The sequence below is a fragment of the Sarcophilus harrisii genome, chromosome 1 (assembly GCF_902635505.1).
Source record: "Sarcophilus harrisii chromosome 1, mSarHar1.11, whole genome shotgun sequence".
Classification (NCBI taxonomy): Eukaryota; Metazoa; Chordata; class Mammalia; order Dasyuromorphia; family Dasyuridae; genus Sarcophilus; species Sarcophilus harrisii.
Window position 1 is genome coordinate 145,095,393 of NC_045426.1, and position 121,659 is coordinate 145,217,051.

The window sequence follows — 121,659 nt, forward strand, 5'->3', positions numbered from 1 at the left end:
TAAATTACCTTTAAAAGATGTGTCTATTTCCTTATTCTTTTGAATGATGGAAATGTGTCTCTGATTGGGTCAAGAGGGGTAATGGCAGGTTTAGCTGAATTAATGAATTGGCCAATACTCTAGTGACTGTACATAGCTAAGTCTTGAATGAATTTCAAGAAATCTGCCTATAAAGGGGCCTTCTTATGATTGGAAAAGAGAACATTTCTCTCTCTTCATCCTTCACTCTGTTGTTTTAAAAAGAATTGATGGACTCCGATTTGATTGGGGGAAAAAGAGACATGAATTCATGTCTATCAAGAGACAGGTACAAACAATTATAGGGATATAGTCAATTGAAGCTCAAAAAATGTATCGCCTGATAATTGAAGATTGAACTGTATAAAGGATTAGACCTTGGAAAATGATTGCAATGATTCCATAAAGAAATATAAAAGTTCTAGATCCTGAAGAACTAGTAGTTGTGAGTTGCTTTTGCTTCACACATATCCAACATATGTGCCTCATTGCCATTGCACTTTTAACTTTGAATTCATTCTTTCTGAAGTCACTATGTGTGTTTGTGGAGGAATGAACCCCATGTTTATGAATGAAATGGTTTTTACCTAATATACTTACTATAATATCTATGTATATAATAATTACTATAATATTTACTAAGGTAAAATGCCTTTGCTAAGTAGTGATTGTATCTACTGGCTTATTGTTATTAGGAAATATACCAGTCGGGGCTCAAGAGTTACAGTATTAAAAATAAAGGCTTACATACTTACCTTAGAATCTTAGATGGCAGCTACCAAGTGCAAATTGGAAGAATATCCTGGAGAGGGTATTACATATAATTTGACCCTTTATTAAACCAAGGGCATAAAGCAGCAATCCTATGAACCTCCTAAGATGGAAGACTGAATACCAGCATAATGAATAGAAATTGAGTCTTCTGGAGAAAACAGATGAATAAAGACAAAATTGCATAAAAGACAAAATTTGTACTTCTTGCTCTCCCAGTTTTTGCCCTTCAGTTTGGTATGTCTTGGATCCCACTTTACATTTAACTTCTATCAGAGTAATTATTTTAAGTCACCAATGTCAAATTGCTGTGTACAAGTTTGTTTCTTTTCTTTTTTCTTTTTTTAAATGTAGCAGCTCATTCAATTCTAATAATCCTGGAACTGTAGTTTGTTGAAGGATGTATGGGACAAAGAGACTTGAGTATAATATTGTGGAAAATTTGAAGCTAAAATTTTAAATTGTTGTACTGTCATTTCTAATTCATTGTGACCCCCATTTGGGGTTTTCCTGGCAGAGATAGTGGAGTAGTTTACCATTTCCTTTTCCAGCTCATTTTACAGATGAGGAAACTGAAGCAAACAAAGTTAAGTGACTTGGCCAGAGTCACACAACTAGTGTCTGGGTACAAATTTGAACTCAGGCTTAACATGCTATGCACTATAGCACTACCTAGTTACTCTGCTGACATTTTAGTTATTGACTCATTTTCTGTTGCTGAATGTACACAATGGCAAGAGTTCTGGATTTGACAATAGAGGACCCAGATGTAAGTTTTACTTCTGCTACTTGCTACCTGTGTGATTTTAGCTAAATCTCTGTACTTCGATGTCCTCAGAAATAAAACAAATGGGGGCAGCTAGGTGGCTCAGTGGATAGAATGCCAGCCCTGAAGTCAGGAGGACTTGAGTTCAAATTTAGCTTCAGATACTTAACACTTCCTAGCTATGTGACCCTGAGCAAGTTACTAAACCCTAATTGCCTCAGAAAAAATAAAATAGAACAGAATAAATAAAACAAAGGAGTTGGACTAAATGATGCTTCTAACTCCAAATCTTTTTTTTTCTTTTTGGCTGAGAAAGTATTAAGTATGTGAGCCTGGATTTGAACTCAGATACTCTTGATCTCAGGGTTGGTGCTCTATCCACTGTCATCTAGTTGCCCCCTATCTCCAAATCTATGATAATATGATGCAGAATCATAAGATCCTAATTATTAGGGACTGAAAAGGACTACAGAAACCAATTCAGTTATCCCATAGTATTTTGTAGGAACAATCTCTTGTCTTGAGGTCAATGTTTAACCTAAATCCTTCAAGAAGATTGAATTTTATTTCCTAGTCCAGATCACACCTTTTTTTTTTTTTTTTTTTTTTTTTTTTTGGCCTTAATAGGCAATCATTCTGAGTTCCAGGGGCTATTAAAAAAAATCCATCCTCCAATGCTCAGCCTTCTGGTGCTCTGACTTTCTGATGTCTTTGGATGACAGACATAGTCTGTAACTTGGACTGATCCCATTTCCTAGTCACAGTGGCCAGAACTTGTCCTCCACTGTGGTAGTCTTTGAGAACTCAAGGCCAGCTCTGTTCACTGGAATTGGACTTCAACTTGTTTCTATTTTCTCTAGTTTTCCTTTCTAGTTTCCTCAGTGGAGCAGGCTTACAACTGTCCTTTCACCTTTGTCTTTTTTTTCCTGCTTGAATACTCTGAATTCCTTCAAGTTTCTTATCCCTTTAATTACCATCATCTTTCTGGCTCTAAATTCTCTTTATGCCTCTCTCATTTGGCAGATCCCCAAACAACAATAGATAATGAGAACAAATGACCACAGCAAACAACTCGCTGGTGGGGAGGAGATTTGAAGTCAGCATTGGCTCCGGAGTTTGTTGGGATCTTGAGCTGGGTCTCTTATTTTGAAATGAAAGAGTGAATTGAGCAAGATAGTCACTATCTGAGGAATGTGTGGGAAATGCTCATTCTTGCCTGTTTAACTAGGATATCAACTTTTCCAATTCATATTCTCTACTCAGTAGTGGGAAAAGTGTTCCTATCTGAAAATGACAATAGGTGGAAATACTGTTATAGCAAAATAAAGACACAAAGGTTGTTGAGGAAATTCAACAGTCATTAACTTGGCTTTATCCAGGAACTGACAGCCTTATGAGGTATTTTTCAGAAGTAAGTATGCAAAAGTCTTAAGCTATTTCTGATTAAAAGGAGTTTATTGACTTCCTTTTAAATAACCGGAAAGAGTGGGCAGAACCTCAAGGTAGGAGACCTGGACTGTAGCCCTGGCTCTAGCCTCCCTTATCAGTTACATGACTTTGAGAAAGTCACTCAACTATTTTCTCTTTTGCAAATTGGAATAATTATGCTTGTAGGCTGTGCTTCATAGGATTGCAGATGATTGTATATACATTATACTGTAATCAGAAGCATGAAATAACTGCAAATAATTATTAATTTTAATTAAGGCAAAACTCTTCAAGATGAAATTTTTTTTCCCAATCTAGCCTAGAATGTTTTTACAATATGAAAGCTAGCAGAACATATTAACCTTTTATGTTACTTGAGAGAAAAAATTTAACAAAATCAAGAAACTTTCTACAAAGCAAACTCAATCACACAAACTAAGAGAATATATATATATATATATATATATATATATATATATATATATATATTTCCACTATCATCTTGTACATGGAAATCACAGGAACTCACAAACTTACAATGTACAAAATATATTAATATGCTATGAAATTCCAATATTTCTTTGCTAAAATGTATTATGTTTAGAGTTTGAAATGTGAAGTTGCAAAAAAATGTAATGGCTCTTTAATAAACAACTTAAAATGCATCTTACTTATGAAATATGATAGTCATTATTAAAATATTTATGCTATGTTCATTCTGACTCTCTTTAATGCACATTTTTGCAACCACTGGCTCATGGCTATTTCTCATCAGATGTTATTCTAGAATGTTCTTTACTTTCTTCTCTTGGGATGGTGGGTCCTTTCTGGCTTGGAATGGCAGGAAGCACCCGAATGGTCCTTAAAGTCTCTCCAGACAGAACTAGCAAGAAAGAATAAAAGAGGTGGTTTTGAATAAATCCCTGAATTTGGTGAGAACTAATAGAGAACTCAATTAAATTAAAATATTTATTAAGGATCTTCTTTGGTAAAGGGTCATATAAAGAGAAGTTACAAATTGTACTTGCTCTCTAATATGTTTTATAGAGCTTATATTCTGTTTTTTTGGAGTATAATACAGAAGCTTAGAAATTACAGAGCATGGCTAGTTAGTATCTGGACCACAGAAGGAAAAAAAGGGGGAGAAATTCCTTTTTTTTTTTTGAAGCAGGAAAATATCTTCAGAGTGAATTGTCTTCAGGGTTTAGTTCATAAAAGTTAGAAATGTTAAAAACATTTAAAAAAATAAAAAAAAAATTAAAACAGGACCCAGCCAAAAGATTACTAAAACATGATTAGACTGATTGCAGACTCCTTATAGTATACAGTTTCTTTGAGGACAGGGTCTGGTCTTTTTTTTTTTTTTTTTTTTGCTTGTATTTGCATTTCCAGTATTTAGCACAGTGCCTGGAACATAAATGCTTAATAAATGCTTGTTTTTGATATTGTTTTGGGAGAAATCATAGGTTTGGAGTGGAAAACAAAAAGGATATGATGAATCTTTTAAAAATACATTCATTGGGGCAGCTAGGTGGCATAGTGGATAGAGCAACAGCCCTGAAATCAGGAGGACTGAGTTCAAATCTGCCCTCAGACAACTCTGTGACCCTGGGCAAGTCACCTAACCCCAATTGCTTCAGCAGTAAAATAAAACAAAACACATTCACTCTCTTTGAACAAGAGACCCCATTATGGGGTTTAAGTTTCAACAATGTCATAGATAAAAAGAAAGTCCCCATATACACCAAAATATTTATAACACCGCTTTTTGGGACAGCAAAGAGTTGGAAACAAAAAATAGATCCCTACAGATTAGGTAATGGCTCAACAAATTATAGTACATGAATGTAATGAAATATTACTGTTTTGTAAGAAATGATGTATGTGAGGAAGACAGAAAAGCATGAAAAGATCTATATATACATTGATGCAGAGTGAAGAGTCAAGAAAATAATATTCACAATAGCCACAACAATGTAACAACCACACACAAACACACATGAAGTGAATGTAACAAAATCAGAATGATCAAACGTGACTCAAATGAAGGGCTATAAAAGGATACCCCTAAAAATCCAACCCTTTGTGGAATAAGAGGTCTCCATATGTTTTATATAATACACATAATTTTCAGACTATTTAATACATTGATCAATTATGATGATTTTTCCCTCTTTTTCTTTTTTGTGTTTAAAAATTATTTTTATATGATATGATTTAGTAAGAGAGGGAAAACAGTACTGGGAAAAAAGTATGATTTTATAAAAAACAGAACACAATGATAAAAACTTTAAAAAAATAAATCAGCTACTGACAGTTAAAAAAATACCACAAAATCCCTAAACCTCAATGCCATTTCTAACTAACTTTCTACATTGTATTAACTATTTGAGTATAATTCCTTGGTTAAAACAATTACATCTTTCTGCTTAGTTTTAGATCTTTCATAGAGGATAGACAAGTACTTTTCATTTAAAAAAAACAATAGCTTGTGGGATTGAATTGGCTTGGCAACAGTGAGGAAGTCCTCCTACATTTAGTTATCTCCTTAAATTCTGATGGAATATTTTGTCAAATAGGAAAAGGAGACTCCATGATGTCCCAGAAGTATCAGGAAAAAATGTCAGTTTATTTTCTCCTTCCTAGTTCAAAGAAAAATTTCAGAGGATGACTTGAAGTTTTTAAGACTTTGAAGGGTTCTAAGAATACTCTTTGGATATAGAATGTCAAAGCCTTGACATTTTTATTCATGAAACAAGCTCACCATCTGACTGAATACTTTAATAACATTTTTCTGCTCTTCAGGAATTTGTTAATTCTCATCCTCATAAAACTCACCAATCAGGCTTATCTGAAATTTTCTGATGGTCATCAAATTTAATTTTCTCCTCTTCTGTAAGGGATTGGATATCCTTCAATCATGAAATACCACATCTTTACCAATAGAGAACAGAGACTTGCATAAAGAGGCTAGTTCTCTGAAATATATAAAAACCCTATATAATATATGATATAAAAATCCAAACCAAAACAAAACTCCTTAGGAAGAGTCATTAAGAAAACAAATCCTATCCCTAAAGATTATTTTCATATGTTATTATGGTGAGATCTCAGAAATTTTCCATGAGAACGAAATTCTTTTAGACTAGGAGTTCTTAACCTTTTTGTGTGTCATGAAGTAGTGAAGCCTGTGGACCCTTCTCAGAAGCATTAAAAAAATCATAATTGAAGGAAATGTTGAATTTAATAAGTATGGTAAAAATAAAGATGTAATTTTTTTCTTATCCAAATTGCTGGATTCTGTGAAGTCTATCAATGGACCGCAGATTAAGAAATGCTTTCTTAGAATTTTCCCTTCCCCTCCACTATTTGGGATGAAGACAAATCAGCTATGTGGTCCCAGAAAAAAAGTAAGAGAACCAAAACCTTCTTAGTTGACTAGCAGATTGGGGGTGGGATGTAGGAAGTACGATGGTTTTTTTTTATTTTCCTTTAAATTAGAAGTCTGACATCCAACATTCCCTGGAAAAATGAAAGTAAACAGGAAGAACCCTAGATATCTAATAGAAAATAAAGGAAGTCAATGAGAATGATACTTACATTTCCCAACACAGTGAGATGGTATTGGAGCCAGACTGTTGCGCACGAAAGGAATATCTTTTACTTTGGTTCTGTCTAGGGGGAAATGCTGAAAACTTTGCCCTATGGACAGATATAATCACATAATTTAATCGAGAATAAAATGCTCACAATCATATCAAATGAGGAGTGAAATCAGAAAAGTTGCTTGGGGTTAGAAACTTTGAAATGTCCAAAAAAAAAAAAAGAAGAAGAAGAAGAAGAAAAATTACTTGGAATGATTTCTTGAATGAATTGTATCTTAGGTAAAATTTACCTAAAAATATATTAAAATCACAGAATCCTTTGAGCTGAAATTGTCCCAATCCACCTGAATGGAAGCCTCTCCAGAACGTCAGTGACAGAAGTCATCTAGCCTCTTCTTGAACATTTTTCGTGAAGGGGAATTTAGACTCAAATAAGCCATTTGGGGATGGCAAAAGTCTAACTGTTAGGATGTTCTTTTTTATACTGAATTAACATCTGCCTTTCTGATAATATTTTTGTTATAGTTTGGTTATAGATCTATTTTGGGGGGCCAAGCAAAATAGGTAGGACTAGTTCATCTTTCACATGATTATCCTTTTAATATTTGAAGTCATGTCCCTGTCCCCCATGTTGTCTCCACTCCAGGATAAAAGTTCCCACATTCTTTCAACTGGGCCTCATAAGACATGCTTTTATTACTATATAGTTTCAGAACCTAGCATTTAGCATAGTTCTTGCATATTAATAGATGCCTAATAAAGATTTATTGATTGGGTCAGAAGGTGCCTACAAAGTTGCCTAGCACAACCTATGCAAGTTGTACCCTCTGCAATATCCCTTGAATGTGGCCATCTTACACATTCTTGAAAAACCTCCAATGGAGAAGAACTTGCTACTTACCCTCTGAAGTCTTTCAAGGCAGTTCACTTAACTTTTAGATGAATAAGTCAGTGTTGGATGGTGGATAGAAAGTCAGTCTCAAAGCCAGCAAGTCCTGGGTACAAGTCCTTCCTCTTGGCTAGGGGTTTCTGAGATAGTACCTTAATATCTCAGTGCTCTAAATAACTCTCTAAGACTGTTAGTTGCTGAGGAGGTACTAACCTATATTGATAAAGGAAATTTTCTCACCTGAGAGTTCCCTACATTAATGAAATCATAGGTGGAAGCCCTATCCTCTATGGTTATTAGCAAGTTTCTATCCATTTCTACCATTCTGTCATTCCTAGAATTGTCCTCTGGATCTGAAAATATATCTACTCTTACTTCTTCATATCATCTCTTCAGATATCTGAAGGTATCTATCATTTTTCCAATCCCTAAATTTTCTTTTTTCCAGGTGAAACACTTCCAGTTTCTTCAGCTTATCTTGACATGGAATGTCCTTTGGTCACCTCACCATTCTGATTGCTCCTGAACACCTTTTTTAAAAGAGACAGAGCACTAAAGAAGTATTTCAAATGTGTCCTGACCTGGGCAGAACTTAGATAACCTTTAGAACCTCTTTTATGCTGGACACTATTAATTCAGTCCTTTATTAATTCAAGTTAAGGTCGCTTTTGCCATATCACAAGTACTACTGAGTTATACTGAGCATGTAGCCACAACTTCCCCACTCCAGGATCCTTCTCACATGAGCTTCTTTCTAGTTATGCTTCCCTCATTTTTCACATAGTTTTTTAGGCTACATTTATGACTGTTCAATTTTATCTTATCAGATATGGGTTATGATTATAATCTGCTGAGGAATTTTTAAATACTAAGTTTGTCTTGTAATGCATTAATTACATATTCCAACTTTGTATCCTATATGCATTTGAGCAGCATGTAAACTGTGCCTGCTTCTAAACAATCAAAAATATTGAACATCTCAAGACCAAGTACAAATCTATCAGGTGCAACACTGGAGACTTCCTTTCAAGTTGACATGGACCTGTTAATCATTCTTTGGGTCATAACCTGAATTCACTTTGTTACTATTATTTGGCTTATATGCTCCATTTTATCCAGAGCTTTTTAAATAGCTTTGCTGAAATCCACGATGGAAGCTAGGATAATAGAGTTAAGGTTGGCAGGGACCATAAGAAATGCTCTAGTCCAGTCTTTACAGATGCTTTACTATGTTATATACTGATTTGTCTACTAGTCTAATAATTCTGTCAAAAAAAGAAATAGATTAATTTGGCATGATCTTTTCTTAATGAAGTCAAGTTGATTCTTAATGAACACTACTTCTATTTCTAAATATTCATACCCACTCCTTTAATACACATTCTAGAGTTTTTTCAGGAAAAAACTCAAATCTATTTATTTAGTGTTATTCTTTCCTTTAAAAAACATTGGGACACCAATTTTATCTCTCTATTTATTTTGCTCCTCCATGATTTTTTACAGGTCACTGATAGTGGCTTTAATTTTTTCAGTATACTGAGCTTGGGCCTGATAACTTGATATTCACTCTTATTCTCTCTTTAGTTCATTAGTTTTGGTTTTTTTTCCCCTCTCATCATTCCATATGCTGAGCATTCTTACACAGGGATGTGCTGGGAAATATTTAACAACCTGCTATCTGGGGGAAATGTGTTAGAATCCTAGTAATAACTCAATGGAGTTTTTAGAAACAATGCTTATTGGTTCACACATTAGAACGAATCCTCACAAGGTGTTCAGTCACTAGAATTGATAGAAACAATGCTTGTGTGCTTGGATTTACACCTTTGGGAGAATTCACACATTAGAGGTCACACATTTGAGAGTTCACAATTAGCTCACACATTGGAGTTCACAAATTTGGGAGATTCACAAGTCAGAAACCCACAATCCCACTCTCTCAGAGGAGTCAACTTTTGGTTTCACACCTTTAGGAGATCATATATAAGAAGCTCCTAGAGCTTCAGTCAGTCAGTCAGTTCAGAAGATTGCCAGGAGTTGGAGTTGAGCTAGAGGCAGAAGCTGGCAGAAGCAAAAGACTAGCAACGAGAGCTCTCGGAACCAAAGAAAATTAAACAGGCTATTTTGGAAAAGACAATAAAAGACTGTACTTAAATCCCTGGCTGTATTTGAGATGATTATTATTTGGAACTGAAATGAAGGCTGCCTCCAGAAACCTCCCCAAGAAACCTGCTCCCAGAGAGAACTATCATATTATACAAAAGAAGAGAACATCACATATTGGCTCCTGAACAGGGACTGACAGGACCCTGATCTCAGATCCTGATTCCAGTGGAAAAGTCTCCTCAACCCAGAAATTAGGGTGAGTACAACAAAGAAATTTTGTTAAAAGAGTTAAAGTAGAATTTCAGTTAAGATGGGACACGTTTGGAAAACAGCCTTCTGTTTCTGTTCAAGGAAAATGTTTAGAGAGTATTGTCAAGGTTATGGAAAGCCACGATTTGATTATAATTTTGGAGCAGATCACTGAACTTTTAGAAATTGTAAAGCACATATGTCCTTGGTTCTCTATGGAAAAAGAATTGGATCCAAATGAGTGGAAATTAGTAGGAGAGCAACTAGGTGAATACTACAATTCTAATCCAAACTCAGTGGAGTGGAAATTAGTAGAAGAGGATCTTTGTCAATTCTGCAATAAAAATGGACCTGACTCAATTTCCAAAGACATACTTAATACATATAATTTAATACAACTGGCTTTAGGAAATTATATAAGTGTTAGAATAAGGAAAAAGACTAAAGAGCAGGAAGGGGAGGTGCCAACTAAACTAGGTGAAAAGGAGGAAGAATCAGATAAGAATGGAGTTAAGTACAATTTTGAGTGTGATACTTCACAGCAGGAGAAATTAGATCATTCCACATCTCATGACCCTCCCCTCTCAATTAACCCTTCATAGGTGGAGGAAGAAGGAGGAGGGGGAGAGGCAGAAACATAATCAGCATCTCCTGTGAAACAGAATATGACAAGATTAGAAAAGGCATTGATTAAGGCAAAAAATGAAGGAAAAGATATATATGATTTTATAAATGCATATCCTGTGATTGAAGAGCTTGACTCTTCAGGTCAAAAAAGGAGAAGATACACTCCTTTTAATTTGGAAAACATTAAGGATTTGAAAAAGGGTTGCACTTTTTATGGGGCTACATCCTTTTATGTTAAAATGTTACCAGATAATTTGTCTTATGAAATCTTAACCCCAAATGATTGGAAATCCATAGTTAGAACATGTTTAGAACCTGGACAAAATTTGTTGTGGCTTTCAGAGTTTCATGAATCATGTAGGATTCAAGCCCAATGCAACAGGCAAACAGGAGCTAATGTACAAATAGCTTTTGACCAACTAGCTGGTGAAGGTCAGTATGGAGAGAATTCAGGACAAATTTATTATCCCATACCAGTGTATGAGCAAATTTCTAAGGCTGCAATAAAATCTTGGGGTTCCCTCCCAGGACAAAAAGATTGAGGGGGAGCCTTCACAAAAATAGAACAAGGTTCCAATGAACCTTTTGCAGATTTTGTGGGACGTTTGCAAACAGCTGTAATAAGAACCATTGGAGATAATGCAGCTACAGAAATAATGATGAGACATCTGGCTAAGGAAAATGACAATGAGGTTTGCAAAAGAATTATATGGGGACTAGACAAAGATGCTCCTTTAGAGGAGATCATAAGATGCTGTGCCACAGTGGGCACAAAAGCTTATTATACCCAGACTATGATGAACATGGAAAGACAGGATCCCTCTTGGTAAGGGACTTCTAGAGAAACTCATCGATGTTTTCAGTGTGGAAAAGTTGGACATTTGAGAGCCCAATGTAGATATGGAGACAGAGTGAGATGACAGGGTGAGAGAAGACCTAAAACCCATGTCCAAAACGTAACCGAGGCTTTCACTGGGCCTCAGCATTTAGACTGACCCAGTGAAATAAGAGACAGGGCCCAGCCCCAAGATATACAAAAGACAGATGAAGCATGATGGCAGCTGAGGTTACACCCAGAGAGTCTTTAGAAGGTCAGGACTCTGATGTGATCAATCAGCCTAAAAGTAATCACATGACAGAAAGTGATTATAATTGTGGAGAATACAGGCTTTTTAAACCAACAGAGCAGTGTCCAGTACAAACAGCTCCAATGTAATTGCCAGATGATGAGGAGAAATCCCAAAAGTCGTAAATAGAAGGGAATTAGATAGGTTAACTGCCTAGGAGAGAGGGTTTGCTTGTGTTCCTACAGATAGAGAAGGAAACAGATGGATGGCAATGAGCACCGGGAGAGAGACAGAAAGAGAGAAAAACCTTGAAACAAGGGAGAAGATTTAAGAAAGATCTGACATTGAAAGAGCATGGCTAACAATGAGACTGTTTAAAGAACTTTAAAATCTTCAGGAATCATTGGATTCCCTAATACAAAATGAGACTGTTTCAAGGACTTGAAAACCAGCAGGAATCATTGGATTCCTTGAGATGAAAAAACTGTTGATGAGATTATTGCAGTACTTTCAAAGCTTGCAGGAATTATTGGATTCCTGGCACATGAACTAATGGACAATGGATTCCTTTGGGACTATTTCTAGGACTTATGGACATGTATAAATTCTCATGTCAATTCATGTTATTTGTTACATTACTACTAGCCTGTGTTATATTGCTATGTGCTTATGTAATTATGTGTAATACCTCACATATTGATGGATTTATGTATACTTGTTTCAAATAAGCCCCTTTAGAAACCGGCTAATCTGATTTGATTTCCCATTTCCTTTGGTGTTTTCATCTCCCTTCCTGAGAAGTCAGAGAGGGTGTGACCACCTTCTTTTTATGGTGTTTTCACTTTTTTTTTGAGCAGTCAGGGAAGGCATGATCATCTTTTTTGGGCGTTCTCACCTTCTTGAGAATTCAGGGAGGTCATAACCACCTGTGTTCTAAATCAAAAGAAAGTGGGAGATGTTAGAATCCTAGTGATAACTCAATGGAGTTGATAGAAACAATACTTATTGGTTCACACATGTTAAGTTACTAGAATTGATAGAAACAATGCTTGTGTGCTTGGATTTACACCTTTGGGAGAATTCACACATTAGAGCTCACACCTTTGAGAGTTCACAATTAGCTCACACAATGGAGTTCACAAGTTTGGGGAGATTCACAAGTCAGAAACCCACAATCCCACTCTCTCAGAGGAGGAGTCAACCTTTAGGTTCACACTTTTAGGAGATCATATATAAGAAGCTCTTAGAGCTTCAGTTAGTCAGTCAGTTTGGAAGATTGCCAGGAGATGGAGTTGAGTTAGAGGCAGAAGCTGGCAGAGGCAAAAGACTAGCAACGAGAGCTCTCAGAATCAAAGAAAATTAACCAGGCTATTTTGGAAGAGACAATAAAAGATTATACTTAAATCCCTGGCTGTGTTTGAGGTGATTATTTCTTGGAACTGAAATGAAGGCTGCCTCCAGAAACCTCCCCAAGAAACCTGCTCCCAGAGAGAACTATCATATTATACAAAAGAAGAGAACACCACAAAAATGTACACATAACACACATTTAAGTTGAATCTGAACTATTAATATTTGCCCCATCACTTTCTTATGTTCAAATAATACCAAAACAGCAAACCAATCCTTGATTTGTAGTATTTGCTGATATCTGGGGCATGAATGCTTACAATGAAAATTTAACAATTTGCTTTTGTGAGTCAGCACACCTCTGATCTTTTTATGTTTTTCATCTTCCTCTTGACTCCAAAAAAGATTAATAAATTACTTTTATAATCCCTAGCATTTCATTTTGAGTTCCAGCACACTCTTATTATAGGATGTTGTCTCAATTTATTCCTCGTTCCCTTCCTTTGCTTATATCTTCTCTACATACTTTTTTGAAATCTAAGAAGTTGGTCAACAACTTCTCTATACTTCCACATTAGACTCTTTAAATAGTTACTTTGTGTGATCCTCATAAGCATTGTTTATACTTGTGTCATCACATTTCTTTATTAAGAGCTTCTTCTCCTGATTAGACTAATATCTGTGGAATTTTTGTTCTTTATTGGAATTCTTTGAAATCTTATGTCAAAGGAACCATCAGGTAATGCCCTACTTTACTTTCCTTCTCTATCATGAGCTCTAAGATTGAAATGATCACTTCTTCCCAATGTTCTTCCTATCATTTCTACTCTAGCAACCACTTTCTCCTTATTGTTCTGAATCAGGTGCAGAATAATGGTTTCATTATTGTTTCACTATAACAACTTAAATGAACATTAAATCAAGTCAATAATTTATTAGTTGCTTTGTTTTTGGCAGAGATCAGACATCAGAAGATGTCTAGACAATTTCAGCACAAATTTCAATTATATCATGCTTTTGTCCCAAATTTGTGATCAGTTTCTTAAACTCATTTATTTTTTCCTTCTGGCTTGATAGTTTGTAGTAGACTTGTATTATAATATTGCTTGTGTTTCTTCATTCTTCTTTATTGTTATTCATTGTTAGATTTCTTGACTCTTTGTGTCATGAATTTACTTTAATCAGTTTTTATTTTAAATATTCAGTGTCACTGCTGTATTTTCTTCTGTTTATGTAACACATTGTAGTCATATAAGTCATATTGTGGACATGTAACCATATTGTATGTAAGAATACCAACCTATCAAATCTTAGAGATATCTAAGAAATCAAATTTGATAAGATTTCTAGTTCAATTTATTTATTACCTTTACCTTTTATGTTTGTGTACAGGCATCCAAGGCCATGAACTTTATTCTCTCAAAAATATCATACATACATAAATCACACACATACATACACAGATATAATACATATATGTATATATGCATTTCCCTTGAAAATCCTGTTCCTCCTCCCCTACAAGTACTTTACCTTTTCAATATAACTCCTAAAATATACTGTGTGGAAGTAAACACAATTATCTACATGTGTTCTGAAGAAATTACATCTAGGAGTTTCCTGGTACAAATAGTGTATGTTTATTAATGAAATTTAAGATTTAACCAAGAACCAGTTTATTCAGTGGCATCCAACTTTTTGTGACCCCACTTGGAGTTTTCTTGGCAAAGATACTGGAGTGGGTTGCTTCTGAAGATCATTTTACAGATGAGGAAACTAGGGCAAACAGCCCAGGATTATACAATTACTAAGTGTCTGAGGCTGAATTTGAACTCACAAAATATGTCTTCTTGAGTCCAAGTATAGTGTACTATTACTCTGCCATTTAACTGCTCAGCCAAGAGTTAGCTTTACAGTTATTATTATTATTGTGGATTGGAGAAGACAGAGTGATTTCATATTGTTAACTCATATTAAATCAACAATCTACAAAATCCCAGGTTTTTTTTACCACACCTGTAATCTTGCTATACTTTTGAAGTTGCTTTTTTTTTAGCCCAAGTACAGAACTTTACATTTACACTCATTAAATTTCATCTTATTAGATTTAAATCATTTTTCCAGCCTGTTGAAATTTATTTTGGATTCCTTTTTGGATATTCCTCTGACTTGTGACCATGCATTTAAAACAAGAAAGAAGGAAAAGTGGTATATATGAAAAGTAGGGCATAATTAGTTATATAATAAATGCTCAATGGACTTTTAAAAATAAATGAATAGTCCCCTGAAATAGAAGGGGGGGGGGATGTAGTTACAAAATTATTCAAGAAATCTATGAACTCATCTTAATACAACAGATTTGAGTTTCAAACATCTGAAAACTGAAGTGAACCAAAGAAATATTTGAATATTGCCACCATCAACACTGTTAACTGCAGTCTCTCAGATAGATGGAGATTCTGGGGGGGGATATGTTGTCCATTCATTTGGTTAGTGGTCTGGTGGGGAAGAAGGAATTCAAACCACAACTACCACAATGTATGGATTTTCAGGGTTTGCCACTAGACCTTACTGTGCAAAACATGGTTTCTTGTGTATTATAAAAATAGAGAAGACAATTTCCTGGAATTTAATTTCCTAAGAATTCAGTGTGTCAGTGAATGAATAAAGCCTAAGTAGTATTTGTATCACAAGACCAAATAAAGCACATTTTCTCTATTAATTTCTTTTTGGCTGAAGAAATGCAAAGCCATATAATATAAAGGCTTGAAGGGATTCCAGAGACTATTTGATTTTTCTCCTGTGGACAATAAAAGCCAGGGAGGGAAATGACTTTACCAAAGTGACACAGAAAAATAATTTCAGTCAGGACTATTATATAGTAGTATGATATAGTACTATAACTATAGTACTATATTTATAGTATACCATATTCTATTGCTTTTCCCACTTTACACTGGCAAATTGATTTACTGATCAAAGCACTGGATTGCCTATCTATGTCAGAATACTATGGCAAAGGGAAATGGCTTGAAATTGAAATGTGACATATGTATATATGTAAAAGAATGCTATGGAAGGTTGTATACTGCCAGTGTGGCTTCCTATATGATATGATGTGAAGGCATCTAAGCATCTTACTTTATATATTACTTATCATCTAACCATTATTGTATATTTTTTTGATTCTTAAACCATTTTGGTCTTAAATTAAAAACAAAACAACATAAAAGATGAAGCTCTTTGAAGAAGATGATAGCCCTTTCAAGCTAATGTTTAATTTGTGACATTTTTAGCAAGTATTAGACCTTAGCTAGGTATCTTGGAATGTATTTAAGATATGTAAAGGGGCAAAGGACAGGAGGAGGAGAAAATGGGCAACAAAGGAAGAAAGTGTTAGATTTGGCCCTGTAATACCGTTGCATGAAATCACAAGAGTGCAGAAAGTAGAAAGAAAGGTCTTTCACAGCTTGATGAAAGTGCTTAATTTAGGGTGGATGAAAGATCGGTTAAAAAATTTTAGAAAAAAATTTCACAATAGTTTCCTTATCATGTGCTGGGTGGTGGCTATTTTGGGGAAAGAGAAAATAAAGTGAGCATTTTCTTGCATTTGGAGTGTTAGCTTAGGAAAGGGATTATTTTCTGGCTATTAGAATAGGCATGTTTCTCTCATTCATCTTCTTTAAAAGCATTAGTCAAAGAATATTATGCTGATGTGATTTTATATTCCAACTCATTAAGATAAGTGCCCCAGCTCCCTCCCCCTCTTCCTCAGCCTCTAGTCCTCTATGCCAGTTCTGGGTAACAGTTAAACGATAGTCATTAAGGCTAACAGTTCTGGGTTGCTGATGTAAGCAAAGTGCAGCAATTGCCAGTAATTCAAGCAATAACCCAGCCCATTCCCATTATTACTTATTAAACCCAAGGCAGGAGTGGAGAAAATTCAAAAGAAAATGGTGATCAAAGTTTGTGCCAATGGTATAGGGATATTATTTAAATTATCTAATTGCTTTACCACAGCAAGCTTTTGCCTATAATACAGAAATATTGCTTAGAAATGTGCTGAGATTTTACTGCTAGGATTATAGCTAAAAAGCTGGAAAAGCCTCTGTTGGATTTCCTTTCACATTTTTCAGTAGCCTCAACACCAAGATGTCTGATTAGGGTATAATTACCCATCAGATATAGATCTGTGTAAGGAGGGGAAGAGAAGGAGGTCTGTGTTAGTGAAGATAATGCAGTTTAGCATAAAACTGTATCATGGTCGTCAGTCAAGGAGTATTATGGCTTTAAGTAAATCAAAATGACAAGATATCTTGGGGAAAAAGATATCTTGGTGCATAATATCAACTTGTAGCAGATCACCAGTAAGAATTTGTTTGAGATAAGAGATGTAAAAAAGATTAGAAAGGAAGATGATTTGGTTGTCATAGAATGAGAATGGAAAACAATGGAGTGCCACATGGTTGATAATAAGAGAAGGTGGCCTCTAGCATGTTTGTAAAATAACCCATTGTAGTCAAACATTTCCAGAATGTTTGGGATAAAAACTATATGGGATGGAAATAGATGACATTTCTCTTATGTTTTAGATTTGGACAAGATTTTATATACATTTTCTAATTTGAGCATTTTAATAATGTTATGAGTCAAGATACTTTGGGTATTTTTATTTTTATTTTCGAGACAAGAAAACTGAAGCTCATAAAGATTATATAATTTGTCCACAGTCACACAGCTAGTGTTAGAGATTGGATTTAAACCTGGATCCAAGTCTAGCATGTTGCCAACAGCATCACATATGGAAAGATAGATTTTTTATCTTTATCAGTGAAGGTAGAGTGATTATATTACATAATAATTAAAGTATCTAAATTTATAATATCATTTGCAATCAAGTCAAATGCTTACTGATGGATGATCATTCCCACAAAAATGACTTGAGGATTTGGTACTGGGAAAATAGTACTGTCACTTTGCTTATTATAGTCTGTTAGTCAAAGTAACCTAATTAAGTAGGAAACTATTGACCTGGGGAGTCAGGAGAACTGGTTGTGCTATTAACTAGTTGCATTGTTTTGGGTAAATCACTTCTCTAAGCCTCAGTTTCCTTATCTGTAATAATGAGGCGATTGGACTAGATGAAGACAATGATCTCTTCCAACTCTGAACTCCTATGATTTTGGTGATTGAATAGTAAGTACAGACTTATCTAAAATGTTACCAAATACATCTCCTTTAAAATTCCCATTTATAGCCTAAAGCCTCTTGAAACATTTACCTTATCCTGATCTAGGACTTGACTGACATGCCTTTGATGTAGTTACAAGTTCCTGAATAAGATTTCATGATATTACCCTTATGTGGACTACTCTGTCTATTGCAGATTTCTAATCTGGTTTTGTGCTATTAAATCTTTGTTGATGCTTGAAATGCATGCTTTAATTGTCCATCAGGAAACAGGAATATCAGAAACAATAGACCTTACTGTGCAAAATATGGTTTCTTTTATATTATAAGAACAGAGAGCACAAGATGCTTTAATTTCCTAAGAATGCAATGTATCAGTGAATGAATAAAGCCTAAACAAACTATACTTCTCTTCCTCCTTTAAGAAGCTTTATGAAAAAGAGAAAACAAAAGTTTGACATAGCTTTGGGACATGAAAGTAGCAGGCTTAGATGAGTAGATAAGTAGAAATAGAGAAGTTATGAATTTAGATTAGAATTACCTCCTAATGTAAGCAGGGCTAATTCCCAGGATGACTGGGCACTTATTTATTAGGATTTTTAGGGGTTGAAACCTTTTGTTATTCACTTTCCCCTATTCTCTTGGAAAATTGCATGTTGTTTCATTGCACCATCAGATGCCTTCTGAAAGCAGCCCAATCAGTGACTCTCAGCCACCAGAAAATAGCTAAAATACATTTTTGTGAACTACCTATGAAGTACCTATTAATGGTACCATATTACTCTTGTTCTTGTTCTTCTTATAGTTTAATTGAGAAGGGGATTATTTTGGCCTCTGATATCACTCCCACATCTTTCCATAGCGTAAGAAGGCATTTGTTTATTGGTTTCTCTTTGTGGTAGAAGAGAAGGAGGGCTTTCTCATACTCTGAAGCTTTTTTTTTTTTCCTGAGGGAGTTTGGGATTTCACTTGGAAGAAAGGGAGGCTCTGGAGATGCTCAGAAGGGGTCATATTTTTCCACTTCTCTAACCTGAGCTAACCTGAACTCTAATTTTAGTTCTACTATTCTCTTTCCAACCTATTTATGGGATATGAGCAATACAGTTAATTTACAAGCATAGCAAGTGAAGAAAGATGGTATAAAACTATTACCTGATGTACGATTATATCGGGATAGAGGCTGGACAGGTCCCAAGAACTCCACATGGCTTGGTCTTCCAGTCAATAATCCATCTGGAAGCTTACCTGAAGGAGCTAGAGTCCAATCTTTGCAGGAGAAAATATGATTAGAATCAGATCGCCAAGGATTATCTATCAATGCCTGGCAGCCAGTCCTGTGATCTAATAGGTCATGCTCACTTCTACTTTTTTGAGATTTGCATGAAAAACGATGAGCATTGGAACCTAAGCCATCATGGGAAGTACCCATCTGGGAGGCTGTTAGAAAGGAGATACCTGGAGTGATGGGTGGCAAACTTTGTGTTCTGATTGGTGGTAGTCCTTTACGCTCCTGCTGCTTCTTTTCTGATGAGAGATACTTCGATGTCTCTGTGGCCCTTTTTTTGAAGTCTACCATCACCATTCTCTGATCAGGTACCTCTTGGCAATTGGCATCCACAATGCAGTCAAAGGTAGTGATGATGTCATCAACTTCTGAAGCATCTTCTTCCTGGTACTTGTCCTGGCTGTGGTCTTTCTCATTGATTTTCTGCTCTTCTTTCTTCTTCTTACAGAAGATTTGATTAAGCATGCTGAATGGCTTCTCTTTCTTTAGAAGTCTACTGTTCAGGGAAGAAAGGGGATGAATAGATTCAAGTCTATGGGAGTATAAAAAAAGGAAGCATTGTGAGTGAGGATAGAAAGATGAAGCAAAACTGAACATTTACAATATTGCAATGTATTGTTATTTAGGTTGACATATTAAGATCTGGGAGACTTTAAGGATCATTTAGATAGACTCTAAGAGAGAGTAAAATTACCAGAAGCCTTCCTGTTGTTTCTTTTTATAGAGTTTATTGGTCAAGGAACACCTCCCCTCTCCTGAATATTTTACCCTGCCTCCAGCTTTCTCCTTCTCTTTTAAAATGTTATTTTTTCTCAATTACATGTAAAGCTTTTTAAAAACATTCTTTCCCTCTTGAAGTTTTGAATTGCTAATTCTCTTTCTCTTTATACATCAAGGTGGCAAGGAATTTGAAATATGTGTAGTCATACAAAATATATTTCCACATAAACCATTATGTAAAGAAAACATAGATCAAAACAACAACAACAACAAAAATAAAGTAAAGAACAAATATCTTTCATCTGCATTCAGGCTCTATCAGTTCTTTCTCTAGAGATGGACAGCATCTTTCATCATAAGTCCTACAGAATTGTGTTGGATCATTGAATTGCTTTGATTAACTAACTTATTCATAGGTCAACACACAATATTGCTTTACTGTGTACAATGTTTTCTTGGTTCTGCTCATTACACATTTTTTTTATTAAAGCTTTTTATTTACAAGATATATGCATGGGTACTTTTTCAGCATTGACAATTGCAAAACCTTTTGTTCCAATTTTTCCCCTTCTTTCCTCCACTCCCTCCCCGAGATGGCAGGTAGACCAATACATGTTAAGTATGTTAAAGGATATGTTAAATACAATATATGTATACATATCCATACAGTTATGTTGCTGCACAAGAAGAATTGGACTTTAAAATAATGTACAATTAACCTGTGAAAGAAATAAAAATACGCAGGCGGACAAAAAAGAGGGATTGGGAAATGCTATGTAGTGGTTCACACTCAATTCCCAGAGTTCTTTCTCTGGTGTAGCTGGTTCTATTCATTATTGAATAAATGGAACTGGTTTCATTTATCTCATTATTGAAGAGAGCCACGTCCATCAGAATGGATCATCATATAGTATTGTTGTTGAAGTATATAATGATCTCTTGGTCCTGCTCATTTCACTCAGCATCAGTTCATGTAAGTCTCTCCAGGTCTTTCTGAAATCATCCTGCTAGTCATTTCTTACAGAACAATAATATTCCATAACATTCATATACCACAATTTATTCAGTCATTCTCCAGTTGATGGGCATCCACTCAGTTTCTAGTTTCTAGCCACTACAAAAGAGGGCTGCCACAAACATTTTGCTCATTACACTTTTGAGTCAGTTCATATAAGTCTTTCCATACTTTACTGAGAGCATTCTGTAATGCTCTCATTAAGAGCACATTAGTATTCTAATACTAATGATTAAATTTAAAAATTTTCAATTTTTCTATTTAGCTTTGATCTTTTCATCCTTTATTTTATTGAATATCCATTTCCCCTGAAGGATTATACTCAATTTTGCTGGGTAGATGATTCTTAGTTGTAATCCTAACTCCTTTGATTGCTAGAATATCATATTCTAAGCCCTCCAGTCCTTTAGGAGGCTGCTAAATCTTGCGTTATACTTACTATGGCTGCACAATATTTGAATTGTTTCTTTTTGGTTGCATTGTGGTGTTTTCTCCTTGATACTGGAGGTTTGGAACTTGGCTATAATATTCCTGAGAATTTTCATTTTGGGATCTTTCAGGTGATTAATGAATTCTTTCAATTTCTATTTTATACTATCCTTCTAGAATATCAGAACAGTTTTCCTTGATAATTTTTAGAAAAGATGATGTATAGACTCCTTTTCATCATGACTAATGATAAGTCATCCAATAAATCTTAAATTATATCTCCTGGATCTATTTTCCATATTTTTTTCTCTTTTATATTTGTTTACTTGTTGCTTAAATTTTACTGACAGGACTTTTTTTTAATATAAAGATAAAATTTTATTGTATTCTTAATTAGTGTCTTTGCTATAAAAATCATGGATGGGAATTGGATGGGAGGGCAGTCCACTGTCTGTAAAATCATTGTCTAACCTGGAAATTAAGTTCTTAAAGACTCAGAGATTTTAATGAATTATCCTAATAATCTGTATTTTTAAGCTTTCTAATTTTACAAAGAAAAGAAGCCAAGTGGAAATGAGATCTTTGTTGAAGACTGAAGTTCTCATTAGTTAACACATATATGATATATATACATACATATACATATATGTATACATACATATACATGCCAGTTTTCAACTACATCCAAATGACTGTCTTAAAGTTCTGTGATGCCCCAAATGACCACTCTGTAGACTACTTGGTAATGAATTCCTTTCTCATCTGTTAAATGAAAGGTGTAGCTGAGTTTCCATCTTATCAAGAGAGGAAAAGTCAAACCAGTATATAAGAAACACATTACACACCTATTATATGAAGAGTGGCCTAGGTAGGAAGAGGTACCAAAGGAGAAAATTCTAGCTTTTTGTAGGAGTTAAGAAAATACCTGTTGTATGTAGTCACTTGCCTTTTTTTTTCCTGAGGCAATTGGGGTTAAGTAACTTGTCCAGGGTCACACAGCTAGAAGTGTTGAGTATCCAAGGTCAGATTTGAACTCAGGTCCTCTTGACTTCAGGGCTAGTGCTCTATCCACTGGACCACCTAGTTGCCCTACTTACCTGCTATCTTGAGAGAGCAGATTGATGCATGCTGTGTGTCCACAACGCATCGCATAAGTCAGAGGAGTGTTCTCATTGATGTCTCGAGGACTGCTGTCCATGCCAAGCTGCAACAGCAACTGGACACAGTCAGCCTTTCCTGCTGCTGCTGCCCAATGGAGAGGTGTCCTTGAAGAAAAAAATAGTAGATGGAAGTTTTTGACAAAGGCTATTATACAAGGAATTATGTGGGATGATCATTTTTTCAAACTTTTGCCACGTATTGACAGTATAAATTTTCTCTCTCTTTCTCTCTCCCTTCTTTCCCTCCCTCCCCCCTTCTCTCTCTCTCTGTCACAAAAAATAATTTACAGTGGTATAGACAGTAACTAGGACAGAATAAAATAATTAAATTTATTGACATATAACAAAAGTTACTACTCTTTATATTAAAAAAAATCTTTTGTGGTCAATATGTCATCCTTTTTTTGTGCTCACTTATTTTTACAAATTTGTCAATGAATTCATAAGATTCTGACACAGATTAAATTTTTTTTGTCATGAAGCTATACATTGCATTGGATATTATTACTTAATTAGAAGCATACCTTTGACAAGTAATCCATTTTTCCAAATCTAGCCTTGAGTATAGACCAAAAGTTTTCAAAGAAATTTCAATCAAGTAAGTTTCTTGGCTGCATCTATCTCCATTGCTTGGTTGTCTTAGCCTTTTATGGCACCTAGTATGGTGCCAGGCTAGTTTCATCTCTATTTGGGAATTTTAATAATTTCAGAACAATTTTTCTCAGAATATAAATATATTTATTGTATTTCATCATTTCCTCAATGTGGATAAGACTTTCAGGCCCTTTGGAAGTTAAAAAAAAAAAAAAAAAAAACTAAACTAAACCGAAAAACACATGCCATATTTTATAATCTGATGAAGATATCTAGATCTTATGAGCTCATCTGGACTTCTTTTGACCACATTTTGGTTACAGCCTTTGTTGTAAGCATAGCTCTAAAGCTACCACTCTCTTGGTTCAGGTACAATGTTGGGACAAAATGAGGTACTACTAAATCACGAAAAAGTAGCAAAGAAAGGGACTTGATCTAACACAGCAAAGATATAGCGACTCTTAGCTCTCTAGATGAGGTCTCCTTTCATTTCCATTTGGAAATGGGTCTGGTCAGCCAGTCAGTCATCAAAAAATGTTTGTAACTCATGTGGTCTTGGACATACACCAAGTCTGAGAGATTGGGATCTTTTAAGCCCCCAGACCAGGAAGCTGAAGCAAGGAAGCTTAGCTCAATTACTTTGTGTGGGGAAGGAAGCTCTGTTGGAGTAAGAGAAGCTGCCTCAAGAAACTGCCATTCTATCTTGAATGAAAAAGCAAGTTTCCTTGGCAAAATCTGCCTTTTTTCGATCTTCAGTTTTATAGTCTTTGTATTGTCTTGCTCAGGACGAGTATTTTTTTTTCTTCACTGCAGTAGTTAACAGCTGTCTTTTTTTTTTTTTAAAGTGGTCTTATTTTTGCTTTTCTAATTTCAAGGTTACATCACATTGTAGAGGAGTGAAAAACAATCCTTTTACCTGCCATGTACCTCTGAAGCTTTGGCTTGTTCTCTGAGGATGATGTTAGATCCTTTTTTTTTTTTTCCTGAGGTAATTGGAGTTAAGTGACTTGCCCAGGGTCACACAGCTAGGAAGTGTTAAGTGTCAGACCAAATTTGAACTCAAGTCCTCCTGACTTCAGGGCTGGTGCTCTATCCACTGCACCACCTAGCTACCCCAAATTAGATCCTTTTGAAGTAATAGTTCATCCTTTCTTGGATTTTGTTTTCTATTTTTTTTAAACCACATTCTGCTTTGATGTGACTGATCCTTTTTCATTGTGAGTTTGAATGACCTCTGAAATGTGATCTCCCCATACCAAAAGTGATTGTAGTATTTATAACAATTGCCCTCATAACTAAATTAGCATATTTCCTTGGAAGTAATAGTTGTTCTTAATAACAAGAAAACAGCATCAAAAGGAATGAAACAGGTGAATGGCATGAAATACACAAGTGCCAACAAACTAAGAACACTAACAAAAGACGGAGGAAAATGGCTCAATACATTTTCATCTGGTTAAGATCAGATTTCTGAGTCGTCCTAAAGTCAGTAGAAGTTCAATCTGATATGGCCATGCTGGCACATGACTGTTGCTGTTTCAAAAGAAAACAATATCAAAATTTTTGCTTTTCCCAAATAATTTATACGTCATCATAAAAACTTATTTAAAAAGCCAAGAACTCAAAATTCTTTTTGTTTTTATTTTTATTTATACAGCACAGTTTTAAATCAATTTCAGCAAAGTATACATGTCAAGAATAAGCAACTTTACATTTGTAGAGGAAAGATGAGCTCAGTTACTTTAACTTGGTTGATTAAAATAAAATTGTGATGTGCAAAAATGTTTGTGGCAGCCCTTTTTGTAGTGGCTAGAAACTGGAAATTGAATGGATGCCCATCAATTGGAGAATGGCTGAGTAAATTGTGGTATATGAATGTTATGGAATATTATTGTTTTGTAAAAAATGACCAGCAGGATGATTTCAGAGAGACCTGGAGAGATTTACATAAACCGATGTTAAATGAAATGAGCAGAACCAGGAGATCATCATACACGGCAACAAGAAAATTATATAATGATCAGTTCTGATGGATGTGGTTCTCTTCAACAATGAGATGATTCAAATCAGTTCTAATTGTTCAGTGATGAAGAAAGCCATCTACACCCAGAGAGAGGACTGTGGGAACTGAATGTGGTTCACAACATAGCATTTTCACTGTTTTTGTTGCTTGCTTACAGCTGCTTCTTCTTCTTCTTCTTCTTCTTCTTCTTCTTCTTCTTCTTCTTCTTCTTCTTCTTCTTCTTCTTCTTCTTCTTCTTCTTCTTCTTCTTCTTCTTCTTCTTCTTCTTCTTCTTCTTCTTCTTCTTCTTCTTCTTCCTTCTTCTTTCTTTTTCTTTCTTCTTCTTTTCTTCTGGTTTGATTTGATTTTTCTTGTGTAGCACAATAATTTTTTAAATATTTATGCATATAGTGGATTTAACATATATTTCTATTATGTTTAACATATTGGACTACTTGCCATATAGGGAAAGGTGTGGGGGTAAAGAGGGAAAATTGGAACACAAAATTTTGCAAGGGCTAATGTTAAAGTATTGTCCATGCATATATTTTAAAAAATAAAAAGCTTTAATAAAAAATAAAATTTTGAATAAAACTAAAACCACAAGTCAATCCTTCTGTGGATCAATTACCTCTACTCAGAGACATTCTTGCTGTGTAGCAGTGTGGAGTAGTGGAAAGGACTCTGAGATAGGAAGTCAGAAGATCTGAGTTTGAATTCAGATCCTTTACTTGCTAATTCTGTGACCTGGCCTCTCTGAATCTTCGTTTACCTATTTGTAAAGTCCCTTATTTAGGTCTTTAAATCTATGATCCTATGAGATGTCAAATGGGGATCTTGGTAATAATACTTCTCTCAATACTTAGCAGTTGTAAAGATGAAAGATGTGGATTGAATCTATAATGTCAGAGGTCTGCAGAACTCTTAGGTTAGAAAGCACCTCTTTTTCCAAAGCAGTCAGCTCCTCCATTATCTCTAAGACTTAGAATCTTAGAACTACCTAGAACAGAGGTGTCAATCTTGTGGATCACTCCTAGTTGCTCTCTGAACCAGATTAAAATGTAATTAGAAAATTTTTAATGAAATAAAAATACAACATAAATAATGTTCACTTTTTGCTTTTCTAAGTCAATGTACAGCCAGTCTGATTCCACTGGATAGAGCAAGGAAAGGTTAAGTGGCTTGCCCCAAATCCCATATCTATCACATGTCAGATGTGGGGTTAAGTTCCAGGTTTTCCTATCTGAAGGCCAGCTCTCTCTCTACTGATTCTCTGGACACTGGCTCAAATGACATGAAATGTGTAGAGTCCTTTGTAAGTCATAAAGCATTATATCAACATAGGATACTTTGATGGTTATTATTTCATGGCCACAAATTACACTCTGGACCTCAGCCAACCATCTTGCAAAGGAATCCTTTGGTAATAAGAGGAAACAATGTAGACATCTTAGTACATTCAGTGCCCTGATGGAAAAACAAGTTGGCAATAACTTATTTACCTGGACTTTGTAACACACTGTTATCATTTGACCTTCATAATGACCCTGTATGGCGAAGTTTGTACTTTTTAAAAATCTGAATTTGAGATTATATTGGTTTTGGGATCTCCCATTGTGGAAGTCCCTTCCACCAATGTAGATCAACAGCTTGCCTGTAACCAGAGTGGACTGGAGCTAGCTTAAACTGGCTTGTTAAATTTTCAGCATGAACAGATATATCTCAGAAATCAGCAAATGCTAGGAATAAATTTGATTGATTGTTTTGTGAATTATCTAGACTTAAAGTGAAAAAATGCTAATAATACAGATTAATCTTAAAAGCATGGTTTGCATTTTCAGAGATTTGATTGTTAAGTATTTACTAGTAGGCTCCTGCCTGTGACCTAGGCTTAGAAAGTTGCTTGAGACAATGAAAAAGTTAACAGTTTGCTCATAGTCATATAACTAGTCTATGCCAGAGTTAAGACTTCAACTCAACAGTAATTCCATAACTATAATCACCATATCATGATAATGGCTAATGACAACAATATACCAGGAATAATATAATAATTGCTAACATTTATATGGCACTTACTATAAGCCAGGCACTGAGTTAAGCACTTTACAATTATTACGTCATTTTATTTTTACAATAACTCTGGGAATTAGGAGAGGAAACTGAGACAGAGGGCAAGTGACTTGCCCAGAGTCACAGAGAGAGTAAAGGTCTGAGGCTTCACCTGAACTCAGATATTATTGATTCAAGCACTCTATCCACTTGCACATAGCAAAAAACCAAAACCCAAAAAAAAAAAAAAAAAAAAAAACAAAAAGCAGTAGATATTAGCTTTACACCTTAACTCCAAAATCTGGTCCATTTTCATGTCAATGCTGCCTCTATGTTTGTTTTTTGACAGTCATGATTAGAGTTATCTTTGTGAAAGCAAATTAAAGTATAGTACAAGGAGCATGAATTCAGTTAATGGCTGATGTTCAGGAAATAGCCTGAGACCACTGATGTTGTTTGGTTAAAAGATGAAAACTTAGCAATTTCTCTCCAGGTTATGCCTTTCTCAGAAATAGAACAATTATTCCCATCACCAGTCTGCATGTGAATTTTATTGGCACCTAGGATCTAATAAAACATGATCAGTCAATAAAAATGCTCATCTCTAGGTTGACATCCTAAGATGTGAAGCATACTTTACAGCCCTTTAGTAAGTTGCCATGGATACCTGTCATCCACATCCAGTGCCTGTAGGTTGCAGTCTGGGACTTTTGCCAGCTCACTGATAATGTCGCTATAACCTGCTGCAGCAGCAATGTGCACACATGTCTTCCCATTTTCATCATCATAGTTGATAATAGACTGACCCTCTTGATGTCTCAGAATGATGGAACATAGAATTTTGTTTCCACTCTGGAAAGAGAAGCCAATAAAACCTATTATTTCAATGATCAAAGTATCCTTTCCTTTCTTAAATATTGCATTGCTAAAGGCAAAAATTGTGACTTCCCCATTCAAACATCGTATCAATTCATTTTTTCAAGCCCTTACCAACTTAGCTGTTCTTTTCTTAGAACTACAATCTACAATCTAGCTTTAGCTGCTTAATAAGAGTCTTATTTTATACTGGTTAGCATCCTTCTCATGAAGAAGAATGATAATACCTAACATTTATATAGCACTGAAATGTAAGAATCACTTAAAACCAGTCATTGTTTCACCCCTTAATTTTCTCTACACTAAATAATTCTAGTTTGCTTAATTTAGATCATAAGTTATAAGATTTATATCTAGAAAAGACCTTAGAGATACCACAATCCCTGCATTTTACAGAGGGGGAAATTGCTTGTCCAAGGCCATATAAATAGTAAGAAGTTGAGTCAAGTTCTCTGAGATCAAATCCAGTACTCTTTTTGCTCCATCATTTTTGTTCCATCCTTTCTCAAGGGTCCTAGTTTTTAAATAATCATTTTAATTATTCTTATCTGAATCACCCTCAATTTCTCTCTTTCAAAATATGGAACTAAAAAATAATAACAAATGTATTATCTCATTGAAACTGCCTCCAGGCTCAAAAAGTTATCAAACTGTGCATACCCTTTAATCCAGCAGTATTACTACTGGGCTTATATCCCAAAGAGGGGATATAAAGAAGGGAAAGGGACCTGTATGTGCAAGAATGTTTGTGGCAGCCCTCTTTGTAGTGGCTAGAAACTGGAAACTGAGTGGATGCCCATCAGTTGGAGAATGGCTGAATAAATTGTGGTATATGAATATTATGGAATATTATTGTTCTGTAAGAAATGACCAACAGGATGATTTCAGAAAGGCCTGCAGAGACTTACATGAACTGATGCTGAGTGAAATGAGCAGGACCAGGAGATCATTATATACTTCAACAACAATACTATATGATGACCAGTTCTGATGGACCTGGCCATCCTCAGCAACGAGATCAACCAAATCATTTCCAATGGAGCAGTAATGAACTGAACCAGCTACGCCCAGAGAAAGAACTCTGGGAGATGACTAAAAACCATTACATTGAATTCCCAACCCCTATATTTATGCCCACCTGCATTTTTTATTTCCTTCACAAGCTAATTGTACAATATTTCAGAGTCTGATTCTTTTTGTACAGCAAAATAACAGTTTGGTCATGTATACTTATTGTGTATCTAATTTATATTTTAATATATTTAACATCTACTGGGCATCCTGCCATCTGGGGGAGGGGGTGGGGGGTAAGAGGTGAAAAATTGGAACAAGAGGTTTGGCAATTGTTAATGCTGTAAAGTTACTCATATATATAACCTGTAAATAAAAGGCTATTAAATAAAAAAAAATTAAAAGAAAAAAAAAAGAAACTGCCTCCAGACTCTTACATATTTTATACCCATTTATACAGCTGAATAGCTTTTTGTGGATATAATTGTAGTGCTAGAGAGTAATCCCTGAGCTGCCTAAGCTGGAATCCCCTCACCTGCTGTTAGCACAGTTAGTCTTTTTTTCCTCAGTGTATCATTCAACACTGTATTCTGATAGACCTTCATCCTGTCGCTGATGAAAAATTTCTCTAATCTTTTATGATCACTTAAAGTTTTGTGGTATAATAGAGTTCTAGACTTGAAGAGAGAAGGGATCTGGGTTCAGTTTTCTCTTTTGTTGCTTACTATGTTCATGAACAAATAGATCACCTCACTGTTCTGAGTCTCAATTTTTTCATCTGTAAAATGGATTTGGTCATGCCTCAACTATACCTTGCTAGGCTGCTGTGATGATCAAAGATTATAAAGACAATTAGCAAACCTAAAAGGCTACGTAAGTATCAACTCTGTCCAGTTCCAGCTTGAAGGTCATTTTGTGAATTATTTATCTCATGTTTATTTTATAGTTGGAGGCAGCTAGATTTCTCAATGGATAGAGCATTGGGACTGGAGTCAAGAAGATTCATCATTCTGAATACAGACACTTATTTGCTGTGTGACTGGGCAAATAACTTAACCATGTTTGCCTTAATCCACTGGAAGAACAAATGGCAAATCACTTTGTCAAGAAAACCCCATGGACAACATTGATTTTCAATGGTCCATGGGGTCATGAAGAGTAAAAGAACAAGTTAACTTGAACTACTAACAACAGCTGATAGTTACATTTTCTTTTTTTCTCTGTTCTCTCTCTCTTTTTTTTCCTGAGGTGATTGGGGTCAAGTGACTTACCCAGGGTCACACAGCTAGGAAGTATTTGAGGCTGTCTTTGAACTCAGGTCCTCCTAACTTCAGGGCTGGTGCTTTATCCCCTGCACTATCTAGCTGCCCCTGATAGTTACATTTTCAGTATGAGAGTTTAAACCAGGGAAATAAGTAAGTGCTACAAATTAAGGCTTGATTTGTTGTTTTATTTTTTTCATTCTCTACACTTTCAGGAAGTGATCAAGAAAATACTAATAATGATGATTAAAATTAAAAGCATACTTCTCTCCCTTCCTCACTCCAACTAGTTGCTAGACATTTACCAACACATAATGATGATTAAAATTAAAAGCATACTTCCCCTCCTTCCTCACTCCAACTAGTTGCTAAACATTTACACACACCCCTGTCTTGGGATCCTTTCACTGTTCTTTGATACTTCCCTAAGAAGGAAGGGTGGAAATGGTGAAAAAGCTACAACTCAGGATGCCAGCTGTCTTCCTGACTTATAGAATCTTATTTTTTGTGCATTGGGTTTTCAGATCATTTTCTGAATGGGATTTTTTTTCCTGAAGCAATTGGGGTTAAGTGACTTGCCCAGGGTCACACAGTTAGAAAGTGTTAAGTGTCTGAGGTCAGATTTGAATTCAGATCCTCCTGACTTCAGGGCTGGTGATGAGTGAAAATTTTAATAAAAGAATTGATGTAAAGAGTACAGAGAAACAGAGAGGGTAAACAGCAAAGATGGGAAGAAACACTAGGTTGGTAAGGAGTTACCAAGAAATATTAAAGGAGAACTTCAGCTATTTCAGAATTTTTCTCCAGTCTAACTTTCTGGTGAAGCAGCTAGCTGGCACAGTGGATGAGTATCAGGCTTGAAGTCAGAAAAATTCATCTTCCTGAGTTCAAATCCTGCCTCAGACAGCTACTAGTTATGTAACCCTGGTTAAGTAAGTTATTTAACCCTGTTTGCCTCAGTTTCCTTATCTGTAAAATGAGCTGGTGAAAGAAAAGGCAAACTCTCCAGTATTTCTGTGAAGAAAATCCCAAATGGCATCAAGAAATATAAAGTTTTGTTGTTCAATCTTCATGACCCCATGGACCACAGCAAGCCAATGTTGTCACTGGAGTTTTCTTGGAAATGCTTTGCCATTTCCTCTTCCAATGGATTAAGGCAAACAAAGATTAAATTTTAAAATTGCCCAGATTCACATAGCTAGTAAGTATCTGAGGCAGGATTTAAAGTTAGAAAGATGAGTTTTCCTGATTTCAAGCTTTGTACTCTATCCACTGTCAACTAACTGCCTTGCTAGAAAGTTAGACTAGAGAAAATCTAAGTACTTAAAGTTCTTCTTCAATACTTCTAGTCTCCCTTTTGGGCAATCCCTTCCCAAATTTGTGTTTCTTCTCATCTTTGCTGTTTACCCTCTCTATTCCTCTGAACTTTCTACACCAATTCTTTATTAAAATTTTCACTCAGAAAATGATCTGAAAACCCAATTCACAAAAAAATAAGCTTTTATATATTAGGAGCATGGGTGGCATCCTGAGTTGTAACTTTCTCATCAGTTCCATGCTTTTCTTGTTAGGGAGGTATAAGAGAATAATGAGAGGATCTCAAGGCAGGGGTTTGTTGGTAAATTTTGAGCAACTAGTTGGGGTGAGGAAGGAAAAAAATGTATGCATGATATGATCTTAATCTTAATCATCATTATTAGCATTTTCTCCATCTTTTTCTGAAATCTGGAGAATGGGAAAAAAAACAAAACAATAAATCAAGCCCTCATTTGTAGCATTTGCCCATTTGCCTGGTTTAAATGTTCATATTGAACTATTATGAGTAGTTCAAATTGACTCTACTATATATGGGTCCAAAAGGCATTGGGATGAAAAGGGGTTAGAAGAGAAACAAAGAACCTAAATAAACTACTACCTGATTAATTTGCTTCTGAACCTACCAGGCTTGGTACCAGTCAGGGCCAAGATTTGTCCTTATATTGGCAGAGTAGGAAGTTACTACACCAAAAATTTTATTTTGCACATATTTCCATGTACCTTTGCGATATTTTCTTTCAATAGCAAATAAGCTACTTGAGGGTAGGAACTGTCTAATTTTTGTCTTTGTAGTCCTGGTGCCTGATGCATTATGGCCACATGCAAATAAATACCTTTTGAATTGAGTTGAATTGAACAGTAAAACTTGAAGGCTCCTGAAAGATCTCTGCTTTAGCTAATATCTTTCCCACCTTGAAAAAGTTCATGCATTATGTTGAGCTTTTCTGGGTATTCCAAGATCAGTGGATAATTTGTTCCAATACCATATTCAAGAAGACTTCCTTCCTGCATTGAATTCTTAAAATCAATGGCTAATGGTTTTTCAATAACATCAGCTAATGTCCTGAGCTCTCTAGAAGACTTGTGTGCTAAGTTGAACTCTTTAACATTTTAAAAGTCATGCTGGTCAATTCTTCAATTTTTAATTTCACTTTCTTATGTATTTTACTTTCTGGATATTTGATTACAGTGCTTTGGGGAAACCTAAGTTTATTTTTTTAAGTTATTTTTTAAAAATAATATCAGGGCTCAGTTTTGTGTAGGTGTTTTTTTTAAACAATTAATAATCAAATGGGAGGGAATGGGGAACCACAACAAAAATAATCAGGAGAAAAGAATTTGGAGTTAATATGAACTTGCTTCTTGCTTCTATTTCTAAGAAGAAAGAAGGAGAGAAGTTAGTGGTTCAATTTGGATGACTGTGCCCTATTCCCGTTTTCATATGAAAATCAATTCAGCCTGGTTTTTATGTTAAAGAGGCAACTCCCTTCTTTGAGGGACAAAGAAATGAAATCTGAGAATGAAAATCTTCCTTCTTTTTTTCCCTCCCCTTCTCAGCTATTCCATAACTACAGTTAACATTCAATAAGTAAACTTTGTGCCCATGTGGGGGAGGAAAATAAGTTTTAAAAAAATCAGATAAGACAAAATACCTGCTCTTATGTAATCTCTAGTAAGATATAGGTGAAACTAAATAATGAAGATATTGTAATATAATCTATTAGTCCTATCTATCCCTTTTACAAGTTAGAGGGTTTATGATTTTCATCCAAGAAACCTGATCATCAACTCAAATGTTGAAACAACTGGGACTGTTTTTTCTAGTTCACATTTATGCTGCCTTCTCCATGAAATCTTTCCTGATGCTCCTAGTAAAATATGATCTGCCCACTATTTAGCCTAATATTTCATTTTCTTTGCATCTCCCTAGTGAAATTATTATGTTATTATGTATTATGTTCATTTATGCATATTATTCTCCCTTTAGATTATATGCTTGATTTGGGCAAGGACTGTCTCCTATTTAAACTTTTTGTCTCCCGCAGTGCTCAACACAGTATTCTGCACACAATAGGTGTTTTTGAAAAATGTTTCTTAAAGAGAACTTCTCTTACTCTATCATATGTCTAAGTGACTGGAATGATCATGAACCAGTCAGTCTAAATTAGTATTTTAAAAATTCTATCCAGTTGAATAATCTGTATTATTCTTCATAAAAATCTTATTTTATCTCTTATCATGGCATGGAGGTGATCTGCAGCTCTTGATGGTAGAGAACATGGCCATGATGAGACATCAGGTTTTGTCCCAGGCATAGGCATCCATTTTCCCACCATTGATGTTCACTCCATTGATGTACAGCTCAAGCTCATGCTCTCATCTACTCTCATCTACAGGATTTATTTGCTGCACATAGTAACTAACATGACCCTACTCTCATCCTTGGGGTCCTGATACTATAGTGCCCTTCTTCTGGGGGCCCACTTTCCCTCACTCTCAACCTCACTAGGAATGCAAGTTGTTCTCTTTGGGGTATAATCTGCTTTTTTTCCTAAAACAACTCTCCATGATTGGTCTGTCTCCTGCACTGTCCCCACATTCAATATTCTTTGCATCACTTCCAGTTTCTAGACCTCCTTATTCCCTTCCTCTTTTCACATTGCTGGTGAAAAGAATTTCTGATTAGAAATAAGTCCAGGCTCTGTCAGGAACTATCTAATTTTGTTTGTAAGTTCAGTAATTGTCTGTCTATTATTCAAGAACCAACTTAGCTAAATTCTGCAAAAGTTTTACTACTTAATTATAATAATGATAATAATAATAGCTAACGTTTATACAGTGCCATACTATGTGCCTTAATAATTATTATCTTATTTAACCTAAAAAAGCCCTGAGGTAGGTATTTGTGAAGATCTTGTAAAGATCGCGTATTTTTAAATCAGCAGGAGTCAGGAATTCAGGTTAGGGGAAAATCGTCATTCTTTATTCTCAGTGAAGAAGGATCGGAGGTGGAAGAGAATCGGCGATAGCAATGTGTGCAGCTGAGTCAAGAAGCTAGCTAGACCAGCAGCCACACGACCAGCAGCTGGAGTATCGAACCCAGGCCCAATCTCCCCCAGCTTCTCTTCCTGTCTCTCTCTCTGACTCCACCCACCCAAATCGTCATTTCCTATACAACACATCAGGACTTGCATGGAGAGTAGGCAGGGACCATTCTTTATCCAATCATGTATATTAATAGAATATAGCCCAATTACTATTTAGCCTCACGTACTTGGGACCTCAGTGCATCAACTCAAAAACCCATTATAGGTATTATTATTATTATCCCCATTTTACAAATGAGAAAGCAGAGGCCGATAGAGATTGGAATGATTTTTCCAAGGTCACACAGCTAATAAGAGCCTGAGGTTAGATTTGAATTCAGGTCTTCTTGACTTCTGAGCTCTATCCACTGAGCTACCTGGTTACCCATGGTTTTTTGTTTTTGTTTTAGTTTTTTTCTTGCAGCAGTAACCTAAAAGGCCTGAAGGGTTTTGAGAAAAAGATACAATCACAAATCACATGAAATTCTGAAGTGTTGATTCATGGCATGAATCTTCTGGGCACTCTCTGACTCTCTGCCTTTTTAGGCCCAGCCCCATCAGTCAGGTGGAGATAGATTCTGGGAAAATAGATGAAATGTGCATTTTACTGGAATTATACAACATGGGTCTAAATTCTGCCTAAATAAATAAAGAATTAATTCTTTACTGCCTTGGTCTATGCTCTTAGGAGAAAACTCTTCTGGGGAATGTTGGATTGGATCTTGCAATTCACGTATTGCAGAAGGAAGGGGAAAATCTGGTGCTTTGTTGTATTGGCTTAATCCTAGTGAAGCTCTAGTTAAAAGATTTTTTTTTTAAGAATTAGACACAGCAACTCTGCCAAAGTATCTCAAAGAATATGTTCTATGGTGACCTCTCAAAAACATTGGGGTGAGATCTGAAATTATAATAATAGCTAATATAGATGTAGCATTTTAAGATTTATAATCTTTAATGTGCAGGCTTGCTGAGCCAAGCCCCTTTTAGGGCCACTCATTCACTTTTGGTTTTCACCTAGCACTCCGCTCTCCCCTGTGGCTTTAAAAAGTTGTAGCATTTGTAGTAGCCATTCTTGGTAAAACTATCTCGACAGACAGGCTAAGTCAGGTTTAGAGTAACTGATAGGCCTCAGCCCCATCAGTTAGTTAAAGAGTGTTTATCCCAAGCATGTGAAGACTTCTCTTCTACAGAATGAGAAAACGAGAACAATTTGTTCCAACAGCTATGATGGCTATGTGTATATATTAAGACCAACATATATATGCATATATAAATTTATATATATAAATGTGTGCATGTATGTGGGTATGTGTATGTATATCATTTGACCACGTGAAGTAGGTACTATCATTGTCCCCACTTTACAAATGAGAAAGCTGAGGCTGAGAGAGGGTAAGAGATTTGTCTGGGTTCATTCAACTAGTAATTTAGGAAGGATTTAAGACCAGGCTTTCCTGTTTTTAAAGTCACTCCTCTATTTCCTAAACCATACTTCTCACTGTGGCGGAGATCTATGGCTATTCACAAGCTATAGACCAGTGAACTTGAAATGTCCATAGAAACATTTTATACACTTCCTCATTATCTTTTCTGGAGTTCAGGGTAAAACTAGGAATCAGAGCTTCAAGCCCTGGGAATATGGTTTAAAACTACCAAATTTAGAGATATAGACATGGGCAGGACCAAAAACTGTTAAATTTAAGTTTCTAGTATGATATTATTGTTGTTGCTACTGTTATTGTTTTTATCCTTCATTTTTGAAGAGGATTAAAAATCTAGTGCCAAGACAGAAGTCAAGATAACCAATTGACCTGGAATGTAGTGGATGATCTTGTGTTTTTGATGTCTCATCAAGCTCTAAACACTCCACAGTACCTGCTTAAGCTGCCATCATAGCTGTTGGAACAAATTGTTCTCGTTTTCTCATTCTGTAGAAGAGAAGTCTTCACATGCTTGGGATAAACTAACTAACTGATGGGGCTGAGGCCTATCAGTTACTCTAAACCTGATTTAGCCTGTCTGTCAAGACAGTTTTACCAAGAATGGCCACTATAGATGCTACAACTTTTTAGAGCCACGGGGAGAGCTGAATGCTAGGTGAAAGCCAAAAGTGAATGAGTGGCCCTAAAAGGGGCTTGGCTCAGCAAGCCTTCACATTAAAGATGCTATTCCTTCTTGAACACATTATAAATAGAGTAGTATTGGATAGGCAACTTCTTCCGAGTCAGGGATTCCTTGTTTAAGGCTGTATGACATTGGCTAAATCTGTCTGTGTTCCCATCAGTTCTCTAATATGGTAAGTTGTAGAAGTGGTGTTTGATCCCTCTCAGATTGGCTAAGGTGACAGGAAAAGATAACGATAAATGTTGGAGGCAATGTGGGAAAACTGGGACACTAATATGTTGTTGGTAGAGTTGTGAATTGATCTAGCCATTAAGCAATTTGGAACTATGTCCAAAGGGCTATCAAACTGTGCATACCCTTTGATCTAGCAGTTTCTTTACTGGGTCTATATCACAAAGAGAGCATAAAAAAGGAAAAGTACTCACTTGTACATAAATATTTGTAGCAGATCTTTTTGTAGTGAAAACTGAGTGGATAGTTATTAGCTTGGGAATGGCTGAATAAGTTAGGGTTATATCAATGTAATAGAATATTATTGTTCTATAAGAAACAATCAGAGAGATGATTTCAGAAAGGCCTGGAGAAACTTACATGAACTGATGCTAAGTGGAATGAGTAGAACCAAGAGAACATTGTATATAGCAACAAGAAGAATATGTGGTGATCAACTGTGATGGACTTGGCTCTTTTCAACAATGAGATGATTCAGGCCAATTCCAATAGACTTGTGATAGAAAATGCCATCTGCATCCAGAGAGAGGACTAAAAGGACTGAATGTGGATCATAATATAGTATTTTCACCTTTCTTGTTGCTATTTGTTTGCTTGGTTTTTTCTCATTTTTTTCCCTTTTTGAACTAATTTTTCTTGTGCAACATGATAAATGTGGAAATATGCTTAGAAGAATTGCATATGTTTAACCTATATTGAATTACTTGTTGTCTAGGATAGGAGGGGGAAAATGGAACACAAGATTTTGCAAGAGGAAATGTTGAAAACTATCTTTGCATGTATTTTGAAAAAAATTATTATTAAAAAAAGAAAAAAAGAAGTTGTGTTGATCTACATTGGTAAAAGGAGCTCTTTCTCACAAGAAAATTCCCTATATCAGTGCTATGCTATTCCCTATTTACATCCCCACTCCAAATTAATAGAACAAAGTTCTGAGTCTTATAGTATGACAGGGGTAGAACTGAAGAGACTGAAGCAAGATCACTGAAAATAGGATCATCTTGAAGATTACTCCAAATGGGTTGCTCATAGAAACAGAGGCCTATTCCTGGGTATTATACACTGATCAGTGAGCTCTGCCCCAGAGTTGTCCAATACTTACATGGAAACCAGTATCCAAACTGTTTACTAGATCAATTACAGCTCCACTCATCTTCCCCTCTTCTTTATTTCTAATTTTCTAACACTATGTTCCATTAAATTTCGGGACCAAAGTAATAATCCTTTCTTGAGAAATATTAAGATCAATATCACCAAAGAAAAATGAGCTCTGAACCTTTGTAAACACAAAATCAAGATTAGCTTGAGATTAGGTGGGTGACTATTATTTGAGGGAGGAAGAAAATCTGTTCACTTTGTAAAACCTATTAACACAAAAGTTGAAAATGGACCATGAGAATTCAGATGTTATGAAAAGGAGAAATGTGCAATATAGGATCACAATGGTCCTTGATGTGAAACATCAGGAAGATTAGCAAATTGAGATTCTAGATCCCCAAGTTCTTTCATTTTCTCAACCATTAAATAGGATGAATAAACATGAAACAGAAGCAGAATCATAAAATCATAGATCCCCAAAGTTGGAAGGGCCTTCAGACATTACTTAATTGAACAACCATTCAGCAAAACTCTCCTTAAAGAAAATTAATGATTAGGAACATCTTCCCACCTTCCCAAAGCAATCTGTTCCATTGGGGGTCAGTTCTGATCAATAAGAAAATTTTCCCCTTAGTTAGTTATCTGCCTTCTGCAAATGGGTTTTAATTACTCATTTTTGATTCAGCTTTCTCCCTCATCTTTCACATCTAATTAGTCTTCAACTTTTGCCAATCCCACCTCCATATCTCTCACAACCATCTCATTTGCTAAACTCTATGTATTTCAGTACTTCATTATTTTTTTACAGACTATTGCAGTAAGCTTTCTGATTGATCTCTCTCTCACTATACAGTCTCTTTCCTCTCTAATCCATCCTTTGCACAACTGCCAAAATGACTTTCCTTAAGCCTAGGTCCTATTGTACAATTTTGTTGCTTAAGAAGCTCAAGTGGCTATCTTTTGTCTTTCCTCTGTTTGGAATTTAAATACTTTCACAATCACAAACAACTTCCAAGTTGATTTCATATAAATCTCTTTCTTGACAATCCTCACTCCATCAAGTTGTTCCTTTCCTTCCTCAGATTATTAGTATTCCCCAATCTCTTGTGTCTCTGATTTTCTACACAAACTTTATCTCCACCTTTTCTGTACTAGTAAGCTGGGCTCTGCACAACTCTTTTTTGTCTGATCTAGTCTGGCCCAGATCTCCACACCATTTCCCAGCCTGATTCACTTCACATACTGCCTCTCCATGTTCCTCTTCTTCCCCAACCTTTTCCACTTTTTCTTTATTAGTTGTCTTCCCCCATTAGCATATAAACTCTGATTTTAATTGTGTCCCTAAAGCTTAGCACCATGTCTGATACTTGCTCTATATATTTCTTGACCATTTTTTTTTTTTGGCAAAGATGCTGGAGTGGTTTATCATTTCCTTCTCTAGCTTTTTCAGAGGAAGAATCTGAAGCAAATAGGGTTGAGTGATTTGCCCAAGGTCACATGGTTAGCAAGTATCTGAAGCTGGATTTGAAATCATGAAGATTAATCTTCCTAACTCCAAATTCAGTGTACCATTCATTATGCACCCTAGCTGCCTTCTACAGTCATGACATTTTCCCAATTATTAGTGTTTCTCCTCTAAATTGTGTTGCATTTATTTTGGCTATGTTTACTTTGTATAGACATATATATCCATATCATTCATGTTGTCTCCCCCTGAATGATAGAAGCTACGGGGGGTGGGGGGGGAAGGCACGGTTTCATTTTAGCCTATTTTTTTTCCTCACCTGGGCAGCCCAGTGGAGGGCTGTTCTGAAGTCTTTGTCCACAAGTGTTGGATCTGCCCCCTTCTGCAGCAGGATTTGTGTATGTTGTGGTTGGTTATGAAAAGCAGCCCAGTGAAGAGGAGTCATCCCCTATAATGCAATTGTTCAAGAAAGAGAGATTAGAAAATAGGAAGAGGATGTTTTCTTTATTTCAGAAAGTACCAGAGAGGTATGAAGTTAGGATGAGAGAAAAACATGGATACCAAAAATCATGGTTGGAATTATTTTCAGGGACCAGAAAAGTAGAGATTATCCTTTCCTCCCTCCCTTGCCCAACTTCTTCCAGTTATTTGCAAAATATGCAATATGCCTCAGACCTGGGATACTTGGGAGTTCAAAATATGGTCAAGGTAAATATATCATTGAACCTAATGTGAGGGAGACCTGATTTCAAATCCCATCTCAGCTCTGACTGAGCTGAGAGACTATGAACAAGTTATTGAACTTCTTAGTGCCTTACTTTCCTTATTTCTAAAATGAGACTCTATGACAATGGCCTCTAAGTTTTCTTCCAACTCTAAATCTATAATTCTAGCAAATCAGTGAAAAGATTTAATGGTGACTGGTTGAATTAAATTACAATAGAGGACATTGCTCTTCTTTCTCCCCATCCCAAATTAATTAATTGAATTTACATTAATAATGTGAACACAGGAATTAGGCAGAGAGATAGAACTATCAGTCTCAAGTTCATACTATATGACATCAATATGGGATGTTTTCATAATAGTCATATGAGTTTAGTAATACGTGTTATTATCACAGAATCATAGATGTCAGTTATAAAGGACCTTCGTGTCTAAATAATATTGGCAGATGCCTTAGGAAAAGTCTATACCTTCATCTGTGAGATGGTGAAACTGAAGTTCACAGGGGTCAAGTGAATACGAGTAAATTAAAGCCAGAATTCTGTTGCAAATCTCTTCTCATTCAAATACCTATTCTGCTATATAGTATCTACATCTATTTGCTCAAAACAAGGTCCTCTGAAAGGAAAAAGTCCTATGAAATAACTCCTCCCCCAGCATACTCAACGTTACCATTCCAGCTTTTCTTCCAAGTATTTTTGGATCATGTTTCTGGTCACGTGCGACACATTACTGTGAGATGTTGAAAAGTTTCTCCTATTGGCTGCAGAGCCAATGGGGCCGATGACTCAGTGGGTGCAGAAAACAGAATGGCCCAACCCCTTACCATTCTCTCTTCCTTTCTGGGCTATGATTCATGTAGGACCATTTCTTGCTGCTTCCCCAGAGTTGATTGGAGAGATATGGCTGGCCCCATTCACCTATTCCAATTTCCATGTAGCAAAGAATATGCTATCTAAAACAGATGTCCTGCATTGTCAAGCCTTTTCCCTCTCTCTTATTTTGGGTGAACAAGTATTCTGAGATAGATATGTCTAGGAATAGAAGCCATTATAGATTTAAGATTTCTAGAGGTCTTGGGGCCATTTGGCTAGCTTTAGCAGCTATGAAAGTGAGCTATTGATAAGAGGAATTTTAGCATCAGAGAGAGTAGTCACAAAAAAGAGGGCTGGTCCAAGCCTGATCATTTTACAAAAAGGCATGTATTGGGAGTTGCTTGAATTGTCCCAAGTCAAGGTGCTTTTTAAAAATTGTGTAGTTAGCAGTTTTGCAAACTGCTTTATGTTCTGATGCCTTTCAGCAGATTGTGACATTAGCGATACATTATTATTGAATCCTGTTCTGTTAATATATACTTGTGAGTCTTTTATATTTATCATTTCTTATGTCTGTAGGAATAAATTGCTTCTCTTATACATGATCCATATTATATTCTAAGTACCTTTCTCCCCCTCCTCCTATTCTTACTTTTTTTGAGGGGATGTCCTTTTATGTTAAAACATAAAAGGAGTTTTAACAAGGTAAAGAAGTGTGAGAACAGGGACCCTACATCTGCTAATTATAAGCAAGCTCCTCTGAGGTAGAACCTTGGTGCAAACCTTGGTTTCCAGGTATCAAGCAGGGAACTAGCTAGTACAGTACTTCTTGCTCCTGTGGTGATCCAGCAGCAATCTATTAAGGTTAAACATAGACAAAAAACAAACAAACAAAAAAAAAAAACTCTGATTTTTCCTCTTTAGTTCCTCCTTTTGAGAAGAACTTGCAAGGTTCATCTGAGGCATCTCTATGATCTTGTCTAACTCTAAATCTTATGATTCTATAACTATTTCAATGACATTAGCATTCTGACTTCTATTTGAGTGTTGGGACTGAATGAAGGAGAAAGCATAGGTTGGGGACTTCTGGATATTTCAGGTTCACATAGCATTTGTATTTGACTAAGTAACTCAGTGAGTTAATAAGAATTTATTAAATGCTTATTGTGTTCCAGGCACCGTGTTATGTGCTTAGATTACAAGGAACATTAAAAAATAATCCTTGTCCTCAAGGGACATGTTCTAATGAGGGAGATAATACTCAAACAACTTTGTACAGACAACAGGCATACAAAATAAATTAAAGGCAATCTCAGAGGGAAAGTACCACCACTCTGAGGGATTGGGGAAAGCTTCTGGCAGAAGATGGGATTTTAGCTGAGACTTGAAGGAAGACAAGAAATCTAGGAGGCAGAGAGAGAGAGAGAGAGAGAGAGAGAGAGAGAGAGAGAGAGAGAGAGAGAGAATTCTGGGCATGAGGGACAACCGGGGAAAATGTAATGTCTTGCAGAAGACACCACAAGAAAGCCAGTGTCATTGTAATATGTGCAGAAGGGAGTAAGGTGTAAGAAACCAGACCAGAATTGAATTTGTGATTCCTGATGTCCCGTTCCTTTTTTTATTTTTATTTTTGAAGCATGGGACTCCATGCTTGTAGGATTCAACTCCAATATTAGATTTCACTAAATCTTTTGAGAGAAATTCTTGAGAGCAGTTTGGGAAATCAACCACAGATAAGATGGCCTTATTCTATCTCAACTTTTGGTTGATTAGCTTTTCAGTCTTGTCATACCCTTTGTGACCCCTTTTGGAGTTTTCTTGGCAAAGATACTGGAATGGTTTGCCATTTTTCTTTAGTTCATTTGATGAGGAAACTGAGGCAAACAGAGATTGAGTGACTTGCCCAAGATCACACAGCTAGTAAGTAAGTTCAGATCTGAGGCCAGATTTGAACTCAGGAAGAGGAGTGTTTCTGACTTTAGGTGTAGCATTCTGAGACTTCATATACAGTCTTTCATAAACTTCAATAGGACTTTGGAATTTTGTGCCTGTGTGTGTGTGTGTGTGTATGTTTAAAGTAAAGTAAATTAGTTTTTCATCCTCTTATGCTGTCCACCAGAATTTTGTGATTTCACACCCATGGATCTCTAGGAGGTAACAATCTAAAAATGTTGAACTTTCTTACCATTTTTGGGAACCATTTTGTTTCCTCTAGGCTAGATGAGCAAAAGAATATAAATATAAATATAAACAATATAAGAACAGAAAAGCTCTTTGAGTCAACTGAAATACCAATATTATATGTAATATACAATTCATTCAAGATCTTTGCCCTACAAATGCCTTTATTTTTTTCCTCTCTCCCCAGTTGCTGTTTATTATCTAGGCAGCAAGGTATAGGGGATAGAATACTTTATCAGCTTTCAGAAGACTTGGATTTTAATCACAGCTTTGTCATAAAGAAGCTACGTGATCTTGGCCTTTATCAGATTATCTCTCTGGGCTTTGACTTCCTTCTATGTAAAAATGAGGAAATTGAACCTTTTGAGCTTGTAATCTATGGTCATTTTGTCTCTTCTGATCTCTTCAACCTCAAATATGTTTTAATTCTGGGAGTGGTCAAGGGGATAATCTTTGAGTGAAACAAATAGTTTCTTGCTGTAAGTAAAAGTCAAATGGGGAATAGCTGAACAAGTTGTGATATATGATTGCAATGGGAATAATACTGTACTATAAGAAATAATGAGCTCAATGGTCTTAGAAAAACATGGCTAGACTTGCGTGAAATAATGAAGAATGAAATTAACAGAACCAAGAGAACATTGTATATAGTAACAGCAACATTGTTCAAGTGTGACTGAACAACTAAGTTATTTTGATTATAAATACCCAAATTAACTACAAAAGACTATGAAGAAAGATAATATCGACATCCAGAGAAAGGTATAGAAAGATTTTACATATATATGTACATATACATACATACATACATACATACATAAATACATTTTTATGTCTAATGGTAGTTATCTCTAGGCTTGGAGGGGAGAAGGAAAAATAAAAAAAAATTTACATGATAACTTTGTTTTATATATATATATATATATATATATATACACATATGCATATATACATATATATATATATATATTTGGCAAGGTAATTAGGGTTTAGTGACTTACCCAAGGTCACACAGCTAGTATGTGTTAAGTGACTGAGGCCGGATTTGAATTCAAGTCTTCCTGACTCCAGGGCTAGTGCTCTATCCACTATGCCATCTAGCTGCCCCAGTTTGTTATAAATTTAAAAGGAATAGCAAATTGTACATGATAGATTTGTAGTTTCATGTGCAATCTTTTTTTATTATTGTACTATGTTATTGAGATGCTTGTTTTATTTTGTAAATTAAAAATAAAATAAAATAAAAAGTGAGGAATGGCTAGGAGTAGTTGAAAAGGATCTAGTTGTAGAATCAGAGGACCGAGGTTTAAAACCTACCTCTGACCCTACTCTTGTGGGGCCTTGGTTTCCTTATTTATACAATGAAGCGATTTGAGTAGATGACCACTAGTGCCCTTTCCAGCTCCAAATCTAAGATCAAATTCATCAGATTAGTGAGCTCATTGAGGGCAGAGATTGTTTTTTGTCACTTTTTGTATCCCTAGCACTTGCTTGGTATATAGTAGATGTTCAATAAAATTTCCTGGCACATAGTATGTCCTTAACTTGTAATAGCAAGATATTACTGAAAAGCTGATAAAAATACTGATTATTCCTGCATATAATTGACCAAAAGGGGTCACTGGATACTAGGAGCAGAGCTACTAGTGATTTGGAGATTACCCATCAAAAATTTTTTTTCCTTTGGAGGTGGTGATTATTTTTTAAACAAAATGCTTAAACTCAGGGTACAAGAGAAAGAGAAATTACTTTGGAACCACAAGATCTGAGTTGGTATACCAGCTTTGCCATTTACTAGCTATCTGATAGTTGCGTGTGCTTTTCCTACCTGTATTTCAGTTTCCTCCTCTGAAGAGAGACCTAGATGACCTTTGGGGTATCTTCCAACTCCCAATTTCTCTGATCTAAGTAGGTGTTTCTGACTAAAATCAATGGCTGTTGAGGTTTTGGTGACTTTTTCTCTGGGACTCTCCCATGCACTGGGAGTCAGAAGCTTTTAGAATCAAATGCTGGCACTCACAGAGGTTTATATTATCAGAATAGCATTGGCCCAAAGAGTCATGGGTAAAAGATGTATATAATCAGGAAGATAATTCCACAGGAGCAGGAAGTTCTTGAGGGGAGTTAATGGATCATAAATTGAAAACTGAGAAGGATCTTCGAGGTATTCCAGTTCAACTCCCTCTTCTGCTGCTATTGTTCAGTTTCATCTATCATGATCCCATTGGGATTTTCTTACTAAGGATACTAGCTTGGTGTGTCATTTCTTTCTCCAGCTCATTTTACAGATGACAAAACTGAGGCAAACAGGGTTAAGGGACTTGTCCAGGGTCACACAGCTAGTAAGTGTCTGAGGCCGGATTTGAGTTTTCTTAACTACAGGCTCAGAACCCTATCCATTGTGCTACATAGCTGCCCATCTGGTTTATACATAGTTGTTTTCATGTTGTCTCTCCCATTAGACTGTGAAGGTCTCTGAGGCCAGGAAATGTCACCTGCCTCTCTTTATAAATGGAGTGATTAGCACAGTGCCTAGCACATAGTAGGTGTTGGATAAATGCTTATTAATTAACTGATAAAGGGATTTGGCAAAGTAATAAGTAGAACCTAAATTGGACCTTAGACCTGCTGACTCCAAACCAACCATCTCCTCTTTCCCCACAGAACCAAACTCCCTCATCTAATCTCAAACCGTTTTCTGATTTATGCATTCCAAATTATGACCTACACCCATAATCATGCTGCATTAATGGAATTTATTTGTTTGTTTGTTTTTGCAGAGGAAGAAAGGGTCAAGTGGTCTTTTTAAAATTGAGTAATTTAATTCTCTAAGCCAGTGTTTTTAGCTGAAATTTCAAGCTCTTAAAGAGGCCCATTTCCTTCAATATATTCTCAGAAGTTTTTTTTTTTGAAATTCAAATCAACAATAAGTTCATGTTTGAACCTGAAACCTGATAAGGTGCTTATGTGTTTTAAGTTTCAGCCAGCACTTTCCTGTAGCTATGCTGAGATGCACCAGGAAGAATGTGTGTTGTGGCAGGTCGCTGAGTGCATCATGCCTCGACAAACAGTTGAGGTGTGGTTAAGAGAGGAACAAAACAAACTGAGAATAGTGGGTTAGCTTGCCTCCTCTTCCTGTCAGATTTGTTTTCATAGTAAAATAATCCTGAGGAAGTACCCTGGGAATAAAGGGTGGATCAAATATAGTTGTCTCTCTAAATTTTCCAACATTTGATACAACAGACATCAGAAAAAATTGGTTTTCAACCTGCCAAATGGCTACAATGTATCAGGAAAATTGTTGAATTCATTTGTTCTCTTTGTGATGGAGATTCTTCACTATATTCAAGGGTAGAAAATGATAATCAAGAACTAGAAATGGACTTTGAATTAGTAAAACTATGGGGAATGTCCATTAATAGCCATCATATAAAAATGAAACAGAAAAAATCTCAAATTTTACTAATTCCTTGATAAAACAGGAATAAATTACACACACACACACACACACACACACACACACACACACACACACAGACACGTATTCCAATGGGGGTAGAAAGTAGGCTGTTTGATTCTTTCCTATTAAATAGTCAAAGGATTCTCTAATCTCACTAGTCTGAGGGATAACAACCTATTTCTCTCTGTCTATCCACTGAGACTTTAGTTCATATTTTTTTTACTACACTGAGTCCACCTCACATTCTATAACCCTTTCTCACTTTTTCTTATTTGGCTGTTCACCTGTCATCTATCATTCTTTCCAAGTGACCAGCTCATAGAATTCCTTGATGATGTCCTTAAGTACCATTTTGGGGGTCCCTCTTCTATATATATATAGATAGATAGATAGATAGATAGATAGCAGGCTGGTCAAACCCAACATAAGCCTTTCTGTTGCCCTCTATGTTGCCTTTCTCTTTCAACTAATTCTTAATGAATAGGTGCTAATTTTAGTTGTTTCTATGTTTTGGGGTGGGTAAATCACTTAATCTTGTGATTTCACAATCTGTAAAATGAGTTATCACATCTGTGAAATGAGTTGGAGAATGAAATGGCAACCTACTTTGCCAAGAAACCCTCAACTGATGTCCCAAAGAGTTATAGACATGACTGAAACAGATTAACAACAATATGATTTTGAGGGAGAATAAAATAAATAAATGCTCACCATACCTGTAAGTTTTTGGTAATCTCAGGCAATATCTCAATAGACCTGCCTTTGTTTACTACATTAAAGATTACTTTATTAGAGAGTGAGAGATATGTTAAGGCATATTTTTCTCTTTTCTTCCCCTCTCCTAATTTTTGTTCAATGTAATTTTAATCAAGTTATGTATGTGCCTCTTTGCTTTTTGGAGGCAGGGTGATGTCAAAAAAAAGAATATTGGATTTGGGAATCTGGATTGAAATCTTGGTTATATGATTTTGGCCAGGTCACTTCACTCTGGGCCTCCATTTCCTTATTTATAATATGAATGTCTTCATAGGATTATAGATTTAAATTAAGAAGATATCCTAGAGGTCAACTAAATCTAACCTTCTCATTTTACAACTGGAGAAACCAAGACAATTACGTTTAAAAGAGGTTAAATGACTTGTCCATGGTCACATAGATAGGAAATATCAAGTCTGGGATTCTAACCAAAGTTCTTTGATTCCAAATCTAGGGTTTTTTCCTAGGCTGCCTGGGACTGAATGGTCTTTAGATCCTTCTCCATCTCTATGTCCTGATTTGACTGATGCTCCCATATTTATCTGCTATCACATGATAGGGGGAAGAACATATGTAAGGAAATCAGAGGACCTTGGCTCTAGATCTGGTTCTTCAATTAATTAACTGTACATCTTTGAACAATTATGATAATAACAACAATAATACTCTTGGTTCCCTTCTAATTCTCCTATTTTATGATACATTGTAGGTCAGTACTCCTTGTTAAATTATTCTCTGAAAATAATTTGGCCCATACATCTTGATTTAGGTGTGTGCTTTCCTTTTCCTGCTACTTATAATAACACACACATTAGTGTCATCCTTTTCCTTCCTTTCTCTAATTTCTTTGGTTTAGCTCCATTTATTCCTTGTTATTTTGAAAGTAAGAAACAGATGTAATCTTTATCTGCAAACAGTGTGCACCTTTCTTGTGCAAAGGAGACCATTCTTGCTTAGAACAGACAGGGGAAATGAGATGAATGGAGATGAAGATAGGGAAAGTTAGAACTGATGAGGGTGGAAGAATTGTTTTTTTTTCCTTCAAAACACTGAGAAGCCAAGAAGGAAATGTGTAATGTGGGAAATGAAATTCTGGGTGTGTCCTTTTTGAGACTGAATTGTCTTTATTTCCAAATGGCAAGAGGACTTCCATGAATTCCTAAACCTAGCAATTTTCTCCTAATTATCTCACATTGAAAATGACAAGATTGAAAAGGACAGACCAAGGGAAGGGAAGAGCAGAACTATGATCAAATGGACAAGGTCCTCAACTATTCTTAGGAATTGCTACAGAACCTAATGAAGAGGGAGTAACAGGAATATTAGATTTCTCTAAGCCTAGAGAAATAAACTGCATGTTTTAGAGGTTCTCTGAAGTGCTGAGTATGCTCATAGAGTAGTTAGAATGCTTCAATCAGCACATACATATCCGTCTTTGTAGAAAAGTTCTGTGTCTGACAAAGGGAGAGAACTTGAGGGCCTTTCCCTGTTGGCTTTAGAGTGTGATGCAATGGAAAAAATACTGGGCTTGGAGGCAGGAGATGTGGACTCAGATCTGAGAGAGAGAGAGAGAGAGAAAGAGAGAGAGAGATGAGGACCAATAACATCACAGGGTGATATCTTGACTTTCATGTGAATTGGATTTAAATGAGACAGAGTTGCATAAAGTTGTCAGCCTTACTTTCTCTACCAAAGTCATCAAAGTCCTTTAGCAAGTGGAGATAGCCTGGGATGCAGTGGATGACCTTGGCATCTTCAATGGCTGACCAAAATTTAAATGCTTCACAATGCCTGCTTTAGCTGCCTTCATAGCCATTGGAACAAAATGTTCTCATCTGCCCATTTCTCCAGAGGAAGATTTCATGAGTTTGATGTAGATACCCCTCTAATTAATCAACAAATTTGAAGCATGTCAATTACTTTCAACATAATTTAGGCCATTTTCTAAGATTATTTTACTAGGGTTTTGCCTCTGTGAATGCTATGGCTTCTTGGAGTCACAGGTGAGAGTTGGGTGAAAGTGGATCTCAGGAATGGAGAAGCATCCCTGAAAAGGGCTCAGCAAAACCTAACACCAGAGTTGCTAGTCCTCCCTGAATACCCCATAACTCCCACTGAGCCAATATGTGACAATTGCAGGAAAGTACCTGCTAATTCTAATTAGCATTCATACAGACACATCAACACTGACACCCTAGTTTGTTAGCAAAGTTGCTGAATCATGAGAATCAGAAGATTTGGACTTCTGTTTACTTTTGGACTACCTACCTCCCCTAGCTACTGTCAAATACCAAGTCTTTCTCACAAACACTCTATAAGATACTGAATGCCAGCATCATTATTCTCATCCTATATGTGAAGAACTGTGACATAGAGCTAATGGGAATTATTCCAGGTTATAGAGCCGACTCAGATTTGAACTTGCCTCTGAGTGTAGTGTTCTTTCCCCTTCACCACATGGTCTGTGTCATGTGAGAGCAGGAAAGACAAAATTTTACGAGCAGAATCACAAGAGAAATGAAATTATTGAGTATGTCTTTATAACACAGTGAACGAACAACTCGTGCTGAAGAAGATTGACTTACCTCATTATCCTGGTGATTTATTTCACTGAGATTGGACTGCTGAAGGAGCACTGTTAATAGTCTATAAGGAAAAAAAAAATAAAACAGATAATGATAAGTCAATATACTGAAGAACAAACTGGGTATTGTGCTTTCAGAATCTGTTCTGACATGGCACTGAGAGCCTAATTGAGTTAAAAGCAAAACTAGGGAGTATTTCTCTGCTTTAGGGGCCCTATTCGTATACTTAAAATAAGGGTGTGGGCAGTGGAGACCAAGATGAGGACAGTGTTGGGCGGTAAATTGTATGACACAAAAACCAATTGCCTGGAATTTGTGAGTGATCTAGTCATAATGACCAATCCCTCAGATTCTTGTTTTTATAGCAAATTGTGCACAAAGGGATTTGCAGTTTCACATGCAATAATCTTTTTTTTTTTTAGTATATTAAGGAAGTGCTTGTTTTATGTCATACATTAAAAATGAAATTAATAAAATTATTTTAAAAGACTGGAAAAAAGATATTGAGGTTACCACATGGATAGGGCTACATTTTAAGTGAATACAATGTGCACTGTTGTGTTCAAAACTAAGAGATTTCTCTGATATCAGAGGCAGTCATATATTTCTAGTTCAGAATTTCTATGGGGCTCCACACCACAAATTCAGCCAATGATGAGAAACATAATATATCACATTTGATTTGGACCTAATAGGCTGAAGAGTTTGAACACTGGCAAAAATATGTAGTGAGTACTTTTATCTGGTGTCTCTTTTCATTTTTAAGAGTCGTATAGTCCCTAAGAATACACTCAGCCTCCTGGGTAGAATAGTTAAAAAAGGATGGCAAGAAATGAGTGTACTTTCCTCAAACAGTCATCACTGAACCTTTGAACCTGGAGTGAATTTACTGCTAGTTGTGGTAGTTGATAACAGAGAGCTGGTTTATGTAGTCAGCTCACTGGCCTCAATGGACTTAGGTCAGTGTTCTCACTATGTCTTTAGTGATATAGCAAAGAATAGAATTAATTATGACTTGTGGCCACAGGACTTGGTCCCTTATTTCAGTAGTTCTATGGAGAGGGAGTTTGACAATTGCAGTTCAGTTACACAGTTGATTGCTGGAAAAGATTCAAAAATGGTGGAAAGCATCCCATGGTGTTTAAGTCTGTGGCTTGATGATAGCCCCTGGACTTCAGATGGATTAGAGAGGATTTTAAAACAAGAACTTGGACAATTTCATAAACTTGGCAAACTGAATAAGAGTAAAATGTGTTCTGTCACCTGTAACATAACCCAGCCTCTAACTTTTTCTGAGGATTGATTCCTTTAAGCAGTCTTAAGGCTGGCATTTTGTTTTTGGAACCACATTAGACTATGTCCCATTGAATGGGACTGGGAGATTTGGTTTTGGAGACAAATACTGTCATTGGTGAAAGGCATAGATGAAACACTTCTTCGTGTCCTCTTCAACTCCAATTGTCATTTGTCACTTAACAGCATGGTGCTATCTTAACACAGACTAGTGAAAACCATAAAGTCCCAGAAACTACTAGAGTGGTTGACCAAACAATTTGATAATTCCATTGAAGATAGTGATTGAAATGAGTAGTTTTCCATCTCTATAATGTGTGGAGACCAAAGTGGCCAAATCTAATTTCAAATTCAAATACTACACACAAATTAGACTTGAGAGATATCATTGATATTTGGTCGGATGAAACCCATGACTGGGTCATGGCTCTAGATGGGTATAGTTTATTTGAAAAGCACATGATAGGAAAGAGGCGGGGATAGTAATAATATATATTAAATAGATAGATTTATAGAGAAATCCAGGAAGCAAAAGGGAAAAGTTTGATGGAGAATATTTGGGTGGAATTCAAGAAAGTGATAATGTTATTAGAGTGTACTATAGACCATGCAATCTAGAATTAGGGAAGGTAAATTTCAAAGGGTGCAGATGAAATATAGGTAAGATACCTATGGATGAATATGTTACATTCCTATGTTATAACCTAAGATGGATGAAGAATAATTTAGAATAAATTTGCGAAGAGAGAAAAAGAAACTATTCTAATAAAGTGAAAAAATGAGATAGTCTGAATAGAACTATACAGGAAATTCATCAACCACCTTAGATTTTACAAAGAAATGTACAGAAGATGAAAACAATGCAAGGAAATATGGAATGAATATAACATTGTGCTATAGTACAGTAAAAATGGTGTCAAGAATGATAAACCTCATAATAATAAAATGTTTTTTAAAAGGTATTCATTTGTTTGTCCATTCATTCTTTATAACTATAATGGAAGAAAAGGAAGGAGTAGATAATGGATCTTTCTTTGTGGTGAAGAATTAATAGACAGCAGAGGAGCAGCTAAGTTGTTCATTCTTTTATTTCTGTTTTCTGTGCCAAGAAGAAAGACAGCAAAAAAAATAACTAACAAGGAATTGATACTCAAAATAAATAAGGAGATGATATGACTTTCTTTGATGAATTCAAATCACCTGACCCAGAGAAATCATATTCCTTGCCTTCTAAAAACTGGCTGATGTACTTGGTAAGGTACTGTCATTGACATTTGAAAGATCATGGAAAATGGGAGAGATACTATAAGATACTATAATGGGAGAAAGAAATAATGTCTTTATTTTCAAAAAAGAAGATTATAAATTTTCCAAATTATAGATTAGTTAGCTTAACTCCCATAGCTAGGAAAATTACAGAATAGATGGGTAACAAAATGGCTCACTAGCATCTAGACAGAGAATGGTGGTTACAAAGGGCTATCTTCACTTCATCAAGGTCACACCAAACTAACTTTATTTTCTTTTTTGACAAGTTTAATAGACAGCAAAGAGAACACTATGTATATAGTGTATCAAGCAATTTTTATTTGTATAATTTCTGTAGCATATTTTTAGCTAACTTTTTGATAAACTTTTGTGGAAAAGATGAAGAGATATTGATTAGACAATAATAAAATTGGGTGGATTCAGACTTGATTTGCTGACTTAGCACAAGAGTAATTAGTAATGGTTCAATAATCTCTATTGGAGTACACCAAAGATTTATTCTTGACCTTGTGCTATGTAACATTTTTGGTTTTTTTATTTGAATAAAGGAGCAGAATGCTATAGTAAATTAAATTTATTAATGAGAGAGGAAGGAAGGATAGGTAACAGAGTGGATTATAAAATCAGAATCCAAAAGGATATTGGCAGACTAAGCCAGAGGTGTTAAACACATTATGGGCCACAAGTCTGATTTTGTGGCCCAACATTGTGGGTCCACAATATTTCTAAGTGCTGATGAACCAGATTAAAATGTAATTGGGAAATATTTACCAATATAAATAAAAATACAGTAAAATATCTAGTTATTACATTTTAAAATCAAGTCAATATGCTTCCCACCATGATCTTTAGGTATGGCTTAGTTTCTACTTGAGTTTGATACCACTGGACTAGAGTATGGGACTGAATTGAATAAGATAAAATCTAATTAAGATAAATAAAAAATATTGCATTTGAAGACAATAAAAATTAAATTTATGAGTATAGGATAGGGAAAGCATATTTAGAAAGTTGTTCTGAAAAAGAACTATGGGTTTTAGTGAACTCCAAGCATAACGTGAGGTAGCTAAAAAAAAACAAATGCCATCTTGAGCTGTACTGAAGAAAGTCAGTTTGAGGCAGCTTATGAAATATACTATTAAGCAAACTATTAAGTTTGTCCAGAGGAAGGTAACTAGTATGATAAAAGGTCTTCAATTATGTTTTATGAAGATTGTTTAAAGGAAGTGGGATGTTTAACTTGGGGAAGAGAGGACTCAGGGAGAAGAGCATAACTCTTTTAAAACAATTGGATACTTGCTATGTGGGAGAGGAATTAGTTTCCTATGGCAGAACTAATGCAAAGAGGAAAAAAATTAGTTTTCATGTCCTAAGTGACCCAGTGGATAGAGCACTAGATTTGAATCAGGAAGACTTATCGTCATAATAATGAATATCTTCATAATAAACTGAATGAAGTGACTTGCCTAGGATCAGACAATTATTAATTGTGTGATCCTGGGTAAGTCACTTCATTCAGTTTATTTATCCATAAAAATTAGTTGGAAAAGGGAAAGACAAACTAGTCTAGTTTCTTTGCCAAGAAAACCCCAAATGGGGTCATGAAGAGTTGGATGTATCTGCAAAATGATTAAACAACAAAAATAGAATTAAAAAACTCAGAGATAGAGTGGGTTCCTTCTCTTTGGAGGTCTTCAAGAAGAGTTCATAAAACACTTGTGAAATACTTTATACTGAGGACTTCTTATATGTATGTGTGGACAAGGTTGTTGTGAAGGTCCCATTCCAAACCTCAAATTGTGTGATTCTGTGAAATGGACAACACCAGCAAGCTCAGAGCTCAAAGCATTCCAAGTAGTATTCACTTTGCTACTTGCCAACCTTGTGATTTTGGGCCCATTCTTTGACCTTCTTTGGATCTCACCTCATTTAGAAATTGAGAAGTTAAACTAGATTATTGGTATGCTGGCAAATGTTCTCTAGAAAAATGAATGTACTTAGCAACACTTTTAAGTTTAACCTTCATTTTAAAGATTTTCTTCATTACTTCCTTAAGGTTAGATAATCAACAAAATAATAAATTAAGCCCTGCATTTTAGTATTTGCTGATTTCTGAGGTATAAATACTCATGTTGAAAATTTAACAGTCAATGAAGGTTAAAAATTACCTTTACATATAATTAGAAAAATAAAATATTATTAAGTGAGAAAAAAAGAAAATTCAATAGTTAGCTATTATTAGCTAAATAATCTCTAAGGTTTTGTCCCTTTTTAATATCCCATGGCACAAATTGTAAGAGAGAGACTGCAAAATTGTATGCTATACTTTGGTAGCAAATGTCACTCTCTCAAACTGTGTGAAAAGGAAAAGACATTCATTCATTCATTCATTCATGCAGACCTTAATGAATGCAGACCTTAAAGTCCTTCTTGATTCTTCTCTCTGACATTTAATCAATTTTTTTTTATTAAATCTTGTGATTCTACTCCCAAATTTTTCATATTTACATCTATCTCTTCACTCAAAAGGCTATTATCCAAAATGTACAGGGTCATGGGTTCATTTGCCCTCTCAAGGATTGAGTTAAAATAAATGCCTGTGTCTGAAAATTTCTAGAAAATTTTATACTCAGGGAAATGATATGATTATGAGTTAATTGTTGAGCTTTATCACAAGTAGGCAAAGCGTGCACACACACACAATACACATACACACACATTATATGGCAATATAATTTATTCACATGTGCAAGGAACTCATCTGAGTCTGAAGAAAAGAAATATGTGTTGGGGAGAGAACATACTCAGAGTTAGGGTTCAGGTGACAAGATTATGTTCCCCAAACCTGGGCTTGATTGAGAATAGATGATAGATTCCAAATGTAGGTGGGAACAGTGACTATCAGATCCAAATGTGATGGAAAAGTTCTTGGGGTCCCTTTTTAACATACCAGACTTGAGTAAAAACTCAGGTAGGGGGAATTTCTTTTTTGGGATCACAGACTCCATCCATTTCTAATAACTGAGTAATCAAATCCCCAAAAATGATTTTCTTTCTCTTTAGGTCTAATAATATAGATGAGAAAGAAGTAGAACTTTTGACACACTGGAAAGAAAGACTAGCTTAGAAACCAGAGAATCCCTACAAATCACTTCATAGAGTCCCTTGGGATCTAAAAGTGTCCTTTTTTAAAGCCTCACATTCATTACCTTTATTATATTTTCCTCAATATTATTTTATTTTTCCTATTACATGTAAAGATAATTTTCAACATTCATTTTTGTAAGATTTTGAGTTCCAATTTTTTTTCTCCCTCCATCCTTACCTCCTCCCTTCCCAAGATAGCAAGCAATCTGATATAGGCTATATATGTACAATCATTTTAAGCATATTTACATATTAGTCATGTTGTGAAAGGAAAATCAGAACAAAGTGAGAAAACCACTAGAAATAAAAAATAAGCAAAAAAAAAGAGGTGAAAATAATATGCTTCTGATATTTCTGGAAATATGTAGAGGAATTCCACATGTTCTCAACATATTGGGTCATTTGCTGACTTGTGGAAGGGGTGGGGGAAAGGAAGGAAAAGAATTAGAATACAGGTTTTAGCAGGAGTGAATATCAAAAATTATCCAAGCACATATTTTGAAAATAAAAAGCTTTAGTTTTTCATTTCTTTTTTTCTTTTCGATGAAGCAATTGGGGTTAAGTGACTTTTCCAGGGTCATACAGCTAGGAGGTATTAAGTGTCTGAGGCTTGGATTTGAACTCAGGTCCTCCTGACTTCAGGACTGGTGCTCTATCCACTAAGCCATCTAGCTGCCCCAAAAGCTTTAATAAAAAAAAAAAAGATTTAAATCTTAAAAAAGAAAAGAAAAATAGTATGCTTCGATTCACATTTAGTCTATATCTCTGGATGCAGATAGTATTTTCCATTCCTTGGGCTGCTATTAAAGAGAATCACTGGTCAGTTCCTTGCATGTTCAGTGTCATACAACACATACCTAGTCTCTCTGCAGTTTTTACTTTACATGACATTGCAGCCTCTCTTCTACTGTTGCCTTTTGAGTATACCACCTAATGAACAAGAGAAGGGAGAGTGAGACTGATCTATGGAAGAGCTGCAAGAAGGCAATGAACTTAAAGTATACATAGAAGCCTCAAAGAGTAGAATTTTGCTCCTTTGATTAGCAAACCCTTTTGTACATTTTAATAAATCATTTTTCCCTGCATCACTTACATCATACATCGATTTACAGTTTAGTCAAATGTTTATACTAGAATTGAAAAGCTCTGATAAGCAGCAGCAACTGAATCTAGTGAATAAAAATTATGTCTGAAGCAAAGAACTCTTTTGGGGCATGTCCCTGGGTTCTGATTTACAAGTTCCTTTGCTTCATGCCTCTTTGTAATTCTTTCCCAAGTCCCTGCTCTGGCTGTTTAAAGGATAACTGATCTTAAAATGAGTCTGAAATTCCTAGCCTGAGAAAGCAAGAGAATTTGAATTTTAGCACAGTCTGCTTATCAGTATTGATTTAGTGAGAATTGTGTTTTCAGTGAACTATTGTGGTAAAGTGGTTTTTAGAGTAAATATGAATCTGGATTTGTATTTGTAGTATGCTCCAAAGGAAGCCTGAGAGCTGGTGTGGTGTCAATGATTTTCCACTATGAGAAACTGAGGTTTCAGATTCAATCTTTTGCATATAGTTACTTATGTGACTCACCTCTGACCAGGGACCAGTGGTATTGTAATAATCATACTAAAACTATCTATGGGGTGTAGCTTAGTGCAGAGATTCTTTAACTGGAGTATATTCTGGAAGTCGGTGAACTTATATGGGGAAAAACATCACGTTTTTATTTCAATATCATTGATTTCTTTTGTAATTCTATGGGTTTCATATTATTTGTTGAAAACCTTATTCTGAGGAGTCCTTTAGATTAGCAAAGGGTTCCAAGACACACAAAAAAGATGAAGAATCCCTGGGCTAAATAAAAAAGTAGAATTGGAGATAATTCTTCTGTGGAAAGAGAAGACATTATGGCCTGATGTGTGTTAATTAGCTAATTCAAGTCCCGATTATATCTGTACTAGGTCAACCTTCTATAATAATCTTTTAAATTTAGAAGGAATTCTATTGTTGACTACTTGGGCGTTGTATTTTCTTATCTATATGTACAGAGCTATTTCCCCAAGTAGAATGTAAACTCCTTGAGAGCAAGGACTTTTTTAGTTTCTAGAACAGTGCTTAAAATAAAGTAGGCATTTGTTAAATGTTTGTTGAATAAATGAATGAATAAAAGCAGCTAAGGAGTCATCTAGTAAGTTTACTAAGTCACTGTAGTAGAGCCCTAAATAATCCATTTGAAATGTGTCTGCTTAAGATCATTGCTGGGAAAGAATTTGTTTTTGCACTTATGTTTTTATGTATTGTTGGGAAAAGCTGCTTTGTTTTTAACTTACTCATCAAAAAGGAGTTAGAGCCTAATCACATTTTCTCATACAGAACTGTTTGTAGTTTTAACCTATTTTCTAAACTTCCTCATTTGATGAGTTTTGGTGAAATCCTTTCTGTTATTTCTGTGTGTGATCCAATGATAATAACTGGCAAACTCTGGGAATAATCCTAGAATTCCCCTAGACCTTTCATTTCTTTATAAGAGAAACTGAAGGGAAAAAGAAGAGAAATCTTTTGATTTTTACTTCAGGAAACCCAGATGAGTGGCAATCTTGTCTTTTCCCACACCCTGATTCTGTCCTGTATTAGGGTCTGAACTGAAATGGGCATTGTATATTTTCATCATTGTATTATCTCATAGTTCGAGATCAGAGAAGAGAGGGAATGGACGGGAGTATGTTTTGGGGGAGAACATAGGTTTTAGAGGAGGAAGAGATCATAAAGGTTATCTAATCCCATATCTTTATTTTATAGGAGAGGACATTCTCAGAAACTAAGTTGCTTAAAGGCACACAAGTAGTAAGGGAATAAAACCAGAGCTTGAGTTCAGTGCTAACAATTTCAAATCTATGTTTTTTCTAGGTGGATCAGTTGATTCTTTCAATGTCGTTCTTCTATAGTAGGAATTGGGGGATACCTTTATGGAATGACTGATGCAATGAGTTATTCTCATGCTGGGTTTTGAGGGACTTCTCTAAGCAGGGTTGGATAAGGATAGAGGGGTTTTGGAGCTAGGGTGTGGGATGAGGATGGTCAGGTACTAATGGAGATGTATTTGACTTGATAGCAACAAAAGTTTTTTGCCCGAACTAGTCAGCAAGTAGGTTCTTCCATGCTTTCTAAAACAAAGCCCTGTCTTTTTTTTTTTTTTTTAAACACTGGCATTCTCCAAGTGATGCTATATAACTGAAAATTGGAATATAGCAACTGTCAAAGCAGAAAGAAATAGAGACTCAATGAGGTGAAGTAGGTGGAAGTATATTAGCTCTTATGCCTTTTGCAAAAGAAGTAGCAAGATAGATATCATTAAGGAAACATAGTATCAGAAAAGAATAAAGTTGAGTAATTAGAGGTAGGCAACCTGAGTGAGTATGCACAGAATTTGAAAAAGACCAAGAGTGAAGCCCCCAGCATGACAAATCCTCAAGGATTTGCTGGAGAACATGGATAGAATGAGAGGAAATCTGGCATAGTCAATAAAAGGCTCATGTTGGAATCAGGGAGACCTGGGTTTGAGTATTGCTGTTGATAAACTGACTGTGTGATCCTGGATAAATCACTTAATTTCTTAGTGGCTCAGGCAGCTCCCTAATATTACAAATACAGATGAGTTGTTGATCATCAATGGAGGGAGTTCCTACATATGGAGATACCTGCACTGATGAAACAAAATTCTGTACCTCTTCCCACACCAGGCAAGAATGACATTGGTTGAGATGGTAGAGAAAGGTAATGGTCTTCATGATTAGAAGGAATAAATACCTAAATCAGTGATTAATTTGAGAACGTGTATTTCACAAAAGATATCACTTTTGATTGCCCTACATTTGTGGGAAGGAGTGGGTTCAGATCTCTTTGTATTAAGGGCAGGACAAAGGGGAAAGAGATTGATTTGTAGCAGGAAGTACTTAGATATTTGGCAGAACTTATTGAGGATAAGGAAAGGTCTTAGAGTATATAGAGTCTATTCTCTGGGTAGGCATCTTGAGAGGAATGGAATAATCCTAGTGATATAAGAATGAAGTAGGTAGAATCAACAGTTTCATCTAAAAATTTATACATACTTCACATCTGACTCAGCAGTCGCAGCATGCAGTGGTAGGCGTCCATTTTTATCTGGAATATTCTGTTTGGCACCATTTCTGAGCAGACTCACACAGCCTTCTAGCCATCCCTGAAAGACAGAGAACAAGGCTAAAGAACAAACTAATAACCACATAATACCATAATAAGCTTTCTATAATTCTCTCTATGTGTCTCTCTCTCTGTGTCTCTCTGTGTGTCTCTGTGTCTCTTTCTCTGTCTCTCTCTGTGTGTTTCTCTGTCTCTCTGTGTTTCTGTCTGTCTCTATCTCTGTCTCTCTCTCTTTCTCTGTCTCTGTCTCTCTCTGGCTTGCTATCTCTCTCTCTCTGTCTTTCTGTCTCCCTCTCCCTCTTCTTGTCTCTGTTTCTCTTATTCTTTGCACATGATTCTGTCTAGTTGCAAAGTACCTCGTTCAAAGGCAAACAATCAGTCAGGAATAAACAGCTATTTTATGCCAGACACTATACTAAGTGATGGGATACCAAAAGGGGCAAAAGATAATCCCAGCTTTTAAGAGGCTCACAATCTAATGGGGCACTAGAAAATTTCTTTTAAAAATTATCTCTGCTCTAAGCCTGAATATCTCAGATGAAGTAGCAAAGCCCTGGGGTGCGTTTACTTCTTAGGTTATAAGTCTTTTTAACCTTCAAAACAATGCCAGCCATCTCTAGCACTTCCTGCTACTTTTGATTCAAAGGATGTGGGTTACTAATCAAATTACCAACAGGTGGAAAGGAACAGAAATGAGTTAAAATTTAACTTTTAGTAAGAAAAATACCTCAAGGCCTCTCTACTCTGTTCCAAATCAGGTTTCCTGTCTTCTTCCAGTCTAGTGTAGAGAAGGTAAAAAAAGTCAAAGGTTTCATAGTTGCTTCAGAAAAATGAGTGAACAGATATGTTTTCTGGATGTCAAAAATAACAGCACTAAAATACAAAGTTCCTGTAAGGCAGGCCAACCTGTGGGCAAAGCAATTTGGAATTATGATAATAGAGTATCTAAAATGTCCCTCTTCTTTGGATCAGAGATCCCTTTGCTAGGAATATTATATAAATGAGGTAAATGACAGTAAACAAGATCCCATAGTCACAAAAATATTAATAACATAACTTTTTGTATTAGCAAAAGACTGCCAAAAAAGTAGATGTCCATTGATTAGGGCAATAAACAAGTGGTGAAATAAAAATGTAGTGGAATATATTAAGGAATAACATAAGGAATAAGAAATATAAAGAATTCATGTTAAGAATGTTAAGAAACCTGGGAAGACGTATGACCTAAAATTGAGGGAAGTAAACAAAATGGGAAAATTTATATATATATACATAGACATATATAATGATTACAACAGTGTAATCACTGGATTACACTGTTGTAATGGAAATGGAAAGAGCAATAAGAATAATGAAACTAAATACTATGTAATTATAATGACAAAGCTCAGATATCCAAAAGACAAAAAAAGTCCTCATCTTTTTAGATATGAGGCATTTGTAGTGCAAAACATTGCCTATATTTCTAGTAATTTTTGATGAATTGCTTTTGTATTCTTTATTATTGAATAGGATATATTTGGAAATTAAGGTAATATAAAAACAAGAAATATACATGCATTTAAAAAAATGAAGAATTTACCAAAGTGGGCGTGATTGATAGAGAAGCAGACAGAAAGAAAAAAAGGAAGAGAGAGATAGTAAGAGAGAAAAAACAAATGAAGAAATTAGAATCACATTAAAATTTGTAGATAAAATTATAATTTTGATGTAGTTTTGTGGAAAAGAAAAAAATATTGTTAATGGTAACTGGTGTCAAGGTTTTTTCTGGCCCTCTTAATAATATATGACACACCTTTTTGTAGTGGCTAGAAACTAGAAACTGAGTGGATGCCCATCAATTGGAGAATGGATGAATACATTATGGTATATGAATGTTATGGAATCTGTAAGAAACAACCAGCAGGATGATTTCAGAGAGGCCTGGAGAGACCTACATGAACTGATGCTGAGTGAAATGAGCAGAACCAGGAGATCATTATACATAGCAACAAGAAGACTATATGATAATTAATTCTGATGGACGTGACTCTCTTCAACAATGAGATGATTCAAACCAGTTCCACTTGTTCAGTGATGAAGAAAGCCATATACACCCAGAGAGAGGACTATGGGAACTGAGTGTGGACCAAAACATAGCATTCTCACTCTCTCTGTTGTTGTTTGCTTGCATTTTGTTTTCTTTTGCAGTTTTTTCTTCCTTCTTGATCTGATTTCTCTTGTGCAGCAAGATAACTGTATAAATATGTATACATATATTGGATATAACATGTATTTCAACATATTTAACAGGTATTGGACTACCTGCCAGCTAGGGGAAGGGGGTGGGAGGAAAGAGGGGAAAATATGGAACAGAAGGTTTTGCAAGGGCCAATGTTGAAAAATTACCCATCCATATATTTTGTAAATAAAAAGCTTTAATTAAAAAAAAAAGAGAGAGAGAGGAAAAAAATAATATATGGCACAGTACACTGCTTTGGATTGCTATTCACCAAGTAATCAAATTATTGTCAAACAAATTATCCCATAAAACTAAGTAAGAGAAAAAATATATATAATTAGGAGAACAAAAGTAAAAGCCTTTTTGTTTTGTTTTGGATAAGCTTTAAATGTCAAAGGTATTTGAGCAGACATAGATCTGGCATATATATTTTATAGTTTGGAATATTTTTGCAAATTTTGTAAAAATTACTGAAAATTTTCCCTAAATTATTTCCTCAAATATTTTTCCTAAAAATCAGAAGCTCAGTGGATTTATTTATCTGTATAATATACAACAATCCAATTCAAATTTGTCATATACAAATTATTTGGATTGTTACCACCTCGGATGATCTAAAAAACACTTATTAACTTTTCTCAGGCTAATTAGTATGCTTAGCTTTCTCCCTCTTTCACTTCTGCCCTTTCTCTCCACTCTCTCCTAGTCAATAAAATACGATTTCATGCGTTGAATCAGTTTAAATCAACAGTGACTAAGGAAATAAATGTAGGTATAAAGGGAAGGGGAAATCAATTAAGTGAAGGACTGAACTTTTAAGCAAGTGAGGATATAACCTTTCTACCTTTCTGCTGGATTACATAGACTACATGCAATATTTTCTGTCTGCTGCCAATATAATATGTAGAACTTTGACGATTTAATTTCTACCATTCATGGCTAAGGGTCAAGAGTGATAATGTGATGATAAAAAGTCTTCTGGCTTGCCAAGAAGACAGAAACATAATGACACAGTGGAAATGGAGCCAGAACTGAGTATGTTTACAAAAGCTTTTCACTCTTTTCCTTGATAGCTTTTGAGTGAGTGGAATTGGTAGATGAGGGAAATTAGTACCTATCATCTATCTGGTTGCCATGTGTCCATGAATACATGGCAACTTGAGGGTTTTGTTTGTTGGTATTTGTTTTATTTTTTGTGTTTATTCTGCACTGATCATAGGTGATTGAGCATGAATTGCATTAAGTTATGGTCCTATGAACTTTGAAAGTTCAGAAAAGCCATCAGAGATTCAGTAACTGGAGTCAGCAAGAGAGGTCACTTGAGCCAGTGTTACCAACATTTGAGTCTGGTGAGGAGCCATCCTCCCAAGGACCAATCTGCTTGACTCAGGCCAGTAGTAAATCAACCCGGTACCCAAGATACTATGTCCTGAAAACAAGAGAACAACTTGTCCATGAATGATGTCACATTTAGAAGTGAACTTGGTGGTGACTCTGAAAAGATAACAGGAATTTCAAAGCTGGAGGATACCTCTGGATTATGTATCTTCTCTATATGACTGCTCCAAGACTTTGGTAATTCAAGTCTGAACCCCCTCAAACTCCCAATGGACTTTATGTGTGTATCTGTGTAACAGGGGAGAATGTGCCTGTTTGTTTGAATGGGTATTTCATTTGAACTGTCTTTGATATACTTGCTTAGTAGATAACCCATTATAAAAGATGATTGAGCAATTGGTATTAACTGGCTAATCAATTATGGGAGGAGCACACAAGTAGGGGATAATGAGCAGTAGTACTAAAATCCAGCTAACCACCCTCTGGAGTCCTAGACTGACTGTGTATGTTAAGATTTGGGTGAATGAACGCAGAGGGGTATTACATATGGCAAGGGCCATGTTAAACCAAAAAAAAAAAAGTCATCTGTGTGGGAGTAACTGAGAGGTTGGTTTTTTTTTTTTTTTTTTTTTTTTTTTTTTTGGTCTCTATCTTTAACATGTTCTATTATTCTGCTATTTTGAATCTGAGTTCTCACTAGATTCAGAGAATGTTTGAACTAGCAGTAGCCTTAGAAATCATCTGGTCCAATTAGTTCATTTTAGGGATAGAGACCCTGAAACACAGTTATAGGAACCTAGTTCTCGTCTCTCAGTCAAAACTATAAACTCCAAAGAAAACACTGTTCTCAGTTTATACTAGCTCTGTGTGACCTCTGCTAAACACAATGGTTCTTGTCAACTGGAAAACCCTTCTCTACTGCATTTCCCTCACAGTGCCCTCAACAAGATGTTCTTTTCAGTCTCCTGGTTAGGTATCTCATTTTAAAAAACCCAGTTATTTTGAAACTTTGGAAGAAATACAGTTGGTTATTATTATTAGTATGACTGTTGGTCACCATGAAACATTTGGCTGATACCTGTCCCTTGATATTGCCTGCTCTAACATCCCAAATTCATTCAGCCTCCTCCTTAGGCTCCAACGAAAAAGCCACCAGCAGGCATTTATTAAGCACCTATAGTGTACCATGTATGCTGCTGAGTGATGGGGATAAAAGCAAAAAGTGAAACAATTCCTGCCCTCATGGATAAATTTACTTTCTATCTGGGAAGACATGTATGCATCTATATTATTAAAGCCATTACGGTTGAACCAATGGTATGGAGATCTAGATTTGCTAACACAGCCTGTTGCTCATATAGCTTAGATGACCTTGAGTCACAGCATGACTCATTTTGAAAACTTGATGAATTTGAAATAATACCAGTATGGACATTATTGATATTAGTGCAGCTTGTAGACTTTACCAACTCTCTCATCTTGTATGATTCTTATCTGTGTCTTTCTCTATACCATCTAAGGAAATCTTCTTGAAGAGTGGAACATCTTCGTTTGATTATTTTTGGGGGGGGAAGAGGAAGGGATAGAATCAGTACCATCCAGGAACCACTCATTTGTTGGCCTTTCATTCACATACATGATAAGCTTATTTCCTTTTCTGGTCATGCATGTCCTTGAAAATGTTATTTAATCTACTATAATACTTATGTACAATCATTGTTGGTAATATACTGCAGTCTCCTCATACTGGCTATATGTCCCTCCCTTGCCTTTTAGTTATTTGCAATTATGGCACTTAAAGACTGGGTTGTAAGTTGAGTGGAAGACCTGTACTTTCACTGGGAAAGTATTGATACTAAAAACAAAAGGCAAAACAAAACAAAAAACTTTTACTTCAGGGAGAAAGTTAGTATCAGTAGAAATATTATGCATTTTACTTAATATGATCTAATCTGGTCTCTCTATCTTACTCAATTCTGAGTCCAACTTGTTCCTCTATAGTAGCAGTTCAAAATCTAGATACTAATGGAATAATTCAAAAAACCACTCATCCAACTAAAGGACAGTACTAGGTAATGTGTGTGTGTGTGTGTGAATCCATTTTGTTTTTCCAATATGAATGGTTAAACCAATACTTTTTGAGTGAGTATGAATTTCATTCAGATTTTGTTTTTTTGGGGGATCAACAAGGGCAGTGAGGTGGTATAGTGGATAGAAGTTAGGAAGACTCATCTCTTTGAATTCAAATATGGCCTCAGATACTTAATAGTTATGTGATTCTGAGCAAGTCACTTAATCCCATTTGCCTCAATATCTTCATCTATGAAATGAACTGGAGAAGGAAATGAGGAACCATTCCAGTATCTTGTCAAGAAAACCCTACATGGGGTCATGAAGTATCATACATGAGTGAAATGACTAAACAACAAAAAGGGTCAATGAAATTAGTACAGTATTATCTATGCAAAGGGATATTTTGAGGATCTTTGTATGTGTATAGAATCCTTCTTCAATTTGAACTCTGTGCAAGGGATTGGGTTGCTTTATATCTTGCTTAGTAGTCAATAAAATATCTGTGTTCACATCTCATATGATTTAAAAAAATAATCTTAATATAGAGATACTACTTTTTTTGAAGAAAGACATTATGTATATTATTCTCCTAAATGTTTTTTTGGGGGAGGGGGGATCATTAAATAGACAAAGAAAGATCTTATATTGTCTGTTACCTAAGTTAGTTATATGATTATGAAAATTTTTGCTTTACTCTAGAAAATCATTCACAGAAGTCTGCCTGATCTGTTTATATATCTTCATGCAGGACAATTTTCATTTATGTATAAATCAGAAGTGTAGAACTCATGGCCTTCAAAATTTCTGATATTGGCTAAAGCCATATTGAAATGTAAGTGGGAAATATTTAATAAATACATGAAAATATATACAATATATATAATGTTAATTCATGATTAAATGAATATGCAATTCATAGGGATCTGTTTCTGATTGAGTTTGACATCATTGTTACAGACCTTTCCCATAATGATTTTATAGTCAAGAAAGTAGGCATATTATTAGAGTTTCTGATTATTGTTAAAATATATTCAATCATCTTCTTCATTTTTTTAGAAGAAAGGAGACATTTCCTTCTTTAATATATCATGAAAATGCCATGAGTTTAAAAGTATGTAATTTTTAATAGGTCCTTCCACCCCTCCCTGTTAAATATTTGATCAGATCCAGAAATGCTTTTCAACATCATCTTTGGTGTCATTTCCATTTCCTCATGTGGGCAAATATTGAGGATATTGAATATAAATGTGATGACTCCACTCTTGTCACTGATGAGAAATTACACTAGAGAAACTCTAGAAGATTTGTTTCATTTCCTAACTCTCTATTGTCCCAAATGTTTCAGGATAAGCTAGTTTCCTCAGATCTCACACTCAGACTTCTTTTCTCCTGCCATTACATCTTTTATGAACAAATATTGCCCATCACCTGAAACCATTCTCCTTCCACATGTATCTCATCTACATATTTCTACACGTGACTTTGTACTCTGTCATGGTCTTTCTGTTTGACAAGCTATTTCCTATTTGTACAGGATGGGTGGTTTCTTGCCAGGTATATTGTAGAAGGCAGTCTTATTCTAGTGCATGATAGACTGAATGGGATAGTCCTTCAAGTTCTGAGATATGGTTTTGGTCAGATTTGAGTATTTGTTGGATTCTATTCATAGTGAGATACTCAGGCTTATCTGCTTTCTACTTTTCTTCACACACATAGTTCAGGCTTTGAATTTAATAAAGAAAATGATGAAAAGTTATTGTGTTTATTAATTTCTATACAGTATATCATAATGTACATTTTGTCATCTACTTTATAATTGATTTTTTACCTAATGTTTACTTCTTTTCTTTTTTTCTTTCTTTTTCTTATTAGAGCTTTTTATTTTTCAAAACATATGCATGGACATTAGCCCTTGCAAAATCCTGTGTTCCAATTCCCCCCACACCTTCTCCCATGCCCTCCCCTAGATGGCAAGTTATCCAATATATGTTAAATATGGTAGAAATATATGTTAAATCCAATATACATATATATATATACATATTTATACAATTATCATGCCACACAAGAAAAAAAGAGAAATAAAATAAAATGCAAGTAAACAACTACAAAAAGAGTGAAAATGCTATGTTGTGAACCACACTCAGTTCCCTCAGTTCTCTCTCTGGGTAGAGATGTTTCTCTTTATCACTGAACAATTGGAACTGGTTTGAATCATCTCATTTGTGAAGAGAGCCACTTCCATCAGAATTGATCATCATAAAGTCTTGTTGTTGCCATGTATCTCCTGGTTCTGCTCATTTCATTTAGCATAATTTCATGTAAGTCTCTCCAGGCTTCTCTGAAATCATCATGTTTACTTCTTTTCAATGAACTACTCATCCAACTTAAGGACAGTAGCTGGGAAATGTGTGTGTGTGTGTGTGTGTGTGTGCGTGTTTGCGTGTGTTTTAATGTTTTATATATTGTGCTTTCAATATTATAAGGTATTTTATTATTTATCCATGTAAAATGAAATATTCAATAAAAACTACCTATTCACTTAAATGTTAACTGATAGCTTGTGTTCAGGGCTGAGCTGGACAAAATTGTTGCATGGGGATTAGATTTATTCAAAAAACATTTACTGAGCACTTACTAAATGCAAGGCATGGTATTAGTGAAAAATAATTTACAAAGCTTAAAGTCTTATAAAATCATTCTCTTTGAAATGTACAACACAGCACTATGATGGCTAAATTTTTACTTTGGGGATGCAGATGATGATAATAATAGTAAAATAATAACAATTAGTTATTGTGGAAATAGTTTTGGGTCTGGAATCAGGAAGACCTAAATTCAAATATGGCCTTAGACACTTACTAGCTGTGTGTGTCTGGATAAGTCACTTAACATTGGGTACCTCAGTTTTTTCATCTGTAAAATGATCTGGAGAAGGAAATAGCAAACCATTCCAGTATCTCTGCCAAGAAAATCCCAAATGGGGCCACAAAAAGTTGGATATGACTGAGAAACAACAGTCATCTTTTATATACTGCTTTATCTTATACACTGCATTAAGGCTAGCAAAACACTTTACAATTATTATCTTATCCTCACAACAACTCTGGGAGGTAGATATTATTATAATCCCACCACCACTTTATAGATAAGAAAATAGAGGTAGATAAGGGTTAAGTGACTTGTCCAGAATCACAGAGCTCATAAATATCTGAGACAGGCTTTGAATCCAGATCTTCTTAAATCCAGAAATAGCAGCTATGCCTCTTTAATCTGCAATAACCTGCTCCTTTTTTCTCATTGGACCCCCCCCCCATATGCCAACTGACTTTTCATATTTAAATGTTTCCCTTAATTTCTGTAGATGTCCAGTACTCTATCTACCTAGTCACTCCTCAACATTAGAAAAAAACTTAAAATCTCCTCCTCCATTTGCTGCTTATAAAAATCAAAATAACTTTCTTACTGCTACTCAACCATTGTATTTTTAATTCTTTCCCCTTGTCCTGCCCTTGATTTTTCTTCTTCTGTGACAGACATAAAGTTATACCTCATAAGTTGCTAGTGATAAGCTAGTGCGCCCACAGGAATCTTGAGTATTAATATTGGCTCCCATTTTCAGCAATAGCTTCACCGTGTCAACCTGACGACCAGAGACAGCATGTATCAAAGGGGTACAACCTGGAAAAAAATATTTAAATACCCCTTAAAATGTTGCATTTGTTAGATTGATAAGCAATAATTTATTTTAGAACATCAAGTCCCCTGGAGACAAATGAATAATAATAATAATAGAAACCCTGCTGTTCAACCTTACAATGATTTTTGGCAAAAGAAAATTGCTGCTATATCTTGTATAAATTAACTCCCTATCTAATCTTATTTCAGCATATTTTTGGAAAAAACTCATTAATTAATGAGATCTAAATGTTTGACTAAAAATTTCTCACATAAAGATCTATGCAAGCATTAATTATGCAATAATGAAAATAGGAAAATATATTAAGCAACATTTTGTAGGCAATATTCTACAATAGACCACATAATCATGGTCACATGGCTTCACTGGAAGATGAGTATCTAAGATCCTTCTGTGTGTTTAAATTGATGCAGCAAAATGCAGAATTGGAACTCTCCTTGACTTTGTCCCTCCCATGCATAGGATGATATCATCCAGTTTTCTATGAAAGATGTGAATGCACAGATTATTCACTGAGCACACACAAGGGAGGTATAAACCAGGAATACATCTTTTAATGAATCAACAAACATTTATTAATTGCTTACTATGTGATGTGTTGGAGATAATAAATATAAACATGAGATAATAATTACCCTCAAAGAGTTTATGTTATATGTACTTATTTAAGTAAGATACAAAATAAATACAATAAGATTTTAGCAAGGAAACTACAAGGTAAGGAGATAAACTTCATGTTGAAGGTGGTCTATGAACTGAGCTTTGAAAGAAACAAGAGTTTCTAAAGGGTAGAGGGGAAGGGATTAGGCCTCTGGGATGGATTGGGGAAAGGGGTTTATCAGTGAAAGGGTGTAGCCAATTTGTCTGGCTCACAGAATCTCTCTGTGTGTGAATAATGTATAATAAAATGAGAAAGGTAGGTTAGGAATAGATCTGAAGGGCTTTGAGTGCCAAATGAAGGGATTTCTATTTGATCCTTATGAAAATAAAGAGACGTTTGAGTGTATTAGTGAAATGATCACACTTATGCTTTAAGAAAATCACATTAGAAGCTAAGTTATATGGAAGATCTAATGGAGAGATAAGAGCCTTGAAGTAGGGAGGACTAACTAGGAAACTATTGCAATAGTATAGTCAAGTGGTGATAAAGACCTGAAACAGAAGTTAGGAAGAGTGGCTATGTGATTGGAACAAAGGAAATGGATATGAGAGATACAGAGGAAGAATATCAAGATTTGTTAACTGAATGAATCTGTGAAGTGAGTGTTTGAGGAGTTGAGGATATCAAGATTGTGAACCAATGAAACTTAAGGAATGGTGTTGACTTTGAAAGAAATATGTAAGTATGGACAAAAGTTACATTTTTGGAAAAAGGTGAATTCTTTTGGGAGCATGTTGAATTTTGAGAGGCCAATTTCTAAAATATATAGAGAATTGACTCAAATTCAAGCCATTCTCCAATTGATAAATGATCAAAGGATATGAACAGGCAATTTTCAGATGAAGAAATTGAAATTATTTGTAGCCACATGAAAAGGTGCTCCAAATCAATATTGATCAGAGAAATGCAAATTAAGACAACTCTGAGATACCACTACACACCTCTCAAATTGGCTAAGATGACAGGAAAAGAGAATGACTAATGTTGGAGTGGATATGGGAAAACTAGGACACATACATTGTTGGTGGAACTGTGAACGGATCCAACCATTCTGGAGAGCAGTTAGGGACTATGTTCAAAAAGTTATCAAACTGTGCATACCCTTTGATCCAGCAGTGTTTCTACTGAGCCTGTATCCCAAAGAGATCTTAAAGGAGGGAAAGGGACCCACATGTGCAAAAATGTTTGTGGAAGCCCTTTTTGTAGTGGCAAGAAATTGGAAACTGAATGGATGCCCATCAATTGGATGAATAAGTATAGTATATGAATGTTATGTAATATTATTTTTCTGTAAGAAATGACCAGCAGGATGATTTCAGAGAGGCCTAGAGAGACTTACGTGAACTGATGCTAAGTGAAATGAGCAGAACCAGGAGATCATTGTACACGGCAACAACAAGATTATACAATAATCAGTTCTGATGGATGTAGCTCTCTTCAACATTGAGATGATTCAAACTAGTTCCACTTGTTCAGTGATGAAGAGAGCCTTCTACACTAAAGAGAGAACTGTGAGAACAGTGTGGAACACAATTTTTAGCATTCTCACTCTCTCTGTTGTTATTTGCTTGCATTTTTTTCTTTCTCAGTTTTTCTTTTTCTTCCTTCTTGATCTGATTTCTCTTGTGCAGCAAGATAACTGTATAAATATGTATACATATATTGGATTTAACATATACTTTAACATATTTAACATGTATTGGTCTACCTGCCCCCTAGGGGAGAGGATGGGGGGAAGGAGGGGGAAAATTTGGAACAGAAGGTTCTGCAAGGACCAATGTTGGAAAAATTAACCATGCATATGCTTTGTAAATAAAAAGCTTTAATTTACAAAAAAAGAATTTTGAGAGACTTGCAGGACATATAGTTTGAAACATACAATAGGCAACTAAAGATGCAAAAATGGAGCTTAAGAGAGTGACTGGTAATGGAGAGATAGATCGGAATCATCAGCAATAGAATTGATAATTGAACTCCTGGGAGCTGATAAGTTCACTAAATAAAATAGCATAGAGAAGAAGAGGACCACAAAAAAGAGCCTTGGGGTATACCTATAGTTAGGGAGCATAATGTGTAGAATAGTCTAGCAAAGGAGACCCAAAGGAGCCTCAGGTAGATAGAAGAACCAAGAGGAAAGAAAAACCCAGAAAAGAGAGTTTTCTAGAACAAAGTGGTCAATAATGTCAAATATTGGAGAGGAAGAGGAAAAAAAAAAAGATGAGTTCTGAGAAAAGGCTCCAGACCCGAAATGAGCAGGTTCAGTTGAGTTATGCGGTCAGAAGTCAAGTTGCAAAGGATTGAGAATAGAGTGAAGGAGAGGAATGGGAGGAAATGAATATAGACAGCTTCTTTTTTTTTCTTTTAAGAATTTTACAAACAAAGCAAAAGCAACAGAATAATATCTTTGGAGCATAGTAGGATCTAGCAAGGGTTAATTTAAAGATGGGAGAGACTTCAAAGGATTTAATAAGATGCAAAGAAAAAAATATAAGAAACTGAGTATTAGAGAGTAAGAGAGTGAGGATAATTTAGGGACTAATTGCTAAAGAAGGCAATAATTTAAATGTTATTTGTGTTAATAGATAATAGGTTTATTATTGTTAGTTTAAAGTGAATCAATAAATGTTTTTAAATTTATGTGTTTTAATTTCTAATGCAATAAATATTGTTAGATATAACTCATATAGAGAATGTTCTTTGGGGATCCTCAATAATCTTTTAAATATGAAAAATAATCATACTTTCCAAAGCAAAAATAATTAGTAGAAAGGTGGTAGTGTTTTGTATATTTTTGCAAATATTTTTAATGTCTGGCCTAATAGAAGTCCTCATTTCCACATTAATACTGTTGTGGTGTGTTATTTTGGTTGAAGTTCATGAAGAAAATCTAGCCTTATGCAGACATGTAGTTGGAAAAGAAAGTAGTTTAATAAACCAAGCTCCAGGTAGATGGAGGGATAGCTTGCAGTTTTCCTTGGACAGGCAAACTAGGAAATTGGTAGTTGCAAGAAATCTCACATCATGGGGATCCTTGGCCATCTAGGCTTGAGGTGCTTACAGTGAGAACAAACATGGATCTGCCATAGGGCTAGTTGGGAGGGATTCTTCCTTGACAACAATTTGTCAGATAACATTCATTGCATTAATATTGCTTATCTTGGAAAATTGACCCAAAGGGGTAAAAGTTAGTTTCTCAGGACTATGATGAATAGGCATCTTACCTTCACTGTCACAGCACTCTAGAATTGAAGGGTCTTCCCGAATCACTGCTGTCAATGTGTCGACATCTCCATTTTCTGCTGCCTGGTAAACCACGGTCAGGTCAGTTTCCTCAGCTGATTCACCTTAATAAATTAGAGATAGTGGCTAGAGTATATGAAGTTTCTTCATTATGATAAATTTCACACACAAATAATAATAAAAATCCTCTTTTTGAAGTATTGAAGAATCAGAAAATTCTATAATGATCCAGAGAAGTATACTGAATCATTGGGAATCTATTTACCCTTGCCACTTCTAAAGCATCATGTATACACTGTGTGGTTGAGAGAACAAGACACGAATATTGGAAAATAAGGATATATTCTGAGGTCTGTTAGTGTGTCCTGGAATATTACTTTGCTTTTCACTGCCTTAGTTTCCCCTCCTATAAAAGAGACATCCTAATCCTTACCACCTAAATCAGTACATGAATGGATGAAATTCATTCAGTTGGCAAAGAACTATTTGTTCAGCGTACATTGCATGCAAAGCACTGTGCTAAGTTTTTTTTGGGGGGGGAAATATATGAATAAATCAGATTCCTGCTTAGAATAAATCAGATAAAACAGCTTATGGAGCTGTTCCTGGCAGAATACTGCCATATCATCTGCATTAACAGCAAAAATGCTTAATAGATTAAGAACTGGTTTTAAAGCCAGGAAGATCCATGTTCAAGTTGTGCTCATGACATAAGTGACTGGCTATATCATGCTAAGTGAAACACTTATCTTCTCAGTGTTTTAGACAATTTTTTAAGATTATAACTTGCAGGAAAAGTGATGACCTAGGTTGTAGAAGAAGTTTCCCCACCTGGGAATTCCCTATATTACTAAATTCACTCCCTAAAATCTGCATTAGGGATATGTACATCAATGAACTGAGAAATAATACTATCAAACATGACTTCAGAATTGTGTCTAGTCTAGTTATTCTGAGGAAGCAGAGGATGCATTGGGAGTTCAGTTCTGTTGACCTAAAGATTCTGGAGATTTGTGCAATTGCATGGTGGTGTCTGGGAAGTGCTTTAAAGGTCTGAATCTGGCCAATAGAAAGCCAAAACTGGCCTATCAAAGCTCAGAGTAGTTTCAGTTATGGAGCTCAGTTTTCTAGGAATGGGGAAGATGAGGTGGAGATGATAGCTTAAGTAGGCAGCAGTGAAGTCTGTTTAATTCTTACTTATCCATTAAAATGTAGCTTAGATGCCTACATAGAGTTTTCCATGCTCCCTTCAGATCAGAATTGAATTTATTTTTCAGACCTCAAAATAACTAATAACTTTCTAATGCCCTTATTATTTAATGTAAGTAAACTATAATTTATTTTCCCCCATCTAAAAGTATTTTATTTTTTCCAATTACATGTAAAAATAGTTTTCAACATTCACTTTTATAGATTTTGAGTCCCACATTATTTCCTCCTTCTGTCTTTCTTCTTCCCATCTCCAAGATGGCAATCTAATATAAATTATTATAAAAACCATAGTTTATTATACATTAATAGTTATATTATGGTTATTTGTGATTTTGTCTCTGAATGGTATATCCTCTGTGATGTACCCTTTGTGATCTGATTTAAATTTTCTGTCTCTTCTAGCATATAGCCAGTGCTCTCTACCCACAGTATGGGTTTAGTGAATGTTTGCTGAATAAATTGCTAACTACTTTCCAATAAAAGATACCTTGGAAATGCCCTAAGATGTCATCCTTAGCAGAGGTACCTGCATTTTAAAATGGGATTCTTGATGAAGAAAAATTTTCAAGACTAAAAAGAATGAAAACTTTGATTGTGGAATTGAGATGTGTGTGTAATTTTTCTTTGGAAGGATATAATCTTTCTGTAGATCCTCAATGATACTACATAGTTACCTGTTATATCTTCTGATAAAACAAGTCTTGTTCTCTAATAACTAGGATTTTACATAATGCCAGAATCAAAAAATATTTCAGAGATCCTGTCCTTCAATATTCTCACTTATATCCCACAGCCCCTCATTTTTTTTTATTATACCTTTTTATTTACAAGTTATATGCATGGGTAATTTTACAGCATTGACAACAAAGGAACAAACCTTTTGTTCCAATTTTTCCCCTCCTTCCCCCTACTCCCTCCCCCAGATGGCAGGTTGACCAATACATGTTAAATATGTTAAAGTATAAATTAAATACAAAATAAGTATACATGTCCAAACAGCTATTTTGCTGTACAAAAAGAATCAGACTCTGAAATATTGTACAATTAGCCTTGTAGGAAATTTTTTAAAAATGCAGAAAGGCAAAAATATAGGGATTGGGAATTCTATATAATGGTTCTTAGTCATCTCCCAGAGTTCTTTTGCTGGGTGTAGCTGGTTCAGTTCATTTCTGCTCCGTTGGAACTGATTTGGTTCATCTCATTGCTGAAGATGAATTCCATCAGAATTGATCATCATTGAATTGTTGAATGATCTCCTGCACAGCCCCTTATTTTAAAGATGAAAAAACAAACTTAAAGAGGAGATTAGATTGGCTTGAAATCACATATTCAAGACTTGAAGTGAATCTTGAATCCTTTGCTTTACCTCATATTGCCTGTCCTGGGAAGATATTTTATAGAAGTACCAGCTTCCTAGAACATTCAACTTTAGGGACTGCTAAGTCAGTTTGTACTTTTTTGGCAAATGTTTGGTGATTGTCATATTGACATAGATATCACATATGGAAATCAGCTCAAGATCAAATTTGGGGTCATGGAATCTAACCTCAAGTGGAGCCAGTGATAGACTATTTGTAATAAGCATCGCATTTGGAAACATACAAGATTTCAATACCAAAAGGTTGACCACCAGGTGATGATATTTTTTAAAAAAAATATTGCAGCAATTCCTAAAACTGTCTGTTAAGGTATGAAAGGAACACTAAACTACTGAAATAACCTTCCACTTTTTAGGTATTACTAAACACTACTCCCTTCCAATCACCACTAAGAAATCTCTGGTTTCTGATGGTGAATTCAGAGCAGCCACTCAGCTGAATGCTCCAAACATTCCCCTCCGAAATAAAGTTGTTTTAATAATTTAATTATACCTCAAATGAAATTCTGAAGTGGCAGGACTTCAGGGGAAGTCAGGGAAAGACATTTTTCTGGCCTATAAAAACTTAGGAGGATGGCAGAAGTCAGTGATACTGAGGTGGAGATCTGTCTAGCTCCCATATAATATGGCCTCAGAACCAGCAGCCTCAGAACTTCTCAGTCTAGAAATGATAAGAGGGTAGGACCACTAGTCAGAAAAAGATTACAGGGAGCTGTTTTTTGGCACTGGGCCCTAGGGTTAATTGTCAACTCTATTGCTAATACACAGATTTAGGTTACAGGTCCACAGTGAAGAGAAGTGTTTATGATGGGTCACAAGGTAGCAAGGGTCCTGATCACATTTCCAAAGCAGAGAAGACTTAGCATTTGCAGCTGCAACAGTTCAGGGTTCCTTTCTGGGTAAAAATTAGAGCACAGAGCAGAAAAACATTAACCACAGCTCTCCCTTATCACCTCACCTTAGAAGTACTGAAAATTTTCAGATCCCCCACAACAAAGTCTAAAAACAGCAGTGAGATATATGAAAGTAATGAAATATTATTGTTCTATAAAAATATTGTGAACAAGCTGATTTTAGAAAGGCCTGGAAAGATTTACATGAAATGACACTGAGCAAAACAACAGAACCAAGAATACATTGTACACAATAACAGCAAGGATGTACTATGATCAACTATGAAAGCTTAGGTTTTTCCCAGTGGTTCAGTGATTCAAAGCATCCTAATAGATTTTGGACAAAAATGCCATCTGTACCTAGAAAAAGAACTAAGGAGCCTGAATGTTAACCATCACATGCTATATTCATTTCTTTTTTTTTATCTCATGGTTTTTTCCTTTTGCTCTGATTTTTCTTTTCCAAAATGATTCATAAATGTGTATTAAAATAAACAAATAAAAATAAAAACAGCAGTGAGAAAAAATCTGAAGTTAGTTCAATGGCTTTCTAACTCCAGATGATCAAAGCCCAACTTAATATGAAGATAACATATTTTTGAGAAATAACCTAGAAAAATGAAGTAGCAACAACAATAAAAAGGAATATGACCATAGAACAGAACAATGTGGAAAAGAGCTACAAGCAAAGTCTCAAAGAAAAATGTTAATTGGACCCACTTCCAACAGGAATTCCTGGAAGAATGGAAAAAAGAAATAAGAATGGTAGAAGAAAAATTTAAAAAAATAAATGGGAGTAATATAAGAACATAGGAAAAGAAAATTAACAACTTGGTAAATGAGACACACAAAAAAATACTAAAAAAGTCTTCAAAACCAGAATAAGCCAAATGATAAAAGAGGCACATAAATTCACTGAAGAAAAGAACTCCTTAAAAAGAAATTTGAAATAATGTTTTTTTCTAATTTTTTCAACATAATTTTAATGATCACATTTTACAGACTATTTTCAGATATCTGTATTCTAGATGGGGATTTATTTCAATTTATGAGAGATAATGAGCTTCTGATATGTGGTTATCACCACCAGGTCATATTTTGCTAGGATTCAGCTTACAGTGATGCATTTCATAGTCTTTCCCATTTCCTTCAATAATCTACATTGATTACCAATTTCAGGTTTAAGAATAATTAACCCTTTTTCAATTTCTAGTGGCAATGACCAGGTTCTGAGTTGCCATCATAAACTGATGCATTTTCCACAAACAAATCTCTTTGGCTCAATCATTTATTTGACACTTCATTGTCTTCATAGTTGACATATGTTGGCTGAGTTTATATGGATTTCATCCACGATGAATCTTTTATTTCCAGTCTTGGTTGGGTCTTTGTTCTTTCTTAGGTTTTATCATCAGGTAAGTAACTTTTGGTTATAGAAGACAAATTATTGCTCAGTGAAGGAAGGTCAGCTTTTTCCAAAAATATTCTGTGCTGCCAAAAAATTTCCCATGATCTCACCAGATCAGAACTGAACTTATTTTCCAGACCTCACATAGCTTTGTGGTTATCTTGCTAATGCCTTATTATTTAATGTAGCAAAACCATAGTTTATTGTACACTAGTAGTTATATCATAGTTATTCATATTTTTGTCTCTTTTCTTTACTAGATGGCAGTTATTCTATGATATAGCCCTTGTGGTCTGATAGAAATTTTCTGTCTTTTCTAACATGTAGCCATTGCTTTCTGCAGTTTCATAGATTCCATTGTCAGGTAAGTAACTTTTCGTTACAAGAAATAAATAAAATAGCATCTACCTTTTACCGGCTTTTACTATTGCTCAGTGAAGGAATATCAGGTTTTTTTTCAAAAATATTCTGGGAATATTTCACATATTTTTGTAGTTGAGGTGTTTTCTTTGAAGGAAACCAACATATTTATGGATTTCATCTTCTATTCATTAGTTAAATATTACCTCTAGGTTCATGAAGCTTTCAGTTTTTATCTTTCCTTGGTGTATGCTAGGAATTTTATACTTAACTAATCCAAAAGAGCATTGGAGAAAGAGACTGAGTTGAAGGATTTGTTTGCTTTGTTTCTCAGTGTAGGCAGATAAAGTCATCTATATACACTGAGTGGTTAATTAGGGATTTTGACTTAATTCCTTTAATTTGAGAGTTAGTTCTGTTTAGGAAAAGTGATGGCGTATTTAAGGCTAGGCAGAAGCATATTGCACTTAAACTATTCCCTTCAAATATCAATATAAACTTGATTTTAAATAAGTTTTTCTTTACATAATTTTGTTGATGCTGCAGTTTAAATAGAAAAGTTTTCCATGTGGATATTAAATACTTTGTGGTCTTAATATACTTGGTTCTAGTTACAAAATTTTCAGTATATGAATACATCATGAGTTCAGAACTGAACTGCAGTAATAAACAAAGGCAATGTAAATATTAAAGAATTTTCAGGAAACTTGATCAATAGTTTCTAAATCAATGAGCCTCTTTTTATGTCCCCAAGACTTTTGGATCTAGCTTTTTTACTCCTCAGAAAAAATATTGCTTTCTTATGAATTTTATAAATTTATTTAGTGAAACTGTGAATTGTTTCTGTATTCTGTTTTTGTGAATAATGTTTATAAAATAGATTTTTTCTAATTTTGAGAGTCATTCTTGTTCTTGTTTCTTCTGAGAGGAACATAAAAGAGTGCTTTGCTAATCATTAATATATCCTTGTGAAGTGATTGAAATAATTATGGAGTATGTCTAGGCCCAGTGCTCACTGTTTTTCAGGTTTTAAGAGATGAGTTTTAGTTACTTCCTTTTAAATAACTATTCTAAAATTCATCATATTAATAGTTCTCAAACTTTCTGGTGTTTTTAGTCTAACTAGCATTTTAATTATGTTGAACTGCATGCAATAATACTGTTCTTATAAAAACTTTTTGTGTATATATATATATATATATATATATATATATAGTGAGATTTTGTGGGGTTTTTTTTAATCCATTATGCTATTCACTTCCATTTTGTAGAAGAGTTCATTCCATTCCTATCCATAGTTATGAATACTAGGTGTGTATTTCATGATTCTTTTTTATTGTATCTAACTGGGCAATATGGGCAATGTTCTACTGTGAAAAATAGCTTGGTATATGAATGTTACAGAATATTATTGTTCTGTAAGAAACAACCAGCAGGATGATTTCAGAGAGGCCTGGAGAGACTTACATGAACTGATGCTAAGTGAAATGAGCAGAACCAGGAGATCATTATACACGTAACAAGATTATATGATGATCAATTCTGATGAATGTGGATCTCTTCAACAGTGAGATGATTCAAACGAGTTCCAATTGTTCAGTGATGAAGAGAGCCATCTATACCCAGAGAGAGGACTTTTTGAACTGAGTGTGGTTCACAACATAGCATTTTCACTCTTTTTGTTGTTGTTTGCTTGCATTTTATTTTGCTTCTCTCTCTTTTTTACTGATTTTATTTTATTTTTCTTTTGTGGCACGATAATTGTATAAATATGTATGCATATATTGGATTTAACATATATTTCTATCATGTTTGATATGTTTGGACTACTTGCCGTCTAGGAGAGGGCATAAGGGAAGGGGGAGAAAATTGGAACACAAGGTTTCGCAAGAACTAATGTTGAAGAATTGTTCACACATATGTTTTGATAAATAAAAAGCTTTAATAAAGAAGAAAAAGAAAGATAATAGCTTGGCATTAATGTAATTTTTCCTTGTCTTTCTGAAGATATTCCAAAGACTTCTCAAGTCATTTCTGCCATGATGGTGTTTGATACCTTCCCCTAGGAGTATTTCCTGATAGCTCAACCTTTCTTTCAAGATTCTTTGCCATGGCAACAGTCACCACATGTACTACTGTATATGTTTTTATCATTTCTTATGGAAAACAACAACAACAACACTATGGGAAAACGTATTCATTCATGATGGCTATAGCAGATAATAGCTTTTTTGAATTACTCAGTTGTGGTATAAGTAGTCTCCTTGTTGGGTTCATGTTGTGAGTTTCAAAAAAGGGTCTTTAAAAATTCTAGTCCAAGCACACCTATTTCCCTTTCAAAATTATTTGATCACTGTGCTAGTTTTGTTTGATTTAATAATTAAATAATAATAATTAGGTAAATGTTAATCTACTTAATAGAAGATTTTTGTAGTTTGCATTGAGAGATCTTCAGTGCCTTTAGATTGTTTAACTTTTCACTTTTAGATTTTAGTAATTTCTTAATTTCATTTCTTATTTTGCTAATCTAGGTTAAGGTTATTAAAATATTTTTAAAATGCTATTTAATTATTTTTAAAATGTTTGTCCTATACTGATCATTAATGTTTAGTTATTATGAAGAATTTGTGGATGTAGCCTCTCTCTCTGTCTCTCTCTGTGTCTCTGTCTCTCTCTGTGTCTCTCTCTGTGTGTCTCTCTCTTTGTATTTATCTGTCTGTCTATCTCTGTGTGTGTGTGTCTGTTTGTCTGTCTCTCACCAGCATCCCTACCACTACCATGCAAGGGTGAAGAGCCTGTTTATTCATAACATGGGCACCATATAATCAAAAGATGCCAAGATCTCAAGCCCAAAGTTCATTTCTTGAAATTGAAGAAGGGCTTAAGGAAAGGAGAAGGTCTTGGCATCTTTTGATTTTCCTTTTCAATTCTAAGTATATATACACATATATATATGTATATATGTATATATACATATATATATATATATATATATATATATATATATATGCACATGTGATGGAGTACAGGACCCAGGAGATTGAGCTATTATGATATTGGAGCCAGAATTCTAGGCTTCATTCTGCTCAGTAGAGAAGCCCCAAGTGATGTAACCTGAGCCCAGGTATGGTTCCTCATCTAGAACTCTAAAGAACAAATAAAATAGATCCAAATATCAAACCCATTTATTGAGATTGCAGAGCGTAAGTGAAAGGGGACCTAGCTTAGGTGCCTTTGCTGTGGGAAAACGGGGCCTTTATCATGCATGCTGAGACCCATTCTAGTGTTTTAGTTTCAAAGATGTAGCCTGATTGGTGGAGAGGTTGCCTCTATCCTATAGGAACATAGAATATCTTCTACCAAAATCAGGCTACTTCAGGCCCATTCGTCCCTACTTCAGCTCAACCATCCTTTTCGTCAAGGCATTTGTGATGCTGTCGGTGCAGTTTGGCCTTATAATCACGGCATCTCCAGTGATTACAACGGCATTAGGTAATTGCCTAATCTCCCATGGGGACCTATCTTAGGTGATTTGGACATGTACCAAAATGGAGTTAAATTGATAACAGGTGAGATTTTCTATTTCCAGTTTTGTTAGGAGGTGTACTGGCACATAGTGAAGATATTTATTTGTTCTCCATTTCATATGCAATCATGGTTTGCTCACTTTAGTAGTCAGTGCCATCTGCACTAAAGCTTTTTCAGCAAAGGGGGAGGCAGGGGTGGTAGCATTGATATTTCTGATTTATTCCAGTATATTTTTCCCTCTTATGTTACCAAAACATACAAAGTTGTTTCTTATTGCTCTATTCTCTGTATCAAGCTGGACCTTGTGGCAGTTTCAAGTAGGGTCACCCTGTTCTTTATACTAGTTGTCTATTTCTTAGACTATTAGAAGCAGCTGTAACATGCTGACTGGAATGCTAATCCAATTGATAGTGTTGCCAGAGCCTAAATTGCTTTTATAACCACTATAATGATCTCAGTTCATATTAAGTTTCTCATGTACCTCATCCTCAATAGCATTTGCCTGCTTTGCTATTTCAACCACTTTATCTCCATACATAGATGAGGGGTTGAACTTTGAAGGGTTGCTATTATTATTATTACTGAAATTATCTCTTTTAAGGATATTTGCCTTTTGATTTTGGACTCTAGAAGATCTAAAAATTCCTAGAAGGCCAAGAAATATATCTTTAATGATGGAATCACACTTAGTGACAAGTGGTAGAAATGTTATTTTTAGGCCATGACAATCTTCAAAACTTACCATGGGACTGAGCATACACTTGCTCCATCTCTTCATTTAATTTTTTCCTTTTTTTGTTTTTAACTTAACAGTAATTGATAATTAAGGAAAAATAAATTGAGTATTGTATGAGAAATTATAAATTTCTGTTACATAAATTTGTTTTTTTAAAGTAGATATTAAAGAGAATACAATTGCAAACAGAACTGCCCTGTATGTGACCCTTTATCAACTTCTTTTAATTTTCTCCAGCATACTTTTAAAATGTTTTATTGATAACCTTTTATTTCTTTTTTTGCATCTATATCACTATATAGTAATTCATTATTATCCTTCCCATCTTTGTAAAGTGCCCTCTCTTAATGACAAATATGCATAATTAGCCACGTTTGAAAGAGCATGTCTCATTCTCTGCATCTAATCCATCATGTCTTTGCCAAAACAATGTATAATGCTTTCTCATTTGTTCTCTGAAGTTATAATTGGTCACTGAATTGATGCAACTTCTATATTATCTTGTCTTCTCATCAGGTTGGTCCTGATGCTTAAAGCACACTTAAATAAAGAAACTGTTTAATAAATTGAATATATTGCAAAAACAGAAAATAGTAACATTTCTTTGGTTGGTTTTTAATGCAGAATGACATAGATTTCTAATTTCTATCTTGCTTTTTCCCCTTTTTTTCCTTTCCAAATCCTTTAATTCACATTTCTGAGACGTAAGTATTTTATGTCATCTGGACATTCTTCAGGTTCTATTTCTGCCCAAAGATGATGCACTGAAAATGGTATTTTCTTGATCACGGTTCTCTTTCAGATGAAACATCTCCCTCTGCCCCACTGCTAGCACTGGGATCATCTTTATGAGAGATATTTCTTTCCTTACTTGACTCAGAAGGTCCTTTTGCTTTGGTTTTTCTTTCTCTGTTGCTGTTTTTCAAGTTTAATTAAGATTAAGTGTTTTGTTCGTGGTCACTCAGCTAGTAAGTTTTGGCAATCGAATTCAAATCCAGATATCTTCTCACTCTAAATTATGTTACCATTTCCTTAGAATAAACCTAGCTGTATGAAATCTAAACAAAACAAAACAGAAAAGCCTCTCTTGCTATGATATCTAAGAAGATATATGATCAAAAAATAAAAAATATAGATGAATCTCAATGCATTCCCATCATAAAATGATTAAATTCAATCATTAAAATGAGGCTTGGTAGGCTGCATCTTGTTATGATGACTTGAAACATATGAGTTAAAAAGCAAAAATGATGAAAATCTGAAGAAGACATGCCTGAAAAAGTCAAAGTCAGAGCTGCCCCTCTTTCTGTTTTTTTTTTTATTATAGCTTTTTATTTACAAGTTTTATGCATAGGTAATTTTACAGCATTGACAATTGCCTAACCTTTTATTCCAATTTTTCCTCTCCTTCCCCTCACCCCCTCCCCTAGATGGCAGGATGACCAACGCATATTAAATATATTATTTAATAATATATAAATAAATATATATAATTATATATAAAATATAAATAAATATATATTATATATATAATACATATAAATAAATATATAAATAAATAAATAATATATAAACAAATAAATAAAACGCTGTACAAAAAGAATCAGACTCTGAAATAGTGTACAATTAGCCTGTGAAGGAAATTTTAAAAATGCAGGCAGGCAAAAATATAGGGATTGGGAATTTAATGTAATGGTTCTTAGTCATCTCCCAGAGTTCTTTTGCTGGGTATAGCTGGTTCAGTTCATTACTGCTCCATTGGAGCTGATTTGGTTCATCTCATTGCTGAAGACGGCCAGGTGCATCAGAATTGATCATCATATAGTATTGTTGTTGAAGTATATAGTGATCTCCTGGCCTGCTCATTTCATTCAGCATCAGTTCGTGTAAGTCTCTCCAGGCCTTTCTGAAATCATCTTGTTGGTCATTTCTTACTGAACAATAATATTCCATAATATTCATATACCGCAATTTATTCAGCCATTCTCCAATTGAGGGGCATCCACTCAGTTTTCAGTTTCTGGCCACTACAAAGAGGGCTGCGACAAACATTCTTGCACATACGGGTCCCTTTCCCTTCTTTAAAATCTCTTTGGGATATAAGCCCAGTAGAAACACTGCTGGATCAAAGGGTATGTACAGTTTGATAGCTTTTGAGCATAGTTCCAAATTGCTCTCTAGAATGGCTGGATTTATTCACAATTCCACCAACAATGTATCAGTGTCCCTGTTTTCCCACATCCCCTCCAACATTCCGCATTATCTTTCCCTATCATTCTAGCCAGTCTAACAGGTGTGTGGTGGTATCTCAGCGTTGTCTTAATTTGCATTTCTCTGATTAATAATGCCTTTCTTTCTGTTGATAATGAGATAAATTGGAGGCAGAGGGAAGAGGAGAGAGGTCAGACAACACAACAGCCTCTCAGTCAGAGAGGTCAGAGAACAGCAATTGCCTCTCAGTGTCCTTGTATCATTCTCTCACAAGAGGAGATTCATTCTAGATTGGATCTCCAGCACCCACTGTCAGTGGCTCCTGTGTATTCCAATAGCTCTCCCATGTATTCCAACACAGTATCACTACCTATATTTGTCTTCCTTTTCCTAGGATTCTATAATCACAGTTTGCTCTAAAGTCAGACTACCATGGAGTCTAAATCAATTCCCATCCTGAAAAAGGTTAGTCTCACACTTTGAGCTGTAATAGTTTGATAATTCCTGACAACAAATGATTGCAGAACTCTCTTTGATCTCTCTTCTACATGGTGGACCACTTGTATTCCACTCTGTTAAAATAAGGACTGCATTTCTTGGTTTATATAGCTGTAGCATTTGACCTATATTTCCTTTACTTTAAAAGAAAATCAATTCATTCATCAAGTATTTATTTAGTTCCAGGCATTATGTGAGAGCCAAGAGCTACAAAGACAAAACTGACAGAGTCCTGGCTTTTGAAGTATCTACATAAGAAAGCACCAAGTGAATATAAAAGACACTTTGTTGGGAAGATGAGAGTGCTGAATCAGAAGGGAAGATAAGAGGGAGAGTATTGTATGTATGCAGAGGTAAGCCATGTTTCTGCAAATCTATGGAGATGGGATATTGAATGTCATGAATAGGGAAGAGTGAAAAGGCCATGTTAAGTGGAATTAGACAGAAGAAAAGAGTAACGTTCAATAATCCTGGAAAGATAAATTAAAGCCAGACACTGAAGCATTTTAAATGCCAAAGTGTTGTGCCACAGTCCTCTTTTATTGTCCTGACTCAGTTTCCTTAATTGTTCTGCCTCAATCCCCTTAGTTGCAGCCCCCCTCTCTGATTCACTAAGACTGATATAACTCAGGGAAACTTGCTCTAAGGTTACAAATTGTCAATGTGTAAACCCAAAAAGGGGGAGTCCAGACTTTGTGTCTCCAGCCAGACACTTTCTTACTTCCCAGTTTGTTAGAATTTATGGAACTACCCCCCACCCTGTCAGACCCCAATTAATGATTCCTGCCTGGAGATTCTGGCTCACCAGAGTTTGGAATCCACCCCCCTGCCTTTGTTTAGCTATTGTGTATCAATAAGTCATTGAAAACTCACATTGGCTGCTGGATGCTGGATTCTTGGAGATGATAGTCTCATTCAGCCCTGGGACCAAACCATGGATCTATTTGGTTCCAGTAAATCTCTCCCTTTCAAATAAAATATTAAATAATCTCTAATCTCTATCTTGCTTCAGTTTCTCCAGCATTACAAGAGGAGTTTATATTCTATCCTAGAGACAATATGGAGCCATTGAAGCTTCTTGAACAGAGGAATGATATGGTCTGACCTGCATTTTAGTAATATCAATTTGGTAGCTTGTTTGGCTAATTAATGGGAGGAGGAAGAGAAGAGGGGAGATAGAGACAGAGACAGAGACAGAGACACGGAGACAGAGAGACACACACAGAGAGACACCAAGAGAGAAATGGGTATGGAAGAAATATTTGAGACCGAGTTGTAACTTTATCACTAAATCATAGTCAACCCTTTCTAAACAAGTTATTCAGTACTGTTAGAGCTATTTATGATTTGATTACAATTTTAGGTGGTTTTTGCTTAGCATATTAGCACACTATTCCTCAGAATGGCAAACCCAATTCTCATGAATCCCCAGTTTGGTTAGAGTAAACTCTGAAAGTAACTGGGGTCTAACTATTGTTCAGATATTCTGAAGAAAACCTGGGGATTGTAGAGGTAAATGGAGCCAGCTTCTCTTGACTTTGTAATAGCTATTGCTAAATTTTCAGAGAAAGCACTTACACGGCAATTACTTGATTTATTGTTGTGTTGATTTTCTACATTTAAGAAAGTGATGAACAAAATGTAAATAAGGCAGGATTTTTAGAGAGGAGGCCTTTAAACTTTTGCAAGTACCCTCAGGGTAAGCTGCTTAATCATCCACTGTTTAAATAAAAACTAAAAAACTAAAAATCAGATATCAAGTCAAATAAAGTCAAGTCAACAAATATTTAAATGCCCATTGTGTGCAAAGTACTGTGATGGGCATTGTGGGACATTCATATTAGAGATCCAACAACATAAATATAATTAATTTATATGTTAATAATGTAAAATAATATAAAATATAATAAAAAATAAAAATTCTTATGACAATGATAACTTCTATTGAGTTGAAAGGACTAATCACAAACTTTGTGTCTGTTGTCTAAAAATCAGCTTTGCTATGTTTGGAGAGTCTCACTTTTAGAATGACCAATGGGCAATGAATATTTTTAGTTATACTAATTCATAACGGTCATTGAAGGCATAATGGCTAGAGACAAGTTTAACTATCAGCTGCAAATCAAGTGAACAAGCATTTGTTGAGCATTTACTGTGCACTAGGCACTGTGCTAAATGCTAGGAATACAAAGAAAGACAAAAACAATTCCTGCTCTTAAGGAACTTACAGTCTAATGGTGGAAACAACACACAGCTATGTACAAATCAGTTGTGTATCAGATAAACTAGAGATACTCTTAGAGATAATGTACTAGAATAAAGGGGGATGTGTAATGCCGGAGAAACTGAGGTAAGCTACAGATTAGAGTTTTTAATATTTTATTGAAAGGGAGAGATTTACTGGGACCAAATGGATCTATGGTTTGGTCCCAGGGCTCAATGAGACTATCGTCTCCAAGAATCCAGCATCCAGCCAGCATCCAGCCAGCCCAGCCAGCATCCAGCAGCCAATGTGAGCGCTTAATGACATATTTATACACAGTAGCTAAACAAAGGCAGTGGGGTGGAGTCCAAACTCTGTTGAGGGGGAATCTCCTGGCAGGAACCATAAATCCACTTCTGACAGGTTGGGGGATGGGACCATAAATTCTAACAACCTGGGAGTTAAGAAAGTGGATGATTACAGACACAAAGTCTGGAGTCCACCTTTCTGAGTTTACACATTGACAATTTATAACCTTAGAGCAAATAGTCCTGAGTTATTTCTGCCTTCATGAAGGGGTGGCAGAGGGAGGAGTTTGTAAGTAAGGGGACTGAGGCAGAACAACTAAGGAAACCAAGGCAGGACCAATTAGGGAAACTGAGTCAGGACAATTTAGGAAAACTGAGTCAGGACAATTAGGAAAACTGAGTCAGGACAATAAAGAGAACTGTGGTACAACAGATGGAGAAAGGCATCTTGTCAATGGGGAGACTTTAGATAATTAGGTAATATTTAATAATTTAATTTATATTTATTATTTTATATGTTATATGTAATAATATAATATATTATATTAATTTGATAATAAGATTAGATAATATTTAAGGAAAGCCAGGAAGTGGAAATGAGGGAAAGGAGAATTCCAGGTATGGAGGACAACTAGAGAAAATGCTTTTGGTTAAGAAATGATGTGTCATGGGCAAGATCCAGCAACTAAGGACAGTATCAGAGATCATGGATTATGGTGGGGAGAAATGTATAAGAAGACTAGAAAAAGTAGGAAGGGCTTTAAAAATTAAATGGGATTTTATGTTTCATTCTGAAGGTAATAGGGATCTACAGGGAGATTATTGAATAGGGGAATGTCATAGTCTGATCTAAGGGCTTAGGGAGATTTGGCAGTTGGTAGCAGGATATTCTGAAGTGAGGGGAGAGGAAGCAGACATTAACCAGTAGATAATTGTAGTAGTCAAAAAAGTGAGGTGGCATGGCATAGTAACAGGATCAGAGGAAAGAAGGAGGCATATGTGAGAAATAAAGCAAAGGTAGAAATGACAGGATTTTCTGTTATTTTTTGGTCATAGATTTTATAGCTGGAAACTAGATAGAGACCAAGAGTGATTTGTTCAAGATTATACAACAAATAATTATTCAAGCTAGGATTTGAAGCCAGATTCTAAGCCCAGTGATCCTTCCAATGCATCACAAATAGCTGGATATATGAAAAAATGACTATTAAAATTAGTTGGAAAAACTGGGGATGCTTAGAGTTTGGAAAAGATTTGGAGAGACTAGATGGTGATCATTCAATGTTAGAAGGACTGTGATGTAGAAGAGCATAATTAGCCTCGTCCTACTTGGCCATAGAATGAGGAACTTGGAGCACATAGAGGAGTTCCAGAGGGTCCAATTTAGGTTTAATTAAGAAAAATTTCATAACAAAAAGAACTATCCAAAAGTAGACTTCCTGCAGGGTCAGTGAGTTTTCCCTCACTGGAGTGGGGTTGAAGCAAAGACTGGCCATGTTGTAGAGAGGCAACTGCTGGACAGGTACTGGTTGGATTACATACCTGATTCATTAAATGAAGAAACCCTGGGAAAACTCAAAACCCTTGAGAAGGAAGCTGAGAGTGTTACTACTGGGCTTATATCCCAAAGAGATACTAAAGAAGGGAAAGGGACCTGTATGTGCCAAAATGTTTGTGGCAGCCCTTTCTTTAGTGGCTAGAAACTGGAAAATAAATGGATGCCCATCAATTGGAGAATGGTTGGGTAAATTGTGGTATATGAATGTTATGGAATATTGTTCTGTAAAAAATGACCATCAGGATGAATACAGAGAGGCTTGGAGAGACTTACATGAACTGATGCTGAGTGAAATGAGTAGAACCAAATCATTATACACTTCAACAACAATACTGTATGAGGATGTATTCTGATGGAAGTGGATATCTTCGACAAAGAGAAGATCTAATTCAGTTCCAATTGATCAGTGATGGACAGAATCAGTTATACCCAGAGAAGGAACACTGGGAAATGAATGTGGACTACTTGCATTTTTGTGTTTCTTCCCAGGTTATTTTTACCTTCTGAATCCAATTTTTCTTATGCAAGAAGAGAACTATATGGATCTGCACACGTATATTGTATCTAGGATATACTTTAATATGTGCAACATGTATAAGACTGCCTGCCATCTAGAGGAGGGAGTGGAGGGAGGGAAGGGAAAAGTTGGAATAGAAGTGAGTACAAGGGACAATGTTGTAAAAATTAGACATGCATATGTTCTGTCAATAAAAAGCTATAATTTTAAAAAGAGAGAGAGAATTACGTATAGAATAGCTGAAAATGCAATAGATTAAAAATCAGATTTTGGTTAAAAAAAAGAGAGAAGGAAGCGGAGTTCCTCTGTCAGAGTAAAACCAAACAATAACAGCCCAGAGACCCTTTTTCAAAGATGAAGAGTTTGAATAGAACTCCACTTTCCCAGGACTCTTAGAATGAATCAGCACCAATCCACAGTTCTATGTTCCATATTCCCTTGTCACAATGCTTGGTCTTTCTAGATTAAGAGAAGAACCCTATCAAAATCCACATTTTACTGGTGAGGGAGAAGGTACTATATTTCCTCTAGGGACCCACCAGCTGTCTAATTTCATTTTATCTTTCTCTCTGACTGTCTTTGTTTTGTGAATGTCTCCCTTCAATAAACGTGGTTTGCTTTACTGTCTTATGAGCTTTGTGTTTCCTTTTACTAAATTAGTGGTATTCCCAACCTTTGAATCTACATTAAAACACATGAACTTTCTTTTAAAGGAACCCAACAATGTACTTCCAAATATGAAGTGCTTCTGAATGTGCCAGCTGTTTCCAGCTTTGGAATTTGAAAACTGACGGCAAAACTCTCCAAATATCTCATTGGGTTATATTCCAGGAACAGGAACATAGACCTTGATACACATCGTAGTAAATATTTGCCCCAAATTAATTCTCCTTTTTTTAACCTCCTCTATCTGCTTTTCCTCAAGTTCCTTCCTTCTTCCTGAAATTCTCCTTTCATTTCTCTTACTTTTCTTTCAATAGGCATCTGGTGATCATACTTGATTTATAATATTTGCCTTTTCAGCAAAGAGTAAATCTGAATGTTTCAAATGCATTCTCAGAGTAACTTTTCATATGCATAAAGAGTTGAAATGCAAAGCCAGCATATCTCTCAGAGGGAGCATTAAAAAGCACAATGGGGACATCAGCTTGATTTTTTAAATATCCTGCTTTCTAGAGCCCTCAAGTTGGGGTGAAAAAACATATCATTGCTTTCTAGAGCCCTCACGACGGGGTGATTAAAATATATCTTTTTAGTGAAGAAGTGATGAGGAGGACCATCACTTCTTCATTAGGAAGATATATTTTATATATAACATATATATAACACAACATACTATGTCTCATTCAATCTATCAACAAGTTTTTCTTAAGCACTTAGCATGTGCCTGTTCTCAGAAGCAGGCATGCAGGCAAAAGAATGAAACACTTTCTACTCTCAATAAGTTTACAATCTACTGGGAAGATAAAAACAACAGAGAAACTTGTATTTTTTCCTCAAGGCAATAGGGAACCACTGAAATTCATTGAGTGATGGAGTCACATGGAAGAGAGATCAATTAAGTTATTGTAATAATCCAGTTGAAAGTTCTTGAGGACCTAAACAAGGATGGTGGCCATGTGAGTACAAAGAAGGGAGAGATTGTGAGGAATGCCATTTGTTTCTTTACTGAAATTCTCAATAAATTTTACAGATGAAGGAAGCCAAGATATTTGAAGCTTAATGATGTGGGATTTAGGAGTATTACTCACCTTCCCATCTTTACTTTTCATCTTTCTTCCCAGGGTTTGTTACCCTGGTACTGGAGGGTAGAAACACTTCCTCAAGTTATCTCAGCTCAGTTGCAAAGACAGCATGTCAACTCCAGTTTCCACTGCTCCCCACGATAAGAGGTTCATTCTGACTCTAAAAGATTGTGACAAGCCTGGCCCTGATGGGACTAGTCCTGTTGCTATCTAATTTCAGTGGGATGAGGTGGAGGAGGAAGGATCCTAAGCCTAAAATAGCTTTTATGGAAGATAAGTGTTTTGTCTTTTTTACAATGAGAGGTTTTTAGATATAAAACCCAAATTAACTTAAATTTATACTAAGAAATACATTACTAATATCAGATTCTTTGTTGGGACCAAGAGGAAAAATGTGTTGCTATTGAAAGGATAAAAGTATGCAAAAAGAGAAGAGATTAAGTAGGCCTGAAGACAAACTTGGTCTATTTCACAACATTTTAAGCAGCTGAGTATGACTTTTCTGGCACACTCAGCCAGTAATTCTTATTTACATAGCACTTAGAAGTTTGCAAGGAACTTTCCACAGGACCCCTCCCTATGAACTTCTTAGATGAATTATTATTATCCCATTTTGCTTATAAGAAAAGTGTGAATCAGAAATGGCATATCATACAGAGATAAAACACAAATCAGTTCTTCTGACTTTAAAACCAGGACCTTTTTTTCTGGGTGACACTATTTCTAAGATATCCTGGTTCTCTAAATAGTTTGTGCTACTGCTCAATATGTCTTGGTCCAAGATCCCTCAAAAGTCAATCTAAATAAAAAAAACAGTAGTTTGGGAATAAAGAGAATGAAAATAATTGACATTTATATAATACTTTATGAACATCATATGATGAGCTCCTTGACTCAACATTATGTGGTCAATCAATGTTAGCTCCATTTTAAACTAGTATGGCAGAAAGTAGGCATAGATGCACACCTAACACCATATACCAAGATAAGGTCAAAATGAGTTCATGATCTAGACATAAAGAATGATATTATAAACAAATTACAAAAATATAGGATAGTTTATGTCTCAGATTTGTGGAGAAGGAAGGAATTTGTGACCAAAGAAGTAAAGACCATTATTGATCACAAAATAGATAATTTTGATTACATTAAGTTTAAAAAGTTTTTGTACAAATTAAACTAATGCAGACAAGATTAGAAGGGAAGCAATAAATTGGAGAAACATTTTTACACTCAAAGGATCTGATAAAGACCTCATTTCTAAAATATATAGAGAACTGACTCAAATTTATAATAGTTCAAGCCATTCTCCAATTGATAAATGTTCAAAGGATACGAACAGACAATTTTTAGATGAAGAAATTGAAACTATTTGTAGCCACATGAAAAGGTGCTTCAAATCACTATTAATCAGAGAAATGCAGAGTAAGACAACTCTGAGATACCACTACATACCTGTCAGATTGGCTAAGATGACAGGAAAAGATAATGATGAATGTAGGAAGGAATGTGGGAAAACATTGTTGGTGGAACTGTGAACGGATCCAATCTTTCTGGAGAGCAATTTGGAACTATGCTCAAAAAGTTATCAAACTGTGCATACTCTTTGATCCAGTAGTGCTACTACTGGAATTATATCCCAAAGAGATCTTAAAGGAGGGAAAGGGACCCACATGTACAAAAATGTTTGTGGCAGCCCTCTTTGTAGTGGCAAGAGACTGGAAACTGAGTGGATGCCCCTCCATTGGAGAATGGCTTAATAAATTATGGTATATGAATGTTATGGAACACTATTGTTCTGTAAGAAATGACCAGCAGGATGATTTCAGAGAGGGTTGGAGAGGCCTACATGAACTGATGCTAAGTGAAATGAGCAGAACCAGGAGATCATTATACACGGCAACAATAAGACTATATGATGATCAATTCTGATGGGTTATGACTCTCTTCAACAGTGAGAGGTTTCAAACCAGTTCCACTTGTTCAATGATGAAGAGAGCCATCTATATCCAGAGAGAGAACTGTGGGAACAGTGTGGAACACAATTTTTAGCATTCTCACTCTCTCTGTTATTTGCTTGCATATTGCTTTCTTTCTCAGTTTTTCTTTTCCTTTCTTCTTGATCTAATTTTTCTTGTGCAACAAGATAACTGTATAAATATATCTACATATATTGGATTTGACATGCATTTCAACATATTTAACATGTATTAGACTAAGGGACAGGGTGGGAGAAAGGTGGGGAAAATTTGGAACAAAAGGTTTTTCAATGGTCAATGTTGGAAAAATTACCCATGCATATGCTTTGTAAATAAAAAAAAAAGTTAGCTTCATTTTTTAGATGTGATAGACTTCTAAAGGAGTATTTGTCCTAGGTCACATATCTGTCTAAGATTCAAGTCTTGACTTTTTGACCTCAAGTTCAGTTGGTTTTCTTTGCCTCAATCTACCTACCTCAAAAAGAGAATTTTTCTGGTTGTCTCTCCTGTATATCACTAAAGAAGAGGCTAGTTGGGTAGAAGAAAATGGAGGAAGAAATAAGGAGGAATTTGGATTGTAATGAAAAACTCTCTGCCTGTGGTAAAATACAGTGTGAGTCAGGGTTTTCCCAGTACAAGATGCCAATATCCTCTGGAGTCAACTGGAAGCCTGAGAAAGAATAGCTGCCAATGAAATTCTCCATTTGTTCCCCTGTACTTAACATGGTTTGGAAAGAAAAGAAAGGAGGAGAATTGGAGAAGTGTTGGACTAGAAGTGAGGAGAACTGGCTTCTAGGTTTGGTTCTGCTATTTTTTAAAATTTGTGTTTCTTATAACAAAGTTACTTCATCTCTCTGCCTCCAATTAGTCAATAAGTATTAAGTGTTGACTATTTTCTGTTGTTGTTTGCCTCCCTTCTCAAAGAAGACCATAACATCAGGGAGGTGATGCTATGGCAAAACAAGTGAATCAGACTGAAGGAAGGATTTAGGAACTGTACTAAATATTGGGTTAAAAATACTTTATATAGAGGGAAAATCATGTACATAGAAATGTGTGGCAGGACAGTGGCAAATTAAATCCCCTACACTTTCTGATGGGCAGCAATTGCTCAGCATTTGATTAATTCCCATGGGAAGCCAAAAAGTGATGACTGAAAGGCTTGCCTCCATCACACCTTTAGAAGGAAAGAAGTCCAGGAAGACAAGTGAGAAGTGAGGGAATAGAGCTATAACAAGGATGATTTTCTCAGTGGAAGTGAGGGCAAGTTTGGAGACTTTCATGTGGGATTTTGCATGGGTTTTTCTACAACTATCACCACCATAACCACAAATGATTGGGTGGTAGAGTAGATTTTGAGATACTAAGACACTAAATTTGTAACACTTACATGAAAGCCAAATGTAACAGTGACAGAATAGTTGGCATTGCTTCTGTTGCTACTGAGAACAGAACTGGTGAATTCACACTTGCATATTCTTTCACTCCCACTCCTGGTATCTCCTTCTCTTAGGAGAGAAACAAACTTGTTTCTCAATTACTATTTCTTAAAATTTTGTTTTAGTATCTGTTTTGCTATTCTTTGATATGTAGTGGTTAACCACGGAATCACTGATTTGAATCTGTGTCTTTATACAGTGGTGACTAAAAGAGATGCAACAGATGGTAAATAATAATAGCTAGAATTCATTTAGCTAGCTGTTAGGTTTGTGAAGCATTTTATAAATTTATTATTTCAGCTTATATCCATAGCAGTAATACTGGTCTTACTGAAACATCACCAGTGTGGAAGAGTATTTTGTGAGTTTCTGTTCTCTAGGACCCAGAGACTGGTGGTGCTATTGGAGACTACTTTGGGAGATGTTGTTATTGATTTCTATGCAAAGGGAAGGCCATAGGCTTGACTGAATTTTCTGAAGTTGTACAAAACAAAATACTTAAATATTGTGTTATTCATAATTTCCAGAGAAATTTTATTGTACAAACTGGTGATGCTATGGGTAGTGAGTCAGTCTATGTGCAACCATATGGTGATTAAGCAAGGTTTTTTGAGACAGAAAAATACCAAGAATTAAGCACAATAAAAAGAGTCCCATAACTATAGTGAACAATGATAGTGATCACCATGGATCTCAGTTATTTGATATCATAGGAGAAAATCTAGATTACCTTGATCAGGTGTGCATCAAGTGATTGATGAAATAATAGAGAGAATGGCTGTATTCAAGAAAATGAATGAGACTTCTGTTGACAAAGACTTTGTAACTTATCAAGATATCAGGATAAATCATAGACTGATTTTAGATGATGCATTTGATGACTTATCTGGTGTACCTATTCCTGAATGATCACCAAAACCAAGAAAGTAACAACTAGATAGTGGCTGAATAAAATAGACAACGAAATCAATGATTTTAGAGGGAGATCAGCTAAAGAAACTGAAGAAATAATGGCTGAAGAAGAAAAAACAATCAGGTTATTATTTTAGAAATGGTGGGAGATTTACCTGAAGTAGTTATCAAACCTCTAGAAAATTTCTGTTTGTGTGCAAATTGAATCCAGTAACCACAGATGAAAATCTGGAAATAATATTCTCAACATTTGGGTCCATAAAAGTTGTGAAATTATTCATGACTGAAAGTTGGGAGGGTCTCTTTGTTACGCATTTATTGAATTTGAAAAAGAAGAACATTGTAAAAAAGCCTTTGTCAAAATATTGTGCTTATAGATGGCGAATGAATATGTATAGCTTTTAGCCTATCTGTTGCAAAAGTTAAATGGAAAAGAAAAGGGGACATATATCAAGCATGATTTCAAGGAATATAATAAAAGAACTAGGAAAAATCTTCTAACTTTGCTCTCAAGGTTAAATTAAAATCCAGATAGTTACAAAATATGATCCTGTGTTGGATGAAGAAAGAAACAGAAACCTCTAAACTCAAGTAAAAAAAACTTAAGGAAAAAACTCGTCACTGTTCTGAATAGGAATATACAATAGTAAAATGTTCTAAGGATTCCAATCAGGAATGGTATCATAGAAGATATGAAGTGTTGTAAAATGAAGTGAAAAAGGGGGAAAATAAGGAAGAGATATCAAAGCTTACAACCACAGTGGATCCTGGGATAGATGTCTACTATGGTAACAGTAAATCTAATTACCAAACAGAACTCTATGAGGCAGGGGCAGATGTGGAAATGATAAAAGTGCTTGTGCTATGCTTTGAAGGAAGGTAGATAGAGATTTCTCTCAGTTTTCTCCTATATAAAATAAATGAATTGAGCTAAAATAATTAATTCAATTACTCAGTTATTTAACACCTTCTCTGAGTAAAGCTCTGTTCTGGGAACTAGAGATATAGAAACATACATCTCCTCTTCCCCCTCCCCCTCAAAAAAAGAGTACTTGCCTCAAGAACTTACATTTATTGCAGGACCTTGCATTCTCCTTGAATGACATGAAAGTTCCCTATATGAATCATATTGTTGTGCCACAGTTCTCTTTTTGTCCTGACTCAGTTTCCCTAAGTGTCCTAACTCAGTTTCCCTAAATTGTTCTGCCTCAGTTTCCCTACTTGGTCCTTCCTCAGTTTTCTTAATTGTTCTGCCTCAATCCTCTTAGTTGCACACGTCCCTCTGGTTCATAAAGAGTGATATAACTCGGGGCTATTGCTCTAAGGTTATAAATTGTCAATGTGTAAACTCAAAAAGGGGGAATCCAGACATTGTCTCTTGACAAACACTTTCTTAACTCCCAGCCTGTCAGAACCGAATTGATGGTTCCTACCTGGAGATTCCCGCTCATCAGAGTTTGGACTCCACTCCCCTGCCTTTGTTTAGATACTGTGTATAAATATGTCATTGAGAACTCACATTGGCTGCTGGATGCTGGATTCTTGGAGACAATAGTCTCATTCAGCCTTGGGACCAAACCATGGATCCATTTGATCCCAGTAAATCTCTCCCTTTCAAATAAAATGTTAAAAAAAAAAACTCTCTAATCTCTATCTTGCCTCAGTTTCTCCGGCATTACAATATGGCTCCCAGAGTACAAATGTTTTGTACATACTCAAAAAGTGAGAAATGTCAGTCTAGTATATATTTCACACTGAATCTCTTAGTGGACAATGCATATTCTGGAAAAATTTATCTCTGTCCATTTGCTAATTGTGTTAGGATCTGAATTCTATTACTATCAGTGTCTTTTAAGCTCTCTGACCATCAGTACCCTCTTCACTAAAATAAGGATTGTAATACCCAATACTACTTAATTAGCAGGGTTATTATGAGAAGAGTACTTTGTAAACTTCAATATTGTTGCAATGGCCCAAAATCTTCCCAAGAAGTTAAAAGGATTAAGAAAATAACCCAGCAACTTTTCCAAAGTAACATTTAGTTTGGGCTTAATCCAGGGCACTAAACCTGGGAGGTCTGGAAAAGTCTAATTAATCCATCAGCATAAGGGAGAGCAATTTATAATGGGTAAGTATTAAGAAGGGCTATGGTTTTCTCAACTGGAAGGTCTGAATCATAGAACACCAGAGCTGGAAGGGACTTATTATAGACCAATGTTGTTATTTGATAGATGAAGAAATAGGAATAAAGTTACTTGTTCAAGTACACTAACTTACGTTAGTGGTAGAAAGGAGTCCAAAACTTAGGTCTCCTGATTTCCAATCCAGATTATTTTTCTACTGAACTACAGTGCTAGAAGAAAATAAGGGGAAAAATAATTTGACTATTAGGTATTTTTCTTATTGTTGTTATTTTTGTGTGCGTGTGTAATGATGCTTAAAGTTTCCAGTTTTCATGAGGTCAGGAATAATTCTCTAAATTATTGCAAAAAAGAAATCCATGACATTCCTAATTGCATTATATAGTTTTCCAATCTAATTTTTTGCTGCCAGAAGACCTTCTTGAGTTTAAGTAGATTTTTTTCCTTCTGCTACTTTCTGATGGTAACAATATGGCTTTTGCTAAGAGTAATCAGCAGCTATGTAAATGTTATGTAAAATATTCCGAATGCAGAGTTAAAAGACCTGGTTAAATTGTGGCTCAGCTCCTTGACTTGTAAATGACCTGGCATCATAATGATGATGATGATGATGATGACTTTGGGGGATCAGATTTGTGATTTCATTGTTTATGAGGAACTCCTGGTGTGGAAATTTATTCTACTAAGACAGTACTACTCTGTAAGTTATGGTCTTTTGGAGTTGCCTGGTAAGTGGCTTGCAGAGAGTCACAAAAAAAAGCATAAAGGCAAAACTTGAACCTTGATCTCACCTTTGGGACACATATCTTCCCTACTTTGCTAAGTGTCTATGTTACCTTCCCTGTTTCAGGGACTTATTATCAATCCAATACAATATATTGACTCTCACCTAATGTTTATAGCATACTTTAAATATTATCATTTCACCCTTTTGGGCTTCAGTTTCCTCATTTGTAAAATTATGATCTCTCAGGCCCCTTCCCGTACTGATAGTGTGTGATTTGCTTGTGTCTATTATGAGCACCTTCCACAAAGTAATAAGCTCCATTAAAGCATTAATAAATTTTGGTGGTTTGGGGGGCAATCACAATTCCCCCCCCATTACCTCTTTGCAAAAGAGCACAAATGCTAACATGGGAGATGAAAGCATATATATCAATATGATTACATTTAGCAATTTAATATAAATCTTTTACTGGATAAAGCCACTCATTAAATGTTATGGTGCTGCTACCTAAAGGGAGCTTATTGGATCATTATGCCATGAGCTAAGAGGGCAGTAGGTTCAAAGAGAAGGGGAGGAAAGCGAGCAGAACTGTTAAGTATTCCTAATGATTGTTTATAAATCCAGTCATTCATTTCTCTGGTCTTTTGCAGTCTCATCAAGCAAATGTCAGTGACCAAAAAGGCCCTAAGACCTTAGAGATACATCCTGTAAAATACCCAATAAGCTATAAAATGGGACTCAGACATCAGAAATTTTTAAAAAGAGTCTGACTAAGAGGATTATATTTATATCTGCAGAATGGAAATTTTCTGCTCCATACACAGAAAAACGATACATTGGAATTAGAAAAGTATAATAAGCAGATGTTATATGTATATGTGTATATAGACATATATGTGTGTGTATATGTGTATATATATATAAATGTATATGTGTATATAGATTATATATATATATAAATAAATGCATGAGATAAAAATAGCACTATGTATATGAAATATAAACAGTATTCTAAATATAAATAAAAGTAAATTTAGAAATATACAAACATATAATGAATATTATATATATGCATAAAATATGTATAATCCATATAGGCACTATATAAACTCTATTAGTAAATGTATAAGGATAATATAAAGATGTGTCTGTATTTCAATAAACCCTTCATATAGAAATTATGTCTCCCTTATGTGTGAGTTCTATTCTATGATAATAATTAAAAAAAAAAAAAAGATCTCTGTGTAACAAATAGTGTATCCCCTAGGGGAAAGTTTCTTTTGACATTACAAATTTGGATGTCAGCCATTCCCAAAGGAAACTAAAAATTAACGACATAGTCAACATGTCAAAATATTGATTTTATAGGAGACAAAATGACACACACATGTTTAGTTCTGTTTCCATTTCTTGTCCTAATCACCTCCCTCTCTCTCTCTCTCTCTCTCTCTCTCTCTCTCTCTCTCTCTCTCCCTCCCTCCCTCCCTCCCTTCCTCCCTCCCTCCTTCCCTCCCTTCCTCATATTAGTAGCTCTAATGAGAATAAAAATGTTACCTGAAGCGTATTGCTACCTTCCAATCCCAGTTCTTAAAACTGGTAGAGATGCTTTTGTTGGTGCAGGAAACACAGTCAGATCCTGATGGACTTTGTTTTTCTTTCCTGAATAATTGTCAGGGAAAAAAACCTCACCTTTGGGACATGTCTCTTCCCTACTATGCTAAGTGCGTATGTTACCTTCCCGTCTATATTCAACATGCACACACATTCTCATTTTAATAGCTTTGCAACTATAAACCCTTCTAGTTATATCAGGGATGCTGAGGACCAGTAGATTTTGTTTTTTCTTTAAAAAAAAAAAAAGCAAAGAAAAAGGAAAAACAAACTTACCCTTATGTTGATCAAACATAGATGAGGGACTAAAATCCATGCTGTCGTAGATCAGACTGGCTTATCATTCAGACTGGACAAAAATCATCTTCCAGTCTCTAGCGTGGAAAAAAACCCATACTGCACCATTACACACATTTGAGCCATAGAAAACTCACTGATATCTGTGGCCAAGTCCTCTCATTAAACATATGGTACAGCTTCAGGTTGTTGTCAAGGCAAATAAAAGATATCAGGTATAAGCTGCCATGCTTAAATTGGAATAGGCATAGAATCGAATGGTCTCACTAGATAGCTATGATTGCTTGTGTGTGTGTGTGTGTGTGTGTGTGTGTGTGTGTGTGAGAGAGAGAGAGAGAGAGAGAGAGAGAGAGAGAGAAAGAGAGAGAGAGAGAGAGAAATATGGAGGGAGGGAGAACCATCCCCCAAACATCCAAGTGTTGTATATGGAATGGTAATCTGCCTTTCATCCAGAATGTGAAAGATATTGCAGGTCACCCTGTATCAGCAGCATGAAGGCTGTTTTAAACAAACAGAAATCTCAATCGGTGACTGAGAATTCAGTGTCACACAGAGCATGTGCAAAACTGCCAATGCAGTTTGGATACTGATTTCCTCGTAGGATGCAAATGGCATTCAGAGTGCAGCTTGCTTGGGGAACACTATCTCAATGGATTACAACATCAGGGTGTAGCATCTGGGAAGACCATGTGTGGATATATTGAGGTTTATCAACTAATCTCTTTAGTTTTACCAGTAATCTTTGAATTATGAGAAAAAATTGAAGAGCAAAGGAGGTGACCTTTATAAAAATCGCTTTCCAAGGTTCATAGAAGAATAATCAAAGTGATATCCTCAAAGGCAGAAGATGTATCTGACACATTTCAAATAGCCCTACCACGTTGTTGATACTTAAATATTCTTAGTGATAGTAATGATCATCTCAATTGTTACAAGTCAAGGAACAAATAATTCAGTTTTATATCATTAAGGAACAACAATGTAATGTGACACTTTAACAATAATGTCCAGTATTAAGTGCTCTACTAATCCACTCATTCACCTGCAGTCTCCAATCCTATGACTTGATTTTCATAAAATCACAGACAGACTTGGAAGAAGTTTTAGGGACCATCTTGATTAACTTGCATTTGAATAGAAGTCTTCCTATAATATCCTTGACAAATATTTAACCAACCTCCTACTATGTTCCTGAAACATATTAATAGCAACAACAATAAAAAAAAACCACACTTTTATAGCACTTACTTTGTGCCAAGGGCTTTGCAAATATCTCATTGGATCCACACAACAACTTTAGAAGGTGAGTGCTATTATGATCACCATTTTACAGTTGAGGAAACTGGGGTATATAGAGGGTGAGTCCCAGGGTCGTACAAGATAGTAGGTGCTTAATAATTTTTTTACTATGAGAACCAACATTACCATTTTAACTATTTTTACTACTAGAACTTTTCACCAGAAAATTTCCATGAGAAGGGAATGGCTTCTGGCTGGTTGTCCATAGGACAACCTCAAAACTTTATTTTTCTAGATACTCCTGTGAGATCTAACTTTCCATGTCTTCTACCCCAGGACACAAACAGAAAAAGTGAATAAAGAGGATTGTAAATCCGAACAATTGTAACTCAGATTGCAAATCCTGCCTAATTTTAATTTGGATTGTAAAACTGGCCAATTGTAATTAACTCTTACTGTAAATCCAACCAATCTGAACCTTAAAGGGAGGGATAAGAAACCAAACTAACAGTATAAAGCTTGCTCCTGATTCTGTATTTGATGTCTCTTCCTTGGGAGTATAGCTGATCCTCCCAAGAATTGAATTAAGGATTCTTCTTTCACACTAAAAGAATATTGGTTGTGACCCTAACCCTGTACTACTTTGCAACTGGGGAAGCAGTGGGCAGCAGCAGCTCATCTGGAGTTCACTGCCTGATCCTGCTAAGTACTAGAGGATCTTTTGATAAAGGTACTTTCAGACCCTCAGAGCAAGGCTTTGTCTTAGCCCATGCAGCTGCCCTCCCATTGTTCACCTAAGGTGAGAAGCCACTTACCTGAAGACTTTTTTTTTACAATCCACATTATCCAGTGGCCCACCTATATCAAAGCAGTACTTCTCTGGTCTAGCTTTCTGTCCAGTGGTTTTGAAGCAGCTACATTAATTTTCTTTGTAAGCCTATTGATCCTCAACCAGAGACCATTCCTTGGTCCTACCTCTGGGCCATAAAATTATCATGAAGAACTAGATATCATGAAGAACTAGATAAATGTGTATCTTTGCTTCTCTTTCTCTACTAAATTTTCTTAGAATTTAGACCACTTGTTAATGGTATTATAATTACATGAGTTTGCCCCTTGACCAGAAAATTAGTTCAAGCCTGTAAACTCTTTTGAGACACCTCACAACACTGTTCTGTGACTCCCACCTTTTGGGGTTCCCTTTCCAACTTCAACTGTTCCAAAAAGAAAGTTTAGTTCTTAGAAATTCATGAATTAAGCTCTCAAGGTGATGTAAATTGTGTCCTCTTTAATCTTTGGAGGGGGGGCCTGATGTAAACTATGTCCCCTTTGAAGGGAAGCGTGCTCCTGACACTCAAACCCTCTAGGATCCTGGGAGGAGAACACCTTTCCAAATAACTCCCAAGATAAGTAATCTCATTCAATTGGAAATCTTGACTTCGGGCATAGTCAACAGTCTTTATTGAGCTGCTCAAACTGCTTCCCAGCCTCAGGCCAACACTAACCTCATATAACCAAGGGTTTGCTACCCTTGTTTACTAAATGCTCTTCTGTACTTAGCCCACTGATGAAGATATTTTCTTCTCAGTGTAAACCCATCTTTGCTAAAAATCCTAACAGGATGCTTTGCCCACTAAGAAAGCTGTCTTAGTGTAAATAAATCCTCTTTTAACACAAACTTCGGGTTTGCAAATTCATTCCCAAAGAATCTGTGACATCAACCAGAGGGGATCTCTTACCCTCAATTCTCTCACTTCATCATTTGGTGGCCCATAAGGGGATCCCGGAGAATCTGGCCGAGGTAAGCCTTTTTCTTGATGATTGTCTATTCTATAGCTAGGACACTCAAATTCCCAAGAAAAATTTGGGTAGTTGGGAGCTTCATGCTCCAGCAGAATTCTCTCAGGGATGCTTGGACTGGGAATTCCTGCATTTCTGACAAAAGTCCCCTTAATCAGGGGATATTTTGTCATCTCTCTCTCTCTCTCTTTCTCTCTCTCTCTCTCTCTCTCTCTCTCGGGATACCTAAGAGAAGGACGAGGCGCTATAGAATTGGGGGAATCTAAGGCTTGTGGCAAAATGGGACAATCTATCTCTGTCTCTATCCCTAAGGATTCTTCCTTAGGCAGTCTCTTTAAAAATAGAGACAAATTTGGCTTAAAAGATCGCAAAACTAAAAAGCTTAAATTAAAATAGCAGTGCAGGATGCTTAAATTTGATGGCGGGAAATCAAGCTCCCTCCTTCCTGCTCCTCTAGGGACACAGGATCCCTCTTTTGTACCCCTATGCAGTTATTATCAGGAGGCTTCTGAATCCCTTCCAGAACAGGACCTCATGTCCAACAATATTTCTTTAACTCTATCCCCTTCACCTGAACCAGATCCTGAGACTTTTCTGTCCCCACTCCTCAATCCCTCTGATACAAGGAGTAGGACCCCTTTTTCTCCTCTTCAGGATACTGATTTTAACCTCTGCTCCCTGAGAGGAGCAGCAGACTCTTAGGAAGAGACACTCGGAGCAGAAGTGCCTCTTTCAATGTTAAATCTCCTCAAACTAAGGAAAAAACTGGCCATTACTCTGAGAACCCCATCCTGTTTTTTGAGGGGTCTAAGGCCAATGCCCTCCAATTTGATCTGTCCTGGGGAGATGTTCATATTAAACAATATGTCCCAGATATACAGAGGAAGCTGCAGAAACCAGCGTTGGGCCCTCAAATTTCTCCCACTCAGGTGGTAGAAGCAGCTGTTGGAGTCTTTAGTAATAGGGATCAAACTGCAGTAGAAGAAAAAAGATCACAGAGTTAAAGCGAGATATAAAAACAGTCCCTACTTTTGGCTGCTGACCTTTCCAGGAACCATAGAGGTTTGTGCTTTAGGTGTCAGGGAAACTGTCTGAGGAAACTACCCAGTCCTTGCCCTGAGGGCACAAACTACCTCCTTCCCCCAATGCCCTGCCCTCTGGCAGGAGTTTGGGGTTTGGTCAAGCTCCCTCTCACTCCCCCACAACATCGGAACCCTGGCTATCCCTGGATTTGGCCAGTAGACCACTGGGTTTCTTTTTGCGATGAGGATTTCTCCTTCCTTCTTTCTCTGACCCTCTGGTCTCACTTATCCCCTCCCCCATAGAATGGGGATTGCAGGGGAATTTAAGAATTCCCCTCTGCCTTGCCAGTTTGGTGACCTGTTATTAAAAACTCATTCCTTATTATTCTCTCCTATTCTGCTCCCTTATTGGTGTGTGATTTAATAGAGAAATTGGGGACCCAATTTTCTCTTCTCTGACCTCCAGACAGTCTTTTTGTGCTGCTCTCAAAGCCCTCTGAAATCTGGGAGAAAATAGATTCCTCTGTTTGGGCCACTTCAACCTTAGTCAGGATTGAGAAATTTCTTAAGCATAATTTAGCTAAAGATTTAAGAGATTTGGAGCCACTTAACTGCATTCTTATCTTGATCTACAGTCCCAAAAGGCAGAGTGAGGCCCTGGGAGATCCCAGGCTGATAGCCTATTTCTTAAAGGAACTGGACAATTTCCCTAGAATGGCTCTTGTGACTTAGAGAAGAAGCCTCAAAATTTACCCTAGGGCACCAGGGCATTTTAGAAGCTAAAGGGCATGAGTGGCTTGCTAGTGGGAGACTAACTATATCAGGTTCTCCTATTATACACCCCAGACATGAAGCTAAACCACTTCCCTCTGGGACTTCTTGCCCTGACCAGAGCTTTGGGATTGGGAGAGGAAATGAAAGTAAACATCTATACGAACTCCAAATATGCTTTTCATATTTTGCATGCTCACGGGGCTATATGGAAAGAAAGGGGATTTTTGATAACAAAGAACTCTCCTATTAAATATGCAAGAGAAATTCTACAGCTACTACAGGCTGTCCATAAACCCAGAGAGGTTTCAGTTATATTCTGTAAAAGACACCAGAAGGGAGTCAAGCCAAGAGGAATGGGTTTACAACTAAAGCTACTGCTCATTCACCCCTGACTATGGCACCTTTAATCTTCCAGCTCCCTGATTCTTACACCCCTTCTTATAGTCTATAGGAACATACCCTTTCTCCTTCTGGCTGGTTTAAACCTCTGCTCTCCTGAAGCCTGTTCAGAAAAAGGGCACACACCTAGAGGAGATTGGTTTCAGGTTGCTTTCTTGACACCTTTGCTAATTGAGTAGAAGCTTTTCCCTACAGGACTGAGAAGGCTCAGGAGATATCAAGGTGCTTGCTAAAAGAGATCATATCTTGCCTAAGTCTGCCTAGCTCCTTGCAGATCGACAAATAGTCCCGCTTTTACTTCTCAGGCTCCAAGCTATGAACTTCTAACTACTCCTTCAGCCTGAAGATCATGCGACACTCCACATCTCCTGGAGGCTGCTGCTACTGCTATCTTCAGATCTTGCACTTTCCTTCCTGGCCTGAATCCCCATTGAACATAGTAACAGCTTTACGATCCTTGTCAGCTTGAAGCAGCTACAGAAAATGAGACCTTCATCTTTTTGCCCCAAATGAATTTGGGGGATTGCTTGGGGGGGGGGAGGGGAATGATGTAAATTGTGTCCCCTCTGGGGGAAAGAGTGCTTTTGACACTCAAACTTTCCTGGCCCCTGGGAGGGGCACCTTTCCCAGACAACTCCCAAGATAAGTAATCTCCCTCAGTTGGAAATCTTGGCCTGGGGAATAGTCAAAGTTCTCCACTGAGTTGTCCAACTGTCCCTCAGCCCCAGGCCAACACTAACCTGATATAAGCAAGGGTTTGTCAACCCTTCTTTGCTAAATGCTCTTCTGGATTTAGCTCACTGATGAAGATATTTTCTTCTCGGTATAAACCCATCTTTGCTAAAAATCCTAACAGAATTCTTTGCCCACTAAGAAACCTGTCTTCTTAGTGTAAATAAATCCTCTTTTGACACAAACTTTGGGTATGTGGATGCTTTCCCAAAGAATCTGCAACTTCAGACCAGAGGGGATCTTTTACCCTCAATTCTTACACATCATCAAAGGCAGGTTAAACTTCTAATGAACTATCCACTGTGATTCTTAGCAAGTGGGTTAGTTACTAAAAGGGGTTAGGATGGGATTACACTATTATTACTAAGTTCCCCAAAAGGAGTTAGCAAAGAAATGGGGTACCTGTAAGTTCTTTTATAGGAGAAAAATAACTTAGGGGGTTGACATCTATAGCATGATTTTCTGATTGAATATAGTAATTGTGGGGGTTATGATAATTTTGTCAGTGCAAGGAATTCAACACAGAATTCAATAAAGACTCATTTCAACTCACTGGAGGACAACAAAGGGGCCCACTTAAGGACAAGATAATCCTGTCAATACTTCTCCCTGCTTGCCTCAAAAGGTAGCTTTAGGTATTCAGTTAGAGCCCACTATAACAATAACCCACTTAAATTCAACAAAAGCCTTGTCCTATCAATCAAAGACCTGGGGTCTTATTCACTAAATCAATTTTTTTAGAGACAATACCTTCAGCTCATATTACTCTCAGTATGAAAGTTGGATTGTGAAAATTGTACAGTTCTCTGCTTCCCTATACATAGGTTGTGTTCTCACATGAGTATCTTCTCACAACATTCCTCCACCTGGGGTATTTTTTTTCCTGTCTTATTTCCTGAATTCTTACTCTTGGATAAAAGCAGCTAAAATTCTACTTCTAGTAGGAAGTATGCCCTAATAATCACCCTCTCCCACATTGATAAAGATCTTCAAACTCACGTGAAATTTCTTTTTGCAACTCTTTAGAAAGGGAGAAAGAAAGAAAAAAGAAAAGAAGAAAAGGAGTGAGTGTAATGGGAAACTGAGGACTTCCCAAGAAAGTCATTTGAAGAGAACCCCAAAACTTAAACCTCTCACTTGATAATTCCAGACCCAGTTTCAAGGATCTGTTAATCAATAAGGCTTTGGAAAAGAGAACAAAAGACCTGCTCTTCTAGTAGAAATATCTGATCTCCTGGACCTTTACTTGACTTCTTAAAAGAAGTTAACTACTAAATGAACTGGAGACATTCTAAGGGTACTTTAATGGATTACTTACCTCTAAACAAATATTTTGTTAGGGGATTATACGGTTTCTTATAAAATCATTAAGATAGATTGAGATTTAATTCATCTGGGAAATGAAATAAGGTAAACAATTGAAAGCAGTTGTAAAACTGACCATCATAAAATTCAGGTCAAAATTTAACAAGTTCATGTTACTTCCAAGCATTATTTTTGTGGTCACTACTATATAATTCATTTCAATCTCTGTGGAAATTAACCTCTCTAGACTGGTTTGGATTCCAGTCTGGAGATGTTTGCTTCTTGCAAGATTCTAAAAATAAATATTTCTATTCTTCATTTGAGGTATCTCTGAGTATTTGTAAATTGGATTTGCCATACACACAGGAGGAAAGGAGGGAGGGAGGAAAATAGGAATTTATTAAGGGCATTGCAATTAAGTGCTGGAGATACAAATATAAGCGTGTGCGCACACACGCACACACACACACACACACACTGCAGTACCTGCCTTCAAGGAACTTACATTTTAATGCCCTTCATACAAAAGGCAGGAGACATTATTTGACTGCAGTTGGAAAATGTTGTGTGGAAATCTGATAATAGGTTTTTTCTGATAACAGCATAAAAGTCAGTTTTATTTTATTTTGTTTTGTCCTTACTGGTAGAAAGACAAAACAAGGTTGGAAATATGAAGGGAATCACAAACAATTTTATAACCCTAAGTCAGATAGTTGTTGGGGTTTGGGGATGTGGAAAATTTTTAACTAGTTCCAGATAAAGGTGGTAAAAAACATAGATTTAATCTTAGCTTGGGGGCACTCTAACAGGCTTTCGTTTAGTTTCTCTTGGCTTGATGTAACAATATTATCTCAGCTTGCTCCCAAAATTTTTCCCCAGCTGAGCTGCAAATGAATTTAGAAAAGAACAAAAGCTAAGGGTAGATGACAAGTTCTTTAATCTCTTCATCTCTGCTTTTATTATGATATTTGATGGTCACAAACCCCTCTGGTTTCTGTGTTGCATTTTGCCATTGCTGTCTTTCTATATACTTACCATATTGTATATTATTTGTGTTTGAGTGGTTTTTCTTCTTGACTATAAGCTCCTTGAGTGTAAAGGTTGTCTGTGTTCTATCTTCATCAGAGCTTAACAAGATGAACTGCCTATGGAAGGTGATTAAAGAACGTTTATTATGATTTATGAAATATATTATATTTTACTGGACTACATTAAATTATTAAATTACATTCTGTTCTATTCTATTTATTATACAACAGCCCTAAAAATTTAGAAGGTATCTCAGTGTTCTATTTACTATTTCACTCTAAGTTATTTAATGGGGCCAGTGTTTATCATCATAGCTGGATGTGACTCAGGATAATTTTGGCCAGCATTTAAATAACATGGATGGACAATACTGGAAGTTTTTTTTTTTTTTTTTTTTTTTTGCTTTCTGTGCACAGCTTGTATCTCAACCATGTTGTTTCCACTTTAACTGGAAACTTTGGGAAGTTCAATTCAATTGCATTTATCCCAAGGCCATTTCCTCAGAAATAAAATTATTTAGAGGGCAAATGGAATGACTGTAAATCCCAAATGATTTGGAGATTCTCTGAATATCTCAAAGGTTGCTTTTTAAAAAATACTTCTAATTTCAGCTACACGCCTTTTTCTCCCATTTTCCAAGCCAGCTATGATTCCCCATGAGAAATTATCTCCTAATGGTTTTAATCAGCATCTGCCTTGCATGTCAGGAAGACATGGATTTTCAGACTTAGGGGCTTTTGGAAAATATTTTTCCCTTGCATCACTTTGTTTCTGAGAAATAGGTCTTATGCCAAATGTAATTGGAATTGGACATCCAAAGTTTCTTGTGCGATGAGGAAAAAAAATGTAGGTTAAAATGAGGTTAATGAAAGAAAGTCTGTAGCATCTTAGATCAGCTGGCTAGTGTACCAATTAATGAGACAAGAGTTATGGGTTCGGGTCTCAAACAGGCTTGTAATCTTCATTCTCTTCCAACAGCATAAACTGCAGTCAAGCATTTGGCAGATATCTCCCATTGGTCACAATAAGAACAAGGAGAAAATAGCTAGATAAGTAGAAATTCATTACAGATTCCATAACTTGTAGTAGAGAAATCCAGTGTATAAATCTTGTAGTTTTTTTTTTTTTTAATAGATTTGATATAGTATCTGTCTGATTGTGGCACATATGTGCTGAAAACTATCAAATGAGTCTTAAGGCCTGTAAAATAAAAATTTAAGCTGACATTAAAGGTCCTTCACAATCTAGTCCCAGCCTACTTTTCTAGCCTAATTTATCACTTTCCTTTTCATGTATTTCAAATTTCATTCGCACCAGGCTTTCAACTATTCTTTGTATAGAAAGCACCAGACCTGGAGATTGTAAGAATTGAGTTTAAATATAGCTTTAGACACTTATTGGTGTGTGACTTTGGGCAAATCACTTAACTCTGCCTCAGTTTTCTCATCTATAAAGTGAACTGAAGAAAGAAACTACTCTAGTATCTTTACCAAGAGACCCCAAAATCGGTCATGAAGAATCCGATATGACTGAAAAAATTGAATAACAAAAGCCAAGTTCTAATTCTTGTTCCTTTTCTTTTCCTCCTGATCATAACAGAAAATCTAGTTTTTCATTTGTCATCAGTCACATAATTTCAAACATATGTCTCTAAATAATAATAAAGACATTTCTATAGTACTGTGTTTTGTAAAATATTTTGTTATTTCATTTGATCCTCACTGAAACCCCGTTTTACAATTAAGGAAACTGGGGTTCAGAGAAGCCAAATAATTTGCCAACTGATATTCTATGGTTTTCAATATGGAACAACCTATCACCTTCCAAGGAAGGTTGGGTGAGACTCATAACTATCCCTTGGAAAACAAACTGATCCCCAGTCCTATGAAGTCTTTTTCTGCTTCTGTAGTAAGAAAAAATGCTAGATAAAGATGATAGAATCATAAATTTAGAACTTGATAGAACTTTAGAGTCTGAGTAGCTAAACACATTAAATTTATATAGACTCCCTTCCTCCCAATGCACCTCCTACCCTTAAACCTGGGTTCTCCTTTGGGAGGCAAATAAAGGAGTTGGATTTTTTTTTTTTTTTTTTTTTTTTGTATATATATGTGTAATCATTTTGCATGGCACTCCACTTCACTTTTTATCAATTCTTTCATCAAGTTTCCCTATTTTCCCTCAAATTCTTCATATTCATTTTTCCTTATAACAAAATTACATTCAAATACCTCCATCTCTTTAGTCATTCCCAAAAGAATGGATAGACACCCATTTTGTTTGTAATTTCTCTATCTTTTTGCTACCACAAGATGAATATGCTTTGAATACTGGGGCATGTGTGGAGTCATTCTGTCTAACCATCCAGTAGTCAGATTACTGGATCAAAGGATAGATTAGAGACTTATTTGGGTAAAATTCCAAATTGTTTTCCATGAGGGTTGGACTAATAATATGCAATTTTCCTAACAGCAGATTACTGGCCCTGTTTTCCCTTCATCATTTCAATGTCAATTCTTTCTGTCTTTTATTATCTTTGCCATTTTGAGGGGTATTAGATGGTGAAATCTTAGAACTGTTTTATTGAGTTTTCTTCTTGGTGATTTGGGGCAATATTCTTCACAAGACTGGAAATTTGCAGTTCTTTTTAAAACTCCTTATATCTTTTGCTCTCATCTGTTTGCATTAATCCACTATATATCTTAGGTAGCAGATTTTTTTTTATCAGAATTATTCGATGCAAAGATTTTTCCTAATAGTTTCTCTTTTTATTTTATTTGCTGTGATTCTGTTCTTGCAAAACTTTTAAATTTTATCTAGTCAAAAATATTTGTTATTTTTTTTTCTTTTCTGATCATCTCTATGTCTTGTTTGGTTAAAATTTTTTCTCCATATATATGGAAATTACATGCTTCCATGGTTTTCTATTTTCTAAAATTATATAATCTTTTATGTTAAGATCTTATAGTCTAATGCAATCCTAAAATGTAACATTTTGTGATATATATATTAAGGTTGTTCTAAACAATTTTTGCCAAATTACTTTTCAATTCCTTTTGAATAGGGAATCCCTCTCCACTAGCATGTATTTTTGATTAAATACTGGACAACTATGTCCAATGACTTCTAGATCTAGGATTTGTACTGGATCTTCTCCATTTTGTAGTATTGACTAATTTTTCTATTTTTAGCTAGTACCAAGAAGTTTGATGATTTTTGCTTTATAATGAGATATAAAGGTAATGACTCCAGGCTTCCCTTATTCCTCTTAAAATTTTTTTTCTCTTGAAATTCTTGACTATAAATATTTTCTTACTAAAGTTAATTATTAAAAATTTTAGATAACCTTTTAGAAAATCTGATTGGAGTGGCACTAAATCTAAAAATCATTTTAGGTGGCATCATTATTTTTATTATTCTGGCACAGATCAACCATAAACAATGGATACCTCTCCAATTAATTAAGTCTTTCTTTGTGTTTTTAAAGACAATTTTGTAGTTTTATTTAAATAAATATTTTTAAAATCCTGGCAGATTGTCTCTCAGATAGTTTATATATCACATAATTATTTTGCTTGGTTTTTCTCTATCTGTTATTTCCACCTATTTTGTGTTAGTATACATGAAATTCTAATGACTATTGTGGCTTTGCTTTATAGAAAGCTATTTTATTTGTTTTAATTCAATAGTATTGAATTTAATTCAAGTATTTTATTTTTCCAATTATTTCTGTAATGCCGGAGAAACTGAGGCAAGATAGAGATTAGAGAGTTATTAATATTTTATTCGAAAGGGAGAGATTTACTGGGACCAAATGGATCCATGGTTTGGTCCCAGGACTGAATGAGACTATCATCTCCAAGAATCCAGCTATGAATGGAGGATACAAGATTCTTTTATAGGGTATCAAGAATGATGACCTAATAGGGGGAGGCATCTAGGATGACATAATGGAAGGAAGTACCAGAGAGGTTCCTGATATTCTAATGATGTCTAAAATGGTTAAAGACCTTTATTCCATCAAACATTAAGAGGGAATGATTATAGCCTGAGGTCTTGGGACAGAGTTAAGTGAGGTAGGATAATTAGGGAAACTGGGTCAGGACATTAAAAGGGAACTGTGGTCCAACATTTCTTTCTTCAAATTATTTTTTACAAATGAGGAAACTGAGGCAAAGAGGGTAAAATGACTTTCCAGGATCACACAATTAGTAAATGTTTGAAGTCAGATTTGAACTCAATAAGATAAATCTTCTTGACTCCATATCTGGCACTTTTATCTACTTTATCATTGGGCTATAATAAAGAAGGGACCCCAATTTTTTTTCAGAAAGGTTTGAAATGAAGTTTTCAGATGATAAATAGAATGAGAGATGATATGGAAGACTTAATTATAAAAAAGAAGATTTATACTCTCTATTGAATAAAGAACCAATTGGTTTGTTTCTGGGAGGGGGTCCAAAAGAGATTGGATAACATGAATTTTAATGCAGTTGACTCAATGACTTTAACTGTGTTTAATAGCACTTGAGTAGGAGAGGAGGAAACAGATGGAATCAGAAATACAGGAATAAGGTTTGGCAAAGCATGAGCATTAGTAGAATAATAGAAGGGATTAAAAAATAGTAATATAATGTTAAATTGTACTGGAGAGAGAAGATACTGAAGCCATAGTAAGAAACACCAAGGAGTAAAAGAATTGGAGGTTATGGTGAGGGGAAAAAAATAGGATTAGGAGGGGCAAGATGACAGCAAAGATAAAATGGAAGGAGTTTATGGTCAGATGAAATGTACAAGACTGAAGTCATTAATGCTTCAAAAAAAGCAATCCTATTAACATATGTAAGCAAAAAGAATTACAATATACCATTTTAAAATTTCTTCTGTTTTAAAAAGGATCCCACCTTTATTAGGCACCTAAATGGCACAGTAGATAGAATGCAGATCTTGAGACAACAATATGATCTCAATCTAGCCTCAGATTACTTATTATCCCAGTAATCTGAGCAAGTCACTTAACTTCTGTCCATTTCAGTTTCCTTACTGATAAAACAATAATAACATCTTGCTCCCAGAGTCAAATGAGTTATTTATAAAGCACTTGGCACATGCTATAGTTGGTGCTTGATAAATGCAGGCTTCCTTCCTCCAAAAATGGGGGCTACTTTTACAGTTAGCATTGACAAGAATGACAGTAAAGTAACAGCAACAACAACAAAGTTGAGGGTTGGTCTATCCTTGAGTTTCACTTCCACACAAACTATGAGGTGGGTCATGCGAGTCCAAATAGGACATTAGCTAATGAAATTAAAGGCTACCCAAGACAAGGGGGAAATATAGGAGGGAAAACAAATTTAGGAAAACTTTTTGTGAGATTGAATCAAGCAGATCATTCAGATATTATATAGCAATGGAGTATGTAGGAGTACTAAAAACATTTTTTAAATGGAAATCTATCAACCTTTCTATAACAAATTACTTCTTCATTAATGTCAGGGGAGTCTTCCTTTTTGTAGTATAACATAATAGTGATCCATGTGCTTATGTAGAAATGACATCAAGGAAAATGAAGAGGATGGAGGATGGAGGATACAAAGTTCAAATAGAACAGGGATTCTCTATGGAGGGTGAAGTTCTCCCTCCCTAGCTTTGTGGATCACATAGTACTTACTGCATCAAGTTTCCCCAAACCATTGAGCTTCTAGATGAGACTCAAAATCACATTCCCCGAAGTTAACCTAGTTATTTACATTTGAAAGAAGAAAGCAAGAAAGGAAGGAAGGCAGGAAGAGAGACAGAAAAAAAAAGAGAGAAAGAGAGAAAGGAAAGGAGGGAGGGAGAGAACAAGGAAGGTGGAAAGGGATAAAGAAAATAAAAAAGAGAGGAAACAAGGCAGGAAGGAAAGGAGAAAAAAGGAAGGGAGGAAGGAATGGAGAAAGGAAGACAGAAGGAAAAGAAGGTGGAATAAGGAAAAGGAGAAAGGAAAGAGAGAAGGGAAAAAAGAGAAGGAAGGAAGGGGGAAAGAAGTAAAGAAAGAAGGAAGGAAGAAAGGGACAAAAATGAAGGATGAAAAGAAAGAAGGGGAGGAAAGAAATAAGAAAGGAAGGAATGAAGAGAAAAAGTAAAAGAAGGAAAAGAGAAAGAAAGGAAAGGAAAAAGAAAGAAAATAAGAATTTTTTAAGCTCATACTATGTGTTAGGAGATGTAAAGAATTGTCAAAAATTGTCAAAAATTTGTGGACATGCACTGGGGAATCTATGGAGCTGTTCCATTTGTATAGAGCTTGGAAACATACAGCAAATGATAATTATCTAGGCTCAGAATTGAACAGAAGAATGGGATCAAATGAATTTGGGACTTCATGTCATACTTGGAATGATTCTAAACTACAACCAGAAATGATAAATTCTTCTTAAATACTAACACCCTTCTGGTGTTGTATATTTCTATACATTCTACAATACTATATTATACAATACTATATTATATACTATATTATACTATATATATATACTATATATACTATATTATATAGTGGGTGTGAGTAAACTGGAACTTATTACTAACAGAGAACTATACTAAAAGAACAGAGGAGAAGTTATTATGTCAAAGAAATATAAAAGGAAGTGGATTAGTTGTGGAGAGGAACAACTGATACACAGCCCAAGGTTCCACCAGCTACCATGCAATGTCAAGAAATCATGAGGAAGACTTCTAATATCTTGAATGGAGCTGTTGTAAAGGATTTATAGGTATACATGGACAAATCACACAGGATGGATGAGAAGGTGTGGGTGGATCATGATCTGTATCATTGGAAGGAATTCTTACCCCCATGAAAGGCAGTATAACTTGGTGCTTAGAATGTTAGTCTTGGAGTTGAAAGTTCAAATTCTGCCTGTGGCACTAATTATTTATATGACCATGAGCAAGTTATTTATACTTCAGTTTACTCATTTGTAAACAGAGGGCAATATTATCTGTTCACCTAACTCATTGAGACACAAATAAAAACAACAAAACAACAACTTTGTAATATATAAATATATAAAATATACAGATCTCTTGAAATGTATAATATAATAATATCTGAAATACAGTGATTTGCCTTTTCTAAGATCAAGGGATAGAAGAAGGGAGGGTCAATACTACTAATAGGGCAATGGAAGGTTGTGTTAGATTGAAAGAAGAAACATTGAGAACCACACTTGTTTCCCTTATGCAGACTATGATTGGACCATCTGTTTTACTGCTGGCCTTCTACATTTATTACTGGACCTCATCACCACTTCCCTTCTCTCCTTTATCTCCCAATTTTCAGTTCTCAAAGTATAATCAAATTATAATTGCCACTGGTATTGGAAAGAATTTGTCAGTTAATTCTCCTATGGCCTCACTCTCCATCCTTGTGACTTTTCTAAGCAAAATATATTTCCAGGGCCGTTATTCTTTATATATGTCATCTCCCCTAATCAGAATGTAAGCTCTTTGAGAACTTATGTATTTCTATCCCCAACATTTAGCTTTTTCATTCATTCATCTGTAGTCAAGGCAGTGACATCTTAAGATAAGCACTAAACTCATAGGAACTAATTAAGATAAACAGTTTAAAGATTGGTACAGACATCAGCCCATCTTTTATGTTACCCTTTGTTACTAGAATTTTTGCTTCATCTAGGATCTTGGTTTCATGAATTGGGAACTCAAATTCTCAGGCTCAGAATCATTGCCTTATTTTGGATTATCCACTTGTTTAAGAGACTTAAACCATCATCAGATCACTAATCATATTAGGAAATATGGAGTCCTCAGGACACAAAACCTTCCATCTTTTTCAGTGATAGAGCTCAACACAGATGTAGCTGCAGGTTGACCCAAAGTCTGTTCCACTGACTAAATGAGAGTGGGGAGTCATTGACATGCACATCCTATGACCAGTTTTCACAGCTCCTACAAATAAGCACTACTTGACTTACTGCATGTATGGCTATAAGTAAAGTAAAAACACTTTTCATGCATATGAACTTCTGGGCAACACTGCTTTTGTATATTCCCTGGTAAACTTAAATATGTTGAAATCGTGCATCTTAAAATATAGGCCAAAAGAACCCAGAGGCCTTGACTTGGATAGAGTGGATTCTAAAAAAGAAAAAAAAAAGTACTAACTTGAATTAAGTTTGCTTTGCACAAATGAAGTTCCAGTACTGTGTGAATCAAAAATGAACCAAGAGAAAGTATTTATTTTATTAACACTATTTTATTATGGTGTTATGAATCAGATCTATAAGTATTTGTTGAGCAATGTGTTCAATGCTAATCAGAAGACAAAGGAAAGTACTTATCTGGCGGGTTTAAACACTATGGTTCTAGTTTCTACAATCTGAAGGAGAGGGTATTAACAGAGATGGTTTCATTTAGTTGAGAATAGAGATATATGTTATCAAAACTAGACAAATCATGATCAGACAAGCAATGTCTGAGCAAGGTACAGAGGCATCAGCAACATGAAACAATGACCTTGTCTCTCTCATTTTCATATTAAAAGGAAATCACCGTTATACCTCTTCACTCTTTAATCTATATATAAAATGACCTCCCTTTGTCATTGGACCTTGTCTCACACTTTACAAAAAAATTGGGGCAAACTTTTCCAACTCTCTTGCTCTCCCAATTCTATACCTTAAATCCCTCAACACCATCTGCCATTTTTTTCTTTGCTCCATCCTAGATGAAGAGATTGTTTCTTTCCTTGACAATTCCAACACCTCTACTTGTGTTTTCCTCTTCTCTTCTCCAGTAGCTTGACCCTTTAGTTCTTCTATTTTCAATCTATCCAAGTCTGTTATCTCTCTTCCTTTAGCCTACAAACCTTTCTAGATCCCCATTCCATCCTTGAAAAAATAAGACCAAAATCCTTTTTCTAGATTTTTTAAGCCTCCCTTTGATATTGCGACTCTGGTCTATCATGGTTCTTCTCCTTTCTGGTTATCCTTTTCAGTCTCCTTGGCAGCACCATCCTGGCCTTTCTGCTTTTTCTGTGAGGGTGTTCTTGTAGGGCAGCTAAGTGATACAGTGGACAGACTGCTGGGTCTAGAGTCAGGAAGACTCAGCTTAGTGAATTCAAATCTGGCCTCAGACACTTACTAGCTGTTTGACCAGGGGCAAGTCACTTAATCCTATTTACCTCAATGTCCTCATCTGTAAAATTAGTTGGAAAAGGAAATGTTAAATTACTCCAGTATCTTTGTAAAAAAAAAAAACCCAAAAGAGGTCATGAAGGGTTGAACATGACTGAAAAATTACTAAGCAATTACCTTGGAAATCTTTCATGGATCCTACTCTCTCTATCGATTATCTATTTGTCATCTTCATAGGTCCCACATATTCAACTAATATTTCTCTGTAAATAACTCAAAAATCTATATATTTCATTCCCATCTCCCTCCTGAGTTCCAGGATCACTTCAACTGACTACTGGACATCTCCAACTGAACACTTGATAAGTACCTTAACCTCAACATAACTAATTATCCTTTCGACTAAATCTAATTGTTCTTCTAATTTTCCTCTTGTAGTTGAAGGCAAGCCCACTCTTTGAGCCTTCTAGGTTTGAAACTTTTGAGTCATCCTTTTTTTTTCCTGAGACATTGGGGTTAGGTGACTTGCCCAGGGTCATACAGCTAGGAAGTATTAAGTGTCTTCACACAAATGATCAATTGCCAAGTTTTGTGGATTTTTCCTCTCCGTCATCACTTGCATCTATGCCATTCTCTACACTGATAGAGATATCACCATTATTTAGGTCTTCCCTATTTCTTGCCCAAACAATTGTAATTGATAGCCTCTTTACCTCAAGTCTACTTTGCCTCAAAACGCTCTATGCTCAAAATCTATCCTCAAAACAACTACTAAATTGATTTTCCTCAAACAGGAAAATTTCCTTAAAGTTCTTGAAATGTTATTTTTCTCTCCTCAAGAAATGACTCTCTATTATCTCTTAGATAAAAATACATGAAAAATACTCTATATAAGACATTCCATTTCCAGTCTTCATACTTTTGTACCATCTGTAGCCCTTCATGTGTGAAATGGTCTTTCCTCTCATTTCTGCCTCTTGGAGCCTCCTTCGTGACTCCTTCATGGTGTCATCTCTACCTGAGGCCATTCCTGATTTCCCCATTTGTTAGTTCCCCTACTAAAATTACATTGCTTTTATTTTTAATGGGCAGGTAAGTGGTACAGTGAATAGAGCACTGGTTTTGGAATTGGGAAGACTTATCTGCATGAGTTCATACTGTTCTATCATGGTTCTCATTTCTGGTTCTCCTTCTCAGTTTCCTTTGCAGCACCATCCTAGTCTTCCTGCCTTTTATGTGGGTATTACTGTAAGGCACCTAATTGGAACAGTATGTTGGACTTAGAATTCAAATCAGTTCAAAACTGGCTTCATGCACTTAAGCTGTGTGACCCTTTGGCAAATCACTTAACCCTGTTTGTTTCAGTTCCTCCTCCTCATCTGTAAAATAAGCTGGAGAAGAAAATAGTGAACTACTTTAGTATCTTTGCCAAGAAAATCCCATATGGGGCCATAGGGACTCAGAAACAACTGAAACAAATGAATAACAATTTATTTTATATATTTTGTATTTACTTGTCTGATTAAAAACAATTTTTTTTACTGTTTTAACTTTTTTTTTACTTGTTTGATTTTTACTTTCTCATATAGAATGTAAACTCTTTGGATACAGACCATTTCATTTTTCCTTATGTATCCTCAGCGCTGAACACTGTGCCTGGTACATTGCAGATACTCACTGAATGCTTGGTGAAAAACCTGATATGGCACAATCAAGAAAAGAAGTTGGTTGCTACAGAAGTGATTGGAGGATGTGACAAAGGAAGTGGGTGACTTTTATCTCATCTGAAGGGGGTAAATCTGTTAGAAAAGGAGACAAATGGATTACCAAGAGGTTGTCTTGTCAGCAAAGTGGTTTCTTTTTAAAGGAAGAGGTGTGGGGAATGGTTAGATGAATAATACCATTATTAAGAAGAGTTCAGGGCAGAGGTACAACTAGGATGTGAAAATGAGACTTTTCTCTAGGGCACCAAATTGAGAGGGTGGTGATAGCATTTCAGAAGAATAGAAACAACAGTTAATTTCTAGTTAGTACACATATGAACTTATAACAGGAATTTCCAGATTATATTTCCTTCTGAGGGCTCTGGCCCCCAGATGAGCTCCTCTGTTGCCCTACTTGGCTAGCAACATCCTTGAGGGCTCTCTGAAGGCATGACCTATGTGGTTGCAAATACTTTTAGATAATGGCTCTAACTCAGTTATCCTTTTTGTCTTTGAAAAACATTTTTATAAAATGCAAGATTTTCAAACTCTGGACTCTGACTCCCTCTAGTGGGACTTAGAATAGTTTCTAGAGAAGTAGTCAAATTTTCACTCCCAGAATCTCAATGTGTATCAAGTAGCCAGGAAGGGAAGACGGAGAAATGAATTGGAATAATGAAATTAGTAGTAAGGAGCTAGATGTTAGTGTTAAAAGAGTGTAGGGGAAGGAAGAAGAATAATGGAGATCTCTCCCACCATAGGATCTTGCGCAGGGTCACACAGCTACCAAGTGTCTTGTTCTGTGGAGCTGAAACCAAATAGAGCAGCAAATCCAGTTTGTGATCTTTGATGACTGAGAAGATGGTGAAATCCTCTCTGGTTATGAGGAAGTCAGAGGAGGCAGGGCTTGGGGAGAGAATAATGAGTTCAGTTCGGGGCATATGGAGTTTAAGATGACCTTAGGACATCCTACATGAAATTTCTAGTAGGCAGCTGGAGATTTCAGTCTAGAGAATAGTGGGGAGGTTAATGCTAGTAAAGTAAATTTGAGAATCAGTAGTATAGAAATGATAATTGAATCTATAACAGCTCTTATAGTAAGTATTACTCATCATTAGTAAGTATAATATGGGGGAAAAAACCCATCTAGCAAAGGACACTGACAAGGTGAGGTCAGATAGGCAGGAGAGGAACTAGGTGAAAATAGTGTCATGAAAAACCAAGAGAGAAGAGAGTATCAAGGAGAAGAGCGATTAACAAAGCCAAAGACTATAGAGAAGTCAAGGATGTAAATTGAGAAAAACCCACTATATTTGACAACATAGAGATTGTTAGTAACTCTGGAGAAAAAAGTTTTGATTGAATGATGAAATTAAAAGATAGACTATAGAGAGTTAAGAAAAAAGAATAAAGGTGAGCAATGGTCTTATTACA

General features: G+C 35.6%; 1 protein-coding gene and 1 pseudogene across 1 annotated transcript; one reads left to right on the top strand and one right to left on the bottom strand.

Moving 5' to 3' along the window:
* Positions 1-3,478: 3,478 nt before the first annotated feature.
* ANKRD55 (ankyrin repeat domain 55) lies at positions 3,479-101,365 on the bottom strand. The gene is made up of 11 exons (XM_031965229.1): positions 101,065-101,365; positions 73,406-73,528; positions 69,374-69,504; positions 60,122-60,231; positions 50,317-50,377; positions 40,113-40,241; positions 27,991-28,175; positions 22,613-22,780; positions 19,219-19,883; positions 6,584-6,685; positions 3,479-3,866 (listed from the first exon to the last, which is right to left on the bottom strand). Exons 1-11 carry the CDS (start codon positions 101,102-101,104, stop codon positions 3,745-3,747), a joined length of 1,836 nt encoding a protein of 611 aa, XP_031821089.1. The 5' UTR covers positions 101,105-101,365; the 3' UTR covers positions 3,479-3,744.
* On the top strand, positions 88,827-96,943 carry LOC100914970 (annotated as a pseudogene).
* Positions 101,366-121,659: the final 20,294 nt, after the last annotated feature.

Coding starts and splice junctions, on each gene's coding strand:
- ANKRD55 (XM_031965229.1), bottom strand. CDS start 101,104: ATGGATTTTAGTCCCTCATCTATGTTTGATCAACATAAGG. Junction 28,176..40,112: donor CCCTCCACTGGGCTGCCCAG/GTGAGGAAAAAA, acceptor TTCTCTTTCCAG/AGTGGAAACAAAATTCTATG. Junction 22,781..27,990: donor GCACTGGATGTGGATGACAG/GTATCCATGGCA, acceptor TTTTTCTTCAAG/GACACCTCTCCATTGGGCAG.